At 41.9% G+C, this 114,835-nt stretch overlaps 12 protein-coding genes, 2 long non-coding RNA genes and 1 other non-coding gene across 16 annotated transcripts; 10 read left to right on the top strand and 5 right to left on the bottom strand.

The window, feature by feature from the left end:
- Nucleotides 1-683: 683 nt before the first annotated feature.
- On the top strand, nt 684-756 carry TRNAE-CUC (transfer RNA glutamic acid (anticodon CUC)). Its single transcript has one exon. It is a non-coding gene; the product is annotated as a tRNA-Glu (tRNA).
- Nucleotides 757-3,602: 2,846 nt separating this feature from the next.
- LOC4328593 (mitotic spindle checkpoint protein BUBR1) lies at nt 3,603-6,736 on the bottom strand. The gene is made up of 11 exons (XM_015769832.3): nt 6,410-6,736; nt 6,218-6,277; nt 5,929-6,073; nt 5,661-5,818; nt 4,896-4,977; nt 4,747-4,813; nt 4,620-4,665; nt 4,361-4,526; nt 4,153-4,238; nt 3,971-4,051; nt 3,603-3,883 (listed from the first exon to the last, which is right to left on the bottom strand). Exons 1-11 carry the CDS (start codon nt 6,652-6,654, stop codon nt 3,823-3,825), a joined length of 1,197 nt encoding a protein of 398 aa, XP_015625318.1. The 5' UTR covers nt 6,655-6,736; the 3' UTR covers nt 3,603-3,822.
- A 631-nt stretch (nt 6,737-7,367) lies between these two features.
- On the bottom strand, nt 7,368-8,802 carry LOC9271512 (uncharacterized). Its single transcript, XM_015768160.3, has 2 exons — nt 8,553-8,802; nt 7,368-7,966 (listed from the first exon to the last, which is right to left on the bottom strand). Exon 2 carries the CDS (start codon nt 7,945-7,947, stop codon nt 7,507-7,509), a length of 441 nt encoding a protein of 146 aa, XP_015623646.1. The 5' UTR covers nt 7,948-7,966; nt 8,553-8,802; the 3' UTR covers nt 7,368-7,506.
- Nucleotides 8,803-10,866: 2,064 nt separating this feature from the next.
- LOC107278370 (uncharacterized) lies at nt 10,867-13,876 on the top strand. The gene is made up of 3 exons (XM_066307210.1): nt 10,867-11,210; nt 11,345-11,864; nt 13,469-13,876. Exons 2-3 carry the CDS (start codon nt 11,352-11,354, stop codon nt 13,874-13,876), a joined length of 921 nt encoding a protein of 306 aa, XP_066163307.1. The 5' UTR covers nt 10,867-11,210; nt 11,345-11,351.
- A 6,804-nt stretch (nt 13,877-20,680) lies between these two features.
- On the top strand, nt 20,681-21,903 carry LOC4328591 (uncharacterized). Its single transcript, XM_015769093.3, has one exon. The coding sequence runs from the start codon at nt 20,740-20,742 to the stop codon at nt 21,316-21,318; it is 579 nt and encodes a 192-aa protein (XP_015624579.1). The 5' UTR covers nt 20,681-20,739; the 3' UTR covers nt 21,319-21,903.
- A 4,246-nt stretch (nt 21,904-26,149) lies between these two features.
- On the top strand, nt 26,150-27,081 carry LOC4328590 (uncharacterized). Its single transcript, XM_015769397.3, has one exon. The coding sequence runs from the start codon at nt 26,220-26,222 to the stop codon at nt 26,820-26,822; it is 603 nt and encodes a 200-aa protein (XP_015624883.1). The 5' UTR covers nt 26,150-26,219; the 3' UTR covers nt 26,823-27,081.
- Nucleotides 27,082-31,571: 4,490 nt separating this feature from the next.
- On the top strand, nt 31,572-32,437 carry LOC4328589 (uncharacterized). The gene has a single exon (XM_015769512.3). It carries the CDS (start codon nt 31,665-31,667, stop codon nt 32,292-32,294), a length of 630 nt encoding a protein of 209 aa, XP_015624998.1. The 5' UTR covers nt 31,572-31,664; the 3' UTR covers nt 32,295-32,437.
- Nucleotides 32,438-33,955: 1,518 nt separating this feature from the next.
- Nucleotides 33,956-36,217, bottom strand: LOC9268762 (protein LYK5). The gene has a single exon (XM_015767583.3). It carries the CDS (start codon nt 36,187-36,189, stop codon nt 34,120-34,122), a length of 2,070 nt encoding a protein of 689 aa, XP_015623069.1. The 5' UTR covers nt 36,190-36,217; the 3' UTR covers nt 33,956-34,119.
- Nucleotides 36,218-44,392: 8,175 nt separating this feature from the next.
- Nucleotides 44,393-45,424, top strand: LOC136355451 (uncharacterized). Its single transcript, XR_010739704.1, has 3 exons — nt 44,393-44,707; nt 44,797-45,095; nt 45,172-45,424. It is a non-coding gene; the product is annotated as an uncharacterized lncRNA (long non-coding RNA).
- Nucleotides 45,425-45,684: 260 nt separating this feature from the next.
- Nucleotides 45,685-46,607, top strand: LOC136355410 (uncharacterized). The gene is made up of 4 exons (XR_010739661.1): nt 45,685-45,772; nt 45,863-45,928; nt 46,019-46,150; nt 46,214-46,607. It is a non-coding gene; the product is annotated as an uncharacterized lncRNA (long non-coding RNA).
- A 1,322-nt stretch (nt 46,608-47,929) lies between these two features.
- LOC4328586 (peroxiredoxin-2E-2, chloroplastic-like) lies at nt 47,930-48,979 on the top strand. Its single transcript, NM_001409374.1, has one exon. The coding sequence runs from the start codon at nt 48,030-48,032 to the stop codon at nt 48,705-48,707; it is 678 nt and encodes a 225-aa protein (NP_001396303.1). The 5' UTR covers nt 47,930-48,029; the 3' UTR covers nt 48,708-48,979.
- Nucleotides 48,980-57,052: 8,073 nt separating this feature from the next.
- LOC4328585 (glucomannan 4-beta-mannosyltransferase 1-like) lies at nt 57,053-64,185 on the top strand. The gene is made up of 9 exons (NM_001409372.1): nt 57,053-57,518; nt 57,915-58,013; nt 59,623-59,875; nt 62,169-62,279; nt 62,417-62,553; nt 62,744-62,857; nt 62,953-63,152; nt 63,280-63,477; nt 63,581-64,185. Exons 1-9 carry the CDS (start codon nt 57,228-57,230, stop codon nt 63,741-63,743), a joined length of 1,566 nt encoding a protein of 521 aa, NP_001396301.1. The 5' UTR covers nt 57,053-57,227; the 3' UTR covers nt 63,744-64,185.
- A 637-nt stretch (nt 64,186-64,822) lies between these two features.
- Nucleotides 64,823-84,632, bottom strand: LOC4328584 (methyl-CpG-binding domain-containing protein 9). Of its 2 annotated transcripts, none has more exons than XM_015769847.3 (11): nt 83,709-84,632; nt 76,387-76,478; nt 75,678-76,000; nt 73,488-74,594; nt 72,688-73,374; nt 71,445-71,753; nt 70,144-70,479; nt 69,704-69,802; nt 68,863-69,291; nt 66,244-68,301; nt 64,823-65,799 (listed from the first exon to the last, which is right to left on the bottom strand). In XM_015769847.3, the coding sequence occupies exons 1-11, from the start codon at nt 84,410-84,412 to the stop codon at nt 65,545-65,547; spliced, it is 6,399 nt and encodes a 2,132-aa protein (XP_015625333.1). In that variant the 5' UTR covers nt 84,413-84,632; the 3' UTR covers nt 64,823-65,544. The 2 variants fall into 2 exon arrangements, with proteins under 2 accessions (XP_015625333.1, XP_015625334.1); XM_015769848.3 differs by lacking the exon at nt 83,709-84,632 and adding an exon at nt 77,379-77,513.
- Nucleotides 84,633-90,232: 5,600 nt separating this feature from the next.
- On the bottom strand, nt 90,233-94,306 carry LOC4328583 (uncharacterized). The gene is made up of 3 exons (XM_015770422.3): nt 94,020-94,306; nt 92,463-92,795; nt 90,233-92,392 (listed from the first exon to the last, which is right to left on the bottom strand). Exons 2-3 carry the CDS (start codon nt 92,780-92,782, stop codon nt 90,550-90,552), a joined length of 2,163 nt encoding a protein of 720 aa, XP_015625908.1. The 5' UTR covers nt 92,783-92,795; nt 94,020-94,306; the 3' UTR covers nt 90,233-90,549.
- Nucleotides 94,307-94,425: 119 nt separating this feature from the next.
- Nucleotides 94,426-97,612, top strand: LOC4328582 (protein FLX-like 2). Its single transcript, XM_015770423.3, has 4 exons — nt 94,426-95,172; nt 95,277-95,419; nt 95,511-95,608; nt 96,555-97,612. Exons 1-4 carry the CDS (start codon nt 94,613-94,615, stop codon nt 97,191-97,193), a joined length of 1,440 nt encoding a protein of 479 aa, XP_015625909.1. The 5' UTR covers nt 94,426-94,612; the 3' UTR covers nt 97,194-97,612.
- Nucleotides 97,613-114,835: the final 17,223 nt, after the last annotated feature.

Here is a 114,835-nt window from a genome sequence, read left to right as displayed (position 1 = left end):
CAAACCACTTCAATTTTAACTAAATTTGTAGATAAATATGGTAATATCTATAACACCAAATTAGTTCCATTAAATCTATAGTTAAATATATTTTCATAATATATTTCTCTTGGGTTAAAAATGTTACTCTTTTTTTTCTACAAACTTAGTTAAACTTGAAACAGTTTCACTATAATTTGAAACGGAGGGAGTACGTTATAAAGTTATTTTTTAAAAAAAAAACTATTCAAAATCATTAACAAGTCCTTGAACGAAAAAAAAAATCTCAAGTGATGTCCATTTAGGAGGCCTCACTTAGTAACTTTCTTCCGATATGCTTGTGTTCCAAGGGTATATATGGCAGGTGTTTATATAAATTTCAACATCAATTCTAGAATTTTTGCATCAGTATCACCACAGTCAAGAACCTCCAGGTTCATATAGATTTCTATTTTTTTATATATATCGATTACATGTTAGTCGGTAAAACCATTATCTAAAAAAAATGTTAGTGGGTAAAAAATAATAGCCTTTTTGCATTTTAACCCTAGGTTTGCTTTCCTTACCAGAAAAAAAAGCGAGGGAATTTACCGTAGTAGTATACCCAATCACCCCACACTTAGCAATAAACTAACAAATCCTGATTTTTGTGTGTTTTCGGTCAACTAAAATTAGTCATATAATGAAGCCCTGCCTGAGCAAAATCCGTTGTAGTCTAGCTGGTTAGGATACTCGGCTCTCACCCGAGAGACCCGGGTTCGAGTCCCGGCAACGGAATTGTTTTTGTTTTTCATCCTTTCGCTTTTTTTCCCCACAACTTTTTACGCTATTCTAATCATACAAACGAATAAGCATATACATAGGACCGCTTTCTTTAAAAAATAAAATATACATGTGAGGAAAATGGATTGTTATTATGGATTCACTCCATCTCTAACTACAAACATTGACATACCCGAGTTAATATTCATGTTCATAACTAGAATTTGATTTTTTTTTCTCCGATTGAGAGAGTACTAAGTAAAGAACACCAGCTTTCGCTTTTTCTTTCCAAAACTTTTTACGCTATTCTAATCATACAAACGAATAAGCACATACATAGGGCAGCTTTCTTTATGAAAATAAAATATACATGTGAGGAAAATGGATTGTTATTATGTATTCACTCCATCTCTAACTACAAACTTTGACATACCCGAGTTAATATTCAGGTTCATAACTAGAATTTGATTTTTTTTTTCTCCGATTGAGAGAGTACTAAGTAAAGAACATCAGCTTTCGCTTTTTTTTCCAAAACTTTTTACGCTATTCTAATCATACAAACGAATAAGCACATACATAGGGCAGCTTTCTTTATAAAAATAAAATATACATGTGAGGAAAATGGATTGTTATTATGTATTGACTCCATCTCTAACTACAAACTTTGACATACCCGAGTTAATATTCAGGTTCATAACTAGAATTTGATTTTTTTTCTCCGATTGAGAGAGTACTAAGTAAAGAACACCAGCTTTCGCTTTTTTTCCAAAACTTTTTACGCTATTCTAATCATACAAACGAATAAGCACATACATAGGGCAGCTTTCTTTATGAAAATAAAATATACATGTGAGGAAAATGGATTGTTATTATGTATTGACTCCATCTCTAACTACAAACTTTGACATACCCGAGTTAATATTCAGGTTCATAACTAGAATTTGATTTTTTTTTCTCCGATTGAGAGAGTACTAAGTAAAGAACACCAGCTTTCGCTTTTTTTCCAAAACTTTTTACGCTATTCTAATCATACAAACGAATAAGCACATACATAGGGCAGCTTTCTTTATGAAAATAAAATATACATGTGAGGAAAATGGATTGTTATTATGTATTCACTCCATCTCTAACTACAAACTTTGACATACCCGAGTTAATATTCAGGTTCATAACTAGAATTTTTTTTTTTTGCAACAGCAAAGAACACACTTAAAGAATATAAATGTAAGGAATATGATATATTGAGAACTCGCTAGTTAATTAAGTGGTTTCGTATCCCATGTACTTGATCGGACGCTTTCCTCTTAATTATTCGAAAGCAAATTAAAGCGGGTCTAGATAACATGAATCTTATGAATCTTGTGTGTTTGGACTGGCAGCTGGTTGTTCTTCATTTGTCTGGTTCACTCTCGGAATCCATCCATAGTATAGTATGGTCGCCTTGTAGAGTTGTAGATTGGCTTCAACTGCAGCCACAAGAGGGTTCCTCAGCACGTAATTAACTCTTCGATAAGAAGATAAAATTACCACACAAGCAAATGCGCACCTAACCAAAACAAACCTTACCATTTGTGGCTAATATTTTGGTAAGATGTTGTTTAGTTTGGTACCTTACCAAATTTTGGTATGGTTTTGTGAGTGGAATGTTCTACAATTGCCCAATTTTGGTAGAGTTTGGTAAGGTTGCAATGGTAAAATAATGTTAAGTTTGTTATCTTACTAAAACTTGGCAATGGCAAATGTTTGGTAAGGTTTATTTTAGCAATTAAGTGAATTAGCTAGAAATTTGTGATTTACAGGTGCAAATCAAATTTCCGCCAAATCTTGTGAATTTTGGTAAGGTTAATTTTGGCAACAAACTAAACAAACCCTTATTGTAAGAGGAAAAAATAGAACCATGTTGATATCTCATCCCTTTGCAACGCATGGGGCCTGTGACTAGTAGAAGAAAATGGATAATGTGAAGCTAAAGGGCCTACATGTTGGTAACAAATATATGCATAAAATGATAGTAATAATGGGTTAGCGATAATTTTCTTTAATTCAAATCCCATTGCAACGTACGGGCAATATGATATTTATTGTTGTAAACTTTGATGATTTGATGCTTTATCCGTTATCACTTTGATTATATTAACACATGTGACAATAACATATGGGACCATCCAAGTGTGTGACAGTGGGCCAGGATATCAAATAATCAAAACCTCATTTTTTTCTCTCTCTCTCTCTCTCTCACTTATTACCACCCAGTGTGTTGTCACTACTATACTCTCAGCTTGCAGCTTGAAGTTGTGAGTGCTATTAGCCAATAGGGTCATCAACTTTTGAGGTTCTGGGAGGTGATCATTTTTGCTATGCTGGATTAGATCAAGTGGAGTAATATTTCATCTACTCTCACTTTTTTTTCCCTGCTTTGGTTCATATCTAATCTTCTCTTCTCATTTCCGCTCCGTTTTCCGTACTTACACGCTGGGAATGTCCGATTCCGAACACAGCCTTAAAGTTCCGTAATTTATGCTGGCAATGGGGACCTTTGATAAGACCTGAGAAAAAAAAATAGCATTGGAGATCTATCCATGGCAAACATGTTTTTTGCCATGTCTGTGTCTGCAAACAAGTTGTCACACCTGATCTTGTGTATACACTGTCATGGATCCACTTGCATGACAGTTTTCAATCACGTTTTGGTGTTTGTGACCTGATGGGGTTATAGTGAATTATTTGGAGAATCTAATGCATTATGATTTTTATTTGAAAGGAAATAATTTCCCGGAAGGTTTACTCAATTCCAGCCTCAGTTTGTTCAGCCCAAAAAAGAAAAAAAAACAGAGCACCATTAAAAATTAGCATCACTTATGTTTATCAGCATCCAACCAAATTAAGCACCCCCAACCCTCGTCGAGGATTTATCAATCAAATTATTGTGCAATATTACAACACTCATGGATAGCCTAAAAAGGCTCTTTGCCTGCCTAAGCTTTAGAGGCTAAAGCTTATTTCAGCATAATGTCACAAACACTCAAACAATAAATTGGTAAAAGAAGATCGAAATACAGCATTACACCACATAAATATTGATTATCTAAGGCTGGTTAGAGGGAAATTCCGCAGAGGATTCTCCATAAGCAGTTCAGTTTCCCTGTTAAAAAAAAGCAAGTGTACATTAAAAAAAAATGAGAAAGGAACAGAACCTCTGGAAACATAATATAAGCTGAACTATTCTTACTGCTTGAGGTTTCTGCTTGTTGCTTGCCTAAGCTTCAGAATAGATGGTTTTGTACTCTTTGGCACTTGGGGAACTGGTTCCCTGAAATAATCAAAGGAAGGTATATAAAAATTATACGTTTTTACAGTTACTCTTTTTAAAGAACTATTCAAAACTGTTAACTTAAGGGCACAGTAGCATACTCGGCGCATTCGTCATCTACGAAGACTTCAATGGAGCTTACACGAGTCGGCTGAACTGCTGCCCTCGATCCAACCTTCTGAGGAATCTGTTGTTCAGTGCAATACTATCATCAGTTCATTGATCATTACTGAACCGATAAACCTCGAGACATGTCGCAAAAAGGGACCTTTTGAAGAATTCTAGTGGCTTAGGGGAGAAAAAAAAAACCTTGTGTGATGTCCATTTAGCAGGCCTCATGTTATTTTCTTTGTTCCGATCTGCTTGTGATCCAAGGGTCTGCCAGGCCGTGTTGTTGCTCCTGGTTCTAGCAAGGCCATGACTAGGTAACGAATTCTCATCTGTGTAAACTGCAAGTGGCCTATTGACATCAACTCTGCAAATTTGCAACAGTATCAACACCAGTAAAAAAATTCCAGGTTCATCTAGATTTCTTTATACTGATTGCATGCGTATAACAAGTAATAACCTTTGCAGAGTTTTCACCAGGTGAGAGTTTTCTGCATGCTGGCCTCCTGCCACATCAAAATGCAACATTAGTTCACCCAGCCAGGCACTTGAAATTGATGTTAATCATACCATCACAGCAAACTTACTGATTTCACCACGGTTCAAGACAGTCCCAAAGTTGCGTACTGGATGATCATCAGTAGTTGTGTCATCCTGTTTCAACAGATAATAGAATTCATTCAGTGGGCAGTGGAATATAGATTAAAAATAGGGTACTAAATCAGCCTATGTACACCTCAGGATGTGCCTTCTTTTTGGATGATCTCTGAAGAAATGCCCTGTATGTAGTTTCCAACTTCTCCACAGGCTTTGCTTTCCTGACCAAAAAAAAAAAAGCCAAAGAATTTTACGGTTTAATATGCACCATTCCATCAAACAAAATTCATAAATAGTATGCTTTAGGTATTAAGGTGTAGGTAGAGCAGAAAATTGAGAAATTATATCATATCCCTCCAACAAAAAATAGAGAAGTCAGGAATACATGTTTTAATCTAGAACAGTTCATAAGCTTACTCCACAATCAGTTTAATGCATTTTAGTTATAATACATAGAGCTAAAATGGTGAGTGGGAATATGGAAGACTATACACCTTGCAGTCAAACAAATGCATAAATCGTATGCTTTAGGTATTAAGGTATAGGTAGAGTGGCAAGAAAAGTCATATCCCTCCAAAAACAAATAGAGAAGGTAAAAGTTTTCAGCTACAACGGTTCATAAGCTTACTCCAAATTAGTTTAATGCATTTTAGTTACTATAATTCATAGAACTAAAACAGTAAATGGGGATATGTAAGACTATATGTTTGTTGACTAAAAATCCGAAGAAAACAGACTTCAAATCTAGAACAGGAATTCTTTGTCAAAGGCTATATGGAAATTTAGAAGGAACTTATCTATTATCACTAAAAAATAATCTACTAGCAGACTAGCACTGAAGAAAATCCGCAACCTTTCTCATATCTGAAGAAACTAAACTACCAATCCCCCATAAAATTCTCACCTGGCAATACCAAGGTTAAAAATCTCATTAGCTTTCTTTAGCTTGTTCTTGGACTCCATTACCGACGCATAGGACAAGTAGTAATTGGTATGGCTCTGACCAATCTGGTTGGCCTCCAGGAACCTGAATATCACCTCGGAATCAGCACAATTCCCCGCCTGCATACAGATTAAGATCAAGCCAAACTGGATGTCAAAAGGAAACCAAACCAATCCAATCCAATCCAACCAATCCACCTCAGAACCAATCCTGAATTCATGAAACTCACATATTCCAGCCACACTTTGAGGTAGCGGAGATCGTTCTTGTAGCGGTCGTCGTGCCAGAAGGCACGCACGCACTGCTCGTAGATCACCACCAACCCGGAGCAATCCCCGCCTGTCGGAAACGACTCCTGAACCCATTTGATGCAGCTGCGTGTGGATTAAGCAGACAAAGGCATGCCATGAGCAGCAAGCTTGCGGAAACCGCAGAGAAATCGCCGACATGGCAAATCTTTCGGCTCAACCTACTACTACTAGTATACGAATCAATGAAACAAAGGGGAAATTGCTTACTCTATCCATGGTTGGAGCGGATCCTCGCCGCTGTATTCGTCGATTGCCTCGATCATTTTCCTGAATCAGTAGATCAATCAAACGTAGGACGAAAAAAAAAAGATTACCAGAGACCCGCCCCCAAATCAAGAAATCCAGAGCAAACCAAACCCAAGAACCGAGAGACGCGGGTGACGGGAGCGGCGGCGGTACCTCCGGGCGGCGAGGAGGGCGGCGCGCTGGGCGGGGTCGGCGTGCGCCTTGAGGGCGCGGTTGAGGAGGCCCACGTTGCGGCCGCGCTTCAGCGGCCGCACGTTCTCCTTGAACGTCTCCCACTCCGCGCACGGCGCAGCCGGCGGGGCGTCGCCGCACCCCATCAGCATCAGAGTCTCCTTGTCGAGCGCCACCACCGCCTCTTCCGCCGCCGCCGCCGCCGTCGTCGCCATCGCCGCCGCCATGTGTTCGTCCGGGCGCCGCTCCGGAGCCGACCGTTTGGGAGGAGAGATATTCAAATTGGAAGAGATTTTTGACCGTTGAGCTGAGGCGGATGCTGCTGCTGCTCGGGTTTATATAAGGTGAAAAAGAATTGGGCTTTTCATGAGTTGGGCTTGGAAAGTTTATGTGGGCCTAAAATTGTTGGATCTTGATTGCGTCAGCACTCACACGGCAGAGTCACTATGAAGAAATTCAGTCTCAGCCCTGTTCAGCTTGTCAGCTAATTAGCCGATAAATTCATAGATTAATTCAATATACTGTAGATTATGAAGTTAATTAATTATTTGGTTAGAAAAGGTTATCGAAACAATGCTATTGTAGAAAGATTTTTGAGAAATCATACTGTTAAAATTGTGGCCCGTCAATTCGCCGTGATGAATGAGTTTTGTTTTTTTTATGTTAATGCTGGAGTATATGTGTTTGTGCAAACATTACGCAGAAGTTTGTGATGATCAGTTGATCTTCACATGAACAGATTTAGTTTCTTAAATCACATGAAACACAAATTGTTCAGCTTTTTTCCCCAAGACCAGTTGCGTAGTTCTTAAAAGCATAACTCAAACTTGAGGCAAAGGCGCAAAGCTTCATGCTTGCTGAACTTTCTGTTTTGCCACGATTAAATTTCAGTTAAACTGATAGCACTCTTTCATATTGCACAAAAAGAACTCCAAACAAGTGCTCTAAATGTTCAAACTTCCATAATAAACGATATAATATGTCTTTGCTCTTCCATTACAATTGGTTACATATCTAGCAGGAAGCAGTAACAGGTAACTTAATTGGACTATGAACAGGCAACGAACACGCATAGAATCTCACAGCCTTCTCGGTGGCTGCATCTGTGAAGGATCCACAAGGCCTTCCAACACAACAAGCTGATCCAGCAGCGCAAACTTTTCATCCTCGAGAACGCTGGCTTCCTCTTCAGCCTGGCTCAATTGCTTGTCCAGCTCACCGTTCTCATCCTCCAGCAGCAGGTACTTCTTCCGTAACGCTCTGTATTCATCAGCTGGACCGAACTCTGGCACCGAATCGGGGGTTCCCCAATCAGATTGCGGAGCCGAATGGCGAGGTTCATTCTTGAAGGTTATCTTAGGGGCTTTCTTGGTCTTGCCGGATGTGAGTGGAACCTCCCTCCGCAGCAGCTCAGGTTCAGCTTTTATTTGGCTGGGAGGCAAGGGGCGGGAAACGACCTTTCTCTTGTGCGTCTTCGGGGTTGCGAATTCATCTCGTGGCATACCTCTTGGGTCTTGCATTCCCTCCGGTCACTCCTCCCTGAACAATGCAACTCAAGTGAGAAATTTTACTAAAGCATAATCATAAACATATAATTCATTCTCAAAACAATATAGCAGGCAATTCAATAGGATAGATCAGCACTTAGCACTATGTGGAATACTACTACTTAAGGTGCTCCTCAAGCAAATCTAATTATCAGAGTGTGCAAACACACAAACTATTTTTTTCAGAATGTAAGATATTATCCCCATTCAAGATAATGACTTGGTTCTTGCTCCTGGTCATGGAGTTCGATGCTAGTGCACATTGCGAAAGGGATTCGACTCTAGCGCAAACATATGCCACCATATTATCTTTGCCAACTCCGTAACCCTAATAGCAACAGGGGTGGATCCAACTTGGGACATGGGGGTTGAGTTGAATTGAACCCCCAAACTGTTACTACTAGTTGTATTAAGAGAGGTTTAGGGCTCTCAAATTAAGGAGGAGGAGAAGAGCTCCTTCCAGATCTAGAAGAGAAGCTACTAGGGTTAACGAACGCAAGCAAAATTCCAGACATAAGTAGTCCCGGTGGGGTGGGAGAGAGAGATGAATCAGAAAGAGGATGCGGATGGATACTCACCAGGATCCCCTCCCCTCCCCTGCTCTGCTCGATCGCCGCCCCTCCCCCGCGACTCGTCTTGGCGGCGGCGCGAGGAGCGGAGGAGACAACGAGACGGGGAGAGATTTCTCTTTCTTTTACGCGATACTCGACTACTCCACCTTTATCTCGACATTCTCCTGCCCTCGCCGGAGATCCTGGGCTTCGCCGCCGATCTGGAGTCGCCGCCGCGGTGGGAGATCGAGCCGGAGAGGAGGACGATGACGACGACGAGGAGGAGCTCCAGTTGGTTACGGACTTGCGGTGGTGAGAGGTGGAGTGCTTGATGGGCCGAGAGATCGCGTGGGCCGCACGTAATCCAATCCGCTTCGGATTGGGGCCTCACAAGGCCTTATCGGGCCGGGCCGAGTCAACGGTTGGGCGCTCTTACTCTAGCGATCATTCATTCCACCTAGTAACAGAAAAGGAGAGAACCGAGCAAGCGTCGCCAGGTGAGCGAGCAGCCCGCTCGGGTTCGATCCTGGGATCGCAACTCACGTGTCTCACAGGGGTTTTTCTCCGTTTCCCCGGGGGTATACACGCGTGCACGTTTAGTGGGACTGGACACGTATGTGCGTGTGTCGTGGACTGCACGTTTCCCGTGCACTGAGGCCCAGAGGCCCAATCTCATTCCTAGCGTGAGCGTGTGTTAGGGACAAGTGTGTGCATGTGTCGTGGACTGCACGTTTCCCATATACTGAGGCCCAATCTCATTCCTAGCGTGTGTTAGGGACACGTGTGTGCGTGTGTCGTGGTATGAGTGCAATCTCATTCCTAGCGTGCGTGTGTGCGTGTGTCGTGGTATGAGTGCAATCTCATTTCTAGCGTGTGTATGCGTTCTGAGTTGTACCCTTCTAAAAAAATAAAAAAAGTAACAGAAAGGGACAAAACGGCAAACCTCATGCTTCCTGCTGGAGTAATTTTGTTTTTTCTTTTTTGCTCCTACTGGAGTAATTTTGTTTTGGTTTTTTGCGATGAAACACGGTTTTTGCTTGGGTTTTCAAAGGGGTGGATGAATATATCTACTCAGTAATGAATGAAACGTATGGCTATATGAAGATACAGGCTCAAGAATTTATGGCTAACATCAAACTGTTGAGGAATAAAATAGTGCATTTATATAGTGTTTGATTTAATTTAATTAATATGCCTTCTTGCAAAATGACACAAATGCCCTGTAGCCTGTACTATTGGTCTATTGCATTGATATTTTTTTAAGCATAGAGCTATATTTTTCTTTGTTTTAGTAACATGATTGAAATTCAAATAAAGTTGTTTTTTTACCAAAATTCAATAGAGTTATATGATTGATAATTGATCACCAAAAGGTAAGACTACGCATGAAAAGAACTATATAACATGGTGTTCTCTCCACAAAAGGGCAACCATATTTGTCCTCTATGATGGTTTTCGACCATTGCTTTCCAATATAGTATTCGACAAAATTATAAAAATTAAAAAAATAGACGTACAAGGATGCGCCCCAACATCTAATTAAATGATACGCATCGATCCACGCCGTAAACTTTTATATGCGGCCCAATATAGGTTACACTGGCCCAGTACTTAGATCAGTCGGTTCTGTGTGCGCCTATATATATGCATGTGATCTAAAGCATTTGCCGCATACGGAAGACTCGAACGCATAACTAGTCTACTATGTTGCCAACGCCACCAACCTTGATGGTGGCTCCTCTCTCTTCTTTGGTGTACTCCTCATCGTGTCGCACAAGAGAAGAGGGCTAATCCCCCTAAGCGCGTCTTGTTATAGCGGATAGATTCATGAGATATCCCGTGGTGGTGGTGGCGGCGGCGGTGGTACTGGACCGATCCCCATGGGACGAAAAGTCTCTTCTAATCATTATATAATCCTGGCTTACTACTCGGCGCAACGCTTATGAGGTATGTTTTTTACAGGTTAGGGGTGTCTGTTTGTTGAATTTTGTCTTCCCTAGAAAACTTTGCCGAATGGCAACATCTCATCTGATTCCATATTATCGGGTTGAGGATGGTGATTTAAGAGATCCTGCAGTTGGTTCCGTGTGTCGTATATGTTTATCTATACTTCTAAGTTTCAACATATTTTTTTGTATGGTTTAATTTTAATTCTTTGTGATCACAGGAAGATGCAAGGTACACATATGTGTTCAGTTCAGTGGTGAGTGGTTTCCTTCATCTATGATTTGATTTTGATGGCCCTTGTGGTTTGTGTGGGTTGTGCCATGGCTAGTTTTGACAATTAACCCTGGTGGTACCTCTCTTAATCTCTTTGCCTAGTGATTAGGGTCACATTGATGAATTCCAGTACAAAAATGGATACATAAAAATCGAGAAACACACGGAGAGAGAGAGAGAGAGAGAGAGAGAGAGGCTACCCCTCCCTCCTGCATCTCGTGCCATCCGTCTATAGAAACAATCGCATTATGCTAAAACGCTCGCGTCCGTAGTGTGTGTAAACCCAGCCGCCAGCCACTGTCCTCCCGTGTTTATCATTTCATTTCCCTTTCAATCCCCCCCTCCTCCCCCAATCTCATCAAGAAGAAGAAAAAAAAATATGGAGCAATCTTGAATCGAATCTGGCACAGATCCTCACTCTCCCGATCGATCGATTCTCCGACGAGCAAGCAGTGGTAACCGAAGGTATGTGTTTGTAGTCGCTTGGCAGCAAGATCGAGCAATGGTTTGTCCGGCATTGCTTGTTCTTGTCTTCGTCTTCGTCTTCGTCTCCGGCGATGCGGTGTTGATTTGGAGCTGCATTTTTTTTCGTTTTGGAGGTCGGTAATGGCGGCGGCGGCGGCGGACGCGGCGATGGCTGCTGGGTTGGCGGAGCGGGAGCCGGCGTGGCTGCGGTCGCTGCTCGGCGCGCGGTTCTTCGAGGCGTGCGCGGCGCACCGCGGCATGAGCAGGAACGAGTGCAACCAGTACTGCCTCACCTGCGCCGCGGCCGCCGACGACGCCGGCGGCGCGGCCGCCGTGGGGTGCCAGTGGTGCGTGGTGGCGGCGCACGGCGGCGGCGCGGGGCGGGATCGCGGCCACCGCCACCGGGTGGTCCAGGTGCGGAGGTCGTCGTACCACAACGTGGTGCGCGTGTCGGAGCTGGAGCGCACGCTGGACCTGACGCGGGTGCAGACCTACGTCATCAACCGCGACAGGGTCGTCTTCCTCAACGAGCGCCCGCAGGCGCCGCGCAACGGCCGGTGCGCCGCCGCCGCCGCCGTGGCGTGCGCCGCCTGCGAGGCGTGCGGCCGCGGCCTCCTCGACGTCGCCTTCCGCTTCTGCTCCCTCGGCTGCAAGGTCAGAGCTCCGGCCGCCGGCCGCCGGCCACGCTCCTTTCCTTTTCCGGCCGTCTCCGCCACCGTCTTTGCCGTTTTTGGGCCTCGTCCGAGGAGACGCGTCTCGTATCATCAGTGGGTTTTGCGCTTCATCTGGACCGTTGGATTGGGAACCAACGGCCCAGATAGATCTAGACGTGAGGAAGAAATGGGAACGTCCGTATGCTGGGCCGGTCAGTCTTGCATGGGCCTACTCAGCCCAATTAGGAAATTAGCAGCTCTCTCTTTTTTTTTTTGGGAAAAATTCAAATCTCCCTTTTCAATTTACTTCCACGCAGTATGCTCCCTATATAGAGCATCACCAACAGTCTATACCTATCTGATTCCCAAAATTGATTTTAAAGGAATTTAGTTCAAAAAACAGCTCCAACAGATCTCTTACTCTCCTACGAGTTTGTTTTGGAGTTCCCTTTTCCCGATTTCTCGCTCCGTTTATATACAGGCGCGCGGTCTCGTGAAAGTCGCTCCCAATCTCACACTCCCGCCTCTCTCCTACCGTTCCAGCGTGTGAGAGATAGCGATCTTTCTGCACGTGGAAAAAAACAGAATTTTCTGTTCGTAGTTTCAGAAGGGTCCACTTTTAAGTTTTTTCACTTCCTATTTTTATTTTAGGAAACCCAAAAATAATTTTTTGGGGAGATTATAGATAATCTGTTGGTGATGTTCTAAACAATTCTCTTTAAGTTTTCTCACCTCTGTCTAGTTTACGTTGATTCTTCGTCATGTTTAGAGATTTCTCACATCCTGTGAATCTTGAGCATGGTGAGCGAAGTTTCTCAATGTCTTCCTTAAAAAAAAGTTTCTCAATGTCTTCTCTTATTGGGAATGGGATTTAATATACCTTTTTCATATATTATGTGATCGATTGTCATTTGTCGTGTTTTATCGTCACACAAGCTGTTTAATTTAAACATGCATGAAAAAGTGGAAGGTGGAGGGAGACCGAGGGACACACACCTTTGGTGGCAAAGAACAACTTAACATACCACAATGGTCAATGAAAGCCCACGGAGTGTGGAGAAAGTGTTGATGGAGGTTGAAAGAGAAAAATGAACTTGTAGGGAGTATTTAATTTTGTACAAAATTAAATTGTAGGGGTGTAGGGGTATTTAGATTTTCCTCTCTCTTTTTTCCATTTTTCATTCAGGCATACTCAACAAAACCATGAAGCTAGTGCTAATCAATTCAACACACCATCGAACTCATATCTTTCTCTACTCTCTAGTGAAAGAGATTTCTTCCATCAAATGAAAGCATCTCCAACATTGAAACTCGAATTTCCATATACTTTTCTGATTATCAACACACCATCGAAGTTGCGTTTAGCCGTCGTAGTAGTTTCCTAGCTGAAGTTTTTGTTTTGCTTTTTTTTTGTCCTTCCCCTACATAGGCATACCTGGCCGATTGTATTGTATAAGAAAAACTCTTTTTTCTTCTATTGACGTGCAATTCATTTATGCGTTCATGAAAAAAGATTATTAATTCTGATCACTTCTGATTAACTAACTGAATCACCACTCTAATCCATACTACTGAATAATCTTATCTATCTCCTGTTGATGTCAGCTGAAATGCATGGAATCGGATCCTACCCTGACATTCACCATCGATCCCAACAACATCCCAGAGCCACAGATTTCAGGGCCACAGGAAGACGAGGAAGAAGACGACGACGAAGAAGACGAGCCGTTCTACCCAACCAAGGCGAACGCTGCTCAGAGCAAGGCCGCGGGCGGCGGCGGCTGCCGGCCGCCGCCGCCGCCGTCCGCGTCGTCGTCGCGACCTAGGAGAGGAGGACGCCGGGTGGCTAGAGGCGACAAGGAAGAGGATCAGGAGGCCGCCGCCAACATCCTCGCCTTCGCCGCCGCCGCGGCGCGGTCGGTGCCGGCCGCCTCCGCCGCCGACCCCAACAGCTACCGGCGGCGCGCTAGGAAGGGCGCGCACCGCGCGCCGGAGCGGTCGCCGTTCTTCTGATGACGATGGCGGTGGCGGAGGAGATGCTCGCCGTCGTCGTCGTCGTCGTCGTCGTTGCATGCTGGTGGTGGTGGTAGCTGCATGCGAGGTCTGAATCACCCGATTTTTATTTTAATTTTTTTTACAGAGAATGGGAACTTGGTTGGTTAAATTTTCTGTGGTGAAATTCGCTTGCATGCATGTATGCTAGCTACATTTTGATTAATGGTGGGTAAGAATCTAGACATTTTGATGACATTTATCCTCGAGAATTTGAATTTCCCGTGTGACTGTGCTATGTTATGTATATCTTAGAGCGGAATTGTATTTGTTGCACAACTCTGTTTTTGTCTCTACATTAAAAGTACATGTGTTCCATATTCATTTGTAGAAACCAAAAACACTAAACCGTTTTGGTTGAAGGGGGAATAGTGTTAGTATTTTTTTTCCCCAAAATTTGCTAAATCTATTATGTAGTAATATAATGGATAGATACGATGATGTGATAGTTCTGTCTCGTGGGGATAATTCAAAATACTTCTTTTTTTTAAGATAACGGCTCTAGGTATGTTGTGCAGTGTAGTCAAATTTCTTGATTTCCTATATGCATATAATTTTTTTTCTGCTTGATTGCATGCTATAGACCTATAGTATTAGTTGGGCAAAAGAAAGAATCTATTCTTCCTAATTAAGCAGCTAGCTACAAGCCACCATCTACCTTTTGTTTCCTAAGAAAAAACAACACAAGATTGTGCCTTTTATTAAATACTCCCTCTGGTTCTATAATAATTGACGTTTTGGATAAGGTTGAGGTTAAACTTTTATAACTTTGACCATCAATAACTTTAAAAATATCTAATTTAAAGAAACTAGAAAAACATATATAGATTTGTCTTTCAAAACACTATAATAAAAGTAAACATGCATTTATTTATTGTATATATTACTAGCAAAAATGCCCGTGCGTTGCAACGGGTAAAATTTTTTATTGATAATATATGTTTTTCATGCATAATCATGTCAATGACAATGTTTCTATTTTAATGAGCGGCTTTTTTTATAAACATTGTTTTTTTTTCTTGCGCGATTTTCTCAATCCATTTTTCAGAAATGGCGCATTTCTTTATAACAAATTTTTCCTAGCATGTTTTATTTTTGCTTATTTTACTGACAAAGAAAACCATATTTTTCTCCCTTTTATGCTTTTCTTTTCTCGTATGTTTTTTTGCCTATTTTCTCGCACGTTTTTTTTCTTGTTATTTTCGAATGTTCTTTTTTACTTTTTTTTCCAATACAGTAGAATGTATGACGAAATAAAGCCATGTAGTAGATGGCAAAAAATTGATGGATCCTATCCGACTCAAGTGTCTATCAATTTAGCTTTTTTCTAACAGTTTTTTCAGAGCGATTTATTTTTTAGTAGACGGTGTTTTTTTCGCGCGGTTTTTTAAAACCAAACTTTTAGAAATGGCACGTTTTTTCTAGCAGTTTTTTTTCCTCGCATGTTGTTTTTAAAATATTTTTACCGATGATGGAAATAATTTTTCTCGCGCATTTTTTTATTGAAGATGGAAGACCTTTTTAGCGTGTTTTTTACGCTTTTTTTCTGACTTTTGCCTCACGGGTTTTTTGAACCGTTTTTATTTTCTCATTCATTTTTTCTTTTTAAATAGTTCGATTAGATTAGAGATAGAGAAGAGATATATACTGGTTAGAACTCGGATTTTGTTTCACCCTTTCCATTTTTTTCTTGTGTGTATTTTTTATTTTATACGAACCATTTTTTTCGCCACTTTCTTAGGAAATCGGACGAACTTTTTTTAGATGTTTTTTCATTTTTTTTTCGTTTTTAAAGGAATTGTATCTAGCTTTTTTTCACCACTTTTTTTTTTTGCCTTTTCTATGAATCAATTTTTTTTCCATTCGGATCTACAGTTTTTTTCGCCACTTAGGGGAAAAATACTTTTATTCTTGTTGTTTTTCTTTATTTTCTTTTTTTAAGGCTTTCCTTTTTCTTTTTTCTTTTTTTTTGAGAAACACAGTACGTACGCAGGCGCTCACAACGTGCGCACACTCACCCCTATGAACGCACACACGCACACCCTACCGCTATGAGCACATCTGAAAGACTGAGCCTTTTTCTTTTTATGCACCTTTCTGCCTTTGTTATCTCTCTTTTATTATTTTTTTAATAAAAATGACCTCAAGTACCTTATTGCAAGATATTAGGGACTCAAATGTAAATATAAAAATTACAGGGACTCAAATGCAAAAAGTACAAACCCAAAAATTAAAATCATATAAAAATGGAATGATCTCGACTTGTAGGTTTCATTTTTGCAAACAGATCTTCAATCCGGCACATCAATTTTTTCACCAATCTAGAGTCGAACTTTTTTTTTGGTTTATGAGAGGGAATCGGATATAGGAGTCGGACTTTTTATTTTATTTTTTTCGCTAATCAGCCCAAACGAAAACGGATGGGAGTTTGTTTCCTATTTTTGTGGAATCGGACAAATTTTTTTCTTTTACCGCGTCGATGGAATTTTTTTTTGATCGGATAACTTTTGGTTTTTTTTCCCTTTTTTCTGATCGGACTTCTGGTTTTTTTGGTTTTTTTTGCCCTTTTTTTTTGGATCGGACTTCCTTTTTTTTGTCCCTTTTTTTATGGATAACTTTGGTTTTTTTTTTGCCTTTTTTCTGGATCGGACTTCTTTTTTTCGCACTTTTTTTTTGCCCGGTTTTTTTATCGGATAAACCTGGTTTTTTCCATCCGTTTTTTTTGTTTTTTTTCGCCCTTATTTTCTGGACCGGACTTCTTTTTTTTGTCCGGTTTATTTATCGGACAAACCTGGTTTTTTCTGCCCGGTTTTCACCCGGTTTTTTTGACGGACGATGGAGGTACCTCTTATTTTTTAAGTAGTAGAGATAATAGAAAAATAAGGTCAAAGATATATCTTGTAGAGCGTGTCATTGTCCAAAGCGTTAATTAAAATGAAACCGAAGGGAGTAGAGCAGAAGAAAAGCCACCTTCTACTTAGATACACACTCTTCTATTTGAAAATATACACAAGCATTTCTAGTTATGTACCTGTATTTTATAACGGAGAGAATAGTAGGGCTTGCTTCATGCCGAAGAATTTATTGAATTCTAGACGATGACACAATTGATTTGGACAGTGCTACCAAATTCCCTGGGAGGCACGTCCGCACGTACGCATGCAGTAGCATATGCCCACTTGCCCAGGCTGAAATATACACCAGATTAATTATCAGTATTTGTTCGCTGTCACAGTTTGCAACACGGAATATTAGGCGCATAATATTTTATTAGGCAAAACGTTTGATTAAGATTGCTGTAACTATGGTAAACACCTTTGATTAAGAGGATGTTTGGTTGATGCCTAACCTTGATATAACTAAGTTTAGACTAGCTGTGGCATGGTGGAATAAGCGTGGTTTAGAAATAATTTGTCACAAGTACGGTATGCTTAGCTCTAAATTTGAGAACATGACGTGTGGATTCCAAAGTTAAGAAAGTGTGGTATAATATATACAATTGCGGCAGCGAAACAAATACATGCCTAAAAAATTGTGGCATGGCTAAAGTTTGGCGTGGCAAAGTGTGGCAACCAACTAAACAACCCCTAAGATTGTTGTAACTATGGTAAACCACTCCTCAATAGTTCTGCTTTGTAGTGATATTTTTTCCATTAAGAAGTCAAGCAGTTAAGTTTGTCCCTAGATAAGCTCGGTAAGTAGCACTTGTTTGACCATGTTTACTTACTTGAATATATAGAAAGGCAGCTATTTCAGTCAGCAACGAAAAAGATACGCATGATGTTGCAGCATTACTCGATCGGTCTCCATCACTAACTGATATGATCATGACTGGATGACCGGCCAAGTAATCAGGTTATTAATTAATTACAGTAGCTGTTTAGGTTCTGATCAGCCAGCTGAAACTAAAAGGTCAATTTCCTGCATGCATGATCGGTAATCAGTACTGTACACTATAGTGGATTAGTCCAAAAGGCCGGCGCTCTGGATAGAACTTAGTTTGATCTTTTCCAAGATAGGAGTAATTCTAGCTAAAAGAAAAAGATCTTTTCCAGGATGTGATTTGTCTGTAGAACTGTATAACAAGCTGCATGCGAATGTACTGTGTCGGAGGGGCGACGGCAACGAATTGAAAGCTAGGATTACGAGGAAGTAGGTACGAGGAAGAAACCCAAAAAAAAAAAAAAATCGCGAACACGGAACCCAGAATAATCTTTCGTGTAGGAGCGTTATTTAGAGCTTACCCCTCCGTAAAAAAAAAAGATAAAATCATACCTACAATCCTACACACATGTGTGTCCAAGTTCGATCGTAGGTATGAATTTGTTTTTTTTTTACGGAGCAGTAGCTTGGATAATTCTTTTCTCCACGAACAAGATTCGGATTATATTGTAGGGGATTGGAAGAATTAGTTTCGTGCTAAAGTTGGAACACCCTTGAGTGACAACAAGCACGCTCAAGGAAGGTACATATGGTTCTCTTGACATTTAAAACTTCGAGTCTCTTGATAAATCTATTGAGATATGAAATTAAGAGAATGGTATCCTTTTCAGAGTATATATCTTCCTATTATGGAAGATTTTAAGGAGGTACAACTACTCTAAAAAGATCTAATTCCTTTTAGCAATTAAGACCGTGAAACAGAATTAGAACTACCTGACTTGTACTCCCTCCGTTTCAGGTTATAAAACGTTTTGACTTTGATCAAAGTCAAATTGCTTTAAGTATAATTAAATTTATAGAAAAAAGTAGTAACATTTTCAACCCAAGACAAATTTACTATAAAAATATATTTAATTATTGATTTGATGAAACTAATTTAGTATTATAAATATTATTATATTTGGCTATAAATTTAGTCAAATTTGAAACAATTTGACTTTAACCAAAGTTAAAATATCTTATAACCTGAAATGGAGAGAGTAATACTGAAACTAACTAATAAACTAATAGCTTACTCTTAAGAAAAAAGCTAATAGTAGTTACTCTTTCGTTTAAAAATATAGCAACCTAATAAGACATACGTCTTATGTCCCAAATAAATCAATCCTATGAATAAACATGAACACGCGATTTATTTTGATAGTACAAAGGAAGTATCCATATATATGTAGGTCAGTGCAGAAGGTTCTAATGTTGAAAACCTAATTTCTAATTTCGTCCGGGCTTTTCAAAATTAGCGAACGGACGAGGCAAGAACGCGGCAGCGAACGCGACACGGTAGAACAAGTTCCGAGTTCCGACGCGACGCGCCGTTGGCGCAGGAAAAGTCCGGTCACCCCACCCCACTCTCTCGCTTGGGCCGCCCGCAACAGCAAACCAGCCTAGCGCCCGCGCTGACGCCCGCAGGGCTGCATCGCCAGTCGCCACGCGGGACGGACAGAGTCACTGCCAGGTGGGCCCCCAGTAGAGGCGGGGAGCGGCCCCGCGAGCTACTGGCAGGTGGGCCCCGCCGTTACTTCACTAGAAGGCGGGTTCGCATTCTGTGGGAGGGGAGCGTCCGAGCGTGTGGTCGCCGCTGCTGCTGCTGCCGTCTTCGTATGTTTTTTTTTTTTTTTAGCCGCGGAATCGTCAGAGCTCAGGCGCTCACACCGTCACACCTGACCTGACACAAACGAGTCCACGGCTTTTGTGTTGACTTGTCTCACGTTTTTTTGCCTTCTGGTCCCTTCACAAGTGCCATTTTGTGGAGCCAGACACCAAACAAGAAGGTCAAACTGCTGGTGCTTTTCTTTCCTCAATTGCTTCTAGAAGCAGTGGGGCTGTCCCGTACGGCTCAGATATGGCTGCCAAGCAACGCGCATCTGCGATATCGAATCAGTGAAAATTGTCTACAGTAATATAGCTACAGTAGTCGTGGCTGATAGGTAGAACCGGACCCATATGTTAGCGGCTTCTACCGCAGCTGCAGTACTGCATAGGATCCATGTCCGTATCGAACACATGATAGTAGTAGCTGTGACACTGTAGCTAATACAGGCAGTCGAGCAGCCGTGTAGTAGTGTTGGAGTACATTAACTAATAGCAAGTTAAGAAGATGTTCATCTTGTTATCAAAATTAATCCTACCAAGTTTTGGTTTCTATCCAAATTTGACAAGGTAACAATCTAACATTGATAAATTAATTTATCTCCATTACCAAATTCTGGTAATTTTAGAATCTTCCTCTCACGCAAATTTGGCAATGATAACAAACCAAACTTAATTTACACCTTTCAACCTTAACAAATATTAACAATGCCAAAATTCAGCATTACCAAAATTTAAATTTGGTGCGGTTGATTTAGACATCAAAGTGAAGAACCCTAAGTGTATAGTGCTCTATATTAATAGTTACGTACTTTTTCCATCTCAAAATAACTTTTTTTAGTCTCGTTTGTTTAAAACAAGGTAAAAGAAAAAAAATCACATGTAAAGTATATTGAAGATAATCTGATTTGCAGATAAGGGTAGATATGAGATAAATGTGAACATATTTTTAAGAAAAGTTAGAGTTCAAAAAACGAAGTTATTTTAGAGAGTATGGACTAGTAATCCATCACTAATCACTCTTAAAAAATATCGTCTCGTTCCATGAGCAGGGCTATTAGTCTCATAACTTACATCTACATCATCCAGTCGACTAACCACAATACTTGACCAAAAAAGTAAAGAAAATTATTTTCTCCATAATTTCCCAAGAATCAAGGGGCTTAAACGAAACAAACTCATCACTTTCCCCATTTCGCACTCTATATATACACCATCCATCCATTTTCAGTCTACGCATCCAACCTCCGAACTAGCAATAGAAAATTCCAACATTTTCGCCAACATTAATTCCCATGGGATTGAAGCTTTCTTGCATCAGCCGGCGACGCGGCTCGCCGGTGCCGGCGCCGGCCAGGGTCATCGCCGCCGACGGCTCGCTCAAGGAGCTCCATGCGGCCGCCTCTCCCGCCGTCGCCGACGTGCTCCGCGGCGAGGGCGAGTCCTTCTTCGTGTGCAACTCCGACACGCTCTACTTCAACGAGCAGCCGCCGGCGATGGCGCCGGGGGAGGCGCTCCGGCCGGGGCAGATATACTTCGTGCTCCCGGCGGCGATGCTCGGGCAGCCGCTGTCCACCGCCGACATGGCCGCGCTGGCGGTGCGCGCGAGCGCCGCGCTCGCTGCCGTCAAGGCGCCGCGCCGCCGAGGGGCTCGCCGCGGCGGCGACAGGAAGATGAAGACGGTGCGCGTCACGCCGCTGCGGGACGAGGGCCTCGACGGCGGCGACGTCCTGCTCCACGAGAAGCTCAACGAGCGGACTCTGGGTGAGTTCCCGGCGTCGTGGAGCCCGCCGAAGAGCGGCGGCGAGAAGCTCGCCGCGGCGGCGCGGTCGCGGTTGAAGCGCGTGCTGAGCATCATCCAAGAGGATGCATAAATATTCAATTTTTTCCACTTCTTTTTTGGGGAAACAATTTTTTTTCAGAAGCTCGAAGCCCAATACATGCTTAAAGCTTTAATTAATACTTGCTCTGTTTCAGAATGTTTCAGAATGTTTGACACCGTTAGACTTTTTATTACGTGTTTGACCATTCGTCTTATTAAAAAAATTTAAGTAATTATTTATTCTTTTCATATCATTTGATTCATTGTTAAATATATTTTCATGTACATATATAGTTTTACATATTTTACAAATTATTTTGAATAAGACAAACGGTCAAACATGTGCTAAAAAGTCAACGGTGTCAAACATTTTGAAACGGATGGAGTATGTTTAATTAGTAGATTTAGAAAGAAAAGAATACTGGGGAAAAAGATTCATGGATGAATCACCCTCTTGTATATACGACTTCAATCTGTAGTTGCAAAACTACAAAAATGTAAAAAAAAAGTTGATCTTTGTACAATTTTTCCTGATGTACATTTCCCAGACTCTGATTTTCTGCTGGTTACATAGAAAGATGGAGAATTAAGGAATTAATTCAGGCTGTGTAGAACAGAAGCTACATGGTGCCAGTTAGTGTCATTTTCCTCGCGATCACAGTCGAACTTTGTATTATCCTGACATCATTTGCAATAATTGTGAAATAAGTGAACCCCTTGATAATCGAAATGTTCTTACCAAATTTCCAGTCTGCCTTTTACTCCAATCCACTCCACTCGTTAGACAATTCCCAACCCAGAAACTATTAATTAGTTTTCATATTTGCCATATCATATAGATATTATACATAGAAACTATATATATATAATGGATGGTTTCTTAAAATAAAATTCTCATCCAATCATCTCCCTTCTCTCTTCTTTTATCCACATATTCTCTTGTTTTCATTCTTTATACTTGTGTAGAGATGGTTTCTTGCATAAGAAATGGTTTCTTCACCTCTTTATCTCTCTCATTAAAATATTATGGGGCGGAGGGAGTAACTACCTGTTCTAAAATATACGCAAGCATTTCTAGTTATATGTTTGGACAAGTGTATTTTGAAACTGAGAGAATATTATGGCTTGCTTCATGCCGAAGAATTGATTGAATTCTAGACGATGACAATTGATTTGGACAGTGCTACCAAATTCCCCACTTGTCAGGCTGAAATATACACTAGATTAATTATCAGTATGTTTTCGTTGTCACAGTATGCAGCACGGAATATTAGGCGTATCATATTTTATTAGGCAAACGTTTGATTAAGATTGCTGTAACTATGGTAAACAAATTTGATTAAGATTTTTGTAACTATGGTAAACCATTCCTCAATACTCCTACTTTGTAGGGACAATTTTTCCATTAAGAAGTCAAGCAGTTAATTTGTCCCTAGATAAGCTCGGGAAGTAGCACTTGTTTGACTGTGTACTTGAATAGAAAGGCAGCTATTTCAGTCAGCGACGAAAAAGATACGCAGGATGTTGCAGCATTACTCGATCGGTCTCCATCACTAACTGATATGATCATGACTGATCGACCGGCCGGCCAAGTAATCAGGTTATTGATTAGTACTACAGTACTATACTCACTCACAACAAGGTCAATTTCCTGCATGATCGGTAATCAGTACTGTACACTATAGTGGATTAGTCCAAAAGGCCGGCGCTCTGGATAGAACTTAGTTTGATCTTTTCCAAGATAGGAGTAATTCTAGCTAAAAGAAAAAGATATTTTACAAGATGTGATTTGTCTGTAGAACTGTATAACAAGCTGCATCCGAATGTGTGTCGGAGGGGCGAAGGCAACGAGTTGAAAGCTACTCCCTCCGTCAAAAACCAACCTCTGAGAAGATATGATCCCTCCTAATACAATGAATATGGATAAAAGGCAGATTCGTTGTACTGGAAGGAGATCTCTCCTATGTTGGCTTTTTTTTGGACGGAGGGAATAGGAATATAGGCGATGGAGACGTAAGTAGGTACAATGAAGAAACCTATAAAATAAAATAAAATTTCGCGAATATGAAACCTAGAATAATCTTTCATGTAAGAGCAGTAGAGCACTTAAATAGAGCTTAGTTTCGATAGTTCTTTTCTCCACGAACATGATTCGGATTATATTGAAGGGTTTGGAAGAATTAGTTTCACGGTAAAGTTGGAACACCCTTAAGTGACAACAAGCAAGTTCAAAGAATGTCTGTTCCTCTTACGTATGTTGAAAAATCTGAACCTCTTGATAATGATCTATTGAGATGTGGAATTGATAGATTGCCAATCCTTCAGAACATATACAGTGTCCTATTATGAAATATTTTAAGGAGGTACAACTACCCAAAATATCTAATTCCCTTGAGCAATTAAGATTGTGAAACAAAAGCAGAACTACCATACTTCTAATACTCAAATTAAATACTAACTACTAGTAGTAATAGCTAGCTTGCTCTTAGAAAAAAAACAGTTATTACTCATTCATTCCAAAATATAACAAGGACGTACATATATGGGGTCAGTGGAGAAAGTACCCAATTTTGAACATCTAATTTCGTCCCAAGTTTGAACATCTAATTTTGAACGGACGAGGCAGGCAGGAACGAACAACGAAGTAGCGAGCGCACGCGCTGTACGGACGGGAAGGCAGAGAGGATCGCGTCGCTGACAGGTGGGCCCCAGTAGGGAGGCGGCGAACAACTGACAGGTGGGCCTCGCGCGCCGTGCCGAATCCCCCCACACACCACTGGGTTCGGATTCGCATTCTGTGGGAGGGGAGCGTGTGGCCGCTGCTGCTGGGCGCTGCCGTCTTCAGGTTTGTTGCCCCGCGGAATCGTCCGTCAGCGCTCACACCTGACGCCACTCGATCGGTGGCGGTTTCTGTTGACCTGTATCCCCTTTTTTTTTTTTTGCCTACTGGTCCCTTCACAAGTGACATTTTTTTTTTTTGCCTGCTGGTGCTGGACTGGACCGGATGTGCTTTTTCTCAATTGCTTCTGGAGTAGAACCAGTTGGGCAGTTCCGTAGGACTAGTGCTCAGTTCTTTTTTTTAAAAAAAATAAATTACACAGTACAACAACGCAGTTGGGAACTAATCTCTCACTTGCAAAACAACGTAACTCACGTATATGATTAATTAAATACGGAGTATTATCTATTTTATTTTTAAAAATAGATTAATATGGTTTTTAAAGCAACTTTCGTATATATATTTTTTAAAAAAAATTATTTAGCGGTTTGAAAAATGTGTGAAAAAGAGTAAGCTGAAGTTGGAAAAGTGAACAAACTAACCCAGCCTCATATGGATGCCTAGCAACAAGCATCTACAGGGTCGAACACATTACTAGCTATGATACCGTGACAGGCAGACGAACCACCCTGTAGAAGGATCAACATCCTTTGCCGTCACTGCACCGTGCCTTTGTCACTGACATGTGGGTCCGATGTGTCGTCGGGCCCATACGTCAGTGATAAAGGCACGGTGCAGTCGACTGCAAAGGATCTCAATGCCCTGTGGTAGTGTATAGTACTATATAGTTTGTTTCTATTCTTTACCGGCGTTATCTTTTGATGATGAAAGTATATACTCCCTCAGTACCTAAATATTTGACGTTGTTGATTTTTTTAAACATATTTGACCATTTGTTTTATTCAAAAACTTTTATGAAATATGTAAAATTATATGTATACATAAAAATATATTTAACAATGAATCAAATGATAGAAAAAGAATTAATAATTACTTTTTTTTAATAAGACAAATGATCAAACATGTTTAAAACAGTCAACAGCGTCAAACATTTAGGGACGGAGGGAGTATAACTATAGTATACTCCTTCCATCGCAGGATAACATTTTTACTCTTGTGTGTTTTAAACAAGATAAAATTTTAAAAAGAATCAAAGTGCTTATCATTAATAAGAAAGTAGTACTGGTAAAGCAAGTATATAAGGTGCCCGGCCGTAAAGTATATTGAAGGTAATCTGATTTGTGGATCGATAATAAGTAGAAGATAAATGTGAATTTATTTTGGGAGAAAAAGTAGAGTTAAAATAAAGTTATTTTAGAGAGTATGGACTAGTAATCCATCACTAATCACTATATCATTGGGCTAGTTTAGGTTGATGCTAATTTTTTCTGCTACTAAAATTTTTGGTAACTTCAATAGTGTCAAATGCATGTTTGGTTTTGATACCAAATTTTATCTATAATAGTTCAAATTCAGTAGTTCTATCTATTTAGGGTAAAAATTGTTTCAATCCAAACAAGCTCATCTTGTTCCGTGAGCGGGTCTATCTATTAGAGCATCCGACAAATATAGCAGATATCTTAATTTAATTTATACTGGTTTCCAAGTTGTAATTAAGAATTATTCATATCAACACTCATGATAGTAGCATACTCCCTTCGTCTCATAATATAAAGAATTTTGAGTTTTTGCTTGCATTGTTTGATCACTCGTCTTATTCAAAAAATTTTGGAATTATTATTTATTTTTTTGTGACTTACTTTATTATCCAAAGTAATTTAAGCACAACTTTTCGTTTTTTATATTTGCACAAGTTTTTTGAATAAGACGAGGGGTCAAACAATGCAAACAAAAACTCAAAATCCCTTATATTATGGGACGGAGGGAGTAACTTATTATATTCAGTTATCTCATAACCTTACTTACATCTGCATCATTCAGTCTACTAACCACAATACTTGACCAAAAAGGCAAAAAGTAAGAAATTATGTTTTTTTTAAAAAAAGTAAGAAACTTATTTTGTTCATATAATTTCCCAAGAGGAAAGGGGCTTAAACGAAACAAACTCATCACTTCCCCCATTTCGCACTCTATATATACACCATCCATTTTCAGTCTACGCATCCAACCTCCAAACCAGCAATAGAAAATTCCAACATTTTCGCCAAGATTTCATGGGATTGAAGCTTTCCTGCATCAGCTGCCGGCGACGCTCGTCGTCGCACCAGCCGGCGCCGGCGCCGGCCAGGGTCATCACCGCCGACGGCTCACTCAAGGAGCTGGCCGTCTCTTCCGCCGTCGCCGACGTGCTCCGCGGCGAGGGCGAGGGCCGGTCCTTCTTCGTGTGCAACTCCGACGCGCTCTACTTCAACGAGCAGCCGCCGGCGCTGGCGCCGGGGGAGGCGCTCCGGCCGGGGCAGATTTACTTCGTTCTCCCGGCGGCGATGCTCGGGCAGCCGCTATCCACCGCCGACATGGCCGCGCTGGCGGTGCGCGCGAGCGCCGCGCTCGCGGCCGCGGCCGCCAAGGCGCCGCGACGCCGAGGGGTTCGCCGCGGCGGCGGCGACAGGAAGAGGAAGACGGTGCGCGTCACGCCGCTGCGGGACGAGCGGCTCGACGGCGGCGACGTCCTGCTCCACGAGAAGCTCAACGAGCGGACGCTGGGTGAGTTCCCGGCGTCGTGGAGCCCGCCGAAGAGCGGCGGCGAGAAGCTCGCCGCGGCGGCGCGTTCGCGGCTGAAGCGCGTGCTGAGCATCATCCAAGAGGACGCCGAGTGAAGATAGATGAAGATTCAGCTTTTTGTCCCCCTTCTTTTTAGGGGAAACAATTTTTTCGTATTTTTTTTCAGAAGCTTAGAGCTTAACACAAGTTTAAAGCTTTAATTAATTTGTTCAATACTAGACTAGATTTAGAAGGGAAAAAAATACCCGGGGAGAAGAGATCCATGCATGATCACCCCTTGTAAATACTACTTCAATCTGTAGATACAATCATACAAACCTACAAGAATATATAAAAGTTGATTTTGTATTTTTATGTACATTTCCCAGCTGCTATAGATTGCAGTTAATGGAAACTTTCAATCTCCTGACGCACTGCAATAATCGTGCAATCAGTAAAACACTGACGATCGAAATGCTGCTACTAACTTTTCAGTCTACCCAATAAGAAACTCAAACTTCAATTCCACTGCAAAAAGGGGATTAAACAGGGTAATTAACACCTACTGACATGCTTAGCATATTAATCCTCCAATCCTATGCATATTAACACCTACGGTCATCTCTCAGTTGCTTCTAGTTTGGGATGCGGTGCTTCCTACCTAGCTCTTATCGGGCGTTGAGGATCGTTTCGTTTGGTGTTGGACGAGTGATCAGTGTTACTTGGCGCGCTCAGCATAACAGGCATTCTTCTTTGGCTAGCACTCATTTGCCTGTGCCAACCTGCTCTGGCACGCGAAAGGCCATGCCAAATGCAAATTCTTTCTTCGGTTTGCATATCAGCAGCGTTGCTGGACAGCTGATCTTTTTCAAAAGCGTGGTATTGATAGCCACTATGTCTGTCCCTTTTGCGCTCAGGAGTTTGAGACGGCGAACCACATTCTCCTCGACTGTGTGTTCCCTTGACAGACCTAACACCATGTTTTGTCACCTGAGGGCTGGACTGCCCTCCTCTCCGGTGGCAATTTGCTTAAGGACTGGTGGTCGTCTGGTAGGACTTGCTTACCTAAGCATCTTCGCGCATGCTTCGACTCCCTAGTCCTACTGATCTCTTGGCAGCTGTGGAAGTAACGAAACTCTAGGGTTTTCGACTCGGCCCTTTCCTCGGTTTCTGTGTTTATAGAGTCTATCCACTCGGAAGGTTGTCTGTGGTTTTCCGCAGGCATTACAGCTTTTGAGGGTTTGCTAGGAGTGTAGTGTGGCTCCGTCCTACCTCTCGTTTGTTTGGAGTAGCCTTTGTTTCGCAATAGTTTTTTCCTTTCCTTTTACCTTTTGGTTTTTTTCTTTCTTCACCCCCAACATAGGCCTGTGTGGCCAATTGCGTTGTGTAACAAAAACTCTTTTTATTCTAACATATTGATGTATAACTATTTTGCGCGTTCGAAAAAAAAATCCTCCAATCCAGCCCTTAAAATCCTAAACCAAATATAGCCTAAGGTACTAGGAAAAATGTAAGCAATTTACTCATGTTGCAGTTATAAATTAACTGGCTCGGACTCATTTACAATGGGCAAATTGAACAGGTTTTTATTTTCTTTTTGCAATAATTTTGCAATTTAGTCATTTACACACACAATTTTCATGATTTACTGCATAATATGATACTATGATCATGCAGTAAATAATGACCTTAAATATTATCAAATGTAGTAGATACTCCAACCATCAAGATTTAAATCCAGGTACACATAATATTAAGCACACCCGGTTATGCTATTAATAGGAATTTAGCGAGGTCATGAATTTGACATTAGCTTCTGTCTCTTTGCGCAAGTGTTAGAATACGTTTTTGCAGATGTGGGTGAAAATAACACAGTATTTTACCAGGTTACCACCTCATGAGAATCTCCAGTATAACGATAGGTCCATCAGTTTGATAAGGACAGTTTGGTCTCAACTCCCTTTTAATTTTATTATCCTTGCATTTTTTACATTCTCCAGGGAAGAAAAATGCACTAGAAGATTATATTCTACTCCTTTTCAGATGCCGTATGCATCGGTGCTCTCTATTTCCCGACGAGATAAGTAAAAGAATCGGTCAAAATATTCACCAGAAAGAGAGTTTCTTGGAAATTTCAAGCCACTCTGGTCTTGCTAAGGGAAGTGCCAATCTCGGGTAGTAATTAACGACCCCTAAGTACGGTAATCAACACAAAAAGATTAATTTATTGTACTGATCTCCAAGGAGCGATGCTAATTGAGATGATGCCAGAAACGTCAAAATTAGAAGCAGATAGGAAGAAGTCATGGTCAGTGAAAGCATTAACAAATGACGAATTAATTTGGCAATCAGTGGCCGTTTTATCCACTGATCAGTCAAAGTTCGTCAGTTAGCTATGCCCCCAGATCGTGTTGCAATCAACTGTTTTGGTGATTATTGTATGAAATCCTTGCTTTACTTGATGACTAACGATGCATGCATGCGACGACTGAAAGACTGATGGCGTCAATGATTAGATCAGAGCTTTGCACTGATGAAGGCTTCATCTCGGCCTGCCTCATGTGGCTAACTAATGGCTATACACCTACTTTAATCTTCTGTGTTAAGCAATTTCTTGATTGATTATGACAACTACCAGCTGCAATTATGTGTCCTAATTCCAAATGTGCATCGAGGTAGGTCGACGACATGGATGATCCTGTGGAGAAAAATAGTGGCACTGATCAGCTTCTGAACCTTAACTAATTCAGTTTGTCTCCTCTTTTGTCCTCTGTAGATTGCATGATTAAAACTAAGCAGGTAGCAAATGAGTGAAAATAGAGAGACGGACAAAAGGAGAGTATGAAAGCTTGGATTGGTGGTGTTTGGTTGGTGATCTTCTCAACTTATCAGCATTTTTCTGCACCCAACACTCTGAAATAGGAAATGGTTGCATGACTGACCACTGACATTTTTTTTAATATAAGAAGGTAGAGCCTATCTAATAGTCATTTCATTGAAAGAAATGATAAGTTATAAAGTTTCATGAATAAGGGGAAAATGATTAAAGGAAGAGGAAAGGATAAAGAGAAAAGGAGATAGACTTACCACTGACTCGGGAGAATACTGGAAAAATTCAGCATCAAGTGTGGGAATAAACAAGCATACGCGCTTGTGTACCTGCAATCAGAGACTCGTAATTAGAGCCAGCTGCAAATATATTTTAAGGAGATAAATCAGGAGAGAGAAAAGTAGCGGGCTACAGATTTGTAGCTAGCTGTAGCACGGACTCCAAGTCGCAGTATGTCTATGACAGGTGGGACTATATATTAATAGTGTGGTATGTAACTATTATATAAATGAGCTATTAGATTGGCTCTAGATGAATTGGAGCTAGTAGTTAGCTATACTATTGAACTTGCTCTTAGCCAATTGGTCAGTGTGTCATGTAGTTAATTAATCTAGATTAAGATGTAGCTTGTTCATAATTAAGATGAGAGATACTCTAAAATCAAGTGTTCTCAGGTACAAAGAGTAGGACCATCAGACTGACCAAAACTTGTGAAGACATGCCTGCATCAATTAGCAAAAGTTCTTTAAAAATTTCAGTTAGGACTGATGCTGTCTGAAAATCTGTATACACACGAAAGATTAGAAGATTAATCTGTATGCACACATCATGGATACGTACGCGTGATCCGTCGACTTACCTGTCGAAGCAAACGTGATAGTCTTGCTTCTTGAATTGAAAAGCATGATTTTACACAAAGTTGATTATACAAGTTGATCAGATACAAGTTGATTAGATAAGCCATGGGAGTAGTAGTTAAGCACTGTTGGTATGGAAATGGAATTAGCATGCTCTAAGTCACTTTGCCCAAGTTGCCCAACAACCAACGGGGTGTGAAATGAGAAGTGACCCATTGTTGAAATGAATCCAAATGTTAGACAATGCAAAAGGTGTTATAAGATACAGGATTTTCTTCTTGTTTTTTTCCCTTTGATTTCAGGGAAGACGAATGCACATGCACACACATTATAACGTAAATAGGCCACACGCCTATGGACATAAGTATGATTTCTAAACTATGTTTAAAGAGACAGAGGCTGCTGTAAATCCTTCATTTTATTAAATTTATACTAAAAATGTACCAACACGTATAATATGAAACCATAACGGACGAAGTCATACAGACATGAATTCACAATCAAATTTATTTTCTCAAGATAAAATGATTTTCTAATTGCATGGGTTGTCATTAATGAGTCCAAATTAATAAATGCCTAGGTATGGGGTATGGCTATTTCCTCTGCATTAAGTCATCTCCTTTCCTTTTTTTTTCTTTCAAAGGCGTAAAATTAAAACTATCAGCATATTAGTTCTCTGCCCTACGAAATTATTAGTACTGCCAAAATCAGGGTAAACTATGGCACTACTAAAGAATTGGTAAGGTAAAGTTATCTAATGTATGTTTGGATTGTGACCAATATAAAGCCAAATTTAATATTGTGGTGAATAAACTTCTAGAATGAACCAAATAAAATATGGGCACTACGAATTGGTTGACCTCAACCAAAACTAGCACATTTAGTATTAAAGTTATAAAAAAATTGGTAACGCACATTTACCATGTCTATACGCCTATAGACATATAGAGGTTTAGCCACACCAATTCTTACTAGAAAAAGTGATTTAGCTACAATAAGGTTTTTTAATCCAGATGTGTCAATTAATAAAGAAAAAAATATCCTCAATGAAAATTCATCAGTGCCCTATCAGTCCCGGCAAATCCTTAATTAATTAATTATGCATCATCTATTTTGTTTTGAATAATGGAAAGACACCCGGTCCAACCCTTTGCTTTTGCCACTCTATAAATACATCTTCTTCATCCTTAATCCACCTGCAAAATAAAAAATTCAGACTCAACTCTCCTTAATCTCATCAAAAACACACACAAAAGCACACGAAAATTTCAATGGGATCGAAGCTTTCGTGCATCTACCGGCCGGAGAGTGACATCGTCGTCGAGTCGGAAGCTCCGGCGCCGCCGCCGCCGCCGGCGAGGGTGATCGCGGCCGACGGCTCGCTGAGGGAGCTGCCGGCCTCTCCCTGCGTCGCGGTGGTCTCCGACGTGCTCGGCGGCGGCGACGACGCGGCGTCCTTCTTCGTGTGCAACTCCGACGCGCTCTACTTCGACGACCGCCCGCCGGCGCTGTCCCCCGGCGAGCCGCTCCGGCCGGGGGAGCTCTACTTCGTGCTGCCCAGGGCGATGCTCGGCCGGCCGCTGTCCAGCGCCGACATGGGCAGGCTCGCCGTCCGCGCGAGCCTGGCGCTCGTCGGCGAGAGGCCACAGCGGCGGCGGCGACACCGGCAAGGCGGCGGCAAGAAGCAGAAGAAGAAGGTGCACGTCATGCCGGCGCAAGCGCAAAGCAGAGACGACGGCGACGGCGACGTCGACGGCGTGTTCAACGAGAAGCTGAACGAGCAGACGCTCGGCGTGTTCGCCGTGTTCCTGAGTCCGGCGAGAGGCGCCGCGCCGGCGGCGGCGGCGGCGGCGAGGTCTCCGCTGAAGAGGGCGTTGAGCTTAGTAGAAGAGGAGGCATAGTAGTGAGGCAGTAGGAAGTAGTAGTAGGAATCCGTTTCTTGTTTTGCGCAAAGTAGAATGAACCAGTATATCATCCTCAAGTTTGGTTGTACTCACAAACAAAAAAAAAAGAGAGGAAGAAACAGGACGAATTTTGAAGTAAACTAGGCCTTGTTTAGTTCCAAACTTTTTCTTTAAACTTTCAATTTTTCTATCACATTAAAACTTTACTACACACATAAATTTTTAACTTTTCCATCACATCGTTTCAATTTCAACCAAACTTCTAATTTTGACGTGAACTAAACAGACCCAAAGATGAATGAATTCCTTAGCTCAAAGGAAATCCTCTCTCCGTTTGCATATACTTGACACTGAAGTACGATTCATCTCGAATCACTCATGATTTTTAGGGGATCATAAGTCCTCAAAATGATGATATATTATCAAGCATGTTGCATCTTAGGCTTGTTCCATACTTGGCTTGCATCATAGGCTTGTTCAAACCTTTCTCCTGCGCACATAAAACAACAAAACATGATAACTCATTAGCACATAATTAATTAATTATTAGCTAAAAAAGTTAAACAATGAATTAATATGATTTTTCAAAGCAATTTTCCTCTATATTTTTATTTTTATTAAAAGAAGTAGAGTTTTTCAGTTTAGGAAGGCGCATGTGCGTGAAAAATAGTACGGAGTAGTAGATTAGAAGTTAGAAAAGCTTAGCTGAAAACACACCCTTAACCGTGAAAGTTTCTCCTATAGTAGTCTAACCATTTAAGGACTATTAAGGCTCAACGTTAAAATGACGAAAGTCAACATTGCAACGCAAATGTAAACGGAAGCGGTTTGGAACAAACTTTGTAAGGCCTTGTAGTTTGATGAAACCCATATCCCGGCCCATCTCGGGAGTATTATTTGGGAAGAGATTAAGCTAAGTAAGCATGTGGTTCAATCAACAATAACCAGAGTTAGTTAGCTGAATCTTGGTGGGGGAATCATTTAGTCTAACCCGCTAAATCACCCTATCAAGTGTTCTTTTCCCCTGATTGTGCTATCTTAAAATGCATTGCTTTCGATTATACAACATCACGGAGATATTAAAAAAAAAACAAATTCAACCCACACGCTGAGGTATAAAGGAATCAAATTCAGCAGATGAACAATAATGGTACTATTCATATCTAGATTTGTCTTTCTCTTTTTTCCCAATGCATAGTCACTATACTATACATTATCATTTTTTAAAATATTTGTATAAGTATTTATATTAAACTTTTAAAAAAACAAAATATACACGAGTGAAAATTCCCTCAAGAGATTTGAATCCATTCCGTAAATTCAAACGAAAGAATCAAAGAAGTACTAGTACTAGTCTCAAAAATAATCTAATCCTAACTACAGATCTGGATATATGCGTATGCAGGTTCGTAGATAGGGCGTGTGCAGGTTCGTAGATAGGATTTGTTTTTAGACGGAGTAGTAGGTCGGCTTGTAAATTGTAAGCCTTGTTTGGTATAAAAGCCCACGCACTGGCCCATCTCTAGAGAACAGGGATGAGCAATTCGATGGTATAGGCAATCATATTTGTCCCCAAATTTGCGAAAACTTATACAGAATCAGTCAAAACCACCTATAATGACTCAAAACTTATACAATTCGATCGTACTCCTTCTCAGTCAAGCATGTCAAGTTGTCGCTGCTGCTCGAGGACAGTTTTTATTCGCACCATCAATTGCAACACAAATACTATTTTCAGCTACAAATTCAAAACTCAATTTGAAAAATTCCGATCTTTTCGCATCGATTTGAATCGAATTTGCCACCGATTTGGTTCGTTTTGCTACCTCCCAATCAGCGACGACCCGGAGTTGCCGTGATCCGAGGGGTTCCAGTCCACCGTGGAGCCGTACACCGCCGCGAGCGAGACGAACACCTCGTCCATGGCCGGCCGCGCGGCGGGCTGCCTCGCCACGCACCGCGCCGCCAGCGACGCCACGGCCATGGCCAGGTCGAGCGGGTAGTCGCCGCCAAGCCGCGGGTCCATGAACGCGCGCACGTTGCTCCCCGCGTCCTCGCCGCCGCCGTCGACGAGCGCCTCCGCCGCGGACTCCCACAGCAGCAGCGCCTCGCCGTTCTCGCCGTCGCCGGAGGACGCCGCCTCCTTGCCGGAGAGGAGCTCGAGGAGGACGACGCCGAAGGCGAACACGTCGAGCTTGGGCGTGATGAGGCCGTGCTCGAGGTACTCCGGGGAGAGGTAGCCCTGGGTGCCCACGACGTGGCGCGTCAGCTGCGCGGCGGCGGCGGCGGCGCCGTCGCCCGCGGGGAGCGCGCGGGCTAGCCCGAAGCTGGACATCTTGCCGTGGAGGTCGGCGTCGAGGAGGATGTTGCTGCTCTTGATGTTCTTGTGCACACATGGCGGGTTGGTGTAGTGGTGGAGGTAGTTGAGCCCGTCGGCGACGTCGAACGCCACCTGCACGCGCTGCCTCCACCCCAGGACGCCGGTGGCGGCGTCGCCGCCGTGGAGCCAGTCGCTGAGCGCGCCGTTCTCGGCGTACTCGAAGACGAGGTAGGTGTCGCCGCGGTGGACGCAGAGGCCGGAGAGGCGGATCAGGCTGCAGTGGTTCACGCGCTTCAGGATGCCGACCTCGCCGCTCACGTCGCCGGAAACACGCTTCACCGCCGCCGCATCGCCGTTGAACACGCCGCGGTACACGGCGGTGCCGGGCACCCTCCGCTCCTCCGAGAACCCCGCCGTGGCCTTCTCCAGCTCCGAGTACTTGTACACCGTTAGCGACTCCAACGCCTCGCGCACTTCGCTCGCCATCAGCGACCTCGCCGCGGACAGCGACGACATCGAGGTTGCCGTCGTCGTCTGCTTCCCCGATGCCAGGGCGCCGTACTCCGCCGAAGAGGACACGTCGCCGACCACCTTCCCCGGACGAACACTTTCTTCCCCAACGCCGCGTCGCCGCCGGAGACAGAAGAACAGCAAGCCAAAGACACCCGCCAACGCAAGAACGCCGCAACCGACGCCTACCCCAACGGCGACTCCCTTCCCGCTGCCCGACCCACCAGGCGGCGGCTGCGCCCGCGGCGGCGCGGGCGCGGGGGGCGGCGGCGCCTGGGCCGGCGGCGCGAGCATGTCCGGCGTGGGCGCGTTCTTGAGCGGGACCAGCAGCGTGGTGAAGGGGTATATGATGGAGCTCTCGGTGAGCGTGTTGGCGTCGAGCACCTCCTGCGCGTCGACGCGGAACCGCGCGGCGATGGCGGAGACGGTGTCGCCCCAGGTGACGAGGTAGGTGACCATGTGCTTGACGCCCGCGGCGGCCTGCGGCGGCGAGGGGCAGGCGCAGCGGAGCGGGACGGTGAGGTTGTCGCCGGCGACGAGGCCGCGGCTGTCGTGGAGGGGATTCTGCGCGATGAGAGCCTGGCACGTCGAGAGGCCCTGGTAGGTGAGGTTGGCGATGATGAAGTAGGTCTCGACGCCGGTGTCGCGGATGGTGTGGGAGGCGTTGTGCTGGTAGTAGCCGCCCGGGGAGCAGCCGCACGGCACGGGCGCGAGCACGAGGCGGTCGGCGGCGACGGGGGCGACCGGGTCGACGGCGTTGGAGTCGGCGACGGCGGCGGCGGCGACGTTGAGGAGGTAGGAGATGGAGACAGCGGAGGCGTAGAGGGGCGGGGAGGAGCGGAACACCAGGTACGCGTCGCAGGGCGCCGCGGCGGCGGCGGAGGCGGAGGTGGCGTTGCAGGTGTAGCCGAGGGTGGAGCTCGCGTTGGTGGCGTAGCAGGCGTTCTGCTGGTTCGCCTCGTACTCCTGCTGCGCCCTCGCCGCGACGGCGAGGAGGAGGGCGACGACGACGAGCGAGAGCCCGGCGCCGCCGCGGCGGATTCGGCGTGGAGTTTCCGCCATCGGCGAGGTCGGGGGCGGATTGGTCTCCGTCTCCGTCTCCGGCGAGGCCTTGTAATTAAGTGGTTGTTGGCTGCTGTCCTCCGCTGGTTTAGCTGGAGACAAGTTGGGTCAACGGTGACGAGTCAAACTAGTGGCACATTTTTCTATGTGGGGATGCAGCGACGGATCTTTGATAAACTTTTCATAAATTTTACCACGCGGAGTACTCCTATTAGTCATGAAATCGATGAGTACTTGCCTAAACGTGTCGCATCCGGTACGTCGTGAGCTAGTAATAACCGGCATAGTTTTAGAAGTTGATTTAAAGGATTTTTTTTGTCTTTCTTTTTAATTCTCATTTAGGTAAGAATAAAAGTACATAAATGATAAATCATACCCCCACTATCACAAAATGTAACTATATTTTTAGATAGTGCTAAATTAGACATTTTAAAATTAACTATTAATAACAAAAAAAATATAAAAAAGATTGATCAGGTAAAAAGTATCTTTATCCTTATCCTTACACAAGGATGGTTCATCAAAGTAGTATCTCGAAAATCGTGTAAAAGTTTTAAAAGGCCATATTTTAGGACATAGGAATTGTATATTTCAAATTATTTTCTGTTTTTTAAATTACGCGTCGTCAGGTCATTATTAGCCGAGTAGTAAAACTTGTTTGGAAATAAACCCGTGGAACTTTATCACTGTGGGTTCCATTTGTCACTGCAACTTCGCAAAGCAACACAAGACCAAATGGGCGAGCCCATAGTACATGGGAAATGGTCAAAGAACCGAAGGGCTAGCGAGTAGTACGGGGGAAATGGTCAACACAAAGACCGTCCCGTTATCAGTGGGACACGCAGCAACACGGGGATGATGGGTTTCCACAGGCCACTCCAGTCCAGTCACGTCGTGTGTGTTTAGTTCACGCTAAAATTAAAGGTTTGATTAAAATTGAAACGATGTGATAGAAAAGTTCGAAGTTTATGTGTGTAGAAAAGTTTTAGTGTGATAGAAAAGTTAAAAGTTGAAAGAGGAAATTTGGAACTAAACTCGGTCATCGCCCATTTTTTCCGAGCGAATTCAGGTTGCTTCACGGGACGCGCAAGCGCAACCGCGGACCATGCTGGATTCGTTCCTTTGTCTGACTGTTAGACTTAAATGAAGATGGTTGCTAATATTCTCTCTATCCTGAAATATAATAAATTTTAAAGAGATATGATACGTACTATAAATCTAAACACATTTTAGTAATATGAATTTAAACACATACCATAAATCTAGACACATCCTAATAGTATGTATATGTCACATTCCTCTAAAATTTCTTGGGTGTGTTTTGCTGCACTCCTTGAGCTGCGGTGCAGCTATCTTTCACAGTAATGTGTGTCAGCGTAACAGTTGTATGGCTGCATTGCAATGACTACAATCGTGCACCCGAACGGGACCCTTATATTTTGAAAGATGAAGTATGTTAGTCCGAGGACAATTCGTCCACGTTTTAGTCATCACGTCGGGTGGAACATTATGGGCCAGCATATTTGCAAACTAAAAATAATTTATGGATAAAATTTTTATGTATGTGTTCTTAGCGAGCTAAAAGCAAAAACTGAAAAATAAACTTCGATGAAAAAACCCTCAAAATCAACTCTAATTTTAAAATTAAAAATTTAAATTTTAGCAGATAAGTATAAGTATAAGCGAAAAGATAAGTAATAGATTAGTGAAGTTCCTTTCAGTCACAGCAAATATGTTAGTGAAGTGCTAATCGGTCAACCAAGCACTCGAGCATACTTTGGGGCTGGTCTAGCTCACGAACGTTCGAGATGAGCGGATTTCACGAACGGTTTTCATGGCATAACAATCTCTTCCTGCCTAATTACGTGATTAGTATTTGTTTCTTCTGTTAATAACCAAATCCATGCCGCCACTATTTGTACTTACGAGATTTGTTTGATTGGATTATATTTTTTTCGGGAAAATATCCGGTGTGGCATGATCATCATTTTTTATTTATATTAAGATTAAAGTGTACGGGCAGCCCTTAAACTTATAAGGGTGTATCATTTAGGTCCCTAAACTTTCAAAATGTATATCCAAATCCCAGAACTTGTTATAGTGTGTCATATGGGTCCTAAATCGCCAGAACCACTTCAGGATCCTATGCGGCGTTGATGTGGCATGCCACACGGACATGACGTGGGATTATTTTGACTGACAAATAGGATCCATTTAATTTTTTTATTTTTTCTTTTTTCTTCTCTTTTTTCCCTTTATTATCTTTTTCTTTGTGACCTTGAGCAGAAGAAAGGAAAAAAAGAAGAATAAGAAGAAAACGAAAAAGAAAAAGAAAAAGAAAGAAGAAAAAAAAAGAAAAGAACACGTCACATCCATGTGGCATGCCATATCAGCGCCACATAGTATCCTAGAGGGGATGTGTCGATTTGGGACCTAGATGATACACTTTGACAAGTTCTGGGACCTGGATATACATTTTGAGAGTTTAGAGATTTATATGACACAACTCTACAAGATTAAGGATCGCCAATGCACTTTACTCTTATATTAAAGTTAATACACTAAATTATCTAATAATTGCAAATATAAATTCTATAGAAAGTTTATATACATAAAGTCTACATAGAAACTTTTTTATATATAAAATTTATATATTGAAAGTTTTTATATATAAAGTCTACATAAAAATTTTATATATGCAAAGTCTATATATTGGGCTTCATATATATAAAGTTCATATATGTAGAAAGTCCCAAAAAAATTCATATTAAAAAGTTCCGTTAATAAAACTAGAAAGAGACTAACAAAAAAACAAATATGAAAAAAAAGTGAAAGAAACAAAAAAATGTTGATACGTATATAGGAGGATCACGTGAAAAGAGAAAAACGGAAAATTGGGAACAGAACAATACAGCTTCCTCGCGCATCCTCTACTCCTCGTGGCGCGTCCTCTAGTCCTCTTCGTCCATATCCATTCACAAGATTCCTGCTGAGCGAATGTTCGCTCACTAGTCTTTCCGTACTTATTTGTGTCCATTCATTTATCTCTGTTTCTGATAAAGTTATTGGAGATGTCGCCATCGTCAAAGTATACGAAATTGATCCGTGGTGACCTGGTGGGTAATCGGGTTTTGGCGGTTCATAAATAACTACTCGAATTTTATTCAAAGTTTGCAGAATTTTGCCAAAATTTACCAATGCGTATCCAATTGATAACACAGAAAACTGAGCGGTTAACATCTGTTTTGCGAACTTGTGTCAGCTACTCACATGACCAGGTGACCATCGGTCCTATTCTTTTCAAATTAAGATAAATATTTTTTCTCGATTTTCATTAACATATTTTTCAAACTGTTAGGCAGTATATTTAGTGCGAAAATGTTTTTCAAACAATTTTTGAAGTTTAAAATAAATAAAACTAAATTAAATCACGCGTTAACGGTTTTCTGCCGTACTTAGTCGTCCTCAACTCCATCGAATTTTTTTTATTTATAATTTTTTTTATTAAAAGTTTTACAAAAATAATTTTCCATTTTGAAAATTGACGGAAGGAGTCGCCTACCGCCCTCTGGGACGCCCTCTCAGAGGGCGGCGAAAATGACGTGGCAGACGGCCGTTCGCTCTCGGGCGACGGCCGTCAACGAAATTTGCAGGCGGCCCCCTTGCCGCCCTCCGCTAGGGCGATTTTATACTGTGCGGGGGGCCGCCTGCAAATTGGCGGCGAGGGGGGGCATGGAATTTTGCAGGCGGCCCCCTTGCCGCCCTCAGCTAGGGCGATTTTGTACTGTGGGGGGGGCCGCCTGCAAATGGGCGGCGAGGGGGGCATGGAATTTTGCAGGCGGCCCCCTTGCCGCCCTCCGCTAGGGCGATTTTGTACTGTGGGGGGGCCGCCTGCAAATGGGCGGCGAGGGGGCATGGAATTTTGCAGGCGGCCCCCTTGCTGCCCTGGGGGAGGGCGATTTTTGCCTCTCCCCCTATAAAGCCCAGTCCCTCCTCTGTGAAATTTCATTATATTCACTAAAAATCCAAAAAAAACAAAAGAGAGAGAGGGGAAGGCAGCAGAAGGGGAGCGGCGAAGCCCTGCTGGTTCGCTCAATTCATCACAGGTATGCTCCCATACATCTTTTGTGCATTTGTACTAATATGTTATGTTTGAGTATATATGTTGCGTTTTAGTTTTAGTTCCATATATTTTAGCACATCTGTAGCACACAGCACATATGTGTAGATCCAGAGCATAGAATATAATAGTATGAATTGAGACATAGACAGTAGTGTTAATTGTAAGATGTAGTTTAGTTTGATCTGGAGAATGTAACGTAATTTTAGAAATTTAGAGAACAATATTGTAGAGAATGTAACTTAGGGCGTAGTACAGAAATGCGAGGTTAACGCAGTTATTGTTTTCATCAGGCACAATGTCAAGTAAGGTCACATTTCAGATAGTTCACGGTGAAGGAAATATTAGATTTGGTCCAGATGGTGTTGATCTGTCAGATTTTGTAATGACATCTAAGGGCATCGATAGGCCTGCGGAGAGAACATTTCAGTCAATTTATAGTTGGTTGTTGAGAGGATTTAGAATAGACCAAGAAGTCTACACAATGTCAGTGTCAGTTGTAGTGAGTCGTGCAACAGAAGGTTATTTTTGGGAACTAATGCCGATGGACAGCACTGATGCTTGGAGACGGTATGTGGAAATGGCTTTTGAACGGTCATGGCCCCTCGTTATATTTGTGTCGGTACAAGAGAAAGATATAAATGTTTCAATGCAAACCGAAGATGTAGAGGGTCCTATCAATGCAGGGGATGTTGTTGGACCATCGATGCAAAATGAGGAAAATCAACCAAGGGAGGAGCAGGCTATGGGCATGGCGGATGAGGGGGAGAGAGTCGGTATAATTGTTGATGAAATGGAGAGGGAAGATTCGGATAATGAGGAAGTGGACGACGACGCATCATCCGATGAGGAAGGTGATGTAATGGCCACTGATTGGGCAAATGAGGACTTCTCTGGACTTGTTATATCAGAGGGTGATCATGTACCCTGGGAGTATAAGGAGAATGAGGTAATTGAGGGTGCAAGATATGCTCATAAGGATGAGAGGAAGGAGGCGGTGAAGCATTGGGCAGTTTCCTTGCAGAGAGAGTTTAGGGTGGTCAAGTCAACAAATTATGTGTATGAAGTGAGGTGCATGAAGGAAGATTGTCCGTGGCGTGTCCATGCATATAAGGGTAAATGGAATGATTATTGGAAAGTTAGCATTGTGACCGAGCACAAGTGCTACTTACAAGGGGTGGAGAAGTATCACCGAAACATCACTTCAGCTTTTGTGGCAAGTGAGATGTACAGCAGTGTTGTTGGTAACATTGGCTTTGAACCAAAATCAATTATTAGGCACATCGAGAACAAATTCAAGTACACCATAAGCTATGCAAAGGCCTGGAGAGCCAAACAAAAGATCATTGAGATGAGGTATGGCACATTTGAAGCTTCTTATGATAATTTGCCTCGTTTGTTAGCCACCATTGCCCAGAGGAATAATAATACGTACTATGACCTACATACATTTACATCGGTTGATGATCGAACAAAGAGTGTGCTGCAAAGAGCCTTTTTCTCATTGGGTGCTTGCATCAATGCTTTTGTGCATTGTCGACCTGTTCTATGCATAGATGGAACTTTTATGACAGGTAAATACCGAGGTCAGATATTGACAGCAATTGGGTGTGATGGGAACAACCAGGTTCTACCTATGGCTTTTGCATTTGTAGAGAGTGAGAACACTGAAAGCTGGTACTGGTTCCTAGAGAGAGTGCACATTGCAGTGGTGTGTATGAGGCCCAACGTTTGCCTTATACATGATCGTCATGCGGGTATGTTGCGGGCTATTGACTACTTGCAGAACGGTTGGGATGAGAAGGGACTTCCAGCTAAGTGGCCTGATGTTCGGAGTCGGTGGTGCATGCGTCACATGGGTGCAAATTTCTACAAGCAATTCAAGAACAAGCATCTTATGGAGCTCTTTAAGAGGCTCTGTGCACAGAACCAAGAGAAGAAATTTAATGAGTTGTGGGACAAGTTGGATGAGTTGACAACGAAGCAAACAGATGAGCAATCTCGCAGTCCACTAGTTGAAGGTGACGAGCCTCCCATACCTCTTGGTGCATTACATGATGACCCACCAACAATGAGAAGGAGGTCAGGGTCGTCCATCAGAAATTTCACTCAGTGGATTGAGAATGAGCCTAAGGAGAAGTGGTCTCTATTGTTCGACACCGATGGATCTCGGTATGGCATAATGACAACCAATTTGGCAGAGGTGTACAACTGGGTAATGCGAGGAGTTCGGGTACTTCCATTGGTTGCTATTGTTGAATTCATCCTTCACGGCACGCAAGCGTACTTTAGGGATCGATACAAGAAAATTGGTCCGTCCATGGCCGATGACAACATAGTGTTTGGCAACGTAGTGACAAAGTACATGGAAGATAAAATCAAAAAGGCACGGAGACATCGAGTTGTTGCTCAAGGCACACAAGTGCATCGGTATGAAATAATGTGTGTTGATAGGAGCAGGCGTGGTATCTATCGCAAGCAAGCCGTGCAGGAATGTGTCTTGAAGGCGGATGGTGGATGTACCTGCAGTTGTATGAAGCCGAAGCTTCATCACCTTCCTTGCTCACACGTTCTTGCTGCTGCCGGTGATTGTGGCATATCTCCCAATGTGTACGTCTCAAATTATTTCAGGAAAGAAGCAATCTTTCATACATGGAGTGAGGAGATATATGGGTTCGGGATCTCAGGATCTTACACAACGCTGAGTGCCCAAGTTTTTTATATTCCAGATCCATCTAAGTTAAGGGTGAAAAAGGGTCGACGCCAAACTAGACGCATCAGAAATGATATGGATGAGTCAGAAGCAGGTGGGAGGACTTTACGCTGCAGCAAGTGTGATCTGCGCGGCCATACTTACAAGAAATGCCCGAAGAATGCAGAAGTTCCAAGCGGCGCAGATGCTAGTCCATCTGGATAGGCAAGTGATGGTAGGCGACCACCTGGTGAAGGAACAACAAGCAGGCGCGCAAGGCCAAGGCGTCGTCGCGCAGCAGGCGATTCCATGGTGTAACAATGCTTTCGATTTAGGAAATAAAATGCTGTTGTGATGTAATGAGTGTTTGGACTAAATACTTCTATCGTGTAATTTCAATTCAATGTTGTTGTAATGAGTACCTCCGACTATTGTTGTACTAGTAGTATTGCGAATTATTCGGTGTTGTATCATAATGTTATCGTGATGAGTGTTCGGAGTAAACACTTTTGTTTGTTTGTACTCTTGTTTAATATGTGTTAGTAATTCGCTTAGTTCAACATTTATTACTTATGTTGAACTAATTACTTATGTTGAACTAATTATTTATATGTTTCTGATCAACCTATTTGATGCAGGTATGGCGTACGACACACCGGCGCTGTTGAACCGTGGGATTGACAGGAACCACCGCTCGTTCCTGTCAGCAGTCGAGGGTGCACAGCTCGGCACCTTCCGTCCACGCACGTCGCGCGAGTGGTTGCGTGTCGACCCCCGTCACGTTCCTTGGTACGCGTATGTTCACATTTCAACTCAACTTTGCTTTGTGTTGTACTTATGTTTGAAGTTTGCTCTATACAGGTTGCGTGCGGCAGGCCTTCTACCACTTTGTAGGCTTGTTGAGGCGGCGGCGGACGACCGTGACCCAGCGAAGCGGTGGGATGCAGATCGGTCACTCCTTGCCGCTCTTGTAGACCGCTGGAGACCTGAGACGCACACGTTCCACCTTCCCTGTGGGGAGATGGCTCCGACACTGCAGGACGTGTCGTACCTGCTCGGGCTACCGCTGGCGGGAGCAGCAGTTGGTCCCGTGGACGGTGTTTTTGGGTGGAAGGAGGATATCACTGCGCGCTTCGAGCAGGTGATGCGCCTTCCACACCTAGGACCGACCACCACCCTTCCTCCGTACTCTACAGTCGGGCCTAGCAAGGCTTGGTTGCTCCAGTTCACTGTAAGTAAATAAGTTGTTATTATCATACGTGCTTATTTGCGACCGAATGAGTGTTTTGTACTAACATTTCATTCTACACCCTGACGCTGATGATTACTCGGTCCGACGCTCCCTTGAGGCGTACCTGTTGTGGTTGTTCGGGTGGGTGATGTTCACTAGCACCCACGGGCACGCTGTGGACTTCCGGCTGGTCCACTACGCACGGTGCATCGCGGATGCTCAGCCACAGGACGTGCCGCAGTGGAGCTGGGGTTCTGCCGTGCTAGCAGCCACGTACCGTGCCCTCTGTGAGGCGTGCACGAAGACTGACGCGGGAGCGATCATCGCTGGCTGCCCTATGTTGCTTCAGCTTTGGGCAGCCGAGAGGTTTGCCATAGGTCGACCAGTGGTGGACAGCGCACCCTATGGGGTTGGTCGCAGCGCGCAGTGGCCAGAGGACGGTCCCACGATGGGGACTTACTGGTGTCGACGTGGGGTTAGTGCAACTTCGCTGCGTTATAAGTTTATCAGTCGTCTTTTTTTTTCTTCACATAACATGTCTAATTCCGATCATGTTTATTGCAGCGTCGTTACGCTCACGTCCAGGTGAGACGTGGTTACCCGGACTTCGTGTTCGAGTTTGACCGTCTCCAGCCGAGCGACGTCATCTGGGAGCCGTACACAGAAGAGGCCGTCGCTGCGAGAGCACCGCTAGGACTTTCGTCCTTGTGCACACGCGACCAGGCTTACTGGCTCACCATCCTGCCGATGGTGTTCGACATTTTCGTTGAGCCTCACTGCCCGCAGCGTGTGATGAGACAGTTCGGACTTAGGCAGGTGTTTCCGGGCAACGTGCAGCCGACCGTCCTCCCTGCCGACCACTCGTGAGTTCGGATTGTTCATTTCTAAATTTTTATGATAATTACTTCATCGAGCCATATAATTTACCTCTCTTCACAGGTTGACTCGACGGGGACAGCTAGCAGGCGCACTTTGGGCTCCACGTGTACAGCAGTACGTTGACGACTGGGTGTTAGCTACAGAGGAGGTGATCAACGAGCTCTTCCCACACACGGAGGAGAACTACCGTGACTACCTTCGTTGGTACCTTCCTCGCACTCGTGCGCGTGTGACCTTCACTCCAGACGCCCCAGAGCCGCACGTTGCCGCTGTCACGGACGCGTATCCCACGCACCGTGACCGAGACTACTTCGTGGCGGTACATCCAATTTGTATTACTTCTTACAATTATTTCATTTATCTTGCATAATATAGGACAACTACTGAATTTGTTATTTCCATCTTGCATAGGCTGATGCCGCACGGGATATCAGTGCCGATATCACCGCAGTCCAAGTGAGGTTGAACAGAGGTTTGCACTTGACTGACGTTGAGCAGAGGGTGACCTTCGACCGGATGCAGGAGAAGATGCGTGCGGTCATGCGCGTCTTCTCCTGTCGCAGCGCTGTGGACGTCGTACCTCCAGCTGGTCCGGTACAACCACGGCCTCGCGCGCCTACCGTCGGAGCAGGACCTCGACCTACGGCACCTATTTCGCACGGTACTGCTCAGCCCAGAGGTTTCTTAAGTTTTGTTTCTGTTTTTGTACGAAAACATCACCCCGTCGTAACTTGATGATCCATCCTCGCAGGACCTCGTTTGCCTTCGAGCGCCCCTAGCTTCGGATCAGTGCGACCTACAGCACCGGTTTCGCACGGTACAGTTCAGCCTAGATATTAGTTCATTTTTGTTTCAGCTTTTGCACGATTATGTCACCATGTTTTAACTGCACGTTTCCTCATCGCAGGACCTCGTCTGCCTTCGAGCGCGTTCGCAGGCACGACCGGCGCTTCCACGAGCTCCGCAGGGGCGTTCGCCACCTCTTCGGGCGCGTTCGCCAGCTCTTCCTCTCACGGAGCGTCGATCCCTCGCCCACACGGTACTTTACTTTTTATTAATACTGTTAAATACCTGTACGAAACTGATGGTCCTTGTCCAGCAGGATTTGCAGCCGGGATCTTCGGTACTGGGGCCTCTTCGTCTCACGCCGGTAGGACTGGTCCTACTAGCCAGTTCTACGACGACGACTTGCACGGTGCAGACCACCACGACGTACTAGGCTCCTCTCAGCTTGGAGGAGCTCCAGAGGCACACACTCAGGAGCAGCCAGAGGTCACACCTGTACAGGCAGGACGGGTTGGCCGTGCCGTACCCCCGGACCGACTCACGTACTCCCACGGGCACATTAGGGCGCAGGGTAGGAGGGACAGGGGTAAGAGGCCTCGTCAGTAGTGTTCTACCTCTTCAGTCCTTATGTGACCGTTTCTTTTGGCTTACAAACTTGTAAAGCAGTACTACTTTTGCTATTACTACTGCAGTACTACTTGTGTTTGTCTCGTCTACATAGTTCTTTTCATTCATATGGTGCTAGAACAACTTATGCTCACGACAACACACTTTCGGCGCTGCACGGTAGTGTCAGATCCAGTAGCGCGCACAGTCCACAACAGCACACATGAAAAGCGGCAGCTCGAGTTATCACTATCAACTTTCGGCGCTGCCTGTTTACATAAAGTGAATCACGCCCACGCGTGATCGTCTTGTCACATCTAATGAATAATGTATCTCATTGAGTTCACATATATTGCAGTGAAAACGACGCTATATAATTGACAATCTGAAGGCAACCTCTTCATATCTTCTTTCCCACTAGCACACAACACACGAAAATGGAAGCCTATTCATTGGTAATACGTAATCTAGATTTGAGATTATGTAGAACATTCTTCACTACAATTTTACATTTTGGCAGCAAACCAAATATGATCAAATGCAATTTTACCTTACCAAATATTTGGTCGTGAAGAAAAATTTGGCACTAACAATCCAAATATGCCCTAAAAATTAATAAAATATTTGTACGGTAACAAAATATTTGTACGGTAACAATCCAAATATGCCCTAAAAAATAATAAAATTGTATTTTACCAGTCTTGGAGATTTTAATCTTGTATAGTTTTCAATATAAAAAGATTTGATAACTATTGATATTTATACAAAAATATAGAGCACAGTACAAAATCGCCCTTGCGGAGGGCGGCAAGGGGGTCGCCTGCAAAATTCCATGCCCCCTCGCCGCCCATTTGCAGGCGGCCCCCCGCACAGTACAAAATCGCCCTCGCCGAGGGCGGCAAGGGGGCCGCCTGCAAAATTCCATGCCTCCCCTCGCCGCCCATTTGCAGGCGGCCCCCCGCACAGTACAAAATCGCCCTCGCGGAGGGCGGCAAGGGGGCCGCCTGCAAATTTCGTTGACGGCCGTCGCCCGAGAGCGAACGGCCGTCTGCCACGTCATTTTCGCCGCCCTCTGGGAGGGCGATTTTTAAAAATCGCCTTCCCAGAGGGCGGTAGGCGACTACTTCCGTCAATTTTCAAAATAGAAAATTATTTTTGTAAAACTTTTAATAAAAAAAATTAAAAATAAAAAAAATTCAACTCCATCAGAGTCAAACGGGGAAAACTGGGCTGGATTTTCATAGGCCCAACCCGAATCACCAAGGCAGGCCGAACAATCCTGTTTCGGCCCAACAAAAATAGGCCCGACACTGTAGTCCTGGGCCGTCGCTACCAGACCCGTGGGCCGGCTCTGCCTCGCCTAATCCAGCGCAACACCACGCCGTCCACCCGTTCCTTCCGCCTCGCCATCACCACCCCACCAACCAAATCCCACTATTTCCTATCTCTCGCGTCGCGCCGCGCACTCCCAAACCAAATCCCAACAGAGAAGCATTTCCTCGAACACATCGCCGTCGCCGCCCTCCATGGCCGCTCCCACCGCAGCAGCTCTCTCCACCCTCTCCACCGCCAGCGTCACCTCCGGCAAGCGCTTCATCACCTCCTCCTTCTCCCTCTCCTTCTCCTCCCGCCCCCTCGCAACAGGCGTCCGCGCCGCGGGGGCGAGAGCGGCGCGGAGGTCGGCGGCGTCGGCGTCCACCGTGGTGGCGACCATCGCCGTCGGAGACAAGCTCCCCGACGCGACGCTGTCCTACTTCGACCCGGCGGACGGCGAGCTGAAGACGGTGACGGTGGCGGAGCTGACGGCGGGCAGGAAGGCGGTGCTGTTCGCGGTGCCCGGCGCGTTCACGCCGACGTGCTCGCAGAAGCACCTCCCGGGGTTCATCGAGAAGGCCGGGGAGCTCCACGCCAAGGGGGTGGACGCCATTGCCTGCGTGTCGGTGAACGACGCGTTCGTGATGCGCGCGTGGAAGGAGAGCCTGGGCCTCGGCGACGCCGACGTGCTCCTCCTCTCCGACGGCAACCTGGAGCTCACGCGCGCGCTCGGCGTCGAGATGGACCTCTCCGACAAGCCCATGGGGCTCGGCGTCAGGTCGCGCCGCTACGCGCTCCTCGCCGACGACGGCGTCGTCAAGGTGCTCAACCTCGAGGAGGGCGGCGCCTTCACCACCAGCAGCGCCGAGGAGATGCTCAAGGCGCTCTGAAGATGGAATCCGAGCTCTCGTAGGTGGCAACAATGGCAGGATCAGCCCGTTGCTCTCGCGCGTTGGTGAGTAGCGTCGTCGTTGTGAAGAGGAAATTTTGTGTGTGTTTTTTTTCGGTTGAATGTTGCATGCCATGTGCTTGACGAAATGACGGAATAACAAAAGAAAAAAAACTACTTTTATTTTTTTGTTGAAATTTGCAAACCATGTGTTTGACGAAATGTCGAGATATGAAAGCTGTGAAATCGCTTACGTCACGTGCACCAGAAAATTGGGAAATTAAGCTAGGCCATGTTTGAAATGTGGAGAAAATTTATGGTTTTTTACTGAATTTGTACTAGCACAACAACGACGGCCTATGGTTTTTGGAAAGTACCCTCTCCGTTTTTTTTTTGGATGGAGGGAGTATATTGTCAAACATAGTTGTATAGGCCATGTTTAGAGGAGCAGCTATAGCTTCTTCTTAAATCTCCAACTCTTCCAAATAATGCTGATTTTCACCTAGATTCTTAAAATCTTTAGTTATAAAATCTAGAACTTAGACTAGAACGTATAAACTGAAAAACCCAGTTCTTTCTTTTACATTCTCAAAATCTAGCTATCAACAAGTTAGTTCTTAGATTTTGAGAAGTTACTTCTGCTGTATCAGTATGGAGGTCAACTGGCCCAACCTGTTTTGTGGGCCATCCACCGACAAGACTCACTACTGTTTCTTAGAGCCCAGGGCCGAAGAGACTACAGTGAGGCCCATTATTAGTTTGTTGAATTGGCCACTAACAAAATTCTTCAATATTTTTATCAAAATCATTCATCATGCATATGTTATGCCACTTACACTGCCTACAGACATACAGTGGCCCCATCTCACATGTACCTAAAAACAAATCTTACTTTTAAGAATCATTTTCAGGAAAGAGAAATATGCCGTATAATGCCCTTGTGCATCACTCCTCTCGCTCTCTGGTCGCAATATTTCCCACTACCATTAGGTTTAATTTATGTATCCCCTTTTCTTCTCGAACCAAACACCCCCTAAGAATATACTAGAATATGTACAACAACAATTAACTTGTATTTTGACTCCATATTTATATTGAGCTTAAATCGACTCTTAAGGCTGATAAAAAGAATTTTGCTACGTGAGGGTGGGTAAAAGGAAGGACAGTTGATTAATAATTATTTTGGAGGCTAAATGGTTAGAGGTTTTGATTGTCTTGTATGATGACTACTCCATCCGTCCCAAAATAAGTGCAGTTTTGCACTATTCACGTTTAACGTTTGACCGTTCGTCTTATTTGAATTTTTTTATAATTAGTATTTTTATTGCTATTAGATGATAAACATGAATAGTACTTTATATGTGACTAAATATTTTCAATTTTTTCATAAATTTTTTAAATAAGACGGACGGTTAAACATTGGGCACGGATATCCACGACTGTACTTATTTTGGGACGGAGGTAGTATGTCTCTAGATGAAGTGTATTGCCTATGAGCCTAGTAGCCATACAATACGATTCTTAAGCCTAAGATTTTAAAAAATTCTTTGTGATGTGGGCAAAAGGAAGGACAAATAATTAAAATTATTTTGGTGGTTTAATATTTAGAGCCTTTGATTGTCACAGCTGTTATATGAATGAGTCTCTAGATAACACGTATTGTCTACTCTCTCAGTCCCATAATATAACAATCTAGGATCGGATGCGACATTTCATATTACAACAAATCTGGACATGCATCTGTCCAGATTCGTTGTAATATAAAATGTCTCGTCCAGTACTAGATTACTATATTATGGGATGGAGGGAGTATGAGACTATACTAGGCTCGTACAAATACGACTAAGCCTAAGATAAAAGAAAAAATTGTTACTTGTGGGTGGGTAAAAGGAAGTGCGAATAATGAAAAATTATTTTGGTGACTTAATAGTTAAAGCTTTTAATACCTCAATTGTTCTATGAACGTGTCTTTAGATGACGTACGTGTATTACCTATAAGCTTACATGCCCCAGGCTTAACTATTGTGCTTGCTTAACACAGCAGTGTCACCTGCGAAGTGATGCGAAAGCACCCAACACGAATATGCCATAAGTGGCCCCTTGGCCATTTCCCTCTTTGCGAGAGGGGCCTATCTTTGCAAATTCAGGTTTTTGAGAAGGTTGTATCCGCAAAAATCCGGCGAGAAAAAAGGGTGACCAAAAAGCTCATAGTAGTGCTCATGCATATCTCCTCGCTTTGCGCATGGCATCTGGCATTTCCGGGGCCTGTGCTTCCATGTGCCATGATTCCTTCTCTTCCTCCTCCTGATGCGTCCACTCTAATTAACCTAGAAGAAGCTGATTACATATGTATTAATTGTAGCCCACACTGTTTGGGTCCAACACCATGTCATCCATCACCATCATCATCATCATCAGGGGCGGAGCCAGAAAATCAGAAAATCTTCAGTAGCAGGGCTCAACTTGCTTATACACCTTGTGTTTTTAAAATCTCCGCCAAGTTTTGATAAATTTTAGTAGGAGTTTTGGAGACAAACCTAGGGGTCAGGCTCTAGGCTTATGTCTGCTACTGGTAATCATAATTTGGTCTACACTTGATAAATTGTGAAAAAAACAAACAAATAAAATTTACATATATATATTTTTATCGACTTAAATGTAATATTGAAAAATAAATTGTGATTAAAAATATTAAAATCAACTTTAAAATCCAAATTTTAGCTGTGACTGAAGCCAATAAGCAAACGGTGGAGCTGGGTCTCCAAGGTACATATTCAGAAGCTGCAGAACAATAGCTACATATATACATACAGTTCAGGACCACTCCTGCATAGCATACCCTGTACAGGTTCTTGCTTGTACAATGCTGTAGCTCAGGTGCTCAGGTGAAAGTAATATCTGCATATGCAAATGTTTACTGCCTCGTCAGAGTTTCTTTACGAGCTACAGTTGATCGTATTTACCGTTAGTTATAACTTAGTAGAACATTGCACGTGATTTTTAGCAGTGACAGTACTAGGTTGGTCTGAGTTCTTGTTCTTTCATGTGGAAAGAATAAAGCTCTTTGATCTTTTCTGAACTTTCCTTGTCCCATCTTTCACTGCATCTTTGATCTGCAATCCAGCATTATCTCTCACATCCTACCATTCATGATTTTCCCCTGAAAGTCTGAAGATTAGCAGCACCAAGTATATGTGACACCGAGCCTTTCAGAGTTTCAGGATTAAAAAAACAGTGTTTTTTTTTACTAGCTGTTTGACCTGCAAGAACAAGAACAAGATGGTCAGCTTTGTGCCGTGCTGCCTGCCTGATTAAATGAGCGATTAAATTCCGGCAATTAGCAGGCAACTGTTTCTTGGTCCTGGAATTTTGCAGGCAGCGCACAAAGTGGGGCTGTGTAAATACAGTACGTACTCATCCCCACTATCATCATCATCATCATCACACTCACTGCTGTCAGAGCACACTTTGGTTCTTGCAAATCTAGCCAAAGACTCTGACAGTGATGATCCAAAGCGAAGAACCAGCAGCAGCAGTACAGCCTCGTGACTCGGTGAAATCGATCGAGATGCAGAGATATATACCCTGTACAGCGAATCGTCGTGTAAACCGGTGTCACCTTTCGCAGGTCGTGTTCATCTCTGCTTGTCTTCTTTAGATCGATCCCTTTTCGACAGAGAAACGCCGTGTCGATCACTGCATCGGAGGAAGAACAATGCCAAGCATCGATCTCTGAAGATTTGAACGTTTTGTTCGTCATTTTTTGTCTTGTCGGTTCAAGTTTTCCGGGATAACCGAACTGGTTGGTGCATACAACTCAATATTCTTTTCGATGCCGTCGTACCGTTTAATCGCTTTCTTTGACTTACATTAATCTTCAGCTAAAGAATTGTTCAAGATCACATGTTTCGGAGCTCGACGTCAGAGAGCTTCCTGTTCTGCTGCTGTAATACTGCAATTGGGGTCAACTGATACTTATCATAACTTATTTACATTGGGCTAGAACATGCTTAGAGCACCCGAGATAGAATTTTCTTTTCGACAATACGCAAGAGGGCTATGTATCTTATAATTTACAGAGAAGATCAGAAGATTCGAATACAGCTTAATTAGGTACACTCTCGCAGAGAAGTATTCTGCAGTTCAGTAGTTCATGTCTGCATTTATATGTAGCCAAGTAGTAGTAGAAGCCGATTCGTCAGCTCAGATCGATCAAGCAACCTCCTTGCCTGTTTTTCCTTCTCGATCGCCAATAGTTTTGCCGGATTGCTGCAGTTTCTGTCATTAATAACAAAAAATACGGTTACCATTGTTTCAACTTGGAACTTATAAACGATGTTGTACGGTACAGTGAAGTCATTAGTACGTACAAGCAAAACAGCATAGCCCACCGAAAACGGCTCTAGGAATAAGCGAAATAGCATATTTACAAATAAAAAACAATTTGTGAATAAAATTTTTATATATGTGTTCTTAGCGACCTAAAAACAAAAACTGAAAAATAAATTTCGATGAAAGAAACCCTAAAATCAACTTTAAATTTAATGTTGAAAATTTAAATTTTAGCTAATAAGTATAAGCATAAGAAAAAGATGAGGCTGTGACCGTCGGTCTCTTCTTGCTTCCATGAACTGAACAATTAATTCTCATACATAACTTTGGGAAAAAAATAGGAGTGAAATGTCAACTGCATCATTCATCAGATCAGATCATCTAGCTAGCTAGTACCTCCAAGTAGTTAATTTTACTGCAAATTGGTGGCATGGGAGTACATCTGTCAAAACATAAATTAATTACTGGGTGCCAAGATAGAGAGATACCTATGGAGAGTAAATTACTGACAGGGAAGTTGCTGTAGAAGGGAATATTCCACATCAACCCGTGGTGTTTCCATAAATTGCACAACACATTGGCTGAATTTGCATTTGCAGTTGACTTGGGCGACCGACGGTTTCTTGCTGGCCGGATCAGATCTAAAGAGAGAGCATGAACAGTGATGTCAGCATCTAGGAGGAGATGCTACGTAGGGTTTTTACAAGGCGGAGACAAAGAGAAAGAGTAGAGAAAACGATGCGAGTGATACTAGTGGCGGAGTTAGTTGTGACGTCGTCGACCCTAGGGCGACGAAGAGTGTTTCCCGGTCGCCGTTTACATTTCATGATATCTTAAACCATCCTTTCACTCTCGGGATGGTTGGGTGGCCGGAAAACGATACCGTTGTACAATCATCATAGTTAGTACGTATTTGGGTTTCTAATATCGGTTATCCTATTAGTCTACATCGGACGGTTTATCCTATTAAAAATCTAATTTCACGAATCTAATAAAAATAAACAAACTATAATTACACAAATTATCATATCGTATATCTAAATACCGTATATATACAAAGTTTATACGGAGAACAGTCCTCTAGACCATTAATTATTCATGTTCATGTTTTGCATTGTGTCGGTTGCAAGCAAGAAAGCTGGCGTTTCTCCCAAACGAGATCTCGATCGATCGATCACCATGTGGCTACACAATCCCCAGTAGGTCTCACAAACCCCATTCATTTTTCATGCATTAGGGTTAGGCAGCGGGGATCATGGCGTGGTTACCGTCAAAACACCCGGTTTTTGCTGCCATGTACCAACAAAGAAGAAGGGAGAAAGAAAGAAAAAAGCCGATTTGTTAATCGGCGCCGTCACCAATGGTGGGGGTTTCATCAACGAATTAATTAATCACCAATAATCAATCTAGTCTTCGTTGAATCGCATTGTACTTTAGTAAAGCCAATTTAGGATCATTCAACTATATTAATTAATTGATTTAGTGATCACTTTGGAAGGTTTATTAGTGAGTGAAGTAGTGTAAAGCTGCGCATGTTGTGGCGCGGCAAGAGGAGCCGAAATTAAGCTGCATGTGGCCGGGTCGGAGGAAGCACTGTCTTCTCCTCCCTTAATGCCTTGTCTTGTGGACTATGTATGTGTGTGTGTAGGCCATGTCCAAAAGAGAGATAATAAAGTTGTTAGCTTTGTGCCTTAATAAATGTTTGTGTGGGCATGGTGTAAGGTACTTGTAGAAATGGATTTTTATATGGTCTAAATATATAGTCGAGTGAATTTTAGGGAAAAAAAAGATGATTTAAGGTTCCATCATTTGCCCTAGAAAGAGCCAAACCCTTGCCAAAATTTAAATTGTAAAACTTAATTTTAAAGTATTTTTAACGTGTTCTTTTCATTGGCTTTTAAGTCGCTAAGGGTGCACACGTATATAAAAATTTTACACATAAATTTTTGTTTTTCTCTAATAAGCTATTCTGACATGCAATTGGTTGTTGGCTAACCGACGGTGCTATTAGATTATTGTACTATCACATATTTTTCGAAAAATATGTGACACAAATTATTTATGTTATTCATTTTATATGGTATTTTTTTATAATTATTTAAACCACATCGAGAAACGGTGATACATACGCTCGAGTAATAATGAGCTCGAAAATATTTTTGGAGCCCAAGCAAAACCCACTATGACGACTAACCCTGACATCCTACCATATACTGACGAGCCCAGACGGTTATCCAATATTGTTAGTCCTAGTTCATCCGATGCTCTTAAGAGCTAGAAGTAGCTCCCTTATGCAAGATAGCACATATATTAGTTAAAGACCCCTATGTGGAACTCGTGATTTTGCAAAGAAAAAATATGCATCCAATGATCAAAAACAGGGCCTAGCTAGACTAGGCAAACTGGTACTGTGAAGGCTCCAAGTACATGTCCCAAACCATTTGCTACCAAACCATTATTCAGAAATATCTCCTGCGCTTGCAATAATGCCTTGGTCAACATGTAAACCCAGCCATTGATTTCTCATCAACCAAAAAAATTTATCAGCTTGCTCATTTTTTTTCTCCTTTTTTTTCTTTTTTTTTTCATGAAACTGGTGTCGTGGCACGTGATAAGCGCTGGCACATGATGCGACGGTTTTGGCGGGAGTCGTCTAGCTTTCCCTCCGTATATCTCTCTGCAGATGGTGGCTGATTTTGCACAAAAGCCCATGAACTGTAAATAAATTCCGTTGCTTTGTCTCTTTCTTCCCCCAACTGTGAGCCTGTGACAGTACTGAATGAAGAACATGAGGCCTGTTCAGTTCAGTGTGCATTTCATTTTGTTATTTGAGATTGGGTCAGAAGAACCAGCAAACAAAACCACATGGGATGCATGGCTGCAACACAAGCTCACAATGTGTTGTAGGATGTCAGATCCCATCCTCCCATTGTGAATATGCTCTTCCCTTGTTGTTCTTTGTTCATGTCTACGTCAGCTGTGTTGTCTCAACTCGTAGTAAAATGTGTAACGCTAAGCATTGGATTTGCTAAAAGAAGAGCTCGAACGTAACCATTCCGATACTCAGAAGTTTGGAGACCTGGATGACATACACCCGTGCGAGTTCCCGCACAAAAGAACAATGCCGAATTCGACCCTTGTAGTACACTCATCTATTTACAGCTCTTTCCACACTGTTAGAGTAACAGAAAGCTCCCCAATTTGCTGCATGATATGCCCTTTTGGCTAAAGCCAAAGGAACCCTAAAAATGTGGCATGCAGCAGCCATAAGCAACCCAACCCCAAGATTGATTGATCATCACTAGTAACCACTCAACCCCTCCACACAAGAAACCTCACACACACCCCTTGATTAAACTGACTGACCTCCAGTTGGTTTTGTTTAATGCACACCCTCCTCACCACCGACACCCTCACTGTGGGCCCCACTCGACAGCCATGGCCTCCCCCCTTCAACACACTTTGCAATGTTATTACCACATTACCACCCAATCATGTATCATGTGATTTTTTTTTCTCCTTTTTCCCTTGCACTGTGGAGCGTCTCCTGGAGCCCAACTTTCACATGCATAATTATTTCTTGCTGGATAGGTTCATGGTTTTGCCAAAATTGAAACAAAGTGGTAAATTTAGACCATTGGATGATTCTATGACCTACTCAAAACCAATAAATTTTCACAGAAATCAGTCTATTTCTACTTCTTACCGATTTGTACTCTCTGTGTAAATTTAGTCGTTTCGACTGTCACAGGACATATTTAGAACCGAGAAACCATACATAAATAATCAATCTATTTCTATTTGTGTAACTTAAGTCGTTTCGACCATCGTATGTCGGCATATTTAGTACCGAGGGAAACTTCACATAAACCATTCCGTTTTCCATCGACCTAAAAAGATAAATATTTTTTATTGGAAAAAAGAGTAGAGTAGATTTTGGAGGGGATTTTTTTTTAATCTTGGTGAGTGCACAGAGAGAGAGATAGAGAGAGAGAGAGTGACACAAAACCCTACTAGTACATGTGCGTGGGATCATTTTATAAAACCCCCGCTCTCTCCCACGCTCTCCCACCACTCCACTCTCCAATCCCATTAATTGCGCCTCCTCCGCTCGCTCCTCCGCCTCGTCTCGTCGTCGTCGGCGCCGGCGCGGAGAGGGAGGGAGACCGACGAGCGGCGGCGAGGAGGAATGGAGGTGAACGGCGGCGGGGCGGCGGGGCTGCCGGAGGCGTGGTCGCAGGTGAGGGCGCCGGTGATCGTGCCGCTGCTGAGGCTGGCGGTGGCGGTGTGCCTGACCATGTCGGTGCTGCTGTTCCTGGAGAGGATGTACATGGCGGTGGTCATCTCCGGCGTCAAGATCCTGCGCCGCCGCCCCGACCGCCGCTACCGCTGCGACCCCATCCCCGACGACGACCCCGAGCTCGGCACCTCCGCCTTCCCCGTCGTCCTCATCCAGATCCCCATGTTCAACGAGCGCGAGGTACCCTCTCCCTCCCGCCGCCATTGCCGCCACCTTCCCTTGCTTGCTTTGCTTTCTCTCTCTCTTTTTTTTTGAGTTCTTTTGCTTCGAGATGTGGAGGGGTTTACTTACTCACGATGAGATTATACGGAATTATTATTCATTATTATTATTATACTTTTTGGTTTACTTACTCATGATAGTTATTAAATTATATATATTTTTGTTTTACTTACTCACGATGGAATTATAATGATTATATTTTAGTGTTTTTCGGTTTACTTACTCATTCTGATTTACTTACTCTTCATAAGTATTAATTATTTTTTGGTTTACTTACTCACGATGGGAATATTGTAATCGTGGTAATATTAATCAGTTAATTACTGTGTGTTGTGTACGTGTTGGGGGGTGTAGGTGTACCAGCTGTCGATCGGGGCGGTGTGCGGGCTATCGTGGCCGTCGGATCGGCTGGTGGTGCAGGTGCTCGACGACTCCACTGACCCCGTCATCAAGGTACGTACTAAAAACACACTCCTCCTAATAATTCACTCCTCTGTAATTAAATTACTAATCTACTCCTGTCCTACTATACACTTAATTACTGAAAGGCCTAGCCTACATAGCAGCAGCGTAATTAATCTCAACCCCATCGCCATGTGTACCTGTCGGTGAGGAAGACTGAAGAAAAAGAAAAAAAAAAACCTCTTGCTGTCGGTGAGTGAGAGTCAAATCGTCAATGGAGTGAGGCTGTCTCTTTTTGCTCTTTTGGTGAAAAGGAAGGGAGGAAGGGCAAAAAAAAGCCGTGAAGCTGGGGCACTCTGCCGCTGTAGCCTCCGACCAACTTTCTCTCTTTCCTCCTCTCGCCACGCTACCATTACAGTTGGTATGCAAGCGAACCGAACCCGGCAATCTACTTATACGATAAATAAGTGGTAACCTATGAATTTTTACATCATGATTGGATTTACCACACCTAGAGATATAAGTAGTTTGACCTATAAATCTATTTATAAGTTAAATTAGTAGGCAACCTACGAGTAATTTTGCCTATAAACAGGTTCATGGGTTAGCCCGCTTGCCGTCCCTACATCACAGTACGGACGCCACAGTACAGTGTGTGGCTAGCTGCTAGTAGCTCTCACACTCTTCATCACTGCTTTAGCTTGAGAATTTGGGTGGAAGCTGTGGCCATAGGATTCGATTCGTCAGGGGGGTGGATGGATCACTGCATATGAAGGATTTTTGGGGGCGTTTTTTGGTTCTTTATTCTGTGGATTTTAGTGGGGGGCGTATTGTCTTTATTTGTGCTGGTTTTTAGTGCAAAATGGCGGGAACTCTGCGAGTTTGTTATTTCCAAAATGGTTTAAATATGAAGCCGGCATGTTTTTTAGGTTTATTTGGAATATGTGGATTTTTTTTGGGGTGTGAATTCTCATTTTCAGCTAGGCCTTTATATTGTGTATAGATGGCCGGAAGAGCAAGAAAAGTAGGTTTACTTCAGGGGAGGATAAACAGTACACTAGCTATGGCATTTTTTTAACCGAAAAATTAAAGATTATCTCTTACTGAATCCTGACAGCAGAAGAATCATGTCACTAGGCAGTAGTTTACTCCTGCCTGTCATTACTGCTAATCACTTGCCATCACCGGGATCAATGGGTAAGCGGCGTGCAGGCCACGTTGTACACTGAAACGGCCATGTTATCGCTGGCTATTTTCCCAGTACTAGCACTAGATAGGTGTAGTAGTAGTAGTAGTAGTAGTACAATTGGGTAACAGTGTGCATAAGTATGTGCTGTTACTGTCGATAAACAAGACAAGATACTTGGCCTAGAAGAGCTATATTAAACAACTTGTGTCAATTAGTACTATAAGCTAAGCTAGGATAGCCATCATCATCAGCTTATTTCTAGGTTGGCCCATGCATGCTAGTAATTTGTCCATTTGGTCCCATGCAGAAGCTGCAATTGGCTTGCAACTTACCATGTATCATTCTCATGTTAAGCCAAGCAGTAATAAGTACTAAATTCACCTTGTTGTTAATATCATATTGATGTGATTAAATTGTTGTTGGGTGGAGATCAGTATGTGGCTGACAAGTGGGGCCATTTTCTTTTTGCAGGAGATGGTGAGGATAGAGTGTGAGAGGTGGGCCCACAAGGGGGTGAACATAACGTACCAGATCCGGGAGAACCGCAAGGGGTACAAGGCTGGTGCACTCAAGGAGGGGATGAAGCATGGCTACGTCCGCGAATGCGAGTACGTGGCCATCTTCGACGCCGACTTCCAGCCGGACCCTGATTTCCTCCGCCGCACCATCCCCTTCCTCGTCCACAACTCCGACATCGCCCTCGTCCAGGCCCGCTGGCGTTTCGGTAAGTATAGTATAATCGATATCTATCCCGACTCTACATGTCATCCCCCTATATCTCGTGTTGACTAGACATTTGCGTGTGGTGTCGGTTGGTGAGTGATTGGGGGTAAATAAGGGATCTCATATTCCGCGAATTTTATATAGTCGGAATATTGTCCAGTTGATCTGGGCCATTTATGGGTGATCTAATGGCTGGGCCGTGCGATCGAGTTGTTGGTTGGGCGAGTGAGAGTGAGTGTCACTTACTGACGGGGCATGTGCAGGGTACGTTGCACATTTCTGACAGCTACTAGAGTATATAAGCTTAAGATCCTCGTGCCCTTGTCTCATACTAGCATTGTACTGGCAACTACCAGCATCTTGCTAGATCTTCTCATCAATCGTATCGAGCCGGATCTCTCAATCCGATCATGATGATTATCAACTACCTCATTCGTTCAAAAATATGGTTATTAGGATCTCATCGTTTGGCTTATTCATGCCAAACGAAATATTTGAAAACGAAAAATAATTTATAAATAAATTTTTTATATACATATTTTTAGCGATAAAAAAGCAAATGCTGAAAAATAAACTTTGACGAAAAAACTCCGAAATCAACTACAAATTTAAGATTAAAAATTGAAATTAACTAATAAACATAAGCATAAACGAAATGATGTGACCGATAGATTTAGGTGATGTTAAATCCAATACTAAATAATTATATTTTAAGATGGAATATATGCGCGTGTCGCCGACGATCGCCGGCGGTGCTGGCTCCACCGGCTGGGCCAGGGGTGTTGCTATCGCCGTCGGTGATCACGGCGGCATGGAGGGTCGTCGGTGATTGCGTCTGGCAATTATGCGTCCCATTTCTTCCGGGATGCAAATTGTGTTCACATATTATTTTTTAGGGTTTAGTTGGTACTTGTTGGTAGGGTATGTGGCAGTGTGGACTTCATTAAGTAAAGATGATGGAGAAGATCCACGTGCCTCGTACTTCTATGACGACTCGCGATAGCCCGACCGACAGTTAGTAAGAGCTGAACTTTGGTCATATGACCTAAAATATCATTTTTTATTTATAATAAATTAAAATCCGATCTCTATATCTAACATGATTGTACAAGGTCAGACCTAAATTAACAATTGGTTTATAAAATATAAAATATTATAGGATTATGGTCTTATAAACGTTTTCTCACTATATGATTCATCAAATTGTCTGGTGCTATTCGTTTAAAAAAAAGATATCAGTTGGTTCATATAAACACCTTCTTCTATTTGGTTCCTATAAAATCCTCTAAAGTAAGCATAGTTAACAAGGTAAAGGCAAAGATCTTCTTCACTTAATTAGAACTAATTATATTTCCATTAGCATTGATCCAATCGCTAGCACAAACACGAGTACACAAGGAAAGTAAAGTACAAGCCCCATTCCTTCCTTGGCTTCCATGCAGTAGAGGAGCTGTGCGTCCCAGGGCGGCTACGTCAGCACAGCAGCAGCTTGTCCTGACACTGAAGCTGAGCTGAGCTGAGCTGACCCATCTCGCTGCAGTCACTGTGACGTGGGGCCCACCCGTGCTGCCACTGCCGCCACCATGTGGCGTGTACGTGACGGGTGGGCCCATCTCGTCGGTGATCCTTGAGCCCTAGGTCCGGCCATGTCCTGCTGTCAAATGCTGCAGCGATTAGTGTAGTAATTAATTAGGGGCCGTGCCCTCTGAAGCTCCAGCTTAATTGGTCCTTCTCTCCAACAGTGGTGTGATCAAGTTGCAATTATTATCAAAGCATAGCAGTACAGTGACAGTGGCATGTGAGATCTCCAGAGTTTTGGCACGAGCAGAAATTGTGCTGCGATGTGCATTGGATCCTGCAGCTAAATTCAGAGATTAGTGTGGAGTAGTTTGGGTCCAATTGATTATTAGTATTGGCCACTGCCCAAGGTTACTGTTTAGTAGTAGTGGTAGTAGTACTAGTCTTAATACAGTAGTAGTAGAAGAAACAGGACAAAACCTGCCAAAAATAAAGAAACAAGCAAATAAATAATTACTACAGAGGACAGTGCAGTGCAGGCATCCACAGTTGCACAATTTCTTCACAACAGTGTAGCAGTAGTAAAATGTTTGCTACTAGTCTGGTTAGCTGAGAACTGTTTCCAGGTCTCTTTGTTTTAATGATGTATATAGTACAGTTGTTACCTGTCAAGTATTTCTCATGGAGCTATGATGTTGATCTTGTCTTTGAACTATATGATGTTGACATTGTCTTTGAACTACAATGATATTGATACTGTCTTTTGTTTCTACCAGTGAATGCAGATGAGTGCTTGATGACAAGGATGCAGGAGATGTCCTTGGATTACCACTTCACAGTGGAGCAGGAAGTGAGCTCCTCTGTCTGCGCATTCTTCGGCTTCAATGGTAAGCTTCAACCTTCAGTAATTTCATCTGTTCTTCACCAAGAACTTTGTCTCTGAAGATTCTAGGATATAGAATATGCATTCTATGTTATGATTTTTATACATAAGGGCTGATTGATTCGGTGAATTTTCAATCAGGAACTGCTGGTGTGTGGCGCGTTTCCGCGGTAAACGAGGCGGGAGGATGGAAGGACCGGACCACAGTGGAGGACATGGATCTGGCAATCAGGGCGAGTCTTAAGGGATGGAAGTTTGTCTACCTTGGAGATGTTCAGGTACACACCAATCATGGATATCCTACACATGATCAGCTTGAGATAGCATCCAATGCATCCTTTGTCATTGCTCTTGCTAAGTTGCTATTGCATTTCCCTTCTTTTTCTTTTTCTTGAGGAAATAGTACATTGATTCATGTTGCCTAAGAGAGAAAAAAAATGAGTTTAACAAGAATTGCGTCGTTTTCAGGTCAAAAGTGAGCTGCCAAGTACTTTCAAAGCCTTTCGGTTTCAGCAGCACAGGTGGTCATGTGGGCCGGCAAACCTGTTCAGGAAGATGCTGATGGAGATTGTGAGAAATAAGGTCTCCCCAAACATAGTGCCAAGAAATCCAGAAAAATTTAAGCCATGCAGCTTCTTGGGTTGGCATCTAACATGCTATTATTGACATTGTTGCAGAAAGTGACAATCTGGAAGAAGATTCATGTCATCTACAACTTCTTTTTGATCCGCAAAATCATCGCGCACATCGTGACCTTTGCGTTCTACTGCTTGATTATCCCGGCAACTATCTTTGTCCCTGAGGTCAGGATACCAAAGTGGGGCTGTGTGTACATTCCCACAATCATCACCCTTCTCAATTCCGTTGGAACTCCCAGGTAAGATTTTCTTTTGATTTTATTATAATCCTAGTTGAATATGATCAACAGTAATGCTCCTTTGGTGAATCAACAGTTCATGATTGATTGCATGTTTAGTTAACCCAAGGAATTGAACTGTTTGCAGGTCTTTTCACTTGCTTTTCTTCTGGATCCTCTTTGAGAATGTCATGTCACTGCATAGAACAAAGGCCACTCTCATCGGCCTGTTAGAAGCCGGTAGGGCGAACGAATGGGTCGTCACCGAGAAGCTCGGCAACGCTCTGAAGATGAAATCATCAAGCAAATCATCAGCCAAGAAATCGTTCATGAGGGTATGGGACAGGTAAGAAAAATTGATCAGAACAAAAACTCTGCCAAATCTTTATAACTGTTTTCTCAGCTCATGATTCACTGATTTCGAGTGACAATTTCTTCCCTTTTTTCAGGCTAAACGTCACGGAGCTCGGCGTGGCGGCATTCCTCTTCTCCTGTGGATGGTATGATCTTGCATTCGGGAAGGACCATTTCTTCATCTACCTCTTCTTCCAAGGCGCGGCGTTCTTCATCGTCGGTATCGGATACGTTGGCACAATTGTTCCTCAATCATAACAGAAGAGAAGCAAATATATATATTTTCGAGATCGGCCGCCTTCAAATTCACCATGTCTTCAGCAAGAGTCTAGTAGTTATATAAATCAGTTTGAAGTAAAGATCATGCAGCATTTTTTTACTCTCATTTTTCTCTGTTTCTTTTCTTTTCTTTTTCTTTTCTTCTTTGCCTTTTTCTCTGTTATGTGCTATTGTAAAAAATAGTGCAGTGTAAGGTCACTGCAGGAAGAAAAAACTAGGGCAATTGGTGTGATCTGGGCAAGGAGGAGGTGAGGAGGATATCGTGATGTGTTTTTGCTTGTAGCAAAGTACGTGAGTGGTATGCTTAAAGAGGAGCAGGATGACTCTGCTTCCGTTGTACTGTAATAACATACAGAAAAAAAAAAGGTCAGACAAGTGCTGGACAAAACCAAAATGTTCAGCCTTCTCTCGCATTCCACTACATCTTTTATTTTGTTTCCTTCGCATGTGTTCTTACCACTTGAGCTAAAATGACATCAAAGTAGTAATATTTATTTATTTTTTTGTCGGGAAGAGAAGTACAGTAACAACATTGTAAAAAAAAGGGGGGAAATGTACAGTAACATAATACACAAGGTACTACTATACATCTCTTAATGAAAAATACTCACGTGCTTCCTTCTCAAAGACATGAAACAAAAAGCAATAGTCTCCCAAACAGAGAGGCTACATCAAGTACCAGAGCACCGTGTCCGTGCACCACAGCAACGTCTACTACATCTAAGAAGACATGGAGATGCGTCCAAAAAAAGGACACGAAAACGTAGCAAACATGCCACATACCAACATACTTTTTTTATGCAGTTAGGAGTTAGAACCTTCATTCGCTATTTTTTTTAATTAAGGAAAAATACATTCTTGGGCTAGAAAATTACAAAGAAGTTAAAAGAGTAGCAACAATAAACAATATCAGAAGCAGATGATTTTTCATCATTCGTTCCTTTCCCATCCTGACAATCTCCGTTTTTCACTAAAATGAACCAGAAGAAGATTTCACAGGATGGGATTTTTCGTTACCATAAGCAAAACAGAATTTGCAGAATTAGAAACCAGTGAGATATTACGACCACTCGCTCAGGCAGCCGAATCATTGTTGACTAATCATTATTGGTTTCAGTTCAGTTTAGTTACAATCAAAATTATATCTGTCGCAAGATGAATCTACATTCCTATCAGATGTTGCAAACTTGCCAGAAACATCAAACAAATGATCAATACAACGCCCCAGAGCGCCCCCCCTAAACACGACATAAGTACAGACCATGAGAATGAGAAACTAACACCCGCTACACTACCCACTGCGGCTAATAGAGTGAAAGTGGGTAGAAAATGAGACATATCCTCCCTACCTGACATGTCTCCTCTATCTCCTATGGAATAACCTCTACAATGAATAGGGTTAGTCCAACAGAGAAAATTGCACCGGGTACTCCTGGCGGATCAGATCAAAATGCCAGCACTTGCAGGTGCCTCAAACAATTTACATGGTGGCATCAAGATCGAATGCTCGCACATGGAGTACCAATTCTTCCTTCTGGAACCTAAAACCACAACAGAAGTCGAAAAACGGTAGGCTGGTAGATACGAGGTAAAAGAAAACACAGTCAGGGTTGAACTCTTGCAGGGGTACCGGAACGATGTCTACCACGCTACCCTCCTTAAGCGACGACATAACAGAAGACTTTGTATCATCTATCATCGATCTACTTGACAGCAGGATAATATTCTTTTGCTGCCCGAGAGGCTTCTAACTTTGGAGTCTACAACGGAGAGTCCTACATTATGATGCTAAGGATTCAAGCTCTCTCCTCCTCCTCCCACCTCTGTTTCCAGACCTTGTATTGTCAGCTGGCTCAACGCTTGGAACTTGATCCTTACTGTAGATGATACAATCATCTAGAGTGTAGACCCTGAGCGCGAGTGAGGATACAGTTGATGTCTTCATAGCTGCTGTGAAGGAAGACCAGTACCACCAATCGTTCTTCAAGAACTCAGCTTTTATCATGCCCTCCAACAAGTTAGCCGCCAAAACCATCTAAAAGAGGATGGATGTCATTAATCAGGAAATTGGATAATGCAAAAGAGCTCTCAAGTAATAATTTATACTGCATCTTCACATAATGAAGTTAAAAAAAGAAAGGGCTAAATTATAGCTCAGGTCTTGGTGGCCCATAATTCCTGTATCCTGTTTACTTGTGTATCTAGACTTACAACTTAGGAACTAACCACTTGAATCTAGACTTACTGCTAAAAATTTTAAATAAATGGATCCTGTATAAGTAATTTTACAGTTAAATTGAACTGTTGCAGACACAAACAAAGACATGGTAAATTAACGCTGCATGCTTGAGAGTATATCTTAGAATTTCGGAACACTATCAATTTGATGAACGTAAGCCAAATGCAGTATGCCAAGATTACACATTAAGCTACATAGATATATTTCTGTAACAAACAGTGAATAGATAGATTAAGGTACCTGGGATATTGATTCTGCATCTTTGACAAATGCACGCCATGAACGCCTTCTTATTTGCTGACACTTTGAGGCTCTCAGTGCCTCCTCAGGCAAGGCTGCTTCGATGTCAAGCAAGTTTATCTTTTGCTGCTTAAGTATGTGAGAGTTTCGTCCTATAAGAGGCCTCAAGGATGACTCTGGAACCAACCCCCCATTAACAGCTAGCAATCGTGTTGGCTTGCCTGTTGTAGAATGTGCTTCCTCACCAGAAGTATTATCAGGGGTGGGCTTTTTAGATTTTTGCACCTTCTCATCACCCACATTGCCAGGACAACTTTGACCAGATTTGGAAACCTCTTGAACTAGCTTTTGAGCAGACATTGCATTGCATTCCTCTAAAGAGGAGGTCCAATCCTTGAGTTCATCATCTTTTCTGTTTTGACTTTGTACAATTGCAGGTTCAAGAAAAAATGCAGGTGAAGGCACAAATGATGGAACTCCATTGGACCCATTAAGTCCAATCTGCTTTACTGTCTCCTTGTTCGAATCATTTGTGACGAACTTTCTGCAAATTTCTTCAAAGTCATATGGGCATTGCATCAATTTTCTGTCACTGGACGGTTCAATGACAGAGCTACATTCAAGGGAATCTTTTTCCTTCGTATCAGATTTGGTAACCTTCACTTTTGGCTCATCATTTTCTCTGCTTTCATCAGGAGACTGGTGGATTTTACTGCATTTTCCATCATTATGCCCCTCAAACTCTGTAGATATGAGATAAGTCTCATGACATGTTAAACAATGGTATCGAGAAGGCCATACAGGTTCCAAACAGTCGCAGCGATATGTTCTATCTTCAGAACTTAACTTTATCTTCTTTCCTCGCTTTTTCGGTAGATCACTTGTGTCCTGGTCCAATTGCAGACCATACTTTTGTTCCAAAATTACTGCAGCCTTGGTATTTGGAAGCTCCATAAGCTGTTCACCCTTTGGACCAGAAATTGGAGGATCAACGAGAGGAGAACTGCTTTGATGACAGAAATGTCTTTGCCACTGCAAGATAGAGTCTTTCAGTTCCTTCTCCCTTGGGTCATAGTCTCTTAACCAGTCAAGAAGGCACTGGATTTCCTCATCAGATTCATAAATGAAAATAGATGCTGAATTCCAACCTTTGCAATCAAAAGCAGATGGGGGATAACTGTTAACCATACTGATATCTCTCTCCTTGGGTTTCAGCATGCTTCCATCAGCCACCAACCAAGGACGTTTACCCGGTCTTCCTATAACCCAGTATAATCGACCAATGGAATCCTTACCCAGACACTCTCTTCTCGATGATGCCATATTAATCTGTGACTCTAGTAAGCTAATTGAATCCTGCAATTTTGAAATGTCATCCGATAAAGTATCCATTTCATTATTATCAGCATCAAGCTCAATTGATTTAGTTGATGATGCTTCAAGATTATCTTGGAATGATGTGCTGGCTCTTTCATCAGGCAACTCTCTTCCAGGTGTGCTAAATTCAGTGTCTTTCAAGTTCAAGTTATCACATGTACTGCTCTTGGCACCTAATGACCTCTTCTCACAACTCTGGGACCCTTCATCAATAGCATCCCCATCAATCTGGTCAATAGCCATTCCTGATGGTTGTTCAGAAAGTCCTGAAGATTTGCGTTCTTCAACCATAGATGCACTGGATATGTCTTTGTCACTTTTGTAAGGCTTGCCTACATTCAATTGCCCATCAGGAACCCCATCAGCTGGGTTGTTTAGGTTAACTCCAACATTACCCTGTTCAGCCTCTTCCAGATGGTCCAATGCTGTGGGCGTGCACTGCTGTTGATTTTCCACGGGTCCAGAACTGTTGTTAAAATGCTGTTCAGTTTTACTAGATCTACTTTGTCTAGCATATGAAGTCCTCATCTCCTCCTTATATTTCAAATCTTTCAATTCAAAATTTGAAGCACGGAACTTCTGCTGAAGATCGCCTAACTTATCTGAACATTGATCTAGATGTTCTCTAATTAGAGCAGTGTTGAGCATTTCGTCGCATAGAAATTTCAGTAAATATATCCTCTGCATTTCAAAGATCACAATAAAATATTAAAACAAATATGTAGGTCACTTTGTCAACTATGGAAATCAGCATACCAGCAAATGCTTAGGCAATCATAGTATTGTACAGTACAATAATAGAGGGCAGGACTCTTAAGTAAAAAATCAAACCAGACTAAAATTGTATGCAATGTCCATGAAATAGACATACTTATAACAAGGTATATTTGAAATGGTAACAAGAACTGTATCCAGCAGTATATATTTACCACTGAGAAATAAGAAAAACACATCAATTCCTTACGTGTTGCTTAACTTGGATGTCCAAAGCAACAAAACATTGTAGCTACTATACTATTCCATGGATGACAAAATTAACTTCAAGCTCCAAATTATTGACCTGACCTTAAGTCCTTATAGGTTTAGGGGCCTATAGCAGGTCCAACTTTGTCTTGTATCACTCAAAACTCTAAGAAGCTTATTTTGAGTCATTATTTTGGGATTGAGGAGCCTCTTGGTTTATACCACACATTAACAACAGAGAAGCTTACTTCAAATACAAAGGAAAAAAGAAAAACAAACCTCTTGCATGTTAAGGTCCCAATATTCCTTCTCTTCCATTGCTGTAGCTAATTTATTAAGTTCCTCTTGAAAGGCATGGGCTTCCTCCCCAACAAATTTCTTTTGCTGCCGTTTCACATCTTGAACACCCTGATCATGATGTGCTTTCGTTTGACCTAACATACATGATGGACAGTACCAGTTCCCTTCTGGTATACGGGCTAGTGGGGGATTCAAGCAGTAAGTGTGGTATTCTGAGTCACATTTGTCACATAGCAGAACACTATCATCGTCCCTATCAATACCACATACTTTGCAAACGCCATCTTCCCATGGAGCTTTAGGTAAGCTGTTCGCTGCAGTTAGAATATCATGTAGCTCCTCGTGCATTTCTGAACCAGCATTCTTGTCCGAGAGGTATTTGTCAAATTTCTCAACAAGGTCAAGCACCTGCACCAGCCAAGTAGAAGGGAAATGAGAAGATAAAAGACTTCTACATAACCCTGACTATAATGTTTTAAAATATGAAACTATAAAAAGGATCTATATATTCGAATCAGCATTAGCAATCACATGAGATAACACACAAAGAGGTGGTTTTTTTTTTCAAGTAACAATAACATTGTTTCCATCATTAGATTATGAAACTAAATTGGATAGGTAAACTAAACTGATAATCGTTTACAACAATGGTCTGACCAATGTAGCTCAAGGGTGCAATGAATGGTGACAAAACCCATGAATGGAAAATGTAATGGCTATTGGTATTTTGTACAATATCTAGTTATTGTGATGGCATTTGGAGGAACAATAAAGCTGAACAGAAAAGCAAAGATGCAACAGAAAAATAGGATTAACCAACCTCTGTCTTGTACAATGACTCAAAACTCTGAGACAATGCAACAACCATTTCAAGCACATCAGGGCGATCACCAAATGCAGTGTGCAGGTTGCGTATTACCTACAGGAAAGCATAATGGCAGCATAATTTGACCAGGGAACTTCTTGCAGTCGAAGACAGAATATTAATTAGAATATGTTTCAGTATTTTTGCACTGCTCAATTAGTTATGCAAATGAACAGCTCAATTTTACATGTAAATGAGCAAGAATTACTATAGTAGGTTCACAAAATATCACCATAAAAAATTCACAAAATAAACTAACTGCTGTTCCAAGTTGTTACAACAGTGCAAACAGAATTCATTGGATCCACATTAGCAAAACATACATGAAAAATCTTGCAAAATATATCATGTGCATCATAATTGAATAATATTATAAATGTTAAAGTAAAACATACTTCCTGGACATCCTCAAGAAAAGCCTCCCATGATCCATAGTAAGCTCCCATAGCCAACCTTATATCAATTGTGCGGAAGTCCAAAGGGCGGGACACCATACCAGGGAATCCTAGTATGCCTTCATCCTCATTTTCATTGGAATTCACTAGAGTAGTTCCGAGCAAATTCCCAAAAAGTTTGGATTCATCTGAGGAAATAGCAGAGCGCAGGGCAATACGGCACTTCTTCAAGATAGCCTCTGAGATGGAAATAGCATTTCTCTCTTTTCTTGGCTTTTCTGGATTATGTGGTACTTTTACACGACATGCTTCTGTCAACACAGATAGAACTGCTTTCTGTAACAAAAAAAAAAGGTATGCAACCAAACAATATTTTAGGCATAGGGATAGGAACTTCTTAAGAACAAAAGAAACACAAAATATCAGCATGGACATCAAATTTAATCTAATGCCAGATCCATTTCTTTTGAATGATGTTTAAGCATGGCCTTGCCATTAGATCACTTTTTGGCATATACACTACTCCCTCCATCTCAAAATACAACTACTTATGCCCTTTTTTTTTATGAGATTAAGGTAGGGGTGAGGAATGGTTGTGATAAGTTGAGATGAGAAAGTAGGTAAAAAATTAATGGGAAAAGGTTGTGATTGGTTGAGAGGTAGGCGGAGAAGTAGCAATATTGTGAGACGGAGGGAGCATATTAGTAGAAATGCAATTTCAACACAGAGCTAATGTCAACATTTTTCCAGCTAAACTAAGCCATGGAAGCATCAAGCATCATCACATCAGCAGAAAATCCGACACAGTCATGAGGGAAGGCATGTGAGCTGAAATTAAGAAAGTTAAAACGTATGACCTACAGCTACAAGAGCTATTAAACCTTGACTAACCAACTAGATAAACATAAAAAACTCATTGGACCACCAAAGCCTCTCATCAAAATCAAAGGTCACAGTGATTGTTCTCATGGGGCTCCCTTTTTTCATCACATCTTTTTTAGGGAATACAATAGACATAGTAAAAGCACAAACTATTGGGGAGATACGGAACTATCATGCAATATGTATTACATGATGTATGACAGGAACTCAACAGATGAATTAATGTTGTATGCCAACTTGGCAAGAGCCAAACATATAGGGTACATGAGGACTCCCAAGTCCTAATATAAGCAGAAAAACACATGGTAATAAACCTAAACTAATATGAGACCATGCTTTAAATACTCTTAACATAAAGCAGTATGTGAAAATCATTATTTTGCAGAAGATTGAGCCATAGTTGCAGGGAGCACACTAACCTTAGTTGGTCCAGATGCATTACCCTTGTAGACCTCTTTACTGATTGAATGCTCCAAAATTTTCCTTGCCCATTCCGGAGGTTTTCTCTCCAAAGATTCATAAACGCATTTTCTAATTCGTGTCCCCACATTTGTTGGTAATTTTCTCACAGGCTCCAGTGATTTTGCCCAGTCAGGCAATGTTTTATTATCAGTAGCAGACACCTCAGGAGAATCTACCATGTCAGTATCCTTTTGATCCATCATAAAAACCTTACTTTCTTCATTCACCGAAGATTTGCATATCAAATTTTCAGCCTCCACAAGCAGCTGAAAATACAAGAAGATTAGTGTATAAAGTACAGCATAAGAAAAATTATATTTTCTCCTTAGAGAACACAAGGCTACTTAACATGGAGATTGTATTTGTAGTTTTCTTTACACAACTGCAGATGGAAATGAAGTAGAAAAAGTTACAGATAAGTTATATGACAGACAGTAACACATTAACGCATCCTTCCAGGTCAGATTTATATTCAGAATGATGTAGCTGGACATGTAATTGCTGTAGCTAGGAAATCTCAATTTCAGCTTTGTTATTCGGAACATGAAAAAAAATTCTCTAGTAACATAAGAGAAAAATAAGAATTTTGTCGCCATAGGCATCATTTAACAGCAAAAATCTCTAAAAACAGGTAAAGGGGCTCCCTATAGAACCATAGGAAATATCTTCCTAGATTTGGTTAACTGATTATCCTGCACTGATAGGCAACATCCTTTCATCTATTATTCATAGAACAACAAACATAAAGAATTATACAAGCAGAATAAGGGGTTCTACTGTTCTCCCTCAAGATAAGGTAAAAGTGTTGATATGGTTGGTAACAGAGAATGTTCTATAGAATTATAATAATGATAAACAGTGCAGAAAGTTCACAGCATATTATGAGATATCAAAATTTTTTGTCCAGCTAGCTAGTTTTGCTAGCATATATCTTTTCCTCACAACTTAAAAGAAGACAAAATCGTATAAGGGTAGAAATATAAGTAAAAAACTTGATAATGTTTAAATGAATGAGTGGAAAATAAAAAATTGAAGAAAAACACGAAGAGAAGATAGCAAATACCATCTTATATGACCGAAGCAAGCTAAAAGTTACATCGGCGCTACTAAAAAAAGCCAACATTCCATATATGATACATAAAAAACTAGATATATTCATCATAAACAGAAGTTCAGCTAAACCAAGAAGCGATTCCTTACCAACGCATCCTTTTCCATGCCAGCAACCCCAGGTAGTGCACCACACAGAATACCACCATCACCTTGTAGACAGCGGAATAATTTCACTCCTTCTCGACTTGAAATATCAGATAAATCCATGCACCCACTTATGGACGAAATGGCTAAAATATACCTTCTTGCCAATTCCGGCCAAGTCAACTTGTTAGCTGTTAGCATGTCAAATTTAAATTCTTTTGCTGAAATGAGATTCTCAGTGTCTTTCTTTCTTCCACGCCTAGTTTTTGATTCTTTAGGATCAATGTTTGGATCTACAAAAATTGCAACCTTAGATAATAGCTCACCAAAAAGAACCCTAAAGAGTGTAAGGTGAACCCCAGGCAACACTACGCCACTGCATCTTCCAAGCGTCTGAGCTGCCGATTTATCTTGAGCAGCTTTCTTCATAGAAGAAGTTTCAACAGGGATGAACAAAGATACAATCTCTTCATTACTGGTTAGACCCGATTCACCATTTGAATATGATGTAGAAACATTTGCAGGGGAATTAATCGGCGAAGTGTGATCCCTGTGAATGTCATTTGATAACTTCTCTTTCTGATCTGCACAAATTGGCCATGGGTCAATAAGTTCATCTTCTAGCTGCTCATATGAAGGAATTTCTTTCAGGCCAATTATTTCAGAGAAACGTCCCAGGAATTCCCATATCTACAAGAAGATTGCAAGGAATCAGATGCAATAATTAGTAGATTTGGACAAGTGTGTACAGGTACATTCGATCAAATAGAAGAGAAATGGAAAACATATGCATAGAGTTATACCTGGAGAACCTCTCCTGCCAACTCTGGCGGAAGCTTATTGCTAATAGGACGTCCCAGAGGAAGTTCACGGATTCTAAAACCACTAGGCTGGGTATGATCCTGTAGCCCAGTCACCACAGACCCATGTCTGCCATATGACATGACGTCTCCATTACTCTGACCATTTTTATGTACAACTCTAAGTGAACCACTTGCAACTGTCAAAGAAGAGACGAATTCAGCCCTGTTGCACAAGAACTGGTAATTTGAACAAGCCCTAGATCTAGGAAGAGATTCTACAATTTCTTGAACGAATTCCAAGTCAAACCCAATTCTATCTTGGTATAGCCATTCTTTGAGTAGTGAATAAGTAGGCTCCACATCATTCTCCTTTTCTACAATTCTCGGTATACTGGGCCCATAAGATGAGCAAAATCTAGTTAATGGAGTGTAAGGACCATTAAAGTCCTGAAATCCACTCCCACTGTCAAATGAATGCTTTTCAGTACCATGTGTGCAGAAGAACACCAAATGGCCATGTTCCTTGTACATTTTTTCACAAGCTTCCATCATAGCACAAGAAATCATCCTCCATACTGAGGAAGGAGATGTTCCCTCAAACGTAAACTCGCCAATTTTGTCAGTCCCAGAGTGTGACGGTACTGTTGGTACCGACCTATTTGAACTATGCAAATCATTGCAACCTAAAGAAGTCATTTTGCTCTCCATATCATTGCTAAAACATGATAACAAATCTTGATTGGTCTCAGAAGAGTCTGATAGGAGCATTAAGATATTATCATCTGTATCATTAGCAGTATCTTCAAGCAAAGTGTTGTTTTCATTTGTTTCTATTGTCTCAGCCTTTCTTGTACTATTTTGAGAGAGAATTGTTGATGCATCTGGAAGAGGGAACACTGAACATGATATCCTTCTCACCTTAAACAAAGGCCCAAAATTCCCTCCGTCACACACCTCACACTCGAACAGTGAACCAGTAATTCTGTCATGCCAGTAAGACGTAAAACCAACTGGCCATATCTGGTAGGAATTATGGTAGCTTGGCCTTTTATCGATTTCTCCCAAACTGGTGATAAAGAAATCACTATATTGAACAGGTAGGCCAACCTAGAGATACACAACAAAGCAATATTGTCAAATTCAGTATAGGAGTCAACATATAAATATGCAATTCCAGAAACTACAAGTCTGTGCCTTTGGAAAATAACATATGAGAATAGATTTCCCACATGTACATGTAGATCCATTTAGGCTGAGTTCTTTCCCCAACTTTCCCAACTCACCTCCCTCGTTTTCCGCGCACACGCTTTTCAAACTGCTAAACGGTGCGTTTTTTTGCAAAAAAAATATATACGAAAGTTGCTTTTAAAAAACCATATTAATCCATTTTTAAAATAATAATAATAATAAATGCTCCCTCCATCTACTTTTGATAGTCATATTTCATCTTGACACATAGACCAAGGATAAGTAATTCTACTTATCATCCATTTAAACATGCTACTAGTTATTCCTCGCAAACAAGCGATTCGTTAATATTTACATTTCTCGATGCCCATGTAGCTAATCTTGTGTGGAAGAATAGAGAGTCACGCATTAAATCCGAGAAAGTCATTAAGAGAATAGGTTGTTGGATTGAAATATGCCTATCAAAAATAAATTTTTCAGATTTGGAAATATGACTATCAAAAGTAAATGGAGGGAGTACTTAATTATTTATAAGAAAATGAGTCACTCCGTTTTGCGTGTGCGGGAGGCGAACACAGCCTGCCATCAATTAATCCTCGAAAAGTCAAAATTGATCAAACCTTTCAGAATTTAAACCAGCCATCATGTCTTCTATACATTTGTCATATACTCCCTCCGTCCCCTAATATAAGGGATTTTGACATTTTGCTTATACTGTTTGACCATTCGTCTTATTCAAAAAATTTTGGAATTATTATTTTTTTTACTTACTTTATTATCCAAAGTACTTTAAGCACAACTTTTCATTATTTATATTTGCACAAATTTTTTGAATAAGACGAGTGATCAAACAATGCAAGTAAAATGTCAAAATCCCTTATATTAGGGGACTGAGGGAGTAAATATTTAGGATGGTAGTATGGTACATGTACATGTGGTTCTGCAATTTCTAAAGTGGACAGTGGATAGAGAACTATATAAAATGGACAATAAGATACTCACAGTACGATGATGTGGTCGACGGCTACTATTTTCCCCAAGAAATTTTGGAGGCTTTGATGAACTTTTGTTTTCTGTAGAACTAGACTCTGTTGCTTTTGTGTAAAAAGATGGATCCATAAAGATATTGGCACTTCCAAGCTCGTGGTTCTCAGCAAACTTGGGTAATGATGATGTCTGTGGAAGATCCCTTCTCTTTCTGCGCAAATGAATTGACCTTTGCACTATGTTTCCATCAGCCATGATATCACGGTCCATGGAAGTAAATTGTTGTCTCATGCTCAGACAATGAGCAAGACCAAATGCTGGCATAAACTGATTCCCATCTGCAACAAGAAAGTAGTGGAGTTGTCATAAGCTGCACCAATAATAGTCACCTTTGAAGCCACACAGGTATAAGATACACAGCATAAAACACCATGCAGGAGAATTCAAATATTGGTAAGGCTCACAAATTTCTGGGAATTATCATGAAGTTGAAGTTTACAGACAAGCACGTGTTATGCCTAACTGAGCAAAACAACATACGATGAATTTCTTGAGCAACTATGCACTGAGTATAGCAGCTAGCAGGATTTGATGTTGATGGTTATCACTTAACACAAAAAAATGTTCTTAAAAAAGTTACAGGGCTTTGAAGGCATAGTAAATTTCCAGCCAAAAGCTTCTACACATCTCTCTTGCCTAGATATGATTGTTCTCTAATCCTTACCATAAAGAGCAGTGTTCTTTAAGTGAAGCCCCTCAAAATGTGGCAGCTGCACAGCAAACTCAGTCAAATGCGCTCCATCTGCAGCATTTGTTCTGCAGATCAAAAGGATATATTAATTAGTGATAATAGTGTTCGTATGACAAACATCATTAGAAAACTTCCAAAAACTTCAGATAATGTTAGTCAGAGCAGCCAAAAACACTCTGGGTTACTTGCAGTTTCATTTTGCTTTGCAACAAACCAGAATTTCAAGAGATCAGAGGTGTTTTCCTTTGTACAGATTTTTCAAGTGAATAGTGATCAAAACAGGTCCACTTGACAAAAAAAACACAAATATCATTATTCATGTGTAACTATGGAAGGATTGCAGCACAATGAACTATAGAGAATACAGCACGCTTTCAGTATAGCACATAAACAAGATTCAAACAATAAGACCATGGTTGGAACACATGGATCAGGTAAATCATTTTATTGTAGCTATGCAATCAACATAGATTTGAATCATCTTCCCAAAACTCAAATTCCTAGATTTCAATCATCTGATATTATTCTCCCCCTACTTTTCTCCACTGATACCAAACAGCACTACATGAAAAAAAAAACCTAAAACAAGCATATTAAAGCAGATGGTTAAGGCCATGAACAGAACAGTTCCAGAGAAGGATCAACATAGCAAGACACAAATTCCGATGTTATGTCAAAACCAGTAGGCACGATGTGCTGAAGGTTTAGGGCTCCTATGGATCACAAGGATTTTACACGATTTTCACCAAACTAATTCAACACCCACAAAAGTCCTCCAAAATTCCTATGTTCCAAAGAAGGCCTTAAACGCCTCAAAGAATTGCAGATCTATAATTGTTGATACCCTAGATGCAAAGCACCAGATGAACAGAGCAACAAACCATTAACCCCTCCAAAATCCTCACGGAACCACCTGTACCACCAACAGAAAACGAAAAAAATTAGACTCAGGCCTAGATCTATACCTCCAGATGGACAGATTTGCGAATCGCTCGCTGTCCTATCAGTTCAAGAGAGATTCAGCATTGATTGCAAAAGAGCGCTGAAGAAGCAAGTTAGAGATGATCTCTCCCTCACCCTTCCCCCTTCCCTCTCTTAGATGATCTCTTCCTAACCCTTCCTCTTTTCCACCTATTTTTTCAATACTTCAATTGAGGAGATGGATTGCAAGGAGTCTAGGATGATAGGCCATATATAAAGGGTAAGGTCTAGGGAGTATAGACTAAGTCTACCAACTCCATGAAAAGGCACGCGAAAATTGTGACATCATTAAAATAAATATATATATATATATATATACTAATAAATTTGATGTCATAATTCCAGCACATATAATCTGACAAAACATCTCACTTGCCAATTGAACAATTCTAAAAAAATAAATTGCAGGGATCTAGTTGAACAATTCTAAAAAAGCCGTTGTGCGGAGAGCTACAATTCTCACGTGCCAAACTCCATACGCAAAACAAGTAAGAAAATACTTTCTTCAATCTGTCCAATCCGATTTTTTACTCCAATCAAGTAGTGGAAACTTTGCTTTACATTCCAATCATTCATCCGTATGTGTTTTACTTCCTGATTTTATGTTATTGTAGCTATCTAAAATATGGTTCGACATTGTTTGTCCATCAAGGAAATAAAGATTAGCTATTTCAATATGTCTAAATCTATACGTTCTTCAGTGATGTGAGAAACGTTTTGTGTTTGTGGTATGTTATTGATTAATTCTATATATGGTCGTCTTACCATCATTTACAAGTAGAGATATGCACGATCATCTCTTACTAAATTTACAACTAACCACGATTAATCGTGTGGCTTGCTATTCAGTCAAGTCGTGGCACTCTAGTCGTGTGGCTTGACCAACTTTACGACTAATCGCGGGACTTGGTAACAATTGGCAATATGTTGCGCTCAACATGACATAAGGCATGTCCCATTGGCCACTGCCAATGTCAACACCAAGAGAACTCAAGATAAGAGTCTTCTTTTTCTTTGACAAGGCCAGTGATGGAGCCGAAGACGATCGTTTGAGATGGAGTTGGCATGGGTGTCAGCACAACTATTAAAATGCCACAGAAAACAACATAACCCACTTGACCAATGATGATATAATATCATCTACCATAGACGCAATGTTATTGAAGGTGGTTGTTCATGTTGTCAATGGTTGTTGTGACGTTAAAAGTGTGGATTGTAGAAAGATAGAATTAGGGAAAACTCTTCACATATATGGTGGGTGTTGGAACAAAGTCCAAACAGTGTATTCAATGTGTATTTTGTACTCAATCTGTCCCTAACTGTGGACAATGCTTACATATTTATACATGGGGTACAAGAGGAAGTTACATCTTTACCCTAGCTAGATAAGATGTAGAGCGGCTGGCCGGTGGGCCAGCCCTAGGGCAGTCGGTAAAACCCCTAGAGACAGGGAGGGCTGCGCCCATTAAGGAAGCGATGACGCTTCCCGAGGGTGATGGCTATTATCCAGGTAAAGGCATGCCCCCGGATAATAGCGGATGCCATCTTGCCCTTGTTAGGATGTCAGAGGTGGTTGGCGGATGCGTAGTGCGTATTAATGGTGCCCCACTACGCTCGTGAACCATTTCTCCACGCTCGAGTATTTTAGCTCCCCGGACACTTCGGGCCTTCGATCTGCTTCGGAGCCATTGGTTAGCTCCGAAGCCAGTGATTGGCTCTAGAGTCATTGATTCGCTCTGGAGTCATTGATCTGCTCCAGAGTTGTTGGTCTGCTCCGGAGCCGTTGGTCTGCTCCGAAGCCTATGGTAGGCACTGGGGCGGTTGGTCAGCTTCGGAGTTGGTGATGTGCTTCGGAGCCCTTGGTCGGCTCTGAAGCCTTTAGTCGGACTCGATCATCGGGGTAGCTGTTGCCTTCGGTCATTCTCCCTTGGTGGATGGCTCCGGGCAGAGTTTCCCTACTGACGGAGGCCGGCTCCGTCATCCGGAGCCATTCCCCCAACAGTGGGGGCGGTTGTTATATATATAGCCAATATACCGGTAGTTACAAGAGATCCTCGAAAAGAGGAGATAGAAACAAAAAAAAAGTTATACAATATACACTTTCCTCCAATACCCGCCCGCATTTGCAACGGGAGGATCACAAACGCAAAGACTCGACCTAAAATCAGTAAATAACTAAATAGGTAGGCTTTTGGTCATGATGTACGCAAACTGGTGAGAAGACAGGACATGTAGCACATGAACCTGCCCCAAAGCAACCTTCTCAGAAACAAAGTGAATGTCAATCTCGATATGCTTCGCGCGACGATGAACCGGATTGGTTGTCATATAGACAGCACTAACGTTATCGTAGTAGACAATGATGGCCGAATATGAAGTTTCTTAAGTAATTGCCACAACCAACAACACTCGACGGCGACGTGGGTTGCAGCATGATATTTGCCTCAGCACTAGAAAGGGAGACAGTGGTCTGGTGCTTCGAAGACCAAGCAACTAGATTATCTCCAAGGAAGATGTAGTAGCTTGATGTGGAGCGGCATGAGTTAGGACAACTAGCCCAGTCCACGTCGGTGTAAGCCTGGACTTTGTCGGTGCCAATGTGAAGGCCGATGGAGAGAGTGCCCTTCACGTAGCGGAGAATCCGCTTGTCAAGGATCATGCATGAAGAGGCTCACCTGTTGAACGACATACACCAGATCCGGTTGAGTCGACTTGAGGTAGTGCAAAGCATCGGCGAGACTCCTATATACTCCACTGGGTTATCAAGAGGTGGACTGTCTCTGACATACAGCTTAGCATGTGCATCCGTTGGTGTCGCAGTAGAGTAGAACTCGACCATGCCTGCTCGTTGAAGTAGATCCACGGTGCATTGTCATTGAGACAGGAATAGGCCGTCGGAGGAGCACTTGACGGAGATGCAGAGGAAGAAGTGATGGAGGTCGCCAAGGTCTGTCATGGCGAACTCGGAGTGCAGACATGTCGTCAACGTACAGAAGGTGTGCGAGATCGCATGGCCAAGAGGACGCAGCAGCGCTAGGGCACCGGAAAAGGTAAGAACTCTGAATCTAATACCATGTAGAAAGATAGAATTAGGGAAAACGGCTCACACCTGTTGCAGGGTTGGGGAGGGGGGCAGTTGTGATATATATAGCCAACTAGGACCCTAGCCAATATACCGGTACAAGAGATCATCAAAATGAGATAGAAACAGAAAATGGGTATACAATCTACACTCTCCTCTAATATGGATACTCGGTAATCTGACTTGAGCCTTGGCTCATAACATGGTAAGTACTAGGTGGAGATCATACAATATTGGCTTGAAGGAGAGAAGCACATGGGGAGAGAAACTATAGACTTTGCGGGAGTACTACTTTGTTGATTGTTCTATCTCAAACATGGGGCCCTGATAGAAAATACCTCCTACCAAGAGCTTATAAGAGGCAGAAATAACTACAAAAGATATCAGTCTACATAAGTACATAACATGGAAAAAGGAAATTAGACATCTAAAAAAGCAACTTTTAATCTTTGGGATTGACCACCTCGGCTGCCACGATAACCTATGTCTTCCAATTCCTTAATGGTTTCCATGTTCTTATAAACATTTCCCCAACATCTCCTATTCCATGTTCTTATCAAACATTTTCCCAACATCTCCTATACATAAACAGAAGACATGTATCTGTTGGCATTCATTCAAGACAAATATGCCAATTATGATTGGTTCTAATAGGCCCATATGCCTACGAGCCCAACAACAGTAACATTTTATCGTCAAATCACTATCATGAGATCATTAGACTACAATAATAGGACCAAAGATGGCCTCCCTTAGTAAATTATAAAAAAATATGAAGTGCTATTCCACTCAAACACCCATGTCAAAAAAAAAATTACCAAATTAAACACCTGAATCCAAATTGAATCATGTCCATTTCTAATTAGTAATATGCATGTTTAATTGCCAAATCGAACACCTAAATCCAAGTGTTGATTTCTAACGAAGGTGCCCATGTCCAAGTAGCCTTAAAAGTTAAAATTAAATGGTATGTACTCTTACATAAAACCTATAAGCTACAAAATTATGCAGCAAGCCATACTATGCTGCTATTTGATCAAATGCACATGTTGGAAGAGCAAACAACATCCTCTCTACATGATGTTAGCCTTCCAAAACGGAAGTCTTCGTACGCAAACAAAGGACAGTCACTTTCACATCATACTATCTAAAAAGTTGGTGGAAATGTAGAAAAAAAGATGCATAAATCTATTATATAAAACCAATAGCATAGAGACAAAGACAATCACACTGGCTAGTATAGGCATAAAAGGATTCACCGAACAATTGCAAAAAAAAAAAAGGTGGTGATGATTGTAAGCAGCAATGGTGGCAACAATTAGCAAGATGGTGATGAAAAGAAGACTAAGATAGTCAAGTCACAACAAAGGCAACAAATCAGAAGAAGGCTAAAAAAAGAGGACTCAAGTGAAAAACTGAATCGATGATAACAGGCCATGATAAATGCGGCAGAAGAGTGGAGATTGAACTCGGTCCAAGATGGACTGTGATCAACCTAAAAGAAGAACGAGCATGGTACACATCATTAGATCAGATAAGAATGGCAAGTGCCAAACCAAGGAAATAATCACCAAATGTTCTAAATTTGGAATGGCTTCAAAAAAAAATAGAAGGCCATGTAACTTTGATTAAACTAAAAAAATCCTTTAAACATAAAAATCCAAAGGATGTAGAATAAGGTCAATGGAGAAAAGCTGAGAATGTGATATCATGAGGGAAAGCAAGTGATACAAGTCTGCCCATGAAACAGTAACTCGACAGCACAAGATGCAGCAAGGAAACCTGAATGGTCATTGCAATGAGGCTAGAAACACCAACACAAGATAATGCAACGCAACTGGTATCGCTTTCCATGTAGGTCCAAATGGTGCGATAGAGGTCATCAATGCACAACAGCGACAAGATGGTGCACGCTTTAGATCCAAAATGGAGGATGAAAAGGTAGCCAAAAGTGGCATTGCAATTCAAACACCACAGGGAGCTTACTAGGTGTAAGTGTGTCAATTACATGGGCTCTCCCCTGAAAAACCAAAGCACTGATTCATTCTGATAGCAGCAACCCCCAAAAAAACAAAAGCATTGATTCATTCCATGCCAACTACGGATTGGTGGAGAAGTACAGAGTTTCTTTGATGCCGTCCATCTCTTGTAACATGCTAGGAAAATAGGGATTCATGAGGACTCAGTCTAGACCAAAAGCAATATGGTAACAGAAGGGAACTAATACAAACTAGTGCTCTAGTTCTCTTCCCATGCCTTATTTGTTTGTGGCAACTGGCAAGAGCAAATTGGTGAAGCCAACTAGAGGTTTTCAGAACTATGCTGTGTTACCATGTTAGTAGGGAGCATATGTAGTCAAGCTAATGCATTCATGGATAGACCAGAAGCCAAGTACACAAAACACACGAGGACCCATAGTCTAGACCAAAACCAATATGGACTATAAGTAAACTACAAATTGACTATAATACATGGACCTGCCAATATGCCATGAAGAGAACATGTAGGTTCCTACATGAATCAACTGAGAATGCAAATTACAAATGACATAGGAAAGATCCTAAGACTACAACAGAAAATCAATATGGACTATAAGTAAACTACAAATTGACTACATGGACCTGCCAATCTGCCATGAAGAGAACATGTAGGTTCCTACTTGAATCAACTGAGAATGCAAATTACAAATGACATAGGCAAGATCCTAAGACTTCAACAGAATATAATACCATTGACCATACCAAGCAAAGGGTAAAAGCATCAAATCATCTGCACAGTGCAATATATCTGGTTCGTAGCGTATTGGGAAGAAAAGAGACAAGCAACAGTGTGGCACCTAAATTTAGTAATCACTATAACAAGAAGCTATAAAAAGACTAAGGCCACTGCCACATAGTGCTAACTATAGAATTGAAACCCAGTCATTTCGGCATCAATCATGCAACAGGACTAAGATCCAAATGCATCAACAGTCAAACAGAGCAGATAAACGTAACACACATATTAAGTCTGTAACCATGGCAAACAATGAATTAAAACATCAACCATAACAAAAAAGGGTTCATAGCGTCATCCCACGCTAACGGGTGTGGCTTAGTCCCACCAAGAATACCATCTGCAGAGCACCAGCATTTCATCGCAAGGCGGCATGAATTTTCAGCACTTTTTAGACCAACGGATCAAGTCAGCCGTAAGCAAAAGGAGTTGAGGAAATGAGAGCTGAGATAACTGCCTGGTGACGTCTCTGGTGGCGACGGCGACGGGGTCCTCCGCGTCCGGGGTGCTCGGCGGGGGCACGTTGATGTCGAGCGGCACGGGGCCGAGCTTCCACCTGTTGGTGCGGGCGCCACGCATCTCGCACTCGGGGCATATCCAGTCCTCGTTGGCGGTGGCGCGGGGCCGACGCGCGCCGGGGGGGGCCGGCGGCGGCGGCGGCGGCGGCATGAGCGGCGGCCAGACGCGGACGCAGGCGAGGTGGAACCCGCGCTCGCAGGAGTCGCAGACGATGGTCCCCCCGGGGTTCTCGGGGAGGCCGCACGCCGCGCACGGGGGCGGCGGGTTCCCACGCCCTGCCTCCCCCGGGTGCCGCGCCGCCGGCGGCCCGAACGGCGGCGCCCTCGCCGTCACCGACTCGATCGCGCTCGCCGCCGCCACCCTCAGCGCCTGCGCCTGCGCCACCGCGTCCCGATGGATCCCCATCGCCACCTCACGCGCCTCGTAAGGAAGCATCCCCACCTGGCTCACCACGGCGCCGCCCACGGCGGCCGGGGCCGTCGGCTGCGCCGGGAAAAGAGGAAGAGGAGCCGCCACCGCCGCCGCTGGAACGGGCGGCGGCGCGGGCGCTGGGGCGGGGGCGGGGGCGGGAGGGGGCGTCTCGCACGGCGCCGGCTCGGGCTCCTCGTTGAGGTCGATGACGAGATGCGGCGGGCGATCCATTTCCGGGAATGGTGTGGGGGATCGGGGCTTCGCCGCGCAAGCTCGTTCTAGGGCTACGATCTAGGGCATCGCCTCGCCCCAGCAGCAGCAGGAGGAGGAGGAGGAGGCGGGTGGGGGAGAAGAGGAGGAGAGAGCTCACGCGAGGAGAGCAACAAGCAAAGCAAAGCACGAGCAAAGCGAGGAGAGGGTTAAGCGAGGAGAGGGGAATTCGCGGAGAGTCGAGTCGGGGGGCCAGGTGTGGGGCGGATGATGAGGCCGTGGTGGAGTGGGACCCAGATGTCGGTGACTCAGATGCGGGCCGCAAAAGGTCAGAGGTTTCTCGCTGATGAGGCCTTCCTCCTTTGCGGTTGTGCCGCTGACGTGTGGGCTGCGGTAGGTGTGGGACCCACGTGTCAGGGAGTCGGATGGGGGCCGCAAAAAAGTCAGAGGTCTCGCTTCCCCGGGGGAACGGAAGGGGGGGAAGGGGACGTGACGCGAGTCACGCGACGGGACACGTGGCGGGGGGTGAGTGGGGCCAGGCGACGTGGGGAACGCAGCCGATGCGGTGGGGCCCACCTGTCGATGACTGCGCGGGGGGTGGGGTGGGGGAGCGTGGACGCACGGGTTGCGCGTGCCCCGGTGGTGGTGGCTGTGTCCGTCCGCGCGGCTGTTTCTGGTGGTGATGCGCTGGTGTGTTTTGGCTGGTGTACCCGGCTGGTGTACACAGAGCAGCAGTAATTTTCCTGTGCAAAACTACATGAACTTTTTTCATAGAGGTAATTGTGGAAAGTATTTTGCTGGGTTTTTAGTGGCTTTAATGGGGGTTATTAATGGAGCAGATATCAGTTTGAACCCCAGATATGGAAGCAATTAATGCATGCTTGCTGTGAATAACTGGTGTAATACAGGTGGCTATTAGTGTGAATATGATTTTGCAAGATTATCTGGAGTAATTGTGTTTTCTTTATATGGTTTGTCATAATTCAGATTTTTGGTGTATTAGTGGAAAGTATTAAATTCAGATTTTCTTTTAGTGACACTCCCTCCGTTCTAAAGATATAAGACATATTAGCATTTTACGTGGTTAGCATTGTGGCTAAGGGATCCCTCAATTCACCGGTTTGCTTAACATAGAATGCAAGCCATCAAAACTGTGTGGGTGATGGGCGAGCATTTCTCCGGCCTAGGCCAAAAATGAACCCTTTCGGGGAGGTCTATATGTCCATCGCCTGTCTATGTATCAAAGCCATAAGAAATATTGAACTTATGAGACTCTACTAGGGTCAATTGGCTCGGGTCGAAGTCGTGTCTGCAAAGCTGCTCGGAGGCAGCCGCTTGTCCCACGAGTTGTTACATGGGGCCAACTAGCTAGCCACCTAGGAACTAGGTTGTGGCAATGTCTTAAGATAGAGGTCGTGACTAAATACTGGTAGGGGAATGCTATGCATGGCTTGACCGAAAATGAGTCAAGGTGAGTAGGGTGGGTCATCCTCTCCTAGGGGGCCACCACATGGTAGCCTCTAGGAAGGAGATGGTTTTCGCACTCTAGCTGTCTTACTGCGATAACCCATTAGCATCCCGGGAAGGAGTACATGTGTTCTCATGGTAAGCAAAACGGGTTGATGTGTATCTATCAATGGCCTATACCCGACAACGGTATTTGTATAGTATAGGGAACGCTGGTGCTAAAGTATACGCGAGTTTGCGATAAAGTAGACAGGAGACAAGGATTTGCATACTGGTTCAGGCCCTCGGGATGAATAATAACCCTACTCCAGTTTCTCCACTTTATATGTATAGTTGTTATCCTTCGAGAAACCCAGACACTTGCTTTGTATTTCTTGCTCCCAAGCACTCTTGAGCACATCAAGTTCACCCAGAACCTCTAGTCAATCAGAGACTTGTGGTTTCCCACGTCTATTGAAGCCCATCTCTCCGACATATTATACGTTGATCATTAGTTTATTTATAGTATACAATCAACAGCTACAAAACTAACATTATGAAAAAGTACTTTTTGAACACAAATCTAACGACATCACACACATCATGTTGAGCATGTACTGTAATTTAAGTATCAGCTAAAAGTAATATGAACACATTATGGTGATGCGCTGGTGTTTTTTGGCTGGGTGTACTCCGGCTGGTGTACACAGAGCAGCAGTAATTTTCCTGTGCAAAACTCCATGAACTTTTTTTCAAAGAGGTAATTTTGGAAAATATTTTGCTGGGTTATTAATGGCTTTAATGGGGGTTATTAATGGAGTAGATATCAGTATGAACTCAGATATGGAAACAATTAATGCATGCTTGCTGTGAATAACTGGTGTAATACAGGTGGGTATTAGTGTGAATATGATTTTGCAAGATTATGTGGAGTAATGGTGTTTTCTTTACATGGTTAGTCATAATTCAGATTTTTGGTGTATTAGTGGAAAGTATTAAATTCAGATTTTCTTTTAATGACACTCCCTCCATTCTAAAGATATACTAGCTCCGTTTCAGGTTATAAAACTTTCTAGCATTGCCCACATTCATATAGATGTTAATAAATCTAGGCACACATATATGTCTAGATTCATTAATATATATATATATATATATATATGTATGTGGGTAATGCTAGAAAGTCTTATAATATGAAACGGAGGAAGTAAGACATATTAGCATTTTACGTGATTAGCATCGTGGCTAAGGAGTCCCTCACTTCACCGGTTTGCTTAACATGGAATGCAAGTCATCAAAACTGTGTGGGTGGTGGGTGAGTGTTTCTCCGGCCTAGGCCAAATACGAACCCTGGTGGGGAGGTCTATATGCCCATCACCTGTCTAGGTATCAAAGTCTTAAGAAAGATTGAACTTATGAGACTCTACTATGGTCAATTGGCTCGGGTCGAAGTCGTGTCTGCAAAGCTGCTCAGAGGCAGCCGCTTGTCCCATGAGTTGTTACATGGGGCCAACTAGGTTGTGGCATTGTATTAAGATAGAGGTCATGACTAAGGACTGGTAGGGGAATGCTAGGCATGGCTTGACCAAAATAAGTCAAGGTGAGTAGGTGGGTCATCCTCTCCTAGGGGCCACCACATGGTAGCCTCTGGGAAGGGGATGGTTTCCGCACTCCAGTTGTCTTACCGCGAGAACCCATTAGCACCCCGGGAAGGGGTATATGTGTTCTCATGGTAAGTAAAACGGGTTGATGTGTATCTATCGATGAGCTATACCGACAACGGTATTAGTATAGTATGGGGAACACTAGTGCTAAGGTATACGTGAGTTTGCGATAAGGTAGACGGGAGACAGGGATTTGTATACTAGTTCAGACCCTCGGGATGAGTAATAACCCTACTCTAGTTTATATGTATAGTTGTTATCCTTGGGGAAACCCAAACACTTGCTTTGCATTTCTTGCTCCCAAGCACTCTTGAGCAGATCAAGTTCACCTAGAGCCTCTAGTCAATCACAGACATGTGGTTTCCCACGTCTGTCTAAGCCCATCTTTCCGACATATTATACGTTGATCATTAGTTTACTTATAGTATACAATCAACAACTACGAAACTAACATTATGAAAAAGTTTTTTTAATACAAATCTAACGACATCACATACATTATGCTAAGCTTGTCCTGTAATTTAAGTATCAGCTAAAAGTAATATGAACACCTTATATTTTGGGGGAAAATAGAGTAATATCTTAGTGTTAAGTTTAGTGTTAAGTGGTAACTCAAAATTGAAAATATCTATTATACGTACCATTATAATACTACAAAAATACATAGAGAATGATTTCATTATGATCAAATACTATGGTTTTTGGTGTGAAAATGTTAGCAGTGACTAACAATGAACAAAATATAAAGTGGAGGTTCATGGGAAGGATGTTAGCCCTTGGGGGAGAATCACCATCACCACTATGTTCTCTTAAAGTAGTATAAATTTTCATATTGTGTTTTCAATTAACTTCTCAGAATAATGGTTTGTAGGAATCAGAATTGATTGATTTGATGTGAATATCTTAGTATTTACTAATAAAAACAAAAAAAAGAAATTCATTGAGTTTTGCAATTATTTGCTATAAACATTTTTAGAAGTGTGTAATATGTTTTTCCCAGGTTAAATAAAGTTTCACCACTTGACTATCATATTATTACTCTCTCCGGTTTTTAATGTTTGATGCCATTGACTTTTGGAAATATATTTAACCACTTTCTTATTTAAAAAGTATGCAATTATCATTTATTTGTTGTGATTTGTTTTATCATCAAAGATATTTTAAGGATGATTTTTTTCATATGTATAAAAAAATTGGATGAGATGAATGATCCATAAGTTAATGGCATCAAACCAAAAAAAATGCTACTGGGATGCAAATACTGGAAGCAGGGAACCCGGAGAACTGGCACGCTGGTTAAAATATCTCTACCCCTGGTAAGTAAAACTGAAAGACTACAATATTTGTTTTAAATATAATATGAAGATTCTATACTATGAGGATGAGTGGGGCCAGCGACGTGGGCCATGTTTGGGGAACCCAGCCGATGCGGTGAGGCCCACTTGTCAGTGACCGAGAGGGACGAGCGCGGCGCACGGGTTGCACGTGGTGTCCGTCCGCGCGGCTGTTTCTAGGGTGGTGTATTTCGCTGGGTGTACTGGCTGGTGTCTACACATAGAGAAGATATTTCAGGCAGGTTTTAACTTTTCCATGGGAAATTGTAGCAAGTGTTTAATGGGGATATATTTATTGCTATGCGATTTTCACAGATTACACGGATTTATGATCTTTGCTGTATATGGGTTGTCATGATTCAGATTTTTGGTGTATTAGTGGAAGGTAATAAACCCACATTTATTTAGTGATACTCCTTCGGTTCTAAAATATAATGTTATAAAATTTAGTCGATATAGCGGAATGACGACCAACCTTCCTAATCGCTTCTCATTGATCACCTAAGACATGCCATATGACGACATAGGAACACATGATATTTGCTAACGAGGTTCACCCAAACCTACATCCTTGTGACTATGATTATGGACGCTGCTCCCCAATCAACATAGCAACTAGCCGCTACAAGTCTATGGCCACACCACCATCATCTCCCCGTGTGGCTAAGTCGTCATGGTTACATTGTGGTATCCAACTCTAACTCACGGAAATATCATTTATTTATTGTGATGTGTTTTATCATCAAATGTATTTTAAGCGTGACTTATGCAAAAAAAAAAAAAAATGACAAATGGTCCATAAGTTAATGATGCTAAATATTAGAAATCGAAAGGAGTACTAATTGTCATTTCTTTACTCAGAATATCCGAGTGGTAACTGATGAGTAAAACCGAAACACTGCAGTATTTAGTTTAATATAATATGAAGATTCTATACAAATGTATTTCTCAGAGGTTATAATTGTTTTTTTTTTTCAATGAACATTTCTAATGTCAACTATCCTCATCACCCAAAAAAAACAAAGAACAGTAACCAAATATTACTCGATGCATTTGACATGAATTATTAGCAGTGATTAGTAATGAACAAGAAACTGAAGATGTAACAGAACAGGCGAGGGCAAGCCGTTGATTGGTGGCATCTGATGACCTCTAATGCCCCAACAATGCGTATTTTTGATATGATAGTAAATAATATTTAGAAGAAATAGTTAAAATTTCAGGAGTTTAAATACAACCTAAAACGGTTAAATTGATGCTAAACACGTATTTGTTACAAGCATCAACCTGGTATTATGGTTTAAGAATTAAGAGTAATATCGAGATACTATTACTCATCCATGTCACGGTTTAAGAGTAGTATCGAGATATTATTACTCATCCAAAGATTTGCACAGTTCAACAGAAATAAAATAACTTATCTTCGGATGTCAAAATTTACAACCATATGGAGGAAGGGAGTGCTGGATAACAACGTACAAAAAACTCCAATCCTTTTCCCAGATTCTGCCCACCACAAAAAGTTCAATCTAAAAGTACCGGCTAGTGCTAGGCAAACCATACTTGGAGCTAAAACCACCGAATAAGATTATGTTTCACACGTTATCTGATAAAAGATACATGATGGCATTGCACAGGTTCCACTAGAACGAGTTCATAAAAGGGCAACAAAAGGCACAACATAATTTACACTTGAGAACATATGGCAAGGGTTTTATGCTGCGATAGGGACTTTGCAGGTTGCCTTGTTGTGCCCATAACCCTTACACCTGCTGCAGCGCACCGCCCTTTTGATTGCGATTCGAGGATCAGCTGGCTTTTCCTTTGGTCTTCCAACCTGCCTCCGGGTTAGAATCGGTGATTGATGTAATGCCTCGCCTTGTGATGGGTCAGTTGATGGAGCAGCCACAACAATGTCAGGTATTGGATTGATTGACATGGCATAGGTCAAGCGGTAGCACTCTGTTGTGAAATACTTGGCACAGAAGTCAAGTGGGTTATGATCAGTGCGCTCAAACACCGCAATTGCATGTGAGCATGGGATCCCAGAGACATGCCACTTTCTGCAGGTGCAGTCCCATGTATCAATGTTGACAACATTGACAGCGCCATCGCATACCTCAAACACATTATTGTTTCCGTCATTGCCTGTTGAGCAAACAACACTGTGTGTAAGAGCTTTGCCCATCTCTTCCTGAATTTTCTGATTGGTTGATGGAGTTAGCGGTTCCGTCCATGAATTCGAATATTCCCTGCGCGTATACATCATCTCCATCAAGTTGCATCTGATTGTATCAACCAACTGCACTACTGAGAGCTCATATCTACTGGGGACCCACTGAAGAATTGTCTCGGGAACATTGCAGGTGTACTGGCCAAGTCGCGACCCCTTGAAGAAGGCATCTGACCACTTCTCAGGTTTAGTCTCCAAAAGCCATTCAGCAAGCTTATCAGATTCAACTTTGATGAGTTCAATACACTGGTTGAATTCATCAACTTTGCATGAATACATGGCTTTCTTAACATGCTCAACCATTGTATCTTTTAGTTCTTCACTCCAACTGTCATCCAATTGTGCCTTAAATTCTTCAATAAAATAGTTGACATGGTAGCCATGATAGCTATCTGGAAATATAAGAGAGACCTCATCCAACAGACCACATTTGCCATTTGATATGAATGTTAGTTCTCCAGACACAGGCAATGAAGCTTTTAGCTGTTCAAGAAACCAATGCCAATTTTCTTGACTCTCGTCGTCCACTACAGAGAGTGCAACTGGGAACATATCGCCTTCACCATCAACTGAGGTAGCAGCCAACAGCTTCCAATGCTTGTTCGGTTTCACAGATATCACATCAAGAAAGAGGAGAGGTCTGCAGCCATGCACAAAACCTTGAATGGAGGCATGAAATGCAACAAAGAAGCGGAATTTTGAATCTTCCAAGGCCTCTACTGTTGCCGCACTTCCAGGGTTTGTCTCGACAATCCTTTGGCAAAACCAAGGAAGCTGGTTGCATGCCTCTTCATGTGAACTGTATAGTTCTTTCTGGGCTATTGATTTGCCTCGCCAAGCTTGGGAGTAATTCAGGCTTAGCCCATATTCCCGCTGAAGATCATTAGCAATATCTCTTGGCCTATAGTTTGGACTATCACGCAATTTTTCCTTAATAACACTGGCCACCCACTTTTGAGACGCTAGACGATGACTTTTGACTGACTCTGATTCACATGTATGACTTCCAAAAACTTTCTTAATCATGAAATCCTTCTTTGCAGGAGACTTGGATGCATGTATACGCCATGGACATCCTTCAGCGGTACATTCCACAGTGACACGAGAAGAGTCATTCTTGACAAATCTGTAATGGAACCTATGTGCAATGGCATACTTGTGTAGTGCATCACGGAATTCCTTTGGACCTTCAAACACTTGACCAGCTCCAGTAATCGCATTCTCCCAACTTGCACAAATCTTTTGCCTCTTAGATCCATCTGGAGTAGTTGCTGCTACAGCATGATCTGCAGAAGCAGCAGGCACCACGGCAGATGTTTTTACCCTGAAAAAAATGTCTCATGTCATTTTTGGATATCCACTTATGAAGATGTTTATGCCAGTCAGAAGGGTACCTGTTGTCAGCCTTCTTCATGACATAAATATATGTTGTCTCTGACTCTGCATGGAATTCAACCATGCGTTTTAGGTCTTTGTCATTGGAAATTGAAATCAAAGTCTTGTTATTCCTCGGAAGGAAGTACTTGAACACATAGGAGTCAAGTTTGAGGTTATTGAGCGTTGAAGATATCTCATGTTTGAATGTTTTAAAAGTCCAATCACTTTTCACATGCATCGCGTGCGCCTCTCCACCAGAATAGGACATCTGTCCATCATCATCAGTTTTGAATTCTCCACCTACTTGAAGAACAGCTACTATCTGTTTGCTCCCCATGACTTACACTTTCCTAAGAAGAGGTTCAATGAAAGTGTTAATGATTTGCAGAATTAAGGATGTATGCTCAGCAAGTTAATCTACATGGGAAAGTACTTATTGTGCAGCCGATACTTGTTTACCAGTTAAAGGCAGTGCATCAAGTTCAAGATATTATCAGGCTACCATATTGCCGAGTGAAAAACTTAAAGAGTTTTGAGAGACACAAGCAGCAGGCCATCCTTAAACAAATGGGGCAGGACATAAAAACAGCATCCAGCACATGAATTATCTAGTCTCACTAGAATAATACTACTATAATCTATACCACTATATTAACAGAGATACAGACAGAAAATAATAACAGAACATTTTTTTTACCGAGTTTCCTGGTATCCTAATCCTTTTAAAGAAGCTACCACTTAACTACTCAGGCAAATGAGTTTTAGACAGCCAATCGTAGATAACCATAAAATATATATTACTCTCTGTTCAGTCAGATGATTAATTTTGCGTGCAACAATTTACTATTTATGTAAGTGTACTTTTGGTACTGGAATGCTGGGAACGCACAGGATACCCTAATTTCCATATTACTATTACATATCCCCTCCATACATATAGGTTTCAAAACTTTTGGACCTAATTTCAATTAGATAAGACTTGAAGGACTTTGGCAGAAACTCTAATCTGCCCATCACTCCCTTACTTTTCTCTGCATTGCTTACAACAGCTTATTATTGGTAGAGAAAATATTCTTCTTACCCCTTATCCTCCCAACAGTTTAATTTAGTTATATAACTCAAAACAAAAGGTCCCAGTGCTTAAATTGAAGAATATGGAACTGAGGGTTCTATCTATATCACATAAAGTGGAAAACTTGAAACTGGAGAAATGACCATCCATTAGTTTCTGGACACACTTTTCGCCACCGTGGTGAGATGATGATTACTCATCAGATCCCAAACCTACGCCCAAAACGTCAGTGATCCAACCCTAATCCCGTCTCCTCTCCATCCCCCAGGACAGAAAGATCACGGGAAACCCTCACAAAATCCACAAATTCTACCCACGAACAGCTCAATGTCTAAACATTCATCAAAAGCAAAGAAACCCCCCAACTATTTCCACAAATTCTTTCGATAAGCCATTATATTTATTACATACGAACGCACGAAATGAAGCCCCCCAATTATTTCCACAAATATTTTCGATATTCCATTATATTTATTTACATATGAACGCACGGAATTTTTACCGGCCACGGTGAAGCTTCCACAGCTGCAGTTGCCGGAGTCGGGGATGCAGTAGTCGCGCCTCCGCTCCCTCACCACCCACGCCGCCGCCGCCGCCGCCGCCAGGAACACCCCCCAAATCACGGCCTCACCTCCCAGCCCGCGAGCACCGGCGGACGGAGCGCCGCCGGCCACCGTGGCGCGCGGCGGGCGCGCGCGCGTGCGGCTAGGCTAGGGTTTGGAGCTCGCGGGGATTGTGCTCGTGCTCGTGCAGCCGCCGCCGCCGGCTAGGGTAAGGGAAGGAAGGGGGAGGAGAAAAAAAAATATAGGGAAAATACTAATAGGTCCCTGCACAAATACAGAAATTACAATCCTGTCCTCCTCAGGTGGGCCGGAATTTTACAATCCGGTCCTTCTCGCCCCATTCCTGGGCTCGTGGGCTGAAATAGCACGAAAATTTCAGTGAGAAATCCGAAGCCGTCTTCCTCCTCCCCCCACGCCGGCGACGACGACCAACCCTAGACCCGCCGCCTCCTCCGCCGCCGCCGCCGCCGCCGGCCACCGCGAGAGGTAACGACCTCTCCTCCCGCATCTCCCCCTCCCTCTCCTTCCCACCATGGGGAGCAAGGGGAGGGCGCCGCCGCCTTACCACCACCGGGGGGCGCACAAGATGATGCACCGGGACCCGTACGGGGGGGCACCGGGGATGCCGGGGCCGTTCCCGTACGACATGCTGGCGGCGGCGGCGCCGCCGCCGGAGATCCTGGAGCAGAAGCTGATGGCGCAGCGGGGGGAGCTGCAGAAGCTGGCGGTGGAGAACGACCGGCTGGCGATGAGCCACGACTCGCTGCGGAAGGAGCTCGCCGCGGCGCAGCAGGAGGCGCAGAGGCTGCAGGCGCAGGGGCAGGCGGCGATGGCGGCCGAGGAGCAGGAGGCGAGGGGGATCCTCGACAAGGTCGCCAAGATGGAGGCCGACCTCAAGGCCCGCGACCCCGTCAAGGCCGAGCTGCAGCAGGCGCACGCCGAGGCGCAGGGCCTCGTCGTCGCGAGGCAGCAGCTGGCCGCCGACACGCAGAAGCTGAGCAAGGACCTGCAGAGGAACCTCGGCGAGGCGCAGCAGCTCCCCGCGCTCGTGGCCGAGCGCGACGCCGCTAGGCAGGAGTATCAGCACCTCAGGTGCCGCGCGATATGAAATGCTCCGCGTTTGTGCCTTTTAGTTATGAATTTACTTGATTTATGACTGACATCGATTTCTGCGTGCGCACCGGTCGAAATCTCAGGGCTACGTATGAGTACGAAAGGAAACTCAGGATGGATCACTCCGAGTCGCTGCAGGTGATGAAGAGGAATTATGACACCATGGTCGCTGAGCTAGACAAGCTTCGTGCTGAGCTGATGAACACGGCTAATATTGACAGAGGAGGCATGCCGTTTATCTGTTGTTCCATTTTTTTTACCACAATTTTTGGGTAGCATATATAGAAACCACACCATGAGACATTTTCTATGTGTAGGTATGCTATACAATACTAATACTGCTCAAAAGGATGATGGCGCGCCTAGTCTTCCTGTTGGACAAATTGCTTATGATAGCGGTTATGGAGCTGCGCAGGTGAGCATCTTTATAACTCCTAAATAGATAACCAGCATACGGTGGAACTTATTATTTTGTGAAGCATGTTTCATCTGGATGACTATGTATATCATTTCATTGTCGTTGCAACTCCACTAGGCAAACCTCACTTCTCCATAGCCTTCAGAATTTATCTGTCATGGAAGTTGAGCCTTTTTGTTGTTATACCTTCATGGGCTAGTCTCTATCATGAAAGCACTTCTACTATGATGTTTATGCATATACCTTGAATTAAGTTATGCACAGTAGCACAGGTCAATAAACCAGTAAATAGCAAGAGCACGAGGATTTGGCCTCTGTTAGTTCCAATGTCACTGGTTTAAGTTTTTAATTATTATTTTGCTAACTTTTGCGGATATTGTTTTGTTTATTTATACAATTGCCATCTTATTTTCAGTCCCAAATATTAAATTCTTATTCTATACTTGTGTAATTAAATTGATTTATTTGCACAATCGGGATACCCCTTGCCATTAGCTAGTTTTGCGCTTTTGCTTGGTTTTAAATTTTAAGACTTCAAGTTATGGCACTGAGTTATACAAAATACATTGTACCAGTTTATTCAAAGATCATTACACCTACTGTAGAATGAGTTCATAACAAAGATACGATTGAATCAAGGATTTGGATCAAATCCTAAGCTCTCATGGGCTTCCAATGCAATCTCATCGAAAGTACAGAATACCGTAAATGAAAGCAGGACTAACTAGCTTTTTTACTTTTGTTCATTGATTCCTTTGTGCGTTTCTTTTCTGTCCTGAAGTTAATGGATGCTTTTCTTGCGGTGCACCCTTGATCATAAAGTAATTACGATACCTTTTTCCTTGTAGCAATGACAATTTCATATTTTGTCTTCTGCTTTTCTAACTGGTGCTGGAGCAATCTTTATGTATTAGTAACGATGGTATTTCAAATGTTATTGCAGGGAAGGACACCACCTGCTGGACTGGGAGACTCTTTAAGCGGAAACCCAGCTGGCACAGCTCCTCGGACTGGATTTGATCCATCAAGAGGCAATATGTATGACGCTTCTCGTATTGCTAGCTTCAGTTCTTCAAAAGCTGGAGGACATGATGCATCAAGGGGTGCCGCAGGCTACAATTCTTTGAAAGGTGCTGGATATGATCCTTCTAAAGCACCTGCACTTGGAGGACAGGCAACAGCTGCAGCTGCTCATGGGAGTAGTGCTGATTACTATGGATCAAATCAGGCAACACCACCTTCATATGCTTGGGGACAAGCTGCATCCGCTTATGGATCTGCACAAGTGCCACAGTCACATGCATCTGGACCTCCTGTTCAATCAACATCCTACAGTGCAACAACAGCACGTAACTTTGGCTCTGCCCAGGCTTTACCATCATATGCACATGCACAGGAGCAACCTTCATATGGACACGCACAGCTACCATCCTCATATGGATTAGCGCAAGCATCATTTCCATTTGCCCCAGCGCAAGGGGTGTCACCCTATGGGTCAGGTGCACAGCCTCCGCAGTATGGAGCTGGGCAAGCAGCAACTAATCCTGGCAGTGCTTACCAAGCACCTCATGGACGTAAATAAATCGGCAAAAGTTGTCTACTGATGGATTGTTATTGGCAAAAGAGACAATGCGCTGCTTTGTACACCAGAGTTCAGTTTCCTTTCCACAGCTACCAAATCTTGTCGTTTAACTGATATGAGGTGATTCCTGAATATAGTCTGGAGAAGTAATGCTCTGCAAGATGGGAATGCTTCTGTAAAGTGTAAACTTGTCGTCGGTGTTTTAACTGCCTTTTTTTATACCTTCAAGCCTCCAGGTTAGGCAACCCATGGAAGCATGAATTCTGACAAGAGCTGTAACTGTTGATTCTTATTTGATTTGTCAAAGTTAGTCGATTGTTTGTTAGTTCAAACTCAAATGCTGCATGTATGATATGAGATATACACTGCTAGTTCTGGGAGGTTAATAATATGCCCGTGCTGGAGATTCTCAATGTTTATCATGCATGCATTCGTTCTGTTTATCCTGTAAATGCGCATGCCCAGGATGCATACATCCGACATTCCCAATGACAGCCTCAATGGCATATGTTAGAAGCTGAAAAGTTTGGAAATTTTGTACTGGAGTTGCAGCCTCCTGTTGTGCTCTGGTTTTCAAATATGTTTTCAGATGGACAATCACATAGTTTTGAAGCAATGCTAACATTTTTTTGACATAATGATCCAATTTATTGAAAAACAATCAGCACTAGATTGGTTGCATTGTAAAGACAAAAAACAGTTTATTCCTTGATGATGTTCCATGCATCTACCTCGCTAATCAGCGATAAGCTAGAGGAACAGCAGCTAGCAAAAGGTACCTACCTGGAACAATTTCAGTGGCAGAGGGCACAACGCGAACGCAAGTAACAGCCACCCGTTTCACTAGTTACAGCAGAATGACAGATTGAACAGCACACATGAATCCCTATCTGCTGCAATATAATGCACTATGAATCCAGCTTCTTTTTTTTTTCTTTTACCTCAGTGCACCAGTGGAAAATTCTGAAGAAAATTCGATTGAAACGTCTCGCGAACCGCGCAATTCAATGGCCATGGATGCACAGAAAATTTTGCCAGGACAAGTCAAAATTCCAGCTAGAGTTCTTGGTGCCGGCACTAGTATATCTATGGCTCATATAAGCTTCTTGCTGAACTTGAGCAGAATAAATTCATACACACTTTATAGAAAAAGCAGAGGAGAAAAGACTGAAATTTGTTCTAACTCTACACACAGGGGAATATGATAGGGCCTATACTGCCTCAAGTTTAAACTCAGTATTATCAGGAATCATGATCAGGAGGGGATAACAATGAAAAGAAAAGAAGCTTTTTACAGGGCAGTTAGGACTGTACAAGTGAAACTCTGAATTTAATTGGCTGATAAAAAAAAAGGGTATCACTGCCTAACTCTCTTCTCTGGACTCTGGAAGTGCTTTATTCATAATATTCATAAAGGCAAAATCTTCTTGCAACAGACAATGGTTGATAAGGTATAATGTTACTGTGCAATTTATTCAACTTGTGTCAAATCGCTCGTATAGTTCGTTTGATAGCGCGATAGCTTTAGGAAAGGTGATCCATTAAACCACTTGATGATGTATCTATTTGAAAATTGATTTCTTTGTAATCTCGTTATATTGCTTTTGCGATGATGCCAGTCAACATCTATTATGTCTGTCTAGAAAATATAGCTGCCATTTAGAAACATAATAGATGCACTGTTAATAATTTTGTCAAATAACTCTTGTAGCAATATTGTTTGGGCAACAGTGCAATGTTGCATAATTAATAAAAAAAAATCAGAATATACTAAATTCGGCAGTTGGTTAATATTTTCTTTATCAAAACAGGTCATTGCTTTAGTTCTTTTAATAAAAAAACCACCCTAACCTCTTACCGGTTGTTTTTTTTCTTCTCAGAATTGCATATCGGAACCTCATAAACTAAGTGAGATATTTCATACTCTCCATGTTACTCTAGTGATGATGCTTGCTTTATACTTTCTAGGTTTTGTAAGTAGTAACCACCATTTGTAAGATTCTATTGTTCTTCATTTGTTCGGCACGTACAAAAGGAAAGGAGGCGATAAATTATTGCTAGTTTGATCAAAAGGGGTAAACACTTTGTCATATGAAAACAATTCTCAGTTTTAAAGGTGAGAAATATCTTAAATTAATCCCCTCTTTGTTCTCTTTGGTTGCTATCTTTCTTTGGAAGCCATGAACTCACTCTCCTATGCCAAGATTCATCTCTAGCTGCGGCTTCCAATGCCATCTGGACACAAAGACATACAGATGGAGATGGTTCTGCATTATTGCATTGAGAATCCAAATTAATTAATCTAACAGAGATTATGACATGAACATATCTAATATCTTTACATCTAAATTTGTAGCTCTCGCCTAACAACTCCGGACCTCTTCTCATCATTAGGATTCTGCCTAAAATTTGTTATGCATGATCATCCCAACATTGCGATTACAGCAAGAACGCATTACATGTACGGCGAGGACTAAATTAAATAATGAACCAAAGGCCTAAAAGCAAAGAGATCTTGCAGTTTGCAGCTTGTCTTCTGATACAACTAGGCAAAAATTTATCTGTAGAAGGTACTTGGGAGACTGCAAGACTGGAGCTGTATGCAGCAAAGCTTCTACTGCAATATGCTGTATGATATCTTCTTTGGGTGGTTAGAATCATTTACATGGCAGAATTCCCTTTTTGACTGGTCTTTCTCAGTGATCACTGATCAGTAGTAAACTGGTATAATCTATACTATACTGAATTACAGATTAGTATAGAGAATTATACGCGGTATATAGCTAAAGGGAGCAGGAATAATTTGCTCTAAAACTTTTTGCCTGTCTACTTGTTAGGCACCGAACATGGTACTGAATTTGGGGTAATGTGAATGCTTCTTTTTAAGTGTTTTTTTTAGAGTTTTGATTAGGATGTAAGATCACGGAATTGCATGCTAATCAAGATTTGTTCCTCTTGTTCTCCTAAACAGGAGGTATTGGTCCCTGACTTGTTAGTACTGAAGGTAAAGAGGTAGGCCAAATCTTGGCCATGTCTGGTTATTAAAATGGCCCTGAAATGACTAAACATGTTAGTGACCCTAAGATGCTGGCTTATCGTCATAAACTGCCTTATCTAAACAGTTTGTTCTCGCTTCCCTTATCTGAATTTACTTTAATCAGTGCCCTAATGGATGATGCAAAGAGTCACTGCATGCTGTGGATTGTGGAAGCTCAACTGGGATATTGCTCCTATGATTAGCAGTTAAATATTCATGTCATTTCTAATCCGAGAGGAGTGAATTGCTGCACAGCTAGATTGTTCAGAGAACAACTCCTGAAGTCTGAATGATCCTTTTGGCAATTTTTTATTTTGACTTTTTTTGGAAACTGTAATTGTACAGTGTACTTTCAGCATCAGGGAAGAATGCATCCTTGCATTGCTGCACAGCTAGATTTGTTCAGAGAACAACTTGTCCTTTTGGCAATAGTTATTTTTTATTTTGATTTTTTTTGGCAATTCTAATTTTACAATCTACTGTGAGCATCAGAGAGGAAAGCATTGCTGCACAGCTAGATTTTTCAGAGAACAATTCCAGAAGTCTGAATGATCCTTTTGACAGTTGTGATTTTTACAATGTACTGTGAGAGCATCACATTCAGCTGCACATTACTAGTACTAAGAAAATGATTAATTTTTCTTGCAACCCAAGATCAAAAGAGTACCTACTACACCTAATTGTCCGGTCAAAGAAAGAGGGTGGCTGAGGTTGATTAGAGGTAAAATTATGCCTAACTAGTAGTAGCATGCATGCCAGATAATTTGCTTTCTAGGACTTCCATCAGGAACTTCTCTTCTTGATTAGCGAAAGAGAGAACTTACCATTCACTGATCTCCCCAACAAAAATCACATTTGAATCAGAAGTTGGAAGCAGTTTTTATTGGTAACGCTTGCTATATGAAACGCTAAATATAAACACCATATTTATACTAATCCAAAATTCCAAATCATACTGGAGCATGCAAACTTTGAAGATCCGATGACAAGTAACTGCAACAATGCATTTCAGAAATTTCTTCTGTGACTGTAACTTCAGAAAAATTTCATTTGAACAGAATTCAGAAGCTCACCTGAATTTGACTCCTAAAAATGCTATCCAGAATGCACCTTTTTGTTCTATAGGGAATAGTTAGTTTGTCATCATGTTGTTTGCTGATTTTTTTAAAAAAAGAAATGCATTTAACTGTAGTCTGTAGCCACAGTATTCCGTACTAGTAGGCCATAATCACTGTAGCAGAAGATCTAGGCCATTCTTTTCGCAGTCCAATCCAACGGTTGGAATTTATCCCAAGACAGGTGCCTTCTTATTCTCTACGTACGGTAGGCAATCTTCGTCTACCGCCGTAGTTACATTTGGTATATTAGCTTAATGATTTTTATTAGGGCCTATTTTGTCCTAGCGTCTAATTGAGTGATTTTACGGCTATTAAGAATATATCGACTGTCAAGCAGCATAATTTTAATCTTATGGTACCTCAGTACTTTGGAAGGTACTAGGAATTATCCTTTTCTTTACAAAATAAACCTCCTTCTGGTATTTTGCCATTTTTTTTATAAAGGAAGCTTTTATTAATCTCATACGATTACATCAAGTTGGCTATTTTGCCAATGCCCATGAGAATCGTTTGATTTAGATATCGACATGGTCTCCAAGATACAACTTTAACATTTAATTTCTATTATAATATATTTTACAAACCCGATAAAAACAAGATATATCGATACATACAACCTCCATGCATCCACTATTAAGATGAACATTTTTCTAGACAGGCTAAAAGTATTTTCATAGATGTGCCTTGTGGTCATTTCTAAGCAAAAGGCTGTACAAACAATCGTGTACATAGGCGGCCACTTAACATAGCCGCCTGTGAGAATTATTAATACATGTAGCTATTTTTAAGTGACCTCCTTAAGAGCCCCGACAACTTACTCCACTGTCTTTGATAATATATTTTAAACACAGTGAATTATGGAAATGGTCCTATTTAGATAGACGGTCCACTTAAATTGTTTCTAGTAACAGACAATGTGGACCTCACCTGGCGTTCTCCACATTTGTCTCCTTTCATGGAATGCCCATGGAGTTTTTCTTGGGGGTAGGGAGGAGAGAGCACGGGGAAAATTTCATAGTAGTGATCCAATCTTTTTTTTTCTATTTTCAATATGATTGAATTTAATGTTGGAGTCGAAAATATCCAAAACTGACATTTTCATGAAGGTGGTATAGTGTAATCCATCAAGTCCAAATGCTCAATCACCAAATCATTTGTCAGGTCCTACAGACCAAGAATCCATTGATGATTGATCCATATTTAATCTATACGTCATACATATATACTCCTTGTGAACTATAGCAATATTTCATGGCAATAATGCAGGCTCTTGCAGATCCAGGTCCATCAAGATAAAGAACGGCTGCAAAGTTGCAGCAACTTGTGTGTGGTCATGTACATCTATCGATCAGTATATAATCAGCTACTCATCACTCCGTTCCAAATTAAACTGATAATAAATTTAAATAAGTACGTATTCACATTTGTTGTTAAAGTTTATTCTTTTTAGAGAGCGTATCTAGATAGCTCATCGATCCTCTATCAAAGGGATTGAGAAACGTACAGTCAATTCCCACCATCGAAACTGCTGATGTACATCGATCTTATGCTAGATCGATCAGTAATCAACTACTCTCTCCGTCCAAAAAAAAAATGCTAAATGAACTTAGATAAGTACGTGTTCAGATTTACTTTTTTATTTTTTTTAAGACGGAGAGTGTAGCCAGCTAGTTAGCTCATGGAACCTCCTGCAGATCACCAATCTCAAGGGTGAAGGGGTCGAGAAACGTGTGATCAAATCCCCACCGTCGAAACCGCGCAATAGCAGCTAACGCGCGCAGCTGCAACTTGCGCGGGAATAATCCCCCCCGTTCGCGCGTATTCCGCGTGCGCTTCTTCTCCACCATCCTCTCTTCCCACCTCCACACCTCGATCAGCGCGGCGCCTATAAATTCACCACCTCCCATGGCGAAAGCTAAGCAAATTAACTAAGCCCAACCAACCACTGCTATAGCTAGCTAGCTAGCTCGATCGAGTAGCTATAAACTGCTTGCAAATGGGAGGGTGCTGCTCGTCGAGGTCGTCGTCGACCGAGCTGGACGGCGGCGGCGGGTACAGGCCGCAGCAGCGGCGGGTGCGGCCGAGCGACGAGGACGGCGAGTGGCCGCTCGCCGGGCGGCGGACGGTGGACCTCGAGGCGGCCGTCTACATCGCCAAGTTCCACCAGTACCAGTCCAACTGCTGCGCCGAGCACGCCGCCATGGCGCCGCCCACGCCGCGGGCTCCTCCTCCGGCGGCGGCGCACCCGCCTCCGGCCTGAGCTCCGGCCGCCGCCGCCATGCGATGCGAGAGAGAGATCGATGCAGAGATTGGGTTGTTGTTCTTCGGCTAAGTCTTAAGGATGAAGCTACTAATGAATAATTAATTTAAGAGGTGTGTGTGTTAATTAATTATACTGGTATAATTGTTAGTACTAGCTAGCCAATAATACTAGTGTATGCATGCAGCTTAATTAATTATGTAAATTTATTGAAGAATATAAGTGGTTTTGGATGGGAATGAAAATATGAAATAATTATCACTCTCTGGTTGATGTTGTGACAGTGCTACAAATGTATACAATCAGTTTTAATTAATCTCTTAGGTCATAACAAGTGAACACTTCGCACAAATACATGTGTATGGTTGAGGAGAAACAAACAGCGTGTTCGCAAAAAATAAATATAAATAAATAAATAAATCATATATATAACTGTGATTTGAATTATATCAGCATGCATGACGGGAACAAGCAGTGGCAGAGCTAGCATTACCGTCGAGTCCATATGACTAATAGCGTTTTTTTTTTTTGGTGATCAACTGATTTTTACAGGTAACGACATTTGTCAATAGTGAAGATGGTAGCTGCAAAGTCCAGGCGACTGTCTGACCTGCCTAATAGTTCTCTCTCACTACAAACAAGCCAATATATAGATAGGGGTAGTGAACCCTCCACTTATACTCGGGTTAAAATCTTAAGAATGAAGTTCTAATATTAATTTAGAATGGAGAATTTGAACCCGGGTGAATTATAGCACACTAAGTGTGCTACCAGTGCTAGTTATTTGGTTATGAGATCAGTAAAAAATCATAAATTTTTCTTAGAATGCGATTATGCACATGTATATGAGTATATCCTTCCTCAGTGAACGCTAGAGCTTATTGTCTTCTTTAGAAAAGAAGAAGAGGAGGAGGTTCATGCGAGTACGTGACGGAATATTGAAACTATGGCTAGATATATACTACCTTTGTTTTTAAATGTAGGATGCTGTTTATTTTAATATGACATTTGATTTAACCATTCAATTTAATTAAATATTAGGCTTGTATTCTTTTTATATTTACACTAAACTTTTAATAACACAGGTAACAAAACATTACATATAAAACTAACAAAATCACACATTAAAATGATGGAGGGAGTAGAAGTTTAAATCGACCGGACGTAACCGGTATCCTATATACATACTTATATAGTTCATCACCACTAAGTGTAGTTAATGTTATTTCTCTCTTCTCTTATTAAGCCACATCACTCCAATTATTTCTAACCTTTGGATGATAGATCTATGGTTCAAATTGTCTCTTCTTTCTTCTCTCTTAAAAACATGCAATCTCAATTATTTTTAGGCTCAAAATTGTATCAAATTGTTTTAGTTTTGATAATCAAATTACATCTTATTTGTACATATTATGCAACTTAATTTTCCGCAGCAATGTGATGGAGTATTCATCTAGTTAACCAGATTGGCCGGTAATAGTATTGATATATAAATATACGATCGTGCATGTTTATATTTGTATTTGCCCTGCTCCGGAGAAATTATGATTAGAGAACGAGCATATATTTAACTTGTTAGGTTTTTATGGTTGAATTTATTGATTAGGTTCAAATTCTAGATTTAACAGCCTATGTTTACAGTTAATTATTAGGTTCAGTGTGCGTATGCGTATTGATAGCGGTGAGTGTGCACGCATATATGCGTGGATGCTTGTGCTTGTACCGTGTTTGTAGAAAAAAAGAGTAAAAGTCATGTTTGAACTTAGAATTAGTGTTTTGTTCAAGATGCGTTTTGGATCAGGTGCGTGCATTGTATTTACTAATTTGATCCAAATTTTATTTTCTTCGTGCATCTTCTGGCGGTATTTTACTTCTGAGATTTGATCGATCGCGCGCTGGCATTCTCATGTAGCTTATTATTATTATTTTTAACTATGTAGCTTATGGTAGAAATACCAGTGATTTACTTCGTTAGGTCTAACTCAGTAAAATTCAGTTTATACATGCCAACCCGATCGCGATTAATTTCCACGAGAAGCACGGCTTATTCCACCTGAGTAAATAAAGTGCAAATTGTGAGGAATTTACAGATAAAGGAAAACAAAAGAGGGCACCGAAGGTGTTCCACGATATAAATCCAGGAGCCCAGGTGTTTTGGGAAATAAAAAAATATCTTCCCTGGAAATTCCGGTGATTAATTAATTTATAATTTACTTTTACTCATAGCTGGTTTGGTTCTGGGGGAGCATAACAAATGTAAGAATATTGGCATATTTACTGTCCCATTGTTTGCTCATATTCCCTGATAAGCCAAAGCGACTTATTAGAAAATAAAAATAAATTTATAGGTGAAAGTTTTATATATAGCTTCTTGGTGACTTGAAAGTTAATGTTGAAAAATAAACTACATTGAGAATATGTTAAAATTAGTCTCAAAATTAAGTTTAAAAGTTCTAATTTTCGCTTTATCTTTGACTGATTAGGGCATCCGATGGGATCCTTACTCACTTTCTTCTTTAGTGACCTTGAGAGCTTTTGTCAAGTTTTTTCTGGTCCGATAAGTTTTTCTTTTCACTAATCTCTCTGTTATACAACCTTCGTCATTTAAAAATATCTGCCATTTAGGATAAAATAAGGTCAAGTTTTTAAAATTCCAACCATCAACAATTTCTTTAATGCTTAATTTAAACCAAAACAAATGATAGACATAGATTTGCCTCCAAAAGTATTATTATAATCTATACTGCTGTAGAAGAACAGCGATGAATGTTGTAGTTCTATACATTACACCTTAAAAAGCTTTTTAGTATTAAAAATCAATCAAATCTAGATGGATAGCCACATATATAAAATCAAATTAAGTGAATATTTCCTATGCCAAAATGATATATAACATATTTTATGAGGAATTATTTTAAAATTTATTTTAGGTATTATAATATATTGTTTTATCTATAGCAAAAGCACAAACATTTGGCTAGTATCATAAATTTATTAGATTTGGTAAATTTATTTCTAACATAAAATTAGTTTTCGGAATTTATTCCACCCAAATAAATAAAGTGCAAATTGTGCAGAGTTTACACAAAAAGGAAAACAAAAAGGAGAAGAAATCAATCAGAACGAATTTAGAGAATGCCGACCAATTCTGTTCCACTACATAAATGCAGGAGCGCAGGTGCTTTCGGAAATAAAAAAACTTTCTACAAATTCCGGTGATTAATTAATTTATGATTTATTTTTACTCATTGCTGTTTTGGTTCTCGGGGAGCATATCAATGGTAGTAATTTGTAAGATTGTCATAATTCCCCACTTTCTTCTTTAGTGAACTCGAGAGCTTTTGTTATCAAGTTTTTCTGGCCTGATAAGTTTTTCTTTTTGCTGATCTCTCTGTTATACTCCATTTGATGAAAATATGTTTACCGTTTAGGAAAATATTTGGTCAAACCTTTAAAATTTCAGCCATTAATAATTTTCAAATGCTTTGTTTAAAACCAAAACAAACTATATACATAAATTTCACTGAAAAGTGTACCATTATAATATCACAAACTTATCATATTTTGTAAATTTATTCGGACACAAACTTAGTTGCTGGAATTTCTTTAATCAAATTTGTCCTAAACAACAAATATTTTTGACCGGAGGAATTAATAATTTATATTTTGCTCACAGGCGTCAGCAGCCAGCTCGGTTCCATCACCTCTTCCTGTTAGGTCTCTTAGCCTCTTAGGGCTTGCTTAGTTCGTGAAAAGAAAAGTTTTGGGTATCATATCAGATGTTTGACCGGATGTTGGAAGGGGTTTTCGGACATGAATGAAAAAAAACTAATTTCATAACTTGCTTGGAAACCGCTAGACGAATATTTTGAGCCTAATTAAGCCGTCATTAGTACATGTGGGCTACTGTAGCACTTATGGCTATTCATGGACTAATTAGAGCAGGTACAATAGCAGGCTATAAGCTAGCTATAAACATATTTTAAGGAGATAATAGAGGAGAGAGAGGAGCAGCGGGCTACAGATTTGTAGCCAGCTGTAGCACGGACTCCAAGACACAATATGTGTATGACAGGTGGGACCAGATATTAATAGTGTAGTATGTAACTATTGTATGAATTGGCTATTAAGTTGACTATAGGTGATTTGGAGCGAGTAGTTGGCTATACTATTAAACTTGCTCTTAGGCTCAAAAGATTCGTCTCGCGATTTCCATGCAAACTGTGCAATTAGTTTTTGTTTTTATCTATAATTAATGCTCCATACATGTGTCCAAAGATTCGATGTGATGTTTTTGGGAAAAAAATTTGGGAACTAAACCATGCCTTAGTAACGCAGGAATTCTACTTAAATTTCACATGAATCACTCTAGTTCCCTGGGAAATTCTCACAAAATTCCTCTATTCTAAAGAATACCTTAGGCCCTGTTTGTTTCAGCTTAGGATTATTATAATCTGGATTATTAGGAGTAAGCTGAAACAAACAGATAGCTTATTGTGATAGATTATTATAATCTGTAAGCCAGATTACTATAATATAGTAATCCACTCTAAAGGTGCTTTTTTAGATTATTGGGTTGCTAACAGCTAACAAGCATCTAATAATCTAGAGAAACAAACAGCTAACAATTTATTCTATGCCGACTTATTATAATCCAGCTTATAATAATCTGGCTCAATAATCTTAAGTTGAAACAAACAGGCCTTAGTTCATAACAACTTTTATAGTGGTCTCTTTTAAAAGTAGTACTCTACAATTTGTTAAAAAAGACAGAATTTTTATCGACCATTTTTTTTTCTTTTTGAGAAAAAGGGACACATGCAGTCTGTTCTTACCTTATCCATCAATCAGGGCCAATTCCAAGGTCCAATCTTGTGCGTACGTACGTAAATACGTGCAAAAGCCAAAGTGTCATTTCTTGTTTTTCTGGCCGATCTTTTGCTGTTCTCAAGCCAGTTTAATTATGCTTATGCCATGCCACTGAAGTTTCACTAGTGGAACATCATGATTCCGTTACTCATGTCTGATGATAAGCACCCTAGACGACGCTAGAGGCATATGTATGTCTCCTGGTACTTGAATTTGATCTGTGGAAAGTATTTTTACCATTTGTTACTACAATTATGTTGAATTAATCAAAGCTACTGAATTTACTGAAGTTTAGTCACAATTAATCTACTGAATTCCAGTGAATCGAACTATCGAATTGAAGCTACTGAATTTCAAAAATACTACCTTTGGTTTTTGTTTTCGACAATATTACTCGGTGTCAAGAACACAAGTATGATTTTAGTTTTGAAATAAAGAGTTGATGTTAAATTCTTGCCATGTCGTTTTCATGGTAAGAAACATGTTCAAGCAAGATCATTTGAAACCTATCCTCCCTAGAATCATAGGATTCACATTTTCCCGGCAAACTACAGGGATCGCATGAACTACTTGTCTCTGAACTCTCATCCTCTCTTTCTCCTTGAGCTCCCAAAGAAAAAGGAATTCCCTTAGAGGTAGGGGCATCAAATCCTTCCTCCCGGCAAATGAGCCTTCCCTCTCATCTCTTTTTTCCTTCATGGCAATTGTCACTTTTGATAGATAAGAACAAGCCAATATAATGATGCCTGACAATCCATTGGACCTGGTGGCTTTCGATCGATCTTTCGAAAGATCGATCGTCGCTTTGCCGCCAATTGCTCGGAATCATCAGTTGCTTTTCACTGCTCAGATTCTTGATCTGCAAAATGCCATAGCTTCAGCTAGCTCACAGCAGTACAGCACTCAGTAGTGGCAGCATCTATGTATCTGATGTTCTTAGTTGATCACTGTTCATGGTTTTTTTTTGACTGTCCAATCCACAGATTTTACCAAAGTAGTGAGAATGCCGGTGAATCTCTGAATGTTCCCTGAAAAATGGCCGAAATGCCATCCATGGAAGAAAAGCAAAATGTTCCCCTGGCATATGCTTGTCACTTTCATCGTCCCTTGTGCTGTGCTACATGCAAGAAACCGCAGATTTTTTTTTCGATAATGGAATTCTGCAATCCAGCAAGCAAGCAACATAGATATTTTGTATGAAAGTTGCAATCTCAAGCCTCTGAAAAATGTCTGAAGAACACAGTAACACCTACAGAGATGGAATTATGTCAGAGATTTTGCAGATCATGTGTACCGATTCCGTCAACCTTACCACTAATCCATCGAAAACAATGTCCTCCTGCACAAGATACTCTCTTGATGAAACTTAACCAAAAAAATAATTCCATCCTATCTCTCCTATTCCTATTTGCAAATTGCAACGGCATCATCTCCTTCTCCTGCATGTGGAATGCACAAAAAAAAAATCCTCCAAATGCAAGAAAGCTCACGAGTTCACACGCACTTGCATCTTTGCCATTTTCTCCAAGAGCTTGATTTCCTAGTAACTTCGACTAATCAGAGACTTTGCTTAAGGAATTTGTCGAGCTAATTAATTAGATTACTCATCACCACTGATCAGATGCTCGTCGTCGTTCCCCAGTAGCTCAAGAATCTCACGAGGTTAATTAGCATTTGCAGCGTTGCTGCTTGCAGCTGGGGCCCGGATCGCGCGACACATTTTCCAAGAGACGCTGCGACGTCGTTCTTTCCGGGAGTGGAGCTGGATCGAGCGAGGAGAGGATGGAATTGTGTTGATGCTTTTGACAACAATTTGGACCATTTGGACGGAGGAGAGCCGTCTGAAAACTGTTGCAGAAGTGTGAAGGATTGAAGATCTCTGAACTGAATGATCACAGCTCACTCATCCATCCATCCAAGCAGGAGTATATAGGACTGAACTTTTTCTGTACCTGGAAAGTACAGGTTGTGCTCTCTTCCTTTTGCTCATGAAAAAGCTCACCATGGACAAAACATTCTTGTGATCAGTAGTATTAGTAGTATGTACAACCTGTTTCAGTGACAGCCTAGAATAAGAAGAGAGTAGAAAATTCTGTCTGACTGTAATTGTAAGTACTAGTCTTGATTTCATATTTAGAATTACAGGCCGAACTGAATTCCAGAATCGTATTGCTCAGTTCATTGAATTTTTGAAATCAATGGACACAAGTTGTGCTCTTTTCTGTACCTGGAAAGTACAAGACTACAAGTTGGGCTCCTTTTCTTTTGCCCATGCAAAAGCTCACCATGGACAACATTCTTGTGATCAGTAGTACAACCTGTCTCAGTGACAGCCTAGAAGAGTAGAAATTCTGTCTCACAGTACTAATCTTGGTTTTATATTTACCACGGTTCCCGCCCGAATTACGGAGCTAACCAAATTCCATAACATATTTACTAGTAATTAAAATTTTGAAATTAATCACAGAGTACAAGAAATTGACTACTCTTGGGATTTGAAGCAAATAGTGGAAGACTGCCTTTTGGAACACAACAATTCAGCCTTGAGGTCAATTTGGGACAATCTTGAGAAGGAAGATGTCCAATACTACCAACGAATGGATTGCTTGACAGGAAGCTTCAGTGTAGTAGGCAGCAACCTAGACCTGCAGTGATCTCAAGCTGTTATCCACAGAATCAAGAAGCTTGGCAGAAAGGTGTGTGACCAACTAGACCAGTCGATGGACAGACCAAGCGAGCGCAACTGATCGTCTGATCCTGTACTGAAAAATTCAGAGCATGGCGTCGCCATGCATGGACAGTAGTACAGATTGCAGAACAGAACATGTTCTTAGTTTTGAAGTCAATTCAGGCATGCAATGCAATGCAATTTCAAATGCAGACGGCCTCACGAGCTGGGAAAATTCAGTGAGCATCAGCATCGATGCCCTTGCAAACTGCTAACTCTGTCTCACTGTCTCACTGTCTGAACTTTATCTGATCTTTCATGTGGTAGCTAGGCCTTTTATCTGAACTTTCCCTGCTTCTTCTAGCTCTTGTTGCTGGATGAGCAGATTGATCAGAACGTCCAAATACGCTGACATGGTAGCATATTCGTACGAGTTGGTACATATGCATGGATAAGGCTAGAAAGATGTATAGGTCTCAAGTGTTGTCTTTCAGAGAAAAAACACACACACAAGGATATATAGGGATTTCATCTTATCTGTATGACTGTATTGTAGAATGGACACATGAGACGACACTAGGTTGATCAATTATTCTCCTGTGTACAAGAAATTTGTTATCCTGTCCAAGAAAGCGTAGTCACCTCGATCGGTTTTATCCGATGAAATTGACACAAAACGAATTAACTTGATGAGGTTGAATAAGTAGTTGATCTTATCTAGGATGAAGAAGAAGAAACAATTGCATGTATGGTATCAATATCCTCGTACGTGCGAAGATATATAAGAATAGTTTTGCTTGCATGCCGGCAGCAAACAGGTCATTTCAATTGGAAAAAGGTAAGAAAAGATACTGAAATACTCCTGTTTGGCATATATTGTTTCATTGGACAAGATTTTAATCAACAATTGCTCTAATTTTATAAAAAATTGTGTCAAAATATTAGTATATTCTTACATAGTACTTGTTGGTAAAAGCTCTGTCATAACAAAATAAAATATACATCTTATATATTTTAAAATGGAGGAAGTACTTGTGTAAAGAAGCATACGTTAATATTTTTTTTTTGCACACACACACATATATATAGGCATGGATAATTAAATCACGAATATCTATCAATTTAAACAGGAGGGAGAAAGATTTAATTTTCACCAAAGTAAAAACTATATACTGTCGAAAAAGGAAAAAACAGTCTAAAAATCAACTCTACAACCACATCATTTCGCTTATAGAAATGTAGGGATGCAAAGCAAGATTCTTTTACCAGCTTATCCTACTTTTAGTGTATTTTTTTAAAAAAAATATGTACTATTATATAAGAAATAAATTAGCAAATATATTTTTGTACGGGTTGTGAGATCGCCCACTTACGTCCCTAGCAAAATGGCTTACTAGCGACTACAAAATAGTTTATATGTAGGTAAACTTTTTTTATATACATGTTTTTAACGATTTAAAAACAAATACTGAAAATATACTACGGTGAAAAAAAGCCATAAAATCAAATCTAAAATTAAGTTTAAATTTCAAATTTTCATTTATGCTTATAACTAATGAGTCGAAAACTAAACGATGGGGCAACTAATGTATAAGCATCCTAAGTAAAGTAAAATCCAGACACGGACGCGGAAGAATTTACTATTTACCATTCTCCTAAAATGCACAATACTCTAAAATTAAACCGTGTTCTTCGGATAGACGAGAGTCGTCGCGAGACCAGCAGGCTGACCTAAGTAATTAAACAAGGACCAACAAAGTAATAATACACATATACTTTCGGCTCGATCGATGATGAATGCAGGCGTGCGTACGTACGTATGCGTATCATATGCTATGCGAGTGAAGCGAATCAGCCGACCAGGGGTTGACGACTGAGACTCGCTCTCCTCTCGGCTGCTTCCCAATCGGTTTCCTTGGCCGGCACCGGCTCCCTCCCTCCCGTGCGGGCATCTCGATCGTGGACCTGCTTCCATACCGCCCGTCTCCGGTCTCCCTAGCTCATCTTGACATCGAGTTTTGAATCGTATCTTTGAAACGTAATGCTATATATAACGACATGTCCTTTTAACTTGTAATCCTTTCTTATTATAAAGATAAAGCTAATACTCACTAAACATCTAAAGCTAAACATACAAACATAATATTTAGTAGCACTTTCAAAACCTACATGCAAGCATGCGACGTTAACCCATTAAGCATACAAAGCTTAATATACAAGCATATTTTAATTATATTACAATTTATTACATTCTAAAACTTTCTATTCAAATCATTTCATCATTTCTCCAATATCTAACATATATGCCGCAACAAACATCTAGCACTAAATTATCATTCTCAAATCATTTTCATAATATTTCAATTCAAATCATTCAATCATTTCTCCAAGCCCAGGTCGTGGCTCCTTCGTCGAGGTGTCACCACCTTTGCATGACCTGGCGAGCCGTGCCACCCTTCGACTCCGCTCCGCGTAGCCTCCATGTCGACCATCGAACCGTCGCCACCTTTGCATGACCTGGCGCGAGCCGTGCCACCCTTGCGACTCCGCTCCGCGTGGCCTTCACGTCCACCATCGAACCTGGCTCGACGCCACATTTGCATGACCTAGTGAGCCGTGCCACCTTTGCGACTCCGCTCCGCGTGGCCTCCACGTCCACCATCGAACTTGATCACACGACTTCGTTGTTGCCTCCGACAAGGCCTTTTGCGCCTTCCTTGCACACATCGGGCCCAACAATCTCACCCGTCACCTCAACCCATATGACTGTGAAAACTTGTTACCTGGCCCCAACAATCTCCCCCGTCACCTCAACCCATATGACCGTGAAAACTTGTTACCTGGCCTCCCTACCATGTGACCCAAGGTAATTGTTCCGGCTTCCAAACCTAGGCTCTGATACCACTTTGTTAGAGTGTGCAGCCTGGCCCACCAACCATGGGCCACCTAGGTCACATTGGGCCTGCTCCACCACAAGCCCAACCGGAGTCACAACTTTAGGTCCTGGGCCTACATAACCCAAAAGACTAGTATGAGAGATAAGGACTGTCCTCACCTTTTAAGTCATGCTCCCCCATCATCAATTATCGATGTGGGACTAAACCCAACACGACGCCGCTCTCCTCGCTGATGCACTGCTCCGGGCGCCACCATCGCTCCATTGTGGGGGAAGATAGAGAAACAGGAAGAGGGGGGGGGGGGGAGAAGATGATTTCAAACACAGCCCCACAGTAAGCTACGTTGACTCAGCAAAGCAGACCACGGTCAAAGCGTCACGTCAGACGAAACAAGGAGCTATACTGTCTTGATACCCTGTTTAACCTGATCTTGCAATATTAGAGACACATTTTATCTGCTACTCCCTACATTCCAAAATATAAGGTTTAATCACCCCTAACCTAAAGACCAAGAAAATAATTATTATCATCTTATAGTTTGGATCATGCTAATAAATATAATGCATGCATCCAATAGAATTAGAGAATATGAGAGTGGAGAATTTAAAAAAGTAATAATTTAATGGAGAAGAGGTCATAGTTAATTGCCTACATACATCCATGCTTTATATTATGGAACATCTAGAAAAAGGTTGTGTTTTATATTATGGAATGGAGGGAGTATTATCGTTCAAGGAAGGTTTTCAAACCCGCCCTCAAGATGAGGGACCAAAAGTGAACTTACTACCACAAC

This window comes from Oryza sativa, chromosome 2 (assembly GCF_034140825.1).
Source record: "Oryza sativa Japonica Group chromosome 2, ASM3414082v1".
NCBI lineage: Eukaryota > Viridiplantae > Streptophyta > Magnoliopsida > Poales > Poaceae > Oryza > Oryza sativa.
Note: the sequence above shows the minus strand (reverse complement) of the source record. Positions and strands in the feature narration are given on the sequence as shown.

Bases quoted from the DNA above. Each gene is read 5' to 3' on its own strand.
- LOC4328593 (XM_015769832.3), bottom strand. From the start codon at position 6,654: ATGGCGGCGGCGATGGCGACGACGGCGGCGGCGGCGGCGGAAGAGGCG. The intron at 4,978-5,660 runs GTGAGAATTTTA...TTTTTTGGTCAG, and splicing joins TTTAACCTTGGTATTGCCAG to GAAAGCAAAGCCTGTGGAGA. The intron at 4,239-4,360 runs GTTTTTTTTTTC...ACTGAACAACAG, and splicing joins CTAAATGGACATCACACAAG to ATTCCTCAGAAGGTTGGATC.
- LOC9271512 (XM_015768160.3), bottom strand. From the start codon at position 7,947: ATGCAAGACCCAAGAGGTATGCCACGAGATGAATTCGCAACCCCGAAG.
- LOC107278370 (XM_066307210.1), top strand. From the start codon at position 11,352: ATGGCGGCGGCGGCGGCGGACGCGGCGATGGCTGCTGGGTTGGCGGAG. The intron at 11,865-13,468 runs GTCAGAGCTCCG...TGTTGATGTCAG, and splicing joins TCTGCTCCCTCGGCTGCAAG to CTGAAATGCATGGAATCGGA.
- LOC4328591 (XM_015769093.3), top strand. From the start codon at position 20,740: ATGGGATTGAAGCTTTCTTGCATCAGCCGGCGACGCGGCTCGCCGGTG.
- LOC4328590 (XM_015769397.3), top strand. From the start codon at position 26,220: ATGGGATTGAAGCTTTCCTGCATCAGCTGCCGGCGACGCTCGTCGTCG.
- LOC4328589 (XM_015769512.3), top strand. From the start codon at position 31,665: ATGGGATCGAAGCTTTCGTGCATCTACCGGCCGGAGAGTGACATCGTC.
- LOC9268762 (XM_015767583.3), bottom strand. From the start codon at position 36,189: ATGGCGGAAACTCCACGCCGAATCCGCCGCGGCGGCGCCGGGCTCTCG.
- LOC4328586 (NM_001409374.1), top strand. From the start codon at position 48,030: ATGGCCGCTCCCACCGCAGCAGCTCTCTCCACCCTCTCCACCGCCAGC.
- LOC4328585 (NM_001409372.1), top strand. From the start codon at position 57,228: ATGGAGGTGAACGGCGGCGGGGCGGCGGGGCTGCCGGAGGCGTGGTCG. The intron at 58,014-59,622 runs GTACGTACTAAA...TTCTTTTTGCAG, and splicing joins CCACTGACCCCGTCATCAAG to GAGATGGTGAGGATAGAGTG. The intron at 62,858-62,952 runs GTCTCCCCAAAC...ACATTGTTGCAG, and splicing joins TGGAGATTGTGAGAAATAAG to AAAGTGACAATCTGGAAGAA.
- LOC4328584 (XM_015769847.3), bottom strand. From the start codon at position 84,412: ATGGATCGCCCGCCGCATCTCGTCATCGACCTCAACGAGGAGCCCGAG. The intron at 69,803-70,143 runs GTATGTTTTACT...GCTTTCCTGTAG, and splicing joins TTCTTGAGGATGTCCAGGAA to GTAATACGCAACCTGCACAC. The intron at 65,800-66,243 runs GTACCTTAATCT...ATCCTCTTTTAG, and splicing joins ATGCAGAATCAATATCCCAG to ATGGTTTTGGCGGCTAACTT.
- LOC4328583 (XM_015770422.3), bottom strand. From the start codon at position 92,782: ATGGGGAGCAAACAGATAGTAGCTGTTCTTCAAGTAGGTGGAGAATTC. The intron at 92,393-92,462 runs GTACCCTTCTGA...CATTTTTTTCAG, and splicing joins ATGAAGAAGGCTGACAACAG to GGTAAAAACATCTGCCGTGG.
- LOC4328582 (XM_015770423.3), top strand. From the start codon at position 94,613: ATGGGGAGCAAGGGGAGGGCGCCGCCGCCTTACCACCACCGGGGGGCG. The intron at 95,420-95,510 runs GCATGCCGTTTA...TTCTATGTGTAG, and splicing joins GGCTAATATTGACAGAGGAG to GTATGCTATACAATACTAAT. The intron at 95,609-96,554 runs GTGAGCATCTTT...ATGTTATTGCAG, and splicing joins GCGGTTATGGAGCTGCGCAG to GGAAGGACACCACCTGCTGG.